General features: G+C 39.7%; 8 protein-coding genes across 9 annotated transcripts; 5 read left to right on the top strand and 3 right to left on the bottom strand.

The window, feature by feature from the left end:
- Positions 1 to 1,344: 1,344 nt before the first annotated feature.
- zgc:113363 (uncharacterized protein LOC791449 homolog) lies at positions 1,345 to 12,206 on the bottom strand. The gene is made up of 5 exons (XM_041800437.1): positions 11,951 to 12,206; positions 10,545 to 10,681; positions 6,731 to 6,868; positions 6,439 to 6,657; positions 1,345 to 3,688 (listed from the first exon to the last, which is right to left on the bottom strand). The coding sequence occupies exons 2-5, from the start codon at positions 10,678 to 10,680 to the stop codon at positions 3,417 to 3,419; spliced, it is 765 nt and encodes a 254-aa protein (XP_041656371.1). The 5' UTR covers position 10,681; positions 11,951 to 12,206; the 3' UTR covers positions 1,345 to 3,416.
- Positions 12,207 to 13,319: 1,113 nt separating this feature from the next.
- On the top strand, positions 13,320 to 29,806 carry cxxc1a (CXXC finger protein 1a). Its single transcript, XM_041800429.1, has 14 exons — positions 13,320 to 13,471; positions 16,515 to 16,690; positions 16,775 to 16,875; positions 18,511 to 18,659; positions 18,956 to 19,111; positions 20,673 to 20,855; positions 20,946 to 21,047; positions 21,119 to 21,336; positions 21,452 to 21,659; positions 23,973 to 24,083; positions 25,803 to 25,852; positions 26,027 to 26,123; positions 26,770 to 26,922; positions 28,093 to 29,806. Exons 1-14 carry the CDS (start codon positions 13,469 to 13,471, stop codon positions 28,237 to 28,239), a joined length of 1,854 nt encoding a protein of 617 aa, XP_041656363.1. The 5' UTR covers positions 13,320 to 13,468; the 3' UTR covers positions 28,240 to 29,806.
- Positions 29,807 to 32,988: 3,182 nt separating this feature from the next.
- hdac6 (histone deacetylase 6) lies at positions 32,989 to 59,489 on the top strand. The gene is made up of 29 exons (XM_041799352.1): positions 32,989 to 33,104; positions 33,411 to 33,511; positions 35,793 to 35,930; positions 36,603 to 36,688; positions 38,743 to 38,827; positions 39,640 to 39,680; positions 40,242 to 40,338; positions 41,387 to 41,484; positions 42,603 to 42,707; positions 43,048 to 43,116; positions 43,192 to 43,318; positions 45,317 to 45,382; positions 45,480 to 45,539; positions 45,617 to 45,706; positions 45,793 to 45,899; positions 49,161 to 49,228; positions 49,494 to 49,641; positions 49,718 to 49,846; positions 49,978 to 50,146; positions 50,542 to 50,747; positions 50,825 to 51,017; positions 51,110 to 51,259; positions 52,070 to 52,247; positions 52,316 to 52,452; positions 52,548 to 52,772; positions 53,060 to 53,203; positions 53,295 to 53,441; positions 54,378 to 54,506; positions 54,719 to 59,489. The coding sequence occupies exons 2-29, from the start codon at positions 33,419 to 33,421 to the stop codon at positions 54,785 to 54,787; spliced, it is 3,354 nt and encodes a 1,117-aa protein (XP_041655286.1). The 5' UTR covers positions 32,989 to 33,104; positions 33,411 to 33,418; the 3' UTR covers positions 54,788 to 59,489.
- A 3,486-nt stretch (positions 59,490 to 62,975) lies between these two features.
- lhfpl4b (LHFPL tetraspan subfamily member 4b) lies at positions 62,976 to 72,392 on the top strand. The gene is made up of 7 exons (XM_041798627.1): positions 62,976 to 63,119; positions 64,350 to 64,570; positions 64,694 to 64,898; positions 66,601 to 66,680; positions 66,846 to 66,993; positions 67,388 to 67,425; positions 68,101 to 72,392. Exons 2-6 carry the CDS (start codon positions 64,352 to 64,354, stop codon positions 67,414 to 67,416), a joined length of 681 nt encoding a protein of 226 aa, XP_041654561.1. The 5' UTR covers positions 62,976 to 63,119; positions 64,350 to 64,351; the 3' UTR covers positions 67,417 to 67,425; positions 68,101 to 72,392.
- Positions 72,393 to 73,733: 1,341 nt separating this feature from the next.
- Positions 73,734 to 115,708, bottom strand: pcsk1nl (proprotein convertase subtilisin/kexin type 1 inhibitor, like). Of its 2 annotated transcripts, none has more exons than XM_041800087.1 (5): positions 115,610 to 115,708; positions 76,562 to 76,817; positions 75,530 to 75,776; positions 75,328 to 75,441; positions 73,734 to 74,876 (listed from the first exon to the last, which is right to left on the bottom strand). In XM_041800087.1, the coding sequence occupies exons 1-5, from the start codon at positions 115,673 to 115,675 to the stop codon at positions 74,480 to 74,482; spliced, it is 1,080 nt and encodes a 359-aa protein (XP_041656021.1). In that variant the 5' UTR covers positions 115,676 to 115,708; the 3' UTR covers positions 73,734 to 74,479. The 2 variants fall into 2 exon arrangements, with proteins under 2 accessions (XP_041656021.1, XP_041656022.1); XM_041800088.1 differs by lacking the exon at positions 115,610 to 115,708 and adding an exon at positions 86,791 to 87,028.
- LOC121517963 (E3 ubiquitin-protein ligase TRIM35-like) lies at positions 78,571 to 84,758 on the top strand. The gene is made up of 2 exons (XM_041800086.1): positions 78,571 to 78,594; positions 82,087 to 84,758. Exon 2 carries the CDS (start codon positions 82,377 to 82,379, stop codon positions 83,751 to 83,753), a length of 1,377 nt encoding a protein of 458 aa, XP_041656020.1. The 5' UTR covers positions 78,571 to 78,594; positions 82,087 to 82,376; the 3' UTR covers positions 83,754 to 84,758.
- On the top strand, positions 86,977 to 98,254 carry LOC121517962 (E3 ubiquitin-protein ligase TRIM35-like). Its single transcript, XM_041800085.1, has 3 exons — positions 86,977 to 87,073; positions 95,571 to 95,722; positions 95,862 to 98,254. Exon 3 carries the CDS (start codon positions 95,867 to 95,869, stop codon positions 97,247 to 97,249), a length of 1,383 nt encoding a protein of 460 aa, XP_041656019.1. The 5' UTR covers positions 86,977 to 87,073; positions 95,571 to 95,722; positions 95,862 to 95,866; the 3' UTR covers positions 97,250 to 98,254.
- Positions 115,709 to 120,764: 5,056 nt separating the features above from the next.
- Positions 120,765 to 141,753, bottom strand: sypa (synaptophysin a). Its single transcript, XM_041798310.1, has 8 exons — positions 141,678 to 141,753; positions 133,259 to 133,324; positions 130,067 to 130,191; positions 129,674 to 129,872; positions 129,405 to 129,596; positions 127,535 to 127,753; positions 125,217 to 125,297; positions 120,765 to 123,623 (listed from the first exon to the last, which is right to left on the bottom strand). The coding sequence occupies exons 1-7, from the start codon at positions 141,693 to 141,695 to the stop codon at positions 125,232 to 125,234; spliced, it is 885 nt and encodes a 294-aa protein (XP_041654244.1). The 5' UTR covers positions 141,696 to 141,753; the 3' UTR covers positions 120,765 to 123,623; positions 125,217 to 125,231.
- Positions 141,754 to 143,034: the final 1,281 nt, after the last annotated feature.

The following is a 143,034-nucleotide window of genomic DNA, read 5'->3' as shown; positions in this document are numbered from 1 at the left end:
GGAAAGGCTTTTCGTTTTGTCCACCAGGGGGTGCTGTTTCTTTCTTTTTTAACCATCTTATCTGTCTTCATGGGTTTCTTCTTTAAGATGTGTATCTGACTGATCTGGAAAATGTTTGATCAAATTTCTTGAAAATGTATTCAAAAAATCAGACTGAAGAAGAGCAAACAAAGATAATTTAATTCAGACTAATCATTTAATCTTTCATTGATCAGCTCATCACTGTGAACACCAGGGGGCAGCACCTGACCACAGCTGTGTTTAACATGAAAGACTCAGGCCCATGTTACTTTTTTTTACTTGTATGGGAATAAATGTTCCATTTCTATCAATAAGATTCTATAAAACAAATATGGATTCATCCACTACTGAAAATAGATGATCACACTGGTCCCTACTTGCTTTATGCTAAATAAAATCAACTGAGTCCTTTTTAAACTATGAAACCTTTTAAAGTCTGCAGGAGGGTGAGTGAGTGTAAACTGGGTTTAGCATGTTTTGTAATATGATCTGTTATTCTGATAAATGATAATATCAAAACTGAGAGAAACATCAGCAGACTTTTGTTTTACCCAGGAGAGAGAGCAGTCAAAACTGCATTAGAGCAACAACAAAAATCTAGATTTTTCTATTTAGAGAAGGAGTATGAATGCAGTTTTGATCATTATAAAGCTGAAACAGAGGAGGAATGTTGTCCCATTCTTGTTTGATGTAGGATTCTAGCTGGGTCTTCTTTGCCAGAGTTTTTCTTTTTCTGATGCTCCACATGTTTTCTGTTGGTGAAAGGTCTGGACTGCAGGCAGACCAGTTCAGGACCCGGACTCTTCTCTTGTGAAGCCATGCTGTTGTGATGGATGTGGTATGTGGTTTAGCATTGTCTCTCTGAAATGGTCAAGGCCTTCCCTGACAGAGACGTTGTCTGGATGGGAGCATATGTTGCTCTAAAAGCTCTCTCTACTTTCCAGCTTTGGTCCAGAGAAGACTTGCCCATTTAAGTTGCCTTTTGCAATTAAATGACAATTTTTCCCCGATTTAGTCACTTTTCACTCATTTTATGCAATGTTTTTGCCACTTTAAACTCATTATTTGGTCAATTCTCAACAATTTTTGACATTTTTATCCAGCTTTTTGCAATTTTTTGCCCCTCTTGTCACTTTTTTTTGCCACTTTTCACCCATTTAAGCTGGCTATTGCAACTAAATGGTACTAATTTTCCATTTTGCCACTCTTTGATGCTTTTTGCCCATTTTTCCCACCCTTTTTTCAATGTTTTTGCCCATTTTAGTCACTTTCACTTATTTTCTCCATGTTTTTAGCCACTTTTGGACCATTTTTGCCACCTGTGAGTCATTTTTTGCCACTTTTCTCCCCTTTTTGAAACTTTTATCCTGCATTTTGCAATTTTTTGACACTTTTTGACACTTCTTGCCAATTGAAGCTGCCTTTTGAAATTAAATGACACTTTCCCCCATTTCTACGCCTTTTTACCCAACTCAGTCACTTTTTACTCATTTTTTACAACATTTTTGCCCCTTTAAGCCGTTATTTGGTCACTCCCCCCCCGCTGTTTGCTGCTTTTTGACCATTTTTTCCACTTTGTGTTTTAACTGCCACTCCTGGGATGTTCCTAAGCCCATGCAGTGATTTCACTACAGAATCATGCCTGTTTTTAATGCGGTGGCCCCTGAGGGCCCCTTCAGCCTTGTCCCTTGCTCTCTTATAGACTGTAGATGGAGGAGAGTCAAACTCTGAGCTGTTTTACATGGAGGAACATTTTTCTTGAGACTGACTTTAAAGTTTAGATTTTTATTTAATTGTCGAAATCTGTTTTCACTTTAATATTAAATAATTTATTGGATAATATTTTGGTCAAATAAGTCAAATTTTATCGATCATGATTGATTTATGAAATCAGTAAAGGGGTAAAACATCCAGTACTTTCTATTGGAAGTATAATCAGAGCTGTATTCCTGTGGTTTAGACCCTGAGACTGCAGAGCAGAGAGGAAGCAAATGTTGGAGCTGTAGCAGCTGCAGTCCCTTCTTTGAATCTGTCCCCTGATCAAATGAAGTTTTTTTTTCTAAATCGCAGATGTACATGATGTTCTGACCCACATTTGTGAACCCTGTGACCCCTCCGAGGGTCCCAAACCACAGCTTTATCCCTGTTTGGAGATTGGTGTGTTTTCTGGGCAGCGATGTGAAGAAATCTGTGGAAAAACGAGACCAACTGTTGTTTCATTACAGCTGTGAGTCTCTCTCTCTTTGATGTCGGCCGCCCGCAGGTCAGAGGTCAGGTGGCGTTGTCATTTCAGTGATTTCCTGCTTCCTGTTTGGACGTCCTGTCACGTCACGCCAACCTCTACACAACAGACACTTCCTGTCCCTTCAGGATCCACTTCCTGCCCCTCCCGATCCCGCCCCTCCTGAGCTGTCAATCACAGCGGTTCCACTGTGGCGAGGACAGTCGGAGAGATGGGCTCATGTTTGCCGCTTTACATGAGGATGAAGATGAAGATTTTATAATCAAACTGCAGGACTTTTTCAGCTTTGTTCATCCGCTACTAAAAACAGTTCCCAAACAAAAACATATTTACCCTCAGATGCCAGAATATTTCTGATTTTGGACGCCATGTTTAAAATGAAAGGATCTGTCTTCTTCATGTAAGACAGAGAGCAGGTTTATACTGTTTTTGTTATATACGGTGTAAAATCAGTAGATCTGACTTCAACCTTTATCTGCGACACTTGTTCAAACCTTTTAACTCCTCCTACATCGTATGTTTTGTTGCTCTGATTGGTCAGTAAAGAATGTGACAGACAGGACGTTTGTCCAGTCACCGTCCAAGTTTTACTTTGAAAGGTTCCCTTCTATGGCGTGTTCCCACATGGATTTGAAACACATCCCCTATGACTCATCTGTGAACAATCAGAATCCAGCTGGTTTTGTGGCTGACACCTGTTCATGTTTTTAGGACACACTGTTCATGTGAGTCGATCTATCTGAGGTACAAGAAGGGTGAAAAATATTCTCTAAATCCAGTCAATCTTTATTCTCTTCCACCTTTCTTTCCAGTGTTTCATGACCATGAGTTTTTTTGGTTGTTTTTAAAGATTCATTTTTGGGACTTTTATTTTGAAAAAACAGTGGATAGAATAAGAAATCAGTAGGAGAGAAAGTGGAAAATAACATGCAGGGAAGGAGCCACGAGTCAGACTTAGACCACATCTGCTGCTTTGAGGACTATAACCTGGATGCATAGGGCGCCATCCAACCGCTACGCCGCCATCCTCCTGACGATAATTCTGTCTAGGCTAGAACGTTCTCTGACAGTTTGAGTTCACACTCCGATGAACAGCCAACAGTGTTTCTGTTTCCTCTGACATCATCCTGTAGTACCGCTCTGATTGGCTGCTCTATGCAGGGAAGCAGATGGAGCAGCACTCCAGACAGATCTCCAAACAGTCCGACGATCCGCAGCAGTCCTCCACAATCCCACAATCCAACACAGCCTGACACGCCTCCTCCGTACACGCCGCATCACCCGCCGCCTCCATGCAGCAGCAGCAGCAAACCGTGGAGTCGCAGCAGCCGCCGCCGATTCCACACGCCAGACACTCGCCCAACGCGGAACACATGGACAGCATCTCACAGTACAGACACGCCAGGAGGCAGTGAATGCAACAGTCTGCAAAATAACAGGACAGACAGGAGACAGTGAATGCAACAGTCTGCAAAATAACAGGACAGACAGGAGACAGTGAATGCAACAGTCTGCAAAATAACAGGACAGACAGGAGACAGTGAATGCAACAGTCTGCAAAATAACAGGACAGACAGGAGACAGTGAATGCAACAGTCTGCAAAATAACAGGACAGACAGGAGACAGTGAATGCAACAGTCTGCAAAATAACAGGACAGACAGGAGACAGTGAATGCAACAGTCTGCAAAATAACAGGACAGACAGGAGGCAGTGAATGCAACAGTCTGCAAAATAACAGGACAGACAGGAGACAGTGAATGCAACAGTCTGGATAATAACAGGACAGACAGGAGACAGTGAATGCAACAGTCTGGATAATAACAGGACAGACAGGAGACAGTGAATGCAACAGTCTGGATAATAACAGAGAAAAACAGGAGACAGTGAATGCAACAGTCTGCAAAATAACAGGACAGACAGGAGACAGTGAATGCAACAGTCTGCGAAATAACAGGACAGACAGGAGACAGTGAATGCAACAGTCTGGCTAATAACAGGACAGACAGGAGACAGTGAATGCAACAGTCTGGATAATAACAGAGAAAAACAGGAGACAGTGAATGCAACAGTCTGCAAAATAACAGGACAGACAGGAGACAGTGAATGCAACAGTCTGCGAAATAACAGGACAGACAGGAGACAGTGAATGCAACAGTCTGGCTAATAACAGGACAGACAGGAGACAGTGAATGCAACAGTCTGGATAATAACAGAGAAAAACAGGAGACAGTGAATGCAACAGTCTGCAAAATAACAGGACAGACAGGAGACAGTGAATGCAACAGTCTGCATAATAACAGGAAAGACAGAGACAGTGAATGCAACAGTCTGGATAATAACAGAAAAACAGGAGACAGTGAATGCAACAGTCTGGATAATAACAGAGAAAAACAGGAGACAGTGAATGCAACAGTCTGGATAATAACAGAGAAAAACAGGAGACAGTGAATGCAACAGTCTGCGAAATAACAGGACAGACAGGAGACAGTGAATGCAACAGTCTGGCTAATAACAGGACAGACAGGAGACAGTGAATGCAACAGTCTGGATAATAACAGAGAAAAACAGGAGACAGTGAATGCAACAGTCTGCAAAATAACAGGACAGACAGGAGACAGTGAATGCAACAGTCTGCAAAATAACAGAACAGACAAGAGACAGTGAATGCAACAGTCTGGATAATAACAGAGAAAAACAGGAGACAGTGAATGCAACAGTCTGGATAATAACAGAGAAAAACAGGAGACAGTGAATGCAACAGTCTGGATAATAACAGAGAAAAACAGGAGACAGTGAATGCAACAGTCTGCAAAATAACAGAACAGACAGGAGACAGTGAATGCAACAGTCTGCAAAATAACAGGACAGACGGGAGACAGTGAATGCAACAGTCTGGAAAATAACAGAGAAAAACAGGAGACAGTGAATGCAACAGTCTGCAAAATAACAGAGAAAAACAGGAGACAGTGAATGCAACAGTCGGGATAATAACAGGACAGACAGGAGACAGTGAATGCAACAGTCTGCAAAATAACAGAGAAAAACAGGAGACAGTGAATGCAACAGTCGGGATAATAACAGGACAGACAGGAGACAGTGAATGCAACAGTCTGGATAATAACAGAGAAAAACAGGAGACAGTGAATGCAACAGTCTGCCCCTACTGTGTTCTCACTGTTGTACCTCACAGACCCATAAACCAGGTGGTGGTTCTAGTTTTTAACTTTATTTTTAGTCTCTGTGTGCCGGTCTGGCTCAGATCTGCGTGTTTGTAAAACCAGACTGGTGCTGGGAGGGTCGTCTGTGTTCAGTAGAGATAAGCTGACCTCCGTGGTGGAGGTGTTCGCTGATAAACACTGACATGAGAGTTCTTCGTTGCTTCCTGTCAGCCTGAAAAAGCCAACCCTCTGTCTGACTCTGCATTCAGGAGCAGATTTTTATTCTGGTCTATATTTCCACCAGGAGCATGATGGGAAAACTCTGAACCAGTGTTGTTATGAAACCAGAATTTTAACCTTGGACATGAGTCTGATAAGTATAATTACATTTTATACAGTGATAACAAATGTATTAGCCCCCCCTAACCCTAACCACAGTCAGGTTTCTGCCACAGCTGCCCTAAATGAACAGCATTGATAATTACCAAAATCATTTTTTATGTTTCTGCAATGGTTAATACACCAATATGTAGAAGCTCTTTAACCCAAATGATATTTTCAATGCTAAAATATAATTTTTATTGTTATCCATGAATTTTCAAATGTACTGATTTACAAAAAAACCTGAAAAAACAGTAAAGCACATTAATATTTATTGATTAATATGTCAAATTATAGTTATTTACTGTCATTCCTGAACAGAAAAATGAGTTTTAGTGGTTGAATGTTGTGCTTGATTAATTTCTGACTTCTCAGAGAAGCCCAGTGAGCCGGCTCAAATTTGGGTGAATTCAGTTTGAAATTCCTCATTCCTGTTCAAAATGGTAAAACGTGGAGAGCTGACTGAAAATGAGAGAGTCCGCATTAAAGCACTTCATGATGCTGGATGGTCTCTGAGACAGAGATGACAGCTGGTCTAATACATTTGTTAAGCACTGTATTTATATAATAACTAAAATTTAATTCAAGATTCAAACTTTCCTGCAGCGCCCCCTGTAGGGAAAGATCTGCTCACCGTCTCCTGCGACCTCCTTAATGTGGGCGGCGTCTGTCTTCATGGAGGTGTGGCTTTTAGAGGAGGAGAGGCGCTTCTGATTGGTGTGTTGATGATGATGATGATGAAGGCTGCAGGAGCGTCTGTTACAGGTGGACGAGCGAGACGGAGGAGGAGAGGGGAGAGAGGGAGATGGAGGAGTGCAGATGGGGGGAGGAGACGCTGATGAGGCGTCCACACCTAGGAGACGAAGTGATGACATCAGCGGTGACATCAGACGGTAAACATCTGAGAGTGTGACCAGGTGGGTTACCTTTTTGTTTGCGCTGAGCTGAGGTGGGCGGGGTTGGGAGGAGGCGGGAGACGTCATTGGTGCAGGAGGTGTCGATTAAAGAGTCGTCACTGCTGTCAGCATCCTCTGACCTATCAGAGAGAGGGGGAGGAGCCTCTTCTGCAGGAAGAAGGGAATTCATGCAACTCGGAATCAACACATCATGGTTTGGTTTTGCATTGAGGATTAAATCTGGTTTATACCTCTGTATTGAATCTGCACCATAGTGAGCTCTGCATACTTGGGCATTGGTTCGTTTGCATTTTTCTGCAATTCTCCACCCAAACACTACCCTGCAGGGAGGTTTTTATGGCAGTTCCTGGTCCTGCTGCTACCCAGCTAGTTGTTTTGGATACTCAAATTGAATGTTTCTGTTGGAGTTGAGCTGATAAATACTGAACATTAGTTGATTATGCTGGAGTTACTGCAAAGAAGGAAAAAGAGGCCACATCAGAGGAGATGGAAATTACCGCCGCTCATCAACCAAGAAGAGGACGGGGGAATTTTTGACAGTCTTGAGGAAATGCATGCCTGATATTTTCATCAGCCATCAGGTAGATTTGGTTAGTTTGATTGTCTTTTGCAGCCACAATCTGCCTGACAACATGACTCAGAGACTGCAACCGATGCTGCCCAGCAGACCAATCACAGGGCTGCAGTCTGAGTCGTTTTGAGAAACATTTTTGAGGAGATGCACGTCAGCCTTTATGGGCCCCCTGCAGTAGCTGGGCCCCAGAAAGCTTAGCCCTTTTCCCCCTCATAGGACGGTCCTGCACATGCCTCGGTCTTCAGGCAGTCTAAGGCAGGGGTGTCAAACTCAAGGCCCGGGGACCAAAATATGGCCCCTGGTGGAGATATATCTGGCCCACAAGATCATATTATATTTCTATTAAATTTCCTCCAGTATAAAAATTTAAACTTAACCTTTATCATTTAAAATATCCTTGTTAAATCATAAAAATCTGAAATAGAGTAAAAATATTCAGATAAAAATTCAGGAAAGAAGGAAAAGAGATTAACCCCTTAAAGCCTGTTGTATCATATTTGATACATACTTTTATGATACCTCTATCTCACCAATAGGATTGATAAATTACTAAAAAAAACCTTCTGAATAAAATCTGGTAAATGATAAAAATGCCCTGAAGTGGATCATCAGTTACCCAAAACACCTTATGTACCAAATGAGATACAAAAATACAAATGTTAAATTTTATGGAAATTTGGATTTTTAGAATTTCAGTAGAAATTGAAATAAATATTTCAGTTCCAAAAAATCAGAATTTTCTGGCAATAATTTGTGTATTCAGGCTTTAATAGGTTAATTTGTGTGTTCATGCCTTATTTGCAATATTGTATCTCAAAATTTTGACTTTTTATTTTATACTTTGACCTTTTCAACTCATAATTTTGATATTTAATATTATATTATGACCTTTTAGATACACATTTTTTAATTTGGAGTCTGATTTTTAACCTTTACACCCTTTTTTGTTTAGTTTTAAGTCATATTTTGACCTTTCGACTCTTAACTTCAACTTTTAAATCCCATATTTGGACTTTTTAGACTTTCAATTTAAAAATGTAACTCATATTTTGGCCTTTTAAATTTATGATTTTGATGTTCTCATATATTTGCATTTCTTAAAACATTATTTTGCTATTTTTAGTTTTGTGTTTTGAACCCTTGGACTAATAAGGTTGACATTTTATCTCAGATTTTGAGCCTTTAATCTTATAATTTTGACTTTTTATTCTATACTTTGACCTTTTCAACTTATAATTTTGATATTTTATATTATATTGTGACATTTTAGATACACATTTTTTTAATTTGGAGTCTGATTTTTAACCTTTAAACTCCTTATTTTAATATTAAGCCATATTTTGAACGTTTTAACTCTTAATTTCAACTTTTAAATCACATATTTTGACATTTTAGACTTACAATTTAAAAATGTAACTCATATTTTGACCCCTTTAATTAATTATTTTGATGTTCTCATATATTTGCATTTCTTAAAACATTATTTTGCTATTTGAGTTTTGTGTTTTGACCCCTTGGACTAATAAGGTTGACTTTTTATCTCAGATTTTGAGCCTTTAAGCTTTTCATTTTGACTTTTCATTTTAAAGTGATTTATAATCAGTGCTTAGTTTTTAATTTCTTTATTTCTAGTGAAAGTGATGTTGACAGTTTACGGTCCAATTTGAACCCTCTCAGGCTCTCGGGTTAGACTCTAATCCAGAATCTGGCCCCTGCTGTGGTTCAGTCAGACACCCCTGGTGTTAGAGACACAATCATGGAGAAAACCAGAGTCAGACTGGATTATCCTCCAGAAGCTCTCATCATTCCACCTACCTATCCGTGTGACTAAACAGTCTCTGAGGCGAGGTTTCTACATCACCTGCTCCCTTCACAGAACTCTCCTATACCAGGAATTTACTGTAAATAGGAACCGGTCAGCTCAAAGGTCCCTTCTATGGTCAGCTCTGCTTGCTTCAGCTCATCTCTGAGTCAGGCTTCCTGCCATACCATTTACACGCCTGTTGACCTGGATAAGAACATGAAGACGGCTCCCAGCTGAAAGGGAGACACATGTAATGTTCAGAGGAGACCAAGAATGATCCTAACGTCATCATCCTCTCCTGTACTTGCTCGTTTCCTGAGTATTTCTTGCTGCGCTCTCACACCAGCTCAGCTCTGACTTCACGCTGAAATTTAAGTGAAGCAGACGGGAGAGCATCCTGGTAAGTCTGAGTGGAAATGTGTCTGTTTACATTCACTCCTGCAGCTCACCCCAAACCTCCTGGAGTTTTCAGGAGTTTTGTTCAAGAGTGAGTCGGATAAATTACAACGATCTATGGCAGGAGTTACTCTGACGGACTGAAGAATGTGCAGACAAGCATTCTCAAAAAGAGCTCAGAGACTTCCAGCGTGGTTCTGTGATGATGCCGCCTTTGCAATAAAACCGTTCATGCTGGATATTCCACAGTCAGCTGTCAGTGATATTTTTAGAAAGTGGAAGAGTTTAGGAGCAACAGCAGCTAGGCCATGAAGCAGAAGACCAATGACTGCTAAGGATCATGGGTAAAAGTCTCCAAGGCTCTGCTGATTCCATCACTGAAGAGTCTAAAACAGCAGCAGGAGCTTCATGAATGGGTTTCCATGGCAACAGCTGCATGAGTCCAATGAAAGCGTCAGAGTGAGTGGAGTAAAACACACCGACACTGGACTGTGGAGCAGTGGAAAGGACAGAAGGAGTCCCTGTCGGTGGAATGGTCATTTGTCCAAATACTTTTGTCCATATAGTGTAGCATTAAGCTCCAGTGGGAAACAAAGATCAGTGAGGGTTTACCTGAATGTACAGGTGAGCTTTGACTAGATTTAGTTTCCTGTTGTTGTTGCAGACAGGAGTTTTTTAAAAAGCTTCAGATTAAACTCACTGAAATATTTTTCAGTCTGAATGTTTCTGAGTTTCACCTTCAAACGTAAAACTTATTTATTTATTCAATACGAAACGTGACGATTGTTTTGGGACAGAGTGACACAGCCTGACAGGAAGTAGTGCTTGTAAATCTCAGCTCAGGCTAAAACACAGAAACAGGAAGTGGTCTAACAGCATCCTCCTCAGGATGTGGATCCAGACGTGGAGACGAGTCCGTTTAACTGCTCCCAGGTCAGCGCCGGTTTGTGATGTCATCACGAAACCCCCAGTGATAATGTCGATTAATGGACTCAATCTAAAGTTAGATATTTTATTTTCAGTTTCCTATGATGATGTCATCACCTCACCTGTATTTATCTCACCTGTGCTGTGATGTGGGAGTGTCCCATTGGCTGTCGGCTGGCTGGAGATGCAGTCTGATTGGCTCTTGGTGGCCCCGCTCTCAGTGATGTCAGAGGTGGTAGACTGTGACGTCACATCCATCCTGACGATAAATTATTATTCATCAGATTCAGAGATGTATGCTGAGATTTACTCATTTATTTTAGCCGGTACTGATATTTAACCCTTTAAAGCCTGAATACACAAATTATTACGAGAAAATTCCTTTTTTTGGAACTGAAATGATTATTTCACTTTCTACTGAAATTAAAAATGTAAATCCCTTTTGTTAAAAAAAGGATTAAAATAGGTTAAAATGGGTTGATAATGGCAAACAAAAATGGCGGAAAAGGTGGTGAAATGGATTTTTAAAGTAGCAGAAAATGGGTTAGAAGTGGAAAAAAAGGCAAAAATGGGTTAAAGTGGCAAAAATGGAAAATAAATAGTGGTAAAAGGGAGTTAAAAAGTGGCTGAAATGGCTTCAAATAGGCAAAAGTGGGTGGGAATTTGGTGGAATGGGAAGGAAAATTGATGTACAATGGCATAAACTGTTAACTGAGAAAAATGGGCAGATATTGACAGAAATTGGTTAAACCACCAAAACTGGGCATATCTAATGGTAAAATGTGGTTAAAATCGAAAAACATTGGGTGTAAAAAGGATTTAATAGTGGCAGTAATGGGTCAACAGAGGAAACATGAAGCTTAAGAGGCAATAATTGGTTTAGAAATAGCAAAAACAGGCAGAAAAAAGCAGCGAAAGAGTTTAAAACTGAACAAAATAGGTTTTAAAAGACAAAAATGTTAAAACTGGTGGGAAAAAATGATGAAAAGGGGTAAAAAAAAATATGACAAAATTGGTGTAAAGTGGCAACAGTGTAATTTAAAAAATATTCTTGGTTTTTTAGGACATCTGGAGACCCCCCGTCAGTGTCTCGCGACCCCAACGGGGGTCCTGACCCCAAAGTTGAGAACCACTGCTCTGCAAAACAGTTTATAACCAGTCGTGAGTTAAAATTACAAAAAATTAAGACGTGAGTTAAAATTACATCTCATCATAAAATTGAACTAATCTTTTTCAAGATAAAACTTGTTTAAAAAATTTTGTTCAAATAAATTTACTAGGTAAGTAAGAGGACAATGAATATTAACGGAGCAGACATTTAAAAATAAATATATCATCGTATCCTGAGCCTGTGTGCCCTCATAAAGATAAAATGATGAACACGTTTTTATCAAGGTTATCACCCTGAAATGACTCCGAACATGCGCACTGAGCCTTATCTAAATGTGAGTAAACAGCCTTACAATGTAAAACAGTGAGTGGATTAGAGGAAACAGCAGAACAACAGAACAGAGGAAAAGACTCCCACCTGTAGTCCGTTAGACTCTCCTCTTCTTCCTTTCTTTCTTTCTTTCTTTCTTTCTTTCTTTATTTCTTCTGTCTCTTCTCTGTCTTTCAGTCTTTCAGTCTCTCTCTGACTGAACTTTTCACAATAAACAGTCTGCCGTAGTGTTTGAAGCGCGCGCATGCGTGTTACTGCCTCCTCCGTTCCTTTGCTGATAAAAAAACAAACACCTTTATTTGTTTGCTACTACACTTGATAATAAATTATTTTCTCCCATGCTTTCTTCCTCACACAAATGTGAAGGTTTAGAGTTAAACATAAATAATTTGTTCTAACTCCCTCTGCAGGTTTTGGTCTGTGAAGAAGTAACTCCGTGTTTTATTGCTGCCACCTGCTGGACTTTCTGAGAACGGCATTAGAAATAGTTTTCCTCATCTTAATAGGGGTGGGAAAAAGAGGGCCCACGGCCCTTCTCCTCACAAGTTAACTCTAAATACCAGTGAACTGTAAACATGAAGAAAACGAGACAAAATCTGCCAGGAAAACACTTAAAAAATGAAATACCTAATTTCTAATCTCTGATTTCTGATCAAGACTACATTACCGAGAATCAGGTCAGAACACTAAGGGAGGAAAAAGTCAGAATCCAGAGATTACACCATAGGCACTAATAAAAGCCCATACCATCACAGATGCAGGCACAGAACTGAGGAACATTTTTCTAAATTGTTCCACAATTTTTAGACTCAGTTTTTCACAGATTGGTGAACCTCTGCCCATTCTGGGAGACTCTGCCTCTCTAAAATGCCCCTTTTATACCCAGTCAGGTTACTCACCTGTTGATAATTAACCTGATTAGTTTGGTGCTCTAGCTGTTTTTCATCAGCACTACTTACTTTTCCAGCCTTTTGACTCCATGTCCCTACTTTTTTGAGATGTGTTGGTGCCATCAAATTCAAAATGAGCGTATGTTTTTCATGAAATGGTGAAATATCCCAGTTTTAACATCTGATATGTTTTTTCTATTGTGAATCGAATATGGGTTTATGAGATTTGACAATCATTGTCTTCTGTTTTTATTTACTTTGTAACTGTGCCCCAACTTTTTTGGAATTAAAGTTGTAGGTAGAAAAGTGAATAGAAGCATAAATAACAATTTTATTTAATTTGCAAATAAGTTTTGGGATCATATGATAAAGAAAAAAATGTAATTTATTAGTATTTCCTATGGTAAAATAAAAAGAACGGATGGATTTTCAGTTTGGGACCCTCTGTGCTGAATGGTGTTTATGCAGTTCCGTCTCCGTCCTGTAGGAGTCGCTGCTGCCACCTCTACTCTCTGACTTTTCCTACTTCTTTTTCCCGCACAGAAGAAGAAGAGAGACACGCAGAGAGGAGGAGGAGAAACAAAGAGGGCTGAGGAGATTTGTGCAAAAATGGAAAAGGAGTGAAAACGAAACGGAAAAATGATGAGGATTTAACCGACGGAGGGGCCGTTTCTTCTTCTTCTTCTTCTTTACCCGTCAGAGAGTCGGAGCCATCATGGTGAGTGTTCATGTTCAACAGAAGATGGAGGGAATAACGGAGCAGCTGGATTTAACCTGCAGCATCACTAACAGTTCATACTAACCAGAGGATAAATGAGCGGGTTTACAGCAGAAATGTCCCATCTGTGGTGTGAAATCTTTGTTGTTTCTCTTTAAATCAACAGTCTGTCTGGAGCTGTTTAATTCTGGCTGATTTAAAGGTCCACGTCTCTGCATGGAAGAAAAATGTCAGATGTGTTTGTTCAGAGGGAGAAGTGAAGTTTTAGGTTCAACCAGAGCAGCTGGAGATCTAGACCATGGTTTAACTTCATCAGATCAACATGTGGAGACTCTAATCGGTAGGATTAGGGATGCTCCGATCAGGATCTGTTGATGACAAACCGAAAATCGAGAAGCGAGATCGGCTGATGCTGGTACCAGGAATTTCCACAGGAACCCGCTGTTAGGGAAAACAGCCAAATTCCAGGGATGCCCGGGGGCCAAACACGCATTTTCAAAATAAAATGGAAAATGGACATTAGAACATAAAAATGTGCTTGGCTGCGTTTTACTTATTTCCAACACTAGATGGCGCTGCTGCGTTTACTCAGTAAACAAACATTTTGACATGCAGAACTTGTTTACGTTTTTTTCATGAGATGATGCAGATGCGAATCAGGGTTTTTCAAAGTGTAGTAGAGTGGGCCTCCCCCAAGAGAAAACCATTTATTGTGGACCCCCACCCCCATAAAAATAAGATTTATACAGCTATATTTTCAAACAATTACAGTGCTTAACAAATGTATTAGACCACCACCAAAGTCAGGTTTCTGCCACAGCTGCCCTAAATTAACAGCATTGGTAATTACCAAAATCATTCTTTATGTTTCTGCAATGGTTAATACACCAATATGTAGAAGCTCTTTAACCCAAGAGCTAACATTATTATTGTTATCCATGAATTTCCAAATGTACTGATTTACAAAAAACCCTGAAAAAATAGTAAAGCACTTTAATGTTTCTTGATTAATGTGTCAGATTATAGTTATTTACTGGCATTCCTGAACAGAAAAATGAGTTTTAGTGGTTGAATGTTATGCTTGATTCATTTCTGACTTCTCAGAGAAGCCCAGTGAGCCGGCTCAAATTTGGGTGAATTCAGTTTGAAATTCCTCATTCCTGTTCAAAATGGTAAAACGTGGAGAGCTGACTGAAAATGAGAGAGTCCGCATTAAAGCACTTCATGATGCTGGATGGTCTCTGAGACAGGTGGTCTAATAAGTTTGTTAAGCACTGTATATCTAATCTTTAAGCATTTTTATTTCAACATTTTAAAATCTCTGGTGTTTTGGTCTGCATGTGTTTTTAATCATCCATCTTTCTCATGCATTCGGTTCTTTAGTTCCAGTCATCAGGGCCGTAGCTCGGGATTTAGGGCATCTAGAAAGCATATTTCACAGGGCTGCTCTTAGCCGGCTTGCAAAGCAACACATGTTGCATCATTTTTACTTATATCTATGCATTTTGATGGATTTTTTAAGCATAATTTCCAAGTTTTTGAGCAATATTTTTACTGTGGTTAAATTAATTTAATAGCATTATTTTGCAGTGCTGGACTACACTGTTTGGATATTTTTGAGGGAGGAGCCCCCCAGTATGTATTTTACTCTATTTGATACAAATTTCGGTCTGTTGACAGATTAATTTAGTCGCTGTTGATTTAATAATGACACTAATCACTAAGAAAAATTAAATTAGGAAAACACTTTTCATTGGAGGCATATGGAAGCCCATCTCAGCCACTTAAAAAATAAAAATGTGAAAGTAAGGAAATTAATACAGAGAATCCTAAGTCATTATTTTGAGATAAAAAGTCAAAATTATTAGATAAAAAGCAAAAGTTATGAAATTAAAAAGTCATTCAGTCAATTATGAATTTTATCTCATAATTATGACTTTTTAAATGTAAAAGTACAGCAGTTCTTGACAAAAAAATCCTAAGTCATTTTGATGAGATTAAAAGTCAAAATTATGAATAAAAAAGACAAAATTATGAGATAAGTTGAAACTATGAATTAAGAAGTCTTAATTATAACATAAAAAGTCAAAATTATGAAATAAAAAGTCAAAATTATGAGTCAATAAGTCAAAATTACGAATTGATTAGTCTTAATTATAACATAAAAAGTCAAAATTATGAAATAAAAAGTCAAAATTATGAGTCAATAAGTCAAAATTACGAATTGATTAGTCTTAATTATAACATAAAAAGTCAAAGTTATGAAATAAAAGACAAAATTATGAGAGAAAAAGACAAAATTATGAGATAAGACAAAATAATGAATTAAAGAGTCTTAATTATAACATAAAAAGTCAAAATTATGGGTCAAAAAGTCAAAAGTATTAATAATAAGTCTTAATTATAATATAAAAAGTCAAAATAATAATTATAAAAGACAAAATTATGAGTCAAAAAGGCAAAATTATGAGAGAAAACAACAAAATTATGAGATAAGTCAAAATAATGATTTAAAGAGTCTTAATTATAACAGAAAAAGTCAAAATAATGAGTCAAAAAGTCAAAATTATGAGAAAAAAAATAATAATTATGAAACAAAAAGTAAAAAAATATGAGATAAGTCATTTAGTCAGGTATGACTTTTTCTCATAATTTCATCTCATATTTTTTTATCTCATAATTAAGAATTTTCATCTCATAATTTTGACTTTTTGTTCTTATTATTATGACTTTTTATCCCATAATATTGACTTAGGATTTTTTTTTTTTCAAGAATTTTTGTACTTTCATATTTTTTCTGTTGTATATGACCCAAATGGGCTTCCTTACAGGCGTCACAAGGGCCCCTCCCAGGTAATAAGTACCCTTTTCTCCCCTGTGCTACGCCCATGCCAGTCCTGTCCTACCTGATTATTATGCTCTAACAGCTCTAACTTAGAGGAAAGTATGACTTTACATCCAAACTCTTTACGTAACAGCAGATCATCCTGTCCTGTTGAAAAAGCGGGTACCTTTGTTTTCCATACTTCTGTCTGTGTGTCAGTCTGAGGAGGCTGCAGGAGCAGAGGGAGGCTCGCAGGAGGAGGAGCAGGCAGGAGGAGGAGGAGCTGGAGGAGAAGCAGGTGAACAGGGAAAACGAAGAGGAGGGGTCCCCTTGGAAACCCCAAACGCCCCTGTGTACTGCATCTGCAGGAGACCGGACATCAACTGCTTCATGATGTAAAAATGAACTTTATGAGTTTTTAAATGATAGAAAACCTCCACAAACATGGCCGTTAACTCTTCCCTGTCTGTCTGTGTCAGAGGGTGCGACAGCTGCACCGAGTGGTTCCATGGAGACTGTATCGGGGTGTCAGAGCGAGCAGCCAAGTCCATCAGAGTGTGGTACTGCCCGTCCTGCAGAGGTCAGTCTGTCCCCACATTAAAATCTCTTCGTTTGGTTCCAGTTTGTTTTTTTAAATGTGGGTTAAATAAGGACAAAGGATGGAGGAAAGGAAACTGGCACTACAGTGGAGCTACAGTGGCTCACATTAAAGAGTTGTTTAGTAAAACAGGCTCGTTCATGAATGGCTCACGTTAAAGAGTTGTTTAGTAAAACAGGCTCGTTCATGAATGGCTCACATTAAAGAGTTGTTTAGTAAAACAGGCTCGTTCATGAATGGCTCACATTAAAGAGTTGTTTAGTAAAACAGGCTCGTTCATGAATGGCTCACATTAAAGAGCTGTTTAGTAGAACAGGCTCATTCATGAATGGCTCACGTTAAAGAGTTGTTTAGTAAAACAGGCTCATTTATGAATGGCTCACGTTTAAGAGTTGTTTAGTAAAACAGGCTCGTTCATGATCAGCTCACATTAAAGAGTCGTTTAGTAGAACAGGCTCATTCATGAATGGCTCACATTAAAGAGTTATTTAGTAAAACAGGCTCGTTCATGAATGGCTCACGTTAAAGAGTTGTTTAGTAGAACAGGCTCATTCATGAATGGCTCACGTTAAAGAGTCGTTTAGAAGAACAGGCTCGTTCATGATCAGCTCACATTAAAGAGTCGTTTAGTAGAACAGGCTCATTTATGAATGGCTCACGTTAAAGAGTCGTTTAGAAGAACAGGCTCGTTCATGATCGGCTCACATTAAAGAGTCGTTTAGTAAAACAGGCTCGTTCATGAAAGGCTCACTATTCCTCGGTTTATTCTGTTGATAGTACATCAGCGTTTACATTAAAGACTGTTTGAGACTTAAGGAGGATTTTTAGATGCTAGCCTCTTAGCTCAGGACTAGACTCCTCTAGACTCTGGTAGACCTTCATCTGGATAGACCACACTAAGAGGTCTGCAGGACTGAGTATTAGAGATCTGGATCTCCTCCTCTCCTGGTAAATCTGATAAACTGTGGTAAAAATCACTTTTTTTTTTATAAAATGAAGGGATCATACTTCATGTGTTAGTTTTCTGGTTCCAGCGTACACGTCCATGTGGAGCTGTAAAGTTCTAACCTGCCTCTGTCCCAATTAAATAAACACTTCTATACCATCTTAATTCTTTGAATTTCATTGATAACCAAACGAATAGACTTAATGATACCATTATTGATCATAACTCACAATATTGTCCAGTAAAAGCACAATTGCACATTATTACCAAACCATGCAGCTCTATTATGACATGCTTTTATTCATATAAACTCCTGCACATGTCTAAATGGCACAAAAACTCTAAAAATGTTGCTATTGTTTCGTTCATTGGAGTATCTGCAACAGCTGATGGGAGCAAGCAGACCAAGAAGTACGACACACAGAGATGCAAAAGAGGGGTCCAACGGTCTATGAAGGGCTTTTAACCATGTTTGATAATACTCGGTCCCTTTGCTCTATCAAATTCTTTATTTGTTTCGGGTCTAAATGATGATGATGCTATTTTATATTGATTAAATCTGATCTGGTTGAAAAGTATTAGAAAAGTGATTCCTTAGTGTTCAGGAGAGCTCGGTGATAACCAGCGTTTTAGCTCTGGTCTAGCAGTTTTTTGTGTGCTGTCCCCGGCAGACTCAGATCCATCTCTGGAGATTAAATATCGTCTGAAGAAGTTGAAGGAGAAGGAGGATAAAGAGTCGGAGACAGAGAGGGAGGACAAACATGACGGGGACGGAAGCTCCACCCCCCAGCCAAAGACTGACAGGAGGCGGGGCTCTCAGGTAAGGCCGGCCTCACACTAGATAATTTATAAATCTATAACTGTTTTAAAAATGTGGGAGAGCACAGACAATACGACAGGAGACAAACCGTGAATGAGCCATGTCCTGACTGTTAAGGGGTTAAAATCATTCAGTGAGTTTTGATCATTCAGGACGTATTTAGTTGTTGCAGTCTAACCTTTTCTGTCAGATGACTCAGCCGCTCTTTCATTTTTTCTAAATACTAGCTAGAATATTTAGTTCTATTTGTAGATCGATCTTAGATTGTGATGTTTACATCGTTGTTCCCGTGTCAGATAAAGCGTTCAGCGCGGATGTGTGGCGAGTGTGACGCCTGTCTGAGGACGGAGGACTGCGCTCAGTGCGACTTCTGCAAAGACATGAAGAAGTTTGGAGGGCCGAATAAAATCAGACAGAAGTGTCGACTCAGACAGTGCGAGGTCCGAGCACGGGTAAGTCATCGATGCACGACTAACGCTTCAGTAATGGACGATCCTTTATGCTTGATAAAGTGATTATTATTCACAGATGTGAGCATGTTAATATTTTAGTACGTTTCTAAATACTACAGTTTTTTATTTAATGATCAGTAGTGTCAAAACGATGAACAATCAATGAGCACTGTCTAAACCAGCGATACAAAACGTGTAATATGTGACTCTTTTTTGTCTTAATTTGAAATATTATTCCCCCAGAAAACCTTAAAAAGGGAAGCTTTGACCTCTGAAACTATCCATTGCCTTTATTTGCAAATTTTGCACCTTTTTTCATTTTTTTTGCCACTTTTAATCATTTTTTTAAAACTACAAGCCCATTTTTGCCACTTGTTTTGGCCACATTTTGCCCATATTAGCCATTTTTATTCAGCTTTTTGCAATTGTTTTCCAACTCTTTTGCCTTTTTTTGGCGCTTTTTTCCCCATTTAAGATGCCTTTTTCCATTGAATACCACTTTTTCATTTACATTTTTGCCTCTCTTCGGTGCTTTTTGCCCATTTTAGTCACTTTTCACTCATTTCTGCCACTTTATGCTGCTTTTTGTCATGTGTAACTCATTTTTTTTGTCATTTCTCACCAGATTTTGCCACTTTTTCTCCCCATTTTTGTCATTTTATGTGTACTCTGCCCCTTTTCGCCTACTTTTGCCATGTATAACTTATTTTATTACCTCTTTAACACGTTTTTGCCACTTTTCACCACTTAGCTTGAGGCTCTTGCAAAGGTGTTTTTCAATGAGTTGGCTTTTTGGTTGAGCAGAACTGAGTAACACTGGTCTAAACGCAAAAACACAGAGGGTAAAGCTGGAGAGGAGGGAGAGCTCAGTCCTCCTGTCTAAATGTTCAGGACTGGTTTCGGTCATTTGGAGGCCCAGGCAAAGAACGATATAAGACCTTTCTCTTTTAGGCTCACAGCAATCTTAGTGAGTGTCCAAAATATTTCCAAGCATTTATTTAAATCCAAACTATAAATACCCAACGGTGATATATCAGCTCTTAGAAGAGCATCAGAACTCAAATTCTCCACATTATCTGGTAGTAACTTCAAAAATATGTCCCCTATTGGTGCTGTAGATGTTCTTCTGTCTTTAAAATGGGTAGGGAGTGAGTCCCTGCCTCTAGTAGAGGAGCTCAAATGTCACTAGTGAAAGCAGAATGGACTTTTTGATGCCGTAGACCAGTGGTTTTCAACAAATTTTCCTTGGCGCCCCCCCATATGTACCCTAACGAAAGCAGAGCCCTGCCAGGACCCAAGAGAGAAGAAAAAGTGACCCACTGCCATCAAAAATCAAACAAAGCCTTGCACCCCCCCCAAAGATCTTTGGCGACCCCCTGGGGGGCCCTGAACCCTGGGTTGGGAACCAAACCCTTAGACAATAAAATAAAATAAAGAAGTATTAAACAGCACAGTAAAAATCCTGATTTAATAATCTGATGTTATGTTAATTTAAACTTGTGTATTTCTATCTCTGCTTTTTTTTTTTTGCACATTGACTCTGATGTTTGTTTCTGAGCAGAAGATGCTCCGTGTCAAAGACGAGGAGATTGCTCGCAGCAGCAGCAGGGGGCGTGTCCTTTCCAGGAGGGGGGCGGGGCATCACACAGAGGAGGAAGAGGACGATGAAGAGGAAGAAGGAGCGTTCAGTGAGAGCGAGCTGGAGCTGTACGAGCAGTACAAAGCTGCCGGATACAGCGACCTGGTCAGTGTGTGACAGTTAACAGCCAATCAGCTGTCGGAATCCTGTTGTGTGATGTCACTTCCTGTGGTGTGACGGTTCTTCCTGTCGCAGGTGTGGCACAGCGAGGAGGAAGACACTCAGTCGGATTCTCTGAGGAAAAAGGCGGTCAAAGTGAAACACGTCAAGAGGCGAGAGAAGAAGCCGGAAAAGAAGGTGAGGACCGCTGATGATGTCAGCGATGATGTCACAGATGATGTCACTCACACACGTGTGCTGTGCTGCAGAAGTCCGTCTCTGTTCCCAAAGAGGAGGCGAAGCCCCGCCGCCACAAAGCCAAGCAGCGTCACAGAGAGCGTGTGCGGCACAGCGAGCGTGGAGGCGACGGTGGAGTGAAGGACGTGAGCGGAGCCATGAGGCAGTGTCTGGGACCAGGATGTGTCCAGCCGGCGAGGTCCAGCTCCAAATACTGCTCCGAGGACTGCGGCATGAAGCTCGCCGCCAAGTGAGTCTGATCACACAACGCCAGGGGACGGGGAGCAAAATCCAGAAAACAAGCACACAGCTTGACTCTGTTTCTCCTCTCTGTCTGTCTGCATCTTTGTCCGTGTGTCCCTCAGTCGTATCTACGAGATCCTCCCTCAGAGGATCCAGCAGTGGCAGCAGAGTCCGTGCGTTGCTGAGGAGATGGGGCGGAGACAGCTGGAGCGAATCAGGAAGGAGCAGCAGGCGGCGAGACTCCGCCTCACGCAGATGGAGAAACGATTCCACGAGCTGGAAGGAATCATCGCCAACGCCAAACTGCAGCAGGTCCAGCAAGACGAGGAGGTATGAACATGGCTGTCACCAGAGTTTAAAACTTTGATATCAAACTGTTTCGATCCCGCTAGGGCTGTCATGATATCAGATTTTCACTTCACGGTTATCGTGGGCAAAAAATGTCACGATAACGATATCACGGTATCGATAAAAATAAAAATAATAATGGGACAATTAATCAAATTTGTCTTTAACTTTATTTATGTTGTGTTCCCTCTTTTGGCAGATGAATTACACTCAAAATACCTGTCTAAGGAAATACTGCAGCTGTTGTGTCATTGCGGAGGGTCATATTTCTTAAAAAATGCAGAAATATTAATGTAAGGTTTTTATTTATTCTGTAGCATGTGCTTTTAAGCTTTTCAGAGTAAAAAAAAAAACGTCTGATTTGAGTTTTTTCAGTTTGGCAACAAGAGTGAAATTTCTATGTTGTGATCAGCAGGGTCAATCTGTTATCAAAATCCAAGATATTTCTTTTTACATTCATCAGTAATCAGAGATAACGCACTTTCACCAGAGGTAAAGGTTCAGGGCTTTTGAGTAAACATTAGGGGCACAGACCCCACAAGCCCCCCCATGGCTCCACCTCTGACTGATGAACTTATCCACCACACAGGATTTACGTTATCATAATGCCAAAACAGTGTCAGAAACGTAGGGTTATAAACACTTTAGGAAATAATTAATTATAGGCATATTTCAAGAGCACCTGCAGCAGTTTTTAACCAGAATTATCCTGTTAGCTCTACTAAAAGAACTGAGTTAGATGGGTGCGTTGGGATCAGGTCTGAATTTAATTTTTGCACTAAAACTGTTTAAGTTAGTAAACAAGGCACAATCTCATTTCTTTAAATGTGCACAGAAGCTTTAACGCTCCTCATAGCTGCAGTATCAGCGTCTCCACTGCTCTGATGCGCGTCATGACGCACAGGAAGAGACTGGCACAGAGATACTGAGCCAACATGCTGTTATTTGAGGGGAGAATCCTTCTGTCCATAAAAATTGGCCTCTTTTCATAAAGCGTTTAACTTACGGACAAGGACAGGGACAGAAAGGGGCAAACAGAGTAAAAACGAACTCTCAGAGAGAGCTGACGGAGCGCTGCACTCTCTGGCACTCGCGAACAATGATCAGGAAAATAATTCTACCTACGGCTTAAAAAACAAAGGATGTAGTCTGTAAATATCACCCTGATGTTACACTTATCAATATTGTCCAGTTAAATTAGTCCAGGCTGCCAGCTGCTGATGTTTTTGGAGCGTTATAGCTGACGAGGATGTGAGACTTTTCTTTCGTGCTTCATTCAGAGAGAAAACTTGGTTTAGAACAGTGAAAAACCTTATTTGTCAAGGGCAGTGCTTAAGTGAACGCAGTATTATAATTTCTTAACCTGAACACAGCTTCTGTCATTCTGTACATTACATGGAGGGTCAGACTTTAGGAGGAATTGGACACGCGTGTTGTGCGTTAAGGTGAGAGAGAGGGATGGCACACACCGCACCAGCAGGTGTTAACGGTCAGGAAATCAGGGGGATGGGCAGGTAGGGTGTTAGCTGTCCGACGCAGGTCTCTATCTCTACTTCCTGTCCGCTCAGAGCTGTGTGAACAAGGAAAAAGAAAACGTGTGTTCTCTAAACGTCTTGCTGGGCTCACAGTGTGCGTATGCTGGGGGTGCACATGGAGAGAGAGAGAGAGAGAGAGAGAGAGAGAGAGAGAGAGAGAGAGAGAGAGAGAGAGAGAGAGAGAGAGAGAGAGAGAGAGAGAGAGAGAGAGAGAGAGAGAGAGAGAGAGAGAGAGAGAGAGAGAGAGAGAGAGAGAGAGAGAGAGAGAGAGAGAGCCAAAGTGAGGCTGGAGGGTTTCAGAACAAGGGGTGCAGAGGTTAGAGGAGAGCAGGAGTTGAAGATCTGTTACATTGATTGGCTTATTAAAAATGTTCAGGGCTCATGATGGCGCTGGAGTGGCACTGGATCATTTACACGATATTATCATATGCACATTTTTAACACCATATTGAAATTTTATTTTTTGATACCACGGTTATCGTCAATACCGGTATACCGAGACAGCCCTAGATCCTGCAGCGACAAAACGACTCGTCACGCTGGATAACTTCTCATTCTTGAACTCCAAAATTTACAGGCAACTTCTGCAAAAACTGCCAGCTGAGTTCCCCTCCTAAACTCGTTTCTTATTAAATAAACGTATTAATTTTATATTGTGGTACTTGTTGTTTCTATCAGTCATCAGAGTTTTGTGAAGCTTAAATATGAGACAGATCCAGAGCTCTCTCAGTGAGACTCACCTGTCTGTCTGCCTCTCCAGGTGACTGAAGGTGACGGCGACGACACGGACCTTCAGATCTTCTGTGTCTCCTGCAGTCATCCTGTTAACCCAAAGGTGGCGCTGAGACACATGGAGAGATGCTATGCTAAGGTCAGTGTGCATGGTGATAAAATCTGTCTAGTGGAGTTAGCAGAGATTTTCTAGAACAGCAATATTCAACGTGTGGCTCTGGAGCCACATGTGGCTCTTTTGTGATGATTTGTGTGTCTAAATTTATGTCTAAATTTGAAACATTATTCCCCAGAAAACTTTAAAAAGGGAATCTATGAAATTTTCCATTACAAGTAGCATTAATCAGATTGTTTCCTACACTTAAACTGTCCGCTTTAATTGTCAAACTTAATTGTCAACCTTTATTTTTTGTCCGTCTCGATTGCATTTTTTGCTGCTTCAAGCCCATTTTTGCCACTTCTTTTTGCCATTTTTTGCCAATTTTTGCCATTTTCTACCAATTTTTGCCACTTTTATCCCATTTTTGGCCCTTTTCACGTTTTTTCTACAACTTTTCACCCATTTAAGCTACCTTTTGCCATTAAATACCACTTTTTTTCTAGTTTATGCCCATTATAGCCACTTTTTTGCCCCTTTCACCATTTTTGCCACTTTTCACCCATTTAAGCTAACTTCTTCCAATAAATACCATGTTTCCTCTTTTTTGCCATTTTGCCACTTCTTTTTGCCAATTTTATCCCATTTTTCACCACTTTTCACCCATTTCAGCTACTTTTTGCCACTCTTTACTGCTTTTTGCCCATTTTAGTTACTTTTCATTCATTTTCTTGCCACATTTGGACCATTTTATGCCACCTATAACTCATTTTTTGTCACTTCTCATGCATTTTTTGCTACTTTCTGACCCCTCTTTTATCCTGCATTTATCCCCTTTTCCCCATTTAAGCTGCCTCTTGCCATTAAATTCCCTTTTTCCCATTTCTTCCCATTTTTCACCAATGTTTGCACTTTTTATCCTGCATTTTTCCCCATTTAAGCTGCCTCTTACCACTAAATTAACTTTTGCCCATTTTTGCCCATTTTTCCCACCTTTTTGCCCTTTTAAAACACTTTTCATTCATTTTTTGCTACCTTAGTTGTTGCTTTATGATCATTTTTGCCACCTTTAACATATTTTTGTCACTTCTCACCCATTTCTGCCACTTTTCTCTCCATTTTATGTGACTTTTTATCCAGTTTTTGCCTTTTTATGCCTATTTTACCCAGGTCGCCCATTTTTAGCCACATTTTTGACAATTCTTTTCGCCACTTTCTGCCAATTTTTGCCACTTTTATACCATTTTATGCCATGTTCAGCCACTTTTTGCCTCTTTTATGCTGCATTTTTCCCCCTTTTACCCATTTAAGCTGCCTCTTGCCACTAAATTAACTTTTGCCCATTGTTGCCCATTTTTCCCACCTTTTTGCCCATTTTAAAACACTTTTCATTCATTTTTTGCCAACTTATTTGCCGCTTTATGACCATTTTTGCCATCTGTAACATATTTTTGTCACTTCTCAACCATTTCTGCCACTTTTCTCTCCATTTTTGTGACTTTTCACCCAGTTTTTGCCTTTTTATGCCTATTTTACCCCAGTCACCCAATTTTAGCCACATTTTTGCCGCTTTTTGACCTTTGTTTACCAGCTTTAACTTGTTTTTATTGCCACTTTAACTCATTTTTTCACCTCTTTTCACCACTTTGATTGTGGCTCTTGTTAAGGTATTTTTCAACAGTTAGGCTCTTTGGTTGAGTGACACTGTTCGAGAAGGTCACAGAAGCTAAGGCTAATTGCAGCTGTCTGTCTCTTTAACAGTATGAGAGTCAGACGTCGTTTGGCTCAATGTACCCGACACGGATAGAGGGGTAAGACATCTTTATATTTCCATCATTCATCCTGAATTTAAAGGTTATTTTATTGTAATATGTGGGTGTGTATGAGTCTTAACATCATGTCAGTAAAGAGTTTGCAGAGCTGAATTTCCCTGAAGGTTTCAGCATGAATAGTTTGGTTGTTGATGGTATTTCTGTGTGTTTCAGGGCGACCCGCCTCTTCTGTGACGTGTACAACCCTCAGAGTAAGACGTACTGTAAGCGTCTGCAGGTCCTGTGTCCTGAACACTCCAGAGACCCAAAGGTGAGTCTGATAAATTCAACTGGGCCAAATTTTAGTAGCAGGAAATGTAGCCCGGCAAGACATGTTTGGCACACAATGAGCAGCTTGTAATGTCAAATCTCGAATAAATACAGATCAGTTTAATGAACAATATGCACTTTTTATTCATATTCTCCCTTTTAAATTTGGCAACATGACAAAAAACACATGAAACAGTGCAGAAAAACACACCAACAGAGCTGTATTTGAACATAACCTGAGGCAGTAGAAATGTTTTTTCACTTAAATAAAAATAAAATAAATAGCATAAAAAAAATTTTTAAAAAAATTCTGTAAATAATAATTTTAGTCTCATCTTACCCAGGCATATTTTTAAGTGCATAAAAACTAAATTTTCACAGTTGTAGCTACAGTTGATTGCATGAGTGCATTGTAGGTAGACTGTTGCTAGGTTACGCAGAGTGTTGCATTCATGGTCTGAAATACTGTGGGAATTTATGAAAACTTGCAGAACAGGTTGCGCTCTGCATCTCTGGCATGACCACAGGCTGGGCCACTTGGGGGTTGGTTCTGGGCCGCATGTGGCCCCTGGGTCGGGGATTGAATAGGCCTGCTCTGAATGTTAAATTCTGGCCAGTTGAAGCTCCGCCTCCCTCTCCTCCTCCAGGTCCCAGCAGACGAGGTGTGCGGCTGTCCTCTGGTCAAAGACGTGTTTGAGCCGACCGGAGAGTTCTGCCGCGTCTCTAAGAGGAAGTGTAACAAACATTACTGCTGGGAGAAGCTCCGCCGCGCCGAGGTCGACCTGGAGAGAGTCCGAGTGGTATTCAATTAAAACTTTATTAACAACACTAAGGGTGGCAAAATATTCTCTAGTGTTTCTGAAACAACAACTCAGAGAGTTCAAGACTATACCTATTTAGTCCTAGAGGAGTCCAGGACTGAGACCAGAGTCTAGAGGAGTCTAGGACTAAGACCAGAGTCTAGAGGAGTCTAGGACTGAGACCAGAGTCTAGAGGAGTCCAGGACTGAGACTAGAGTCTAGAGGAGTCTAGGACTGAGACCAGAGTCTAGAGGAGTCTAGGACTGAGACCAGAGTCTAGAGGAGTCTGGGACTGAGACCAGAGTGTAGAGGAGTCTGGGACTGAGACCAGAGTCTAGAGGAGTCTGGGACTGAGACCAGAGTGTAGAAGAGTCTGGGACTGAGACCAAAGTCTAGAGGAGTCTGGGACTGAGACCAGAGTCTAGAAGAGTCTGGGACTGAGCTTAGATGCTAGTTGAGACTCTTTAACAGCTTTTCTCCCTCTTTTAGTCATAAACAGGTTTTCATTGAATCACTGATTTAATGTTATGAAAATGAAGCTATGAGGGTCAGAATCAGAGAAATAAAATGTTTAGAGAAGAGCAAGTGTCCAACGAGTTAGAGCAACCTTCTCTCCTCTCCAGCCTCACCCTCTGGTCCAGATGTCGTCCATGTTTCTGAGCAGTTTAGACCGTGTGGAGGAGTTTTCCTAAAATCTTTGGCCGTTTAAAAAAGGAGAATTGTTCCGTACCAGCGTGTAGGACTTCTGTTTTTGTGCTGTGGTATCAATCAGGAGCTGATATTTGATTTTACCTGCATCCTGAAACAGACATGCTCGCAAAAATAGTAATCCTTAAACTTATTGACAACTCTTTCTGTTGACAGCTCAGTCATGTCTCTCTCTCTCTCTCTCTCTGCCTCTCTCTCTCTCCCTCTCTCTCTCTGCCTCTCTCTCTCTCTCTCTCTCTGCCTCTCTCTCTCTCTCTCTCTCTCTGCCTCTCTCTCTCTCTCTCTCTCTGCCTCTCTCTCTCTCTCTCTCTCTCTGCCTCTCTCTCTCTCTCTGCCTCTCTCTCTCTCTCTCTCTCTCTCTCTCTCTCTCTCTCTCTCTCTCTCTCTCTGCCTCCCCTCCCCCCGCCTCTCTCTCTCTCTCTCTCCCTCTCCCTCTCTCTCTCTCTCTGCCCCCCCTGTCAGTGGTACAAGCTGGACGAGTTGTTCGAGCAGGAGAGGAATCTGAGGACAGCGATGACGAACCGAGCCGGGTTATTGGCTCTGATGCTGCACCAGACCATCCAACACGACCCAATCACAACCGACCTGCGCTCCGCCAAAGACAGGTAGACGGACAGGTGGAGGCTTAGCGACATGTTTGGAGGTGTATAAAGTTTCTGGATGGATTTAAAGAGTAACTAAACCCAGACTTCAGCTGAGGTTCATCTACACTGGATTACAAAAAAAAAAAAAAAAAGACTTTACAAGGTCATTGAGGGAGGGCGATAAGACACGCCCACTCCCCCCTTCCTAGTGTCCCTTATCAGCCACAACATCATTCAGTCTATGCTGCAGGATATATGGTCATGGAGAGGACACTATTTCACATGTAATCAAGAAAAACAGTTCTAAACAACAGCACTACATTACCCATAATCCTAGAGTGTCACAGGGACATCTCTGATTGGCTGAGCTGTGAATTTCAGCTGTGGGCTGCTACTAGTGAAGTTAACAGTCAGGGAAAATGGGCGGTAACTGATGAGCTTTGTGGGGACGACAGATGGCGCCACTTACAGATGGAAATTTTCCAAAAACATTGATCGCCGTGGACCGTTTCATCCTGTAGAGGGCAGTCACTACACTCTCTTTCTTAAAACAAAATAAAGAATTTAAATACTTCTTACTCAGATGTCACAGTTTGGAGCCTAACTGATGAAGAAGACTACTTAATCTTCATCTACTTCATATAAAGTGGTCTTAGGGTTTAGTTACTCTTTAAGGTTTGTTTTATATCAAATGTCTGAATATTTTTGTCTGAGATTTTAAACCAACAGAATGCATTGTGGGAAACTGAGGCAGCTCACATTAACATGTTATATTCACCAAGGAAGCACTGATGGACCCCTCAGTACATTTACATGCTGGACTTTTAAATAACAGGTAAACACGTCAGTTTGGCTGAAATCAGGCTAAAGTTAATTTCTTAAAGTTTAACTAACCCGGCTGGATTATCTGGGAGGAAATTGATTCTCTTGATCTCAATCTCTAGATCAGTTCAGGACCTCAGTCAGACCAAAACTGGACTGTTCATTCTGTGCACGCTCCAGGCTCCTGCAGGCTAGCATGCATTGCTTTTGCACCAACAGTAGAGTGCATATGAAATACACAGAACTGTGAAGTTGTTTCTATTTTTATCGTCAGAAATCCCACTTGTTAGCACTTTCAGACATGTTCCATCATAAACAGATTCTCTTTTGGTGCTTTTATACTGGGACAAGGACAGACATCCAGCTAAATACCCTGATGGACCTCAGCTTAACTGTGCATGTAAACGTACCGAGTGTTGGAAAAACACGTCATTAAATATGAGACACGGATGACCAATGATGATGACATATTTCCTCGTTATTATTCAGAAAGGATTAGAAACTGGTATAAGAGGAGTGATACTCAACATGCAGCCAGATAACCTTAAATAAAGGTAACTTTGACCTCAGAATTACAAGTCACATTAATCAGTTTGTTTCCCACAGTCATAAAGCTGGCTTTAATTGTCAGCTTTTACATTTGTCTGTATGTTTCCATTGCCCTTATTTGCAAGTTTTTTGCCAATTTTAATCCATTTTTACTGCTTTAAGCCCACTTTTGTTACTTCTTTTTGCCCAGTTTTTGACTCTTTTATCCTGCTTTTTACTATTTGCAATTTTTTTCCCTCTTTTTGCCACTTTTCACCCATTTAATCTGCCTTTCACCTTTAAATGCCATTTTTTCCCCCAAATTTGTGCCACTCTTTGATGCTTTTTGCCCATTTTAGTCACTTTCCACTTATTTTTGCCGTGTTTATACCACTTTTTGACCATTTTTGCCACCTGTAACTGATTTTTTTTGTCACTTCTCACCCAAATTTTGCCACTTTCTGCCCTTTTTTGCCACTTTTTTTCCCCTATTTTTGTCACTTTTAACCCAGCATTTGGCATTTTATGCTGATATTGCCCATTTTCACCCTTTTTTGCTGCCTTTTGACCATTTTGTCCCCTTTAACTTATTTTTATTGCCACTTTAACCCATTTTTGCCACTTCTTACCATTTAGATTGTGGCTCTTGCAAAGGTATTTTTCAACAGTTTGTCTCTCTGGTTGAGCAGGGTTGAGTAACGCTGCGTTAGAGTCAGGAGTCGACGCCTTTATCGCTTCTTTGGTGAATTTAATGTGTTTTTATTCTTATTCATCATGCACATGGCAAAAACTTACATCTTACCAGGAGTATTTGTATAATTTCTTATGAAAATATCTAAATAATACTTAGAATAATCCCCAATCATCTGACATGTCCAGATTAATAGTTTGTTTCATAATGTTGAAAGCAAGGATAAGTCCTGATTTACTGATACAAGTAAAAATATCTGCCAAAAATGTAGTCAAATAAAAGCAAGCACAGCTGAAGTGATGAAAAGTGACGTGTGAAAGGATTATTCTAAGTTCTTATTTAGATATCTAATTCTACCCAGCAGTATGTAAACAGATCAAACTCTGCAGAGAAGAAATTAACCTGTGATCTTAAATGTTTGTCCTTTTTTAATCTTTTTATATAATTTTTACTCCACAAACACTACATTACCCACAATCCCACTGCTCTAAAGTGTTACTGTTTGTATTTATAATCACTGTCTATCACAACACTACAGTCAGAAAACTGTGGAAGTGCAGACGTGTATGATCCTTCAGTGTTTTATATTTTTTAACCAATCATGACGACTCAGATTATTAGACAAAAACTGACATGAGTACGGTGCAATAATGATATTTCAGAATAAATACAGAATACACTCAACAAAGACGGGGAAAAATATGAATGACATAAATATTTTTAACATTTAACGCTTCATTTCAGGTTTAAATCTGCATTTTTATTTTTGTTCTTTATAAACATTGTCTTCAGTAAATCTGCAGATTTAAACTCTCACAACAAAATAAGAAACACTACAAGCAGCTAAAACTTTAACATTTTTGTTTTTAAGCACTTAATCTTTTTATCCTGAAGCTCTTCCTGTTGTTTTTCTGTATCGTTGATGTTTTTATATTTTGTTCTGGTTTTATACGGATCGTTTCTGTCACTGTTGTATTCAAACTGATGTTTCATTAAAAACTGAACATTTTATCAAAGCTCTTCACGCTGACTGTGGCTGCTTTATTTTCTGTTGGGGATATTTGGCTAAAATCAAAACTGAATTTATTCAGGTAACCCTGAATTATTTGAACTTGCAGATAATAAGTAATCCAAACCTGATTTTGTCAGTTGGCATCTTTTTTTTTTAACAGATACAAACTTCTTAAACTTTTTTAAACTCTTGATTTTACAAAACAGATCAGTCTTTGGCACTTTTTTCCCCCAGATGAACAAAAATGAGTCTAAATGTTAAACAGAGATCCTCGTGCACAGCCCAGGGTCTCAGATGTTGATGGTTGCAGGAGCAAAGTTCACTGAAAATGACTTTACTGTGACTTTATTATGAATGAACAACGTGCTTCACCTGTAGCCTCCTCAGGTTCACTCAGCATGGAGGGAGCTGCAGGAAAAGCCTTTGTCTCTACCTTTGACACAGCAATAAATAAAGGTTTGAATTGTTCAGTCATGATAAAGTCACAGTAAAGCCATCACTTTAGTCAAATTATTTCTATTCAGTAGTCTGTAAGTGACAGAGGAAAAAGGACAAATATTAAGGGAAATAAAGATTAAACCAAATGTAAATGAAACAGACAGCAAACTTGACATTTTACCTGAACACAGACGTGTCCTTTGCTACAGAACAGTTCTGTCACAACATCAACAAAGCCGTCAGTAATTATGTCTGTGATCTGTTTTATCCCCTCAGGTACAACTGCATAAAAAATAGCCTTCTAAAGGATAGTATACCCTAAAATCTGTTCAGTTTATTTTTTTTAACAGATTTCAAAACTCTTAGATTTTTTGGCCATCACAAAAGATTTGTGTGTAATCTCCTATTTTCCACAATTCCCTGTCACATGGCAACTGAAAGTTCTAAACCATAAAGAGAAATTATGAAAAGTGTGTTGAAATATCTCATTTTTAATTTCCAGTTGAATACATGTCTCTATCTCTAGCAGTGATCATCAACTGGAGGCCCGAGGGCCACATCCGGCCCCCCGCTGCTTCCCATCCGGCCTCCAGAGGATTATTTAAGTCAGAAAATTCCAAAAGAAAAATATTGCATGCTATTCTTTAACTTTTTTCTTGAAGTTTAAATATAACTATCAACCTTGCAACTTATCAAACAAGAAGCACAGAACTTTTATGTTATGGGGAAAAAGAGGCAAGAAGAAGTTGTAAAAGGGTCAAAAAATATGAAAAAGGGGTTTTAATGGCATTATAACAGACTAAGAGGGAAAGGCAGGTGTTTAAGGACATTTGCAAACCAAAATATCCAAAATATATTCATGTTAAAAATGTTTAAAGATCAGACATAAATGTTTGAAATGTTGTTTAATTTTTTTTTATTTGAATCATTTTTATGGAGGGGTCCACCGAATGGATCAGTTCTTCTTAGGCTCACTCTCACACACTTTGGAAACCCCTGATTTAAAGACATCTTGAAAGTCAGCACATATAAACTTAACATATTCATATTATTAAAAAAATCTGTCTCAGAAGATTTGGAAACAGCGTTTTGATAATTTTTTAGAATAATTTATTGGATGAATTAAATAAATAAATATTTAATAGCTAAATAGTAATGAGCTGATATCACTAAAGTGTTTCCAGTAGGTTTACTACGCATGGCGTTTTTGCCAACTAATTTACAATTCTACGTCATCAGCAGACGCCCTCCCTCCGTGTATGTTCGTGACGTCACATGTGTGCGACAGCTGTGGAGTGCAGTTGGCGCTCAGTGGTCCGGAGAGAATCCGGAGAAAACAAACAGAAGCAGCGGTGAGAGTGAAAATAGACGAAAGAAGAGCTAACGGAGAGGATAACGGGTGAGATAGAGCCGTTTAGATTACATCAGGCGTCTCAGAATTTTATTTATATGTTCTGAGAACCGAACAGAAATCAGTTTGTTTGATTTTTACCAGAATTATATCCGGATTTGGTTTAATGATAACCTCAGTAGAAAGACTTGGAGCTGAAACAGGAGCTTCAGACTCTGACTGAGGTTCAAGGACAAAATCTATCAGTAGATAGATAAAATATTCAAGTTTTAGTAGTGATCACAGATGATTTATCAGTTATAATACAGTGATTTATAAAGTACTGATATCATCGGTGTTTGTTTTCTGATTCAGGAGCAGAGATGAAGTCTGGATCAGATCCTCCAGGACTAAAGTCTGGATCAGATCCTCCAGGACTAAAGTCTGTCAGGAGGTCTCCTAGACTGTCCCCACAGGTACCACACCCACACCCACCATCACTACTACCAATAATAATAACAACAGTAGTGATAACTCCTAGTCCACCTGTGGGGGACCCCTCACCTCATATGTGGGGTCCCCCAAGGTTCAGTCCCAGGCCCCCCCCATGTCTCTGCTAGGATCTACCCACCATCACACTGAAGGTTTACTGGTGCCAGGGCTGTCTCTGTAGCCGCTCCAACAGGAATTCTCCTGGTTCTCCAGTTTAGCTGCTGCAGGCCTGTTTCTAACAGTTTTTGGAACCAGAGAAATTCTTGATTTTATAATTTAACAGGATTTATCTTGATACGGGGGCTGCTATCAGCTCTGACTTCAGTCCCTCCCCACCGGACCTTTCCAGGTTCAGCAGAGACCAGACTCCACTCAGCATGTCGACATCTGCAGCTTACCTCTCATTTTAAATCCAGGACTACGTTCATTAGATAAAAACATTTTTCTTCCTCATTAAATGAAATTCATCAGTGAAATGAAAGCGTTGGTTTACTGCACAGGTGTCAAACTCAAGGCCCGGGGGCCAAATCCGGCCTGTGGTACCGTTGTATCCGGCCCCCAAGATCATACGATCTTTCTGTTCTAACTGGCCCACCAGTCTGAGGTCTGCAGATTTCCTCCAGTATAAAAATGTAAACTTAACCTGGATGATTTAAAAGATCCTTGTTAAATTATAAAATTCTGAAAAGTAAAGAGTAAAAGAAGTTACATAAAAAGTCAGGAAGGTGAGAAAATAAATTAATTTCGTCATTTCATATTTTCAGTTTTGCGTCTCAGAATTCTGACTTAAACTTATGATTTTGACTTTTTTCATGTTTTGACCTTAAAGATTCACAATTCAAAATTCTAAGTCACATTTTTACCTTTTAAACCTGTGATTTTGACTTTCTATCTCATTTATTTGCCTTTTAAAACATTATTTTGCCTTTAAATTTCATTTTTTGACCTTTTGGACTAATAAGTTTGACATTTTATCTCAGACTTTGAGCCTTTAAACTTAACATTTTTACTTCTTTCATCTCAGAATGATTTAGTATCAGTGTTTTTAATATTTTCATATTTTACTAATCTTAAAAATGAGGTTGACAGTTTATGTTTACATGTTGGCCTTGTTAGGCTCTTAGGTAAGGCCTAAATTCAGAATCCGCGGCTGACTTTCACACTTCTGGCCTAAATCGTCCGGCCCTCAGGACTTCTCATCGGAGCGTATCTGGCCCCGGACTCAATGTGAGTTTGACACCCCTGGTTTACCGTATGGTAAATACACATTAAGGAGTTTAATGAACAGTAAACAGTGGAGACAGGCAGAGCTGAGCAGCGCTGCTCTCTACTCCTCATACTGTGTTCTAGCAGAATCTTACGTACCGTAGAGTTAAGTATATTTTGAAGTATTTTACTCTGAGTGAATAAACGACCACTGAAAGTCAAAGAGGGCCAAGCTTTCATCAATAACATGAAATTGGCCAGCAGTTTGGCTTCGATTACATGACGGTCAGGAGCGCATGACCAGAGAATGAGTCGCCATCACATCCAAAAACAGCTGTTACATTTCCTGCTTTGACTAAGGTGTGTCTTTACCTGAAATACCTGTTTGGACTCTCTCTTGCTGTTGTGGCACATTTGATAAAAGTCATGTTTTAACTGCGCAGAAAGGCCCGGTCTGACCCAGGTAGCAGCGCTAACCACTGCACCACCATGCAGCCCCACTGGAAAGCATTAGCTCTATTGAAAGGGTGACATTTATTGTTCCTTATCCTTTTTTTTCACAGTTTGGGCCAGAGATAAAGAAAATTTGATTGTAATATAAAGATTTAAGTACTAATCTCCTTTTTTAGGAAGTCGCTGCATTTATTTAAAGCATTTTGGACAAATGTAAATGGTCAAAAGAAAGGTAATTTGATGTTATTTTTCCTGTATTTCTAACCTTGATGATTCTTTCTGAACTATTAAAATCAGTCCTGACAGAGCTGTGAATTCTTGTTTGTTGTTGTTCTGTGATTTATTGACAGAAAATATCTGAAGTAGTCAGCTACTGATTATTGCTGCAGGTGTCAATTATCTACCAGAGGTGGAGTTTGACCTCAGGTGGAGGGATATTCACACACTCCGACTGTGACAGGAACCAACCAGAGGGCGTGCTCTTCTAAGCCTCTTGTTTTTCCTTTCCTGTGTCTGTGTTTCTGCTTTGTCTCAGCTCTGATGTTATTTCTAATGCTGTATTACAGAGCGTGAGTCTGAATAAGGGGGTTTGTTTTGTCTTTTTAGTGCAACAGCAGCGGTGGTGACGCTAAAGGAAAGGAGGAGAAGAAAGGAGGCAGCAGCCTGCAGGAGCTGAAGAGGAGAGGCAGAATGGAGAGGAGCAGAGAGGAGGAGGAGGAGCTGAACGACAGGCTGCAGACGCTGGTGAGGATAAAAACATGCTTTCTGTTTGAAATGGTAAATTCTTTGTTAAGTTAAAGCTCAACAGTTCAGAAAAGTACCAAAGCTTAAAAAAATCACAACTTAATTCACATTTTTCTCCAAAGCCTGCAGCATGAGGGAGCACTGTCTAAACTGCACAGAAACATGGGAAATGTCAGGGTTTGGGTGCGTTTTTTAGGAGTTTGACATCCTTGTGACTGTACAATAAGGTTGTCAAAATCTCTTTTTGCAATATTGCATGTTTTAGAACAATACGGTCTCTGTTATTTTAATTGTTGACAGCAGTGCGAAGTACCAAAGCATTGACATGATGCATGTTTTTCATGAGACAGCTGTGTTAAAGAGAAACAAACCCATCAATACTGCGAGGAAACTCCTGCACACTGCTTTGACAGTGTGTGGCTACTGAAATGTTGCTGATGTTTTTGTGCAATAAAGACAGTTTGCAAGTATTTTTTTGCCACTTCATTGATTAAAATCAAGAAATTGCACAGTTTTGGGTGCCTCAGCATCCTATTTTTGTTGCTGGGTTATCAGTGTTGTGTTTTATAGAGCTATATGGAAGTTTATAAATGTATTATTACAGTAGAGGGGATCTGCTGTCTTAGATTGTTCAGAAAGTGCTGGAAAAATGAAATGTAAATGTGTTTATAGGACCTGTCATGTCGGTCAGCAGCCAGTGGAACAGGCGTGGTGTATTCAGAGATCTTCACTCATCATAAGAGCCTGTGGGAGCCCAGGTAACCCCATCATTCGTTTATAATCTTCTACAGACAGGAGCTTCGGCCATTCAGCTTTTTATTCCACATGTTTGTAGGTCTGTGCCCACTGGTTTAGTTTCTCAGCTTTACCTCACAAAAACAGCAGAAATCTCATCCACCCTCCATGTTCAAATGTCCATGTTTAAAGCAGAAATAAACATGTTTAAAGCAGAAATAAACATGTCTACCGCAGAAATAAACATGTTTACAGTCAAATAAACATGTCTACAGCAGAAATAAACATGTCTACAGCAGAAATAAACATGTTTACAGCAGAAATAAACATGTCTACAGCAGACATAAACGTGTTTACAGCGGAAATAAACATGTTTACAGCCAAATAAACATGTTTACAGCAGAAATAAACATGTTTACAGTCAAATAAACATGTTTACAGCAGAAATAAACGTGTTTACCGCAGAAATAAACATGTTTACAGCTGAAATAAACGTGTTTACCGCAGAAATAAACATGTTTAAAGCAGAAATAAACATGTCTACAGCAGAAATAAACGTGTTTACAGCAGAAATAAACATGTCTACCGCAGAAATAAACATGTTTACAGTCAAATAAACATGTCTACAGCAGAAATAAACATGTCTACAGCAGAAATAAACATGTTTACAGCAGAAATAAACATGTCTACAGCAGAAATAAACGTGTTTACAGCAGAAATAAACATGTTAACAGCCAAATAAACATGTTTAAAGCAGAAATAAACATGTTTACAGCCAAATAAACGTGTTTACAGCAGAAATAAACGTGTTTACCGCAGAAATAAACATGTCTACAGCAGAAATAAACATGTTTACAGCAGAAATAAACGTGTTTACAGCAGAAATAAACGTGTCTACAGCAGAAATAAACATGTTTACAGCAGAAATAAACGTGTTTACAGCAGAAATAAACGTGTTTACAGCAGAAATAAATGTGTTTACTGAAGAAATTAAAGTGTCTACAGTAGAAATAAACGTGTTTACAGCAGAAATTAAAGTGTTTACAACAGAAATAAATGTATTTACAGCAGAAATTAAAGTGTTTACAACAGAAATCAAAGGGTTTACAGCAGAAATAAACGTGTTTACAGCAGAAATTAAAGTGTTTACAACAGAAATCAAAGGGTTTACAGCAGAAATAAACGTGTTTACAGCAGAAATTAAAGTGTTTACAACAGAAATAAAAGGGTTTACAGCAGAAATTAAAGTGTTTACAACAGAAATCAAAGGGTTTACAGCAGAAATAAATGTGTTTACAGCAGAAATAAATGTGTTTACAGCAGAAATAAATGTGTTTACAACAGAAATTAAAGTGTTTACAACAGAAATAAAAGGGTTTACAGCAGAAATTAAAGTGTTTACAACAGAAATTAAAGGGTTTACAACAGAAATAAAAGGGTTTACAGCAGAAATTAAAGTGTTTACAACAGAAATTAAAGGGTTTACAGCAGAAATAAATGTGTTTACAGCAGAAATAAATGTGTTTACAACAGAAATTAAAGTGTTTACAACAGAAATAAAAGGGTTTACAGCAGAAATTAAAGTGTTTACAACAGAAATTAAAGGGTTTACAGCAGAAATAAATGTGTTTACAGCAGAAATAAATGTGTTTACAGCAGAAATAAATGTGTTTACAACAGAAATTAAAGTGTTTACAACAGAAATAAAAGGGTTTACAGCAGAAATTAAAGTGTTTACAACAGAAATTAAAGGGTTTACAACAGAAATAAAAGGGTTTACAGCAGAAATTAAAGTGTTTACAACAGAAATTAAAGGGTTTACAGCAGAAATAAATGTGTTTACAACAGAAATTAAAGTGTTTACAACAGAAATAAAAGGGTTTACAGCAGAAATTAAAGTGTTTACAGCAGAAATAAATGTGTTTACAGCCTGGTTAAATACATTCTGGTCAGAATAGTTCATGTCTTTATAGACATCGTGTACGGCGGCGGGCGGCTGGTTGTCGCTTTAGTTATAGTAACAGTGCGTAATCAAAGGTGTGTTTGATGATGGTTCTGTCATTTTCTTGTCCTTCAGTCACCCAGAGAGTCCCGACAGAGCGACGACCATCATGGAGGAGCTGCAGAAACAGGAGCTGCTGTCTCACTGCGTCACTCTGCAGGTCGGTCCGTCTCCTCGTTGTTCAGTAAAACAGCTGATCACACTTTACTGATGCTGAGGTCAGCGTTTATTAAACCCAAACCAGAACCTCCTCAGCTCTAAATCTGGTGAAACTTCAGACGTCTTCAGCCTGTGATTTAGTACGCACTCAGAGGGTTAGCACCAGCAGGAGACGACGGTCTCTGTTACACATTAGAAAATATAAGTTACAAGACAAAAGATGTGTTAATTTTGAGATTGTTTAACCCAAACACTAAGCTCTGTCAAACAGAAACACGTGTTTTCACTGTCTCACTGTGAGAGATGCAGGGTCTTTCCTGGTTGTTTTACAGGACAGATGTCTGTTTTCCTGTTTTTCTTTGAGCTCTTCAGATTTAATATTGAAGGCATGAAAAGTTAGGGTTTCTATATTTTTATTTTGGGTTTTTAACCTGTTTTCTCAGAGTCTTCAACCAAAGTTTAACCAGGATGTTTCAGTCTCAGCGTGTGAGGGCTCCTGCTGACGTTAACATCCACATTTTTCATTTTTGGGTCTTTGACATCTTTATTTCTAAAGAGAAAGACAGAGAATAGAGTTTGAAATAGCGATGAGAGAGTAGGGAAGAGACATGCGGGGAAGGAGCCACAGGCTGGGCTTGAACCTGGGCTACATGAGGCGCGACCTAACTGCTCGGCCGTCTGCTCCCCACACCAACATATCTGAGGAGATTTGACACTTGACCAGCAGTTACATCCTGAAATATAAACGTTAGAGCTAGAGCAGTGACATGAGCGGCTGGTGTAGAGTTACCGATGTGTGTTTTTGTGTTTCAGCCCAGAGAAGCGACAGAAGAAGAGCTGCGGCTCGTTCACACGTGAGTCCAGAAACTCAAACACAACACTGTAAAACATAACAACATGAACGTGCAGACGGCTGTAGAACAAAGTAAAACATAAGTAAAGGAGTAGGACTGAAGTTCTTTTATTTTTATGTTTATTTTCAGGTCTGTATGCTTTTATTTTGATAGGACAGTGGATAGAGGAGGGAATCAGGGAGGAAGGGTAGGTGATGATGAGAGAAATGGTCTTAGAAATGTAAAGTCAACAATCTCATTTTACAGTTTAACAAACATAAAAGTCACATCTACTATGATTAAAATGATAAAAATGAAGTGAACTCACCTCAGATGGAGTTTCTGTTTTTATCATGAACACATTCCTGACGCAGGGAGGTGCAAACAGGATTTCCTTGTTATGTGATGTCATTAATTGGTTGTTTTTCAAAGTAAAAGTCCCTTATTTATAACAAAACGGTAAAACATGGAGTCACTTACACCTACCTCTCATGAAACTAGAGATACCTCTGTCGTGGTGAAGGTTTTAGAAGGTAAGGAGGAGATAAAATCGTCGTGTTTATTTATTCTCTGTTTTTTTAGGAAAGAGTACGTAGATCTGATGAAGTCGACTCAGACGATGACGGAGGAGGAACTCCACACGCTCTCTGACAAATACGACTCCGTGTACCTCCACCCTGTAAGATCACAACATCCACAATAAACGGCACTAAAAGCTCTACATCAGGGGTGTCAAACTCAAGGCCCGGGGGCCAAGTCCGGCCCGTGGTACAGTAACACCCGGCCCTCCAGATCGTATCATATTTTTATAATAACTGGCCCACTGGTTTAAGGTCTGCAGATTTCCTCTAGTCTGAAAATGTAAACTTAACCTTGATGATTTAAAATATCCTAGTCAGGTTGTAAAAATGACAAAAAGTTAATATAATTAGAAAAAAGTCAGGAATATGGGAAAATACAATTCTGTTTTCATTTCATTTTCTTTATTTTGCATCTCACAGCGATGACACAGAGTTATGACTTTTTATTTTATCTTTGACCTTTTCGATTCACAGTTTTGACTTTTATCTTGTTTTTTTTACTTTTTCGGTCCTCAGTTTTAAATTTTCAAGTAATATTTTGAACCTTTTGAACTTGTAATTCTTATTTTTTTCTCATGTTGTGACCTTTTAAACTCCCTAATTTGACTTTTGTCTCAGTTTTAAATTTTCAAGTAATATTTTGACCTTTAAGACTCCAATTTTCTTCTCACGCTTTGACAGTTAAAACCAGTGTTTATGAATTTTCTATCATATTTTGACCATTAAAACTGATGATTTCAAATTTTTATCTCCTATTTTTGCATTTTAAAAAAACTTTTTAATTTAAATTCCATGTTTTAAGATTTTGAGCTAATAAGTTTGAATTTTCATCTCAGATTTTGAGCCTTTAAACCTAACATTTTGACTTTTTTCAATCTCAAAATCCTTTATCATCAGTGCTAAGGTGTTTTTCTCCCATAATTCATTGCTGGTGAAAATGAGGTTGATGGTTTAAGGTTAAATGTGGACCTTGTTCCGCCCTCAGTTTGGACCTGAATTTAAAGTTCGGCCCCTGCTGTGATTGAGTTTGACACCCCTGCTTTACATTTATGATATTTTTGTTCATATTTAAATAAAAAGCAGACTTTAAGACACTGAGACACCCTAGGAGGATTTTTGTGTTCTCACATTTGTGCGTGCTTCCAGGAGAGCTTCCAGGTGTGTCTGTCTGCGGTGGGTTCAGTCCTCCAGCTGGTCGATCAGGTGATGACCTCTGAGCTCAGGAACGGATTCGCTGTCATCAGGTAACAACCAACACAGGCGTAACATAGAAAAACCTTCACTGAGGCAGCAGTGCTGCAGGACTATGGGTCACGTTACATTATTCTCTGACTTTAGGACGTCACTGTCACTCCAGCCCTCCCTCCTCATCTGGAAAACCCCGTCCTTTTCCCTTCCCTCCCTCCTCTCAGTACCAAACTGCCCACGTTTCTGCATTTTTTTAAATTCCTGAAGTGGGCGGAGTTAGCTCTGAGCTGGGGGTTTACTTACACTTTAAATCAGTGTTACTCAACCCTGCTAAAACAAAGCAAAAAAAAGAGTGAAAAGTGACCAAAATGGGTAAATTGCAGTCAAGGGGGTCAAAAATGGGCTAAAAGTGGGAAAAAGTGATATTTGATGGCAAAAGGCAGCTTAAATGGGGGAAAAGTGACCAAAAAAATGGTGAAAAACGGCAAAAATTGGAAAAAAGAGGCAAGAAGAAGTGGCAAAAAAATGGACATTAAGTAGGAAAAAGTGGTATTTAATGATGAAAGGTAGCTTAAATGGGTAATAAGTGGCAAAAAAAAGTTGTGAGAAAGGGGAAAAATTGGAAAAAGTTGGCAAAAAGAAATGGTAAAAATGGGAATGAGGGAAACAAGTGGTATTAAATGACAAAAGGCAGCTGAAATGGTCGAAAAGTGACCAAAAATCGTGAAAAAGGGCAAACATTGGAAAAAAGTGGCAAAAAGAAGTGGAAAAAATGGGCATAAAGTAGGAAAAAGTGGTATTTAACGACAAAAGGTAGCTTAAATGGGTGAAAAGTGGCAAAAAAAAAGTGTGAGACAGGGAAAAAATGGGCAAAAAGTGGGAAACAAGTGGTATTTAATGACAAAGGCAGCTTAAATGGGTGAAAAGTGGCAAAAAACTTTCCCTTTTTTAAGGTTTGTTTGGGGGAATAATATTTAAAATTAAGACATAAAAGAGCCACATGTTTGAGTATCACTGCTTTAACTATTCAGTCAAAAAGATGTTTAAACTCTCTTAAAACCCCGCTGATGTGGGACGCCCTAACAAGGAACAGATTAAATCACTGTGGAATTAAAGAAACATGAAATATCATGAATATTAAAGAGCTAAACTCCTCCTCTGTCCGTCTCTTCAGACCTCCAGGTCATCATGCTCAGCCCGACCTGGCCAACGGTTACTGCGTGTTCAACAACGTGGCGATCGCAGCTCGATACGCTCGGAGCAGACACTCCGTCAGCAGGTAGGGGTGTGAGACAAAGCCTGAGTTTGATCTGGATGATTTAAAACATCCTGTTCTGTTGCTGTTTTCATTATCAGATGTTTTAAACCTTTAATGTCTAATAGAAAAGTACCAGACCCTTAAAGAAATTACAGACCTGCAGTCATACTTCTAGAGAAAGTGCTGTCTAAATATCATGAAAACACTGGAGAGCTCACTTCTCTCTGGATTCACCCTTTAACCCAAATGCAGAAGTTTGCTTCAGTTTTGGTGATTAGGAATAAAAACATACCCAATATTGGGTTTAGGACTTCTGTTTTCATCATAAAGGTTTGAGCAGTCCTGACGGTTTTGTGTTCAGGGTTCTGATCGTGGACTGGGATGTTCATCATGGTCAGGGGATCCAGTACATCTTCCAGAACGACCCTAGGTAACCTCCTCATCCTCTGTCACCGTTAATAATTCAGAAAAGGTCGAATCATAACTATGTCTGTGTCTGTGTCAGTGTGCTGTACTTCAGCGTCCACAGGTTTGAGGGCGGAGCTTTCTGGCCACACCTCCCAGAGTCTGACAGTCAGAGCGTGGGCGGAGGACGAGCTGAAGGCAGAAACATCAACCTGCCCTGGAACAAGGTGCTCACTCCCCCTGCTCCTATCTCTGGTCGGCCAAATGCCCACTTTTAGACATTTTTAGTGTCAAACCAAGGCTGTCACAGAGGATGGTCCTGCTACCTGAGATGCACGTGCCTTTAAGAGCTGTGCAGACTGGAGGATGTTTTAAATTTATCAGTTTATCACTGCAGTGACCTCTTTTATAAACCTTATGACTTATGCAAAGTTAGCATTCATATGGAGCTATTATTGCTGCATAAATGCATAGATAGATCTGCAAATGTGTGCAAAGATTTATAAAATTGCACAAAGATCCACAAATGCGTACACAAATCTGCAGATGTGTAGACCAATTTGTAATTGTGGACTTTGTTTATTTTGTTCAGAAAACTCACCTTTATGCTTTAAGATGTCAAAATTCTGAGGAGAAAGCGAAAGACAATTACAGCTGGAGTCTGCACCTCAGTTGGCTGTCATACACACATGACGGCAACATTTCTGCCGGGCACCATCTGCAAATGTGTACTTAGATCTGTAAGTGTAAAAGCACTCATGACACTTATGTTGCCCTCAGCGCTGACTTAGAGGCGAGGCTGCCTGCCTCTAAGCATATGCATCACATGGACAAATAATCAATGCTGAGCCAGGAGGCAGTTTCGATGTAATTTATGTCTTGTAAGTATTTTGACAACTTAAAGCAGGGATGTCAAACTCAATCACAGCAGGGGCCGGATTCAGAACTTGGGTCTAACCTGAGGGCCGACTAATTTCGAGTCTAAACAAATAAATAAAGATAACAGGGTCGATATTTAACCATAAAATGTCAACCTCTTTTCACCAGCAATGAATTGTGGGGTTAAAAAACTTGGCACTGATGATAAATGATTTTGTGATTAAAAGGTGAACATGATAAGTAAAAAACTCAAAATCTGAGATAAAAAGTCAAACTTACAAGTTTAAAAGGTAAAAACATGAAATTTAAAGTCAAAATAATGTTTTTAAAAGGTTAGATATGAGAAAGACGACGGAAACATTAATTTTAGAAGTAAAAACTGAGATAAAATTCAAACTCCTCATTTTTAACAGTCAAAATATGAAATAAAATTTTAAATGATGAGTTTTTAAGGTAAAAAAATGAGATAAAAGTCAAATTTAGAAGTTAAAAAAGGTTTCAAAGGTGAGATAAAAGTCAAAACCATGACTTTAAAAGGTCAAAAAGCTGAGATAAAATTAAAAATCATGAGTTTTTAAGGTAAAAAATGAGATAAAATTTAAAGTTAGGAGTTGAAAAAGGTCAAAACTTGAGATAAAAGTCAAAAACATGACTTTAAAGGGTCAAAAAAGGATTTGACATTTACAATTATGAATCTAAAAGGTAAAAACATGAGATAAAAGTCAATGTTATGAGATGTAAAGTTTAAAATATGAAATAAAAAGTCAAAACCATAACTTTATGTCAAAACTGTGAGATGCAAAATTGAAAATATAGAGAAAACACTAATTTCTTTCCCACATTCTAAACTTTTTTATCAAATTATTTTTTTACAGTTTACTTTTTCTAATTTTGTATAAATCATCACGGTTAAGTTTACATTTTTTTACTGGAGGAAATCTGCAGACCTCATACTGGTAGGCCAGTTAGAATAAAAATATCATGATCTTGTGGGCCAGGTATAGCTGCACCATGGGCCAGATTTGGCCCCCGGGCCTTGAGTTTGACACCCCTGACTTAAAGCAATAAAAAGTGAGTTTTCTAAACCAAACCTTAGTACGTCCACAGATTTGTCTATGCATATGCACCTGTGGAGCTCTGTACAAATTTTTCAAATCTATCAATACATTTGCAGATCTATCCATGCATTTGCACGTCGGTGTGCATATCTGTGTGCACGTTTGCAAATGGTTATGCAACAATAATAGCTCCATACAAACATCCTCTGATAAAATCAAACATAAAGATATTCACCGATGCCCTGACTGTTCCATGTCTTCTTCTTTGTTGGTGTTTCTCTCCTTCAGACGGGGATGACGGGCGCTGACTACATCACGGCTTTTCAACAGCTGCTGCTGCCTGTAGCCCACGAGGTGACACACAAACACCACACACACAAACACCACGGTTATGCCTTCAGCCTGCTTTAAGTATGAGGACTTAGATTCTACTCTTTGTGTCTGTGTTCAGTTCCAGCCTCAGCTGGTCCTGGTCTCTGCAGGCTTTGACGCTGCGGTTGGAGATCAGAAGGTAAAAACGTCAGACTCAGATCAGAAAGGCTCATCGATGACCTATCACTCTGTTCCTAACTATGACTGTCTGTTCAGGGGGAGATGAGCGTCCGTCCTCAGTGTTTCCACGTCCTCACTCACATGTTGATGAGTCTGGCTGAAGGTCGCCTCGTTCTCGCTCTGGAGGTAAAACTGCTGAACAGCGTCAGTGTGAAGAGTTCTGTAGTTTTACTGCTCTACGTTTATCTGACCTCCACTGTCTGTGTGAGCAGGGAGGTTACAACCTGCAGTCAACAGCAGAGGGCGCTGCAGCCTGTGTCAGAGCTCTGCTGGGAGGAGCCTGTCCTCCTTTGACTCCGCCCACTGCTCCATCTGACAGGTAAGGACAGAGAGAGAGTTAATCCATCAGTAGTGCCCTGATCAGCTGGTAGAGTTCCAGCCTTCTCCTGCAGAGTTAAAACTCGATTTAAACACGTCTGAGCCCGACAGTCTTTCTGCTCCATGTCTATTATATCTGATTCCCCCTGACATCTAGGGTTGGGATCGTTTGGGTGTTTTCTGATACCAGTGTGATATCAATACTTTTTATACAGTGCCTTTTGAGGGGGAAAAACATGTGGAAAGACAGTGGGAAAATAAAGATGATTGGCAGAAATGTCTTTATAAGATTCCAGTAGAACATGAGATAAAAATGGACACCGGTGTAATTTAACACATAAATCAAACATGTATTTTTTGCATATTTCTTGCCTCTCATTGGTGGCAGGGCATCAAAATGAAGAATCGATATCTGTTTTGTAATTTGGTTCAGTGGGTACCAGATACGTTGGTTCTGGTACCAAGTCAGTAGCGTTTTTTGAGACTCGTCCCTGCTGACATCGATGTATGCACCATGGACTAGGACGTCTCTGCGTTTTGGTTCAGCCCCCCCTCTCATGTCATCAGGATTAAGTATTCAGTTAGGCCAGCCACACACTGATATTTTTTTGTTAAATATAACAATTATATAAGAATATCATTCCCTTTAATACAACAGTTCATATCCAGTTTGCAAAATGAATCAAAGTTGGATATTTTTTTTCAAAATTGTTCAGCCCTAGTTTAATCTAATATTGTGTTGGTTATAAACTTAAAACAAAAAGTAAGGCAATTTGTGTTTGGTACATTATTTCTTTGTTGTAACAATGCTTCTTGGTAATAAATCTTATACCGCTGGAGAGCCTGTTTATTACCCTTTTAAATGATGCCACATTTGTAAGGATCATGCATTTGAGGGATGAGCAGCAGAGCTGACTATGTGGGTTGCACCCATGAAAAATGTGCCAAATCTTCTCTGCCAATGCCAAACAGCTGATTTTGCTGTTGCTACTGACTCTTGTTTTGAGCTTCTGGTACCCCCAGGTGCTGCCAATCAGGTGCCTGATTGGCAGCACCTGTGAGCATGGGCCCTGCTACAGTGGTCAGTAGATGTCTGCTTCAAGAATCGGCATGCCACGTTTGACTGATCTGGATAGGGTCCGTCGGTTGGGCAACTTCAAGCTGGTGTTCCTCAGAACCAAGTTGCGGCATTGTTTGGAGTGAACCCTAGTACCATCTCCAAACTGAAGGACAAGTTCCATACAACGGGGAATGTCAGAGACAGGCCGCGAAGTTGGCGTCCCAAGAAGACGACACCCCAAGAATATTTTTTTCTCACCCTGTCAGCAAAAACTCTATCCTCCAAGATGACAACACTCGCCCCCACAGAGCGGGGTTTATCAGAGACTACCTCCAGAATTTGGGAGTGGAGAGGATGGAATGGTCTGCCAGCAGTCCTGACCTTTAACCCCATTAAACACTTGTGGGATCAGCTTGGGCATGCTGTTGGTGCCAGAGTGACCAACACAACCACGTTGGCTGACTTGTGACAAATGCTGGTTGAAGAATGGGATGCCATCCCACAGCAGTGTGTGACCAGCATGAGGCGGAGGAGCCAGACTGTTGTGGCTGTGATTGGTTCTTCTACTGAGGCTCCTGTTTGTTAGATGGATAAGTTGTTAAATTGTCAATATGTCTTGTTTCTTCAAACTTCAATCATCCAATCCACCAAACACCAAACAAGAGTCAATGGCAGAATCAGCTGTTTGGCATTGGCAGAGAAGATTTGGCACATTTTTTATGGGTGCAACCCACATACTCAGCTCTGCTGCTCATCCCACAAATGCATGATCCTTACAAATGTGGCATCATTTAAAAGGGTAATAAACAGACTTTCCAAGGGTATGAAATTTATTACCAAGAAGCATTGTTACAACAAAGAAATGATCTACCGAATACATGTTGCCTTCCTTTTTGTTTTAAGTTTAGTTTAGAATGAATTATTGTTTGTTTTTGTTGGAAAATAAATGAGATTAGGGAACTTAAGAAATAATCGAAATATTGGGTAAAAAAAACCATTCATTTAAACTATTTTTGCAAATCATTCAGCTGTAATTAAAATGAGTTAAATTTAAAATAAAAAGGTAGTTATTAAGTGAGATTTGTACTAAAATGTCATTATGTTATTTTGGGGGTCACAGCTGAAAAGGTCTGGTCTAGCGTATGTGTTTGGAGGATGATAATAGGGGTGGGTAAAAATATCCATTAATCAATGCATCACAATATTTCCCTCCTCAATTCAACATTGATTCAGCAAATCCTCTGAATCGATTCACCTCCTGGCCATTGGGGGTCACTGTGCGTGTGATTCACGTTGTATGGACGGAGGCCGCACTTGACCAAACAACAACCAACCATAACCATGTTATGTGAGGTTTATCACAATTTCCAAGAGGAAAGAAATATTATTAAAGTTTACATGCACTTTACATTTTCAGTGTTTATACAGAACTGGCATGATTTTTATTTTTGTACTCCTTATGCACAGATAAGTTATTATTGTGCAAATGTTTATTTTCAGATGTTTTATTGCTAAAAAATGTGAGGTGACCTACCACATATGTTCACATGGGTATGAAAATTATTAAAAATTGTCAACAGGTCATTTGTGTATTTCTACTTCTTACTGAATCAACATCAAAGCATTTAAATCAATATCGAATTGATATCGAATTGAATCACAACCTTAAGAATCGAAATCGAATTGAATTGTGAGGTTCTTAGCAACACCCAGCCCTACATTTAGGTATCTTTTTCAAAATTATACAGCCCTAGATAATAATGTTGAAAACTTGTTGAAAATGTTGAAACTTCAAAGTGTTTAACCCCTTAAAGCCTGAAAAACACAAATTATGACCAGAAAATTCTAATGTTTTGGGACTGAAATGTTTATTTCATTTTCTAATGAAATCTAAAAAAATCGAAATTTCCATAAAATTCAACTTATATATATATATATATATAATCTCATTTGATACATTAGATGTTTTTGGTAACTGATGATCCATTTGAGGGCATTTTTATCAATTATCAGATTGTATTCAGAAATGTTTTCTAGTCATTTATGATCATTTCGATTAGATAGAGGTATCATTAAAGTATGTGTCAAATATGATACAACAGGCTTTAAGGGGTTAATACTGAAAACTTTAAAAATGTTAAACACCGGGAGTCCAGCTTGAACAGAGACAGATTTATAACCACCTCTCTCTCTCTGTGTCAGTGCTCTTCAGTCCATCTCTCAGACCATCTCTGCTCTGTATCCGTACTGGACCTCTCTGCAGACCCTGGGTAAGAAAATAAAACTGCCAGGTGTTTTTGTGAAGCGTCAGTCTCTTTTTTGAATTTTTTGTGCCATCATAAACACACCAGTCATCTCTCAAACATGTAGAACTTAAATATTTTGTACTGAATTTTAAATTTGGACTGGAAGTGATCAAAAACATTAAAAACTACCCGGATAATCGATTTAAAGCTGATAAAGAGCTCTGAGGGTTTAGTTTCTGATTTAAGAAGCTGTGAGATGTTTGTGTTTCACTTCCTGTTTCCTCTGAAGAGGGCGGTCCATTGGCTGAGGGGCGTGTCGTCAGGGCAACAACCAACGATAAAAGCACAAAACCATCCAGCTCCACCCCCTCTGTTACCACGACAACAGGTCTGGTTTATGATGAGAGGATGATGGAGCACATGAACCTGTGGGACAGGTGAGTTACCTGGAGATCAGTGATGAGGAGGTAAAGGTGTGGCTCTGATCATGTGACCCACTTTGCCTCTCTGCAGACATCACCCTGAACAGCCTCAGAGAATATTCAAGATCTTCTCCAAACATCAGCAGCTGGGATTGGTCGATCGTTGCCGACAGATACCGGCTCGTTTAGCGACAGAGGAGGAGCTGGCCAGGTGTCACAGGTATGCCTCTTTATTTTTTATTTTAAGAAACTGTAAATTTGGAGTTAGGAGATAAATCAGCTCAGTGAATCAGATAACCTGTAAACTAATCAGATAATTTATTGATATAAGCAAATTTGTGTTGTTTTCAGCGTGCAGCACATCAAACAGATGAAATCCACCGCAGACATGAAGCCCAGAGATCTGCACAAACTAGGAAATGAGTTCAACTCCATCTTCTTCAACAACCAGAGCTACACGGCGGCTCTGCTGGCTGCAGGAAGCTGCTTCAATGTTGTAGAGAAGATCCTTAGTGGAGAGGTAACAACACGCTTTAATAGAGGATACAAGGATAACACATGGGAGAGCTCAGACCAGGAGGGAGAAATTCACATCACATCTATTTCTCAAGAAAGGAGCGTCGGAGGCGGTGTGTCTAAAAAAATATTTAAAGGAGACTTACTGCAAACAAAGGCATGATTTGCAAAGTTAAGGTACCACGCCTTAATCAAATTACCAAAACTTTCAAAAAAATTTTTGCAGGATTTTCCTTTAAACTTTTTGTTAGACCAGGGCCAAAACCTCCATCCACCCTCCCTTAGCCCATGCATGTTCTCTCTGAGCCCGTCCCATTAACTTCCTTTAAACCAGCCTGATAAACTGAGATGCTCCATCTGATACAGCTAACGGGAGTCTGAGCGTTTTTGTTCCTCCAGGTGAGTAACGGCGTGGCGATCGTTCGCCCTCCCGGTCATCACGCGGAGAGAGACTCTCCCTGTGGCTTCTGTCTCTTTAACACGGCAGCTCTGACCGCTCGCCATGCCCAGAAAATATCCCAGGATGCACCACTGCGAGTCCTCATCCTGGACTGGGATGTTCACCATGGGAACGGGACGCAGCACATGTTCGAGAACGATGACAGGTGAGGAGGAGTCAGGTGACTCAACTTCAGAAACAAAAATATAAATGAACTGAAATGATGATGGACTCTCTCTCCAGCGTCCTTTACGTCTCCCTCCATCGCTATGACAACGGGACATTCTTCCCTTCTTCAGTGGACGCTGCACCTGACAGGGTGGGCGTTTCTAAGGGGGCGGGGTTTAATGTGAATGTGGCATGGAGTGGAGGGAGGATGGGTGACTCAGACTACCTCGCTGCCTTTCACCAAGTTGTGATGCCGATCGCCACAGAGGTAAAAAAAACACCCACACTATAATCATAGACATACATGACTCTGATTGGTCAGACCTGACGGAGCGCTCTGGTTGGTTGATTTCTCTGCAGTTTAACCCCAGTCTGGTTCTGGTGTCTGCTGGATTCGATGCAGCTCGGGGGGATCCGCTCGGAGGTTATAATGTGACGCCAGAGGGATACGCCCACCTCACACATCTGTTGATGTCACTGGCTGGGGGGCGTGTCCTTGTCATACTGGAGGTAAATATACACTGATAGACAAGGGTGTCATTTACAGTTGTGACGTTTACAGGCTGGTCATTAACAGGTGTGACGCTTACAGGCTGGTCATTTACAGGTGTGATGTTTACAGGCCGGTCATTTACAGGTGTGACGTGTATAAGTGATGTTAACATGTTTCACATTTACAGGTGTGATGTTTTCAGGTGTGACATTTACAGGTGTGATGTTTACAGGTATGTCCTTTACAAGTGGGGCATTTACAGGTGTGACGTTTATGGGTGTGACGTTTACGGGTGTGACGTTTACAGTTGTGACGTTTACGGGTGTGACGTTTACAGGTGTGACGTTAACAGTTGTGACGTTAACATGTATGACATGTACAGGTGTGATGTTTACAGGTGTATTGTTACATCAACATGTATGACATTTACAGGTGTGACGTTAACATGTATGACATTTACAGGTGTTATGTTTACAGGTGTGACATTAACAGGTGTGACGTTTACAGGCCGGTCATTTACAGGTGTGACGGTAACATTTATGACGTGTACAAGTGTGACGTTTACAGGTGTGACGTTTACAGGCTGGTCATTTACAGGTGTGAGGTTTACAGGTGTGACATTTACAGGTGTGACGTATACAGGTGTGACGTTTACAAGTGTGACATGAACAGGTGTGATGTTTACAGGTTCGACATTTACAGGCATGACGTTAACCTGTATGACGTGTACAGGTGTGACGTTTACAGGTTTGACGTTTACAGGTTTGACGTTTACAGGTGTGACGTTCACAGGTTTGACGTTTACAGGTGTGACGTCTGTGTTTCAGGGCGGGTATAATCTCACCTCCATCTCTGAATCCATGGCGATGTGCACCAGCATGTTACTGGGAGACCCTCCTCCCTCCTTAGTGACGCCCCTCCCCCCTCCTCATCACAGCGCCGTGGCAACGATAAACCAGGTGATCCGGTACCACGCCCCCTACTGGAGGTCCCTGAGGATACACAGTGAGTGATCAGTTAGATTTATTCATTTTTTTAACCTGTTCAGTTTGATTTAATCACTCTTATTTTAGTCCCAGAGTCTCTGCGGGCATCCATACCCTCCCCTAAGCATCGTGGGAAACGTGGTTCCAAAGGAAAAGGCAGGAAGTCAGATCAGAGCAGCGCAGACAGACCACCTCTGCCCCCTACAGGACCGAATGACTCAGCGGTAACACACTGACAATTCAAAATATTATATAAATGTTTTAATTATAAGAAATGAAAGCAGTTTTTTTGTTTTCCTACTGTTTTTCATCCAAACAGACAGAGAACAGCCTGGACCAGCTCGCTCAGGGATTGGCCAGTTTAGACATCAGTCAGAATGCACCCTGTCCCACCCCGGTCACATCAACACCAGTGGGCGGGGCCAGGCCAAAGGTCAGGCTCAGCCCAGAGAAAGTCACCTGTGAGGGTGAAGTGAAGGTGGAGCCAGAGGAGAGGACACCAGAGCAGAGCCAATCAGGAGGGAGCACCCAGCCTCAGCCTGAGGTAAACAGGAAGTTTAACGGTCTCTACCATAGATATAAAATAAGTAGATGCTGCTGTTAGGCTGGCATGTATGTTTCAGACCAGTGTCTTATTTTTGAAGACTTATTTAGACAGAAAGGAGCACAAGTTACGCCCATAATTCACACAAAGGATCATGGGGAGTTTATGAAGTTTTCTCTTTACTGTAGCTACATCAGGCCTACATTTCCCATGATCCCTTGCATGAAATAAAAAAAAAACATTTTTTTTCCTCTCACTCTGTTTATTGTCTTATTAACCCTTTGCAGGCTGTTGCCAAGGCAGCATCAGAATCCGTTGCCTCTGGAGAAAAGCCAGTTGAAGGAAAGGAGGCGGAGCCAGAGTCAGAGGGAGCATGTGGTTGGTCGAAGTCTCAGATGTCTCTGGAGCTGACATGTGGAGGACAAACAGACGTCAGAGAGATTTTTACATGTGTTTTTGTAGAACAGTCATTAACCTGTCTGTCTCCATGTGACTAACCTGTCTGTGTACCTGTCTCTAAAGGCCCCTCTCTACGTCGTCGACCCCCTCCCCTGGTGTCCTCACCTGGATGCAGTGAAGCCCCTCCCCTCTTCAGGTATTGATGTCTTCCAGTCGTGTCAGGACTGCGGCTCAGAGGCTGAGAACTGGATCTGTCTCACCTGTTACCAGGTGACCTGACTCACTTTAATGGAACCATAACTTACAGTCATCAGAAATAAAAACTCACCTTTATCACTATTGTACTTATTTATCTATAACAATTAAAATCCAGAATGCTCACTTAAAGATTTCCTTTTTTTGCTATGAATGAATATCAGTTTCAAGTACTGGTTATTGGTTTCATGAGCAGCTAATAATCCGTATCCCTAATGGTCCCAAAAAACAAGCCACTAGTCTATGCTTCGACCTGGCTGCTCCAGAACATTCCACTTGTTGTCTTTAAACCATTTCTACGTGGCTCCCTCTGGATGCTTCAACTCATTATCTCACTGGAAAATAAATCTTCTCTCAATCCGTAGTTCTGCTGAAAAGCATCCCTGCAGCATGATGCTGCTGAGAAGCATCCCCGCAGCATGATGCTGCTGAGAAGCATCCCTGCAGCATGATGCTGCTGAGAAGCATCCCCACAGCATGATGCTGCTGAGAAGCATCCCCACAGCATGATGCTGCTAAGAAGCATCCCCGCAGCACGATGCTGCTGAGAAGCATTCCCACAGCATGATGCTGCTGAGAAGCAACAATAGTTAGCTGGACCTCGGTTGGATTAGCTCAGTCCCTTTAAAGAGGGTGAATGTTTATACAGTCACCTATTTTACATTAAAGATTTTTATTTGACTGACATTACTTTGTAGAAATTTGTTTTCACCTTGTCATTAAAGAAAATTTTTTAAGTCAAAAAAAGTCAAATTATATTATTATTAAGCCCTGTTTTGATGGTGGTTGTGAGTCTGAGATGACGCAGAGGGAGCAAACCTGGTGCTGGGAAGAAAAACATAAACCATCCCTGCATTCTTCTTTTTGCATGAAAAATTTGAACGGTTGGACAGGCCTGATATAAAGCTGAGAATGTCTGACACGTGCTCACATGTTCTCCGTGTGTTTCAGGTGTTCTGTGGTCGTTATGTGAACGAGCACATGGTCATTCACGGCGCCGTGTCTGAACACCCGATGGTGCTGAGCTTCTGCGACCTGTCGGTGTGGTGTTACCTGTGTGAGTCGTACATCCACAACCAGGTACGTCTGCCTCTCTGAGTTCGACTCAGACCACATGTTTACATTTATGACCTGAACGGTTAAAGCAGCAGTAGATCTATAACTACTGTGTCCTGTGAGGTCCAATCATTGTTTAGTGTTGGATCAGTGAAGACAAATGTTCCAGCTGTCTGGTTAAAATCATCTTCCTCTTCTTTAAAGATCATGAATTTCCTGTCTTCTCCTCTGTCCAGGTTCTGTTTGAAGCTAAAAATGCTGCTCACTTTGCCAAATTTGGAGAGGAGATCCCTCCATGGAGCTGAGAGGAGGAGGAGGGTGATGAAGAGGAGGTGATGAGGAGGCTGGTGTCAAAACTGAACGCTGTGTCTGTTTCCCTCTTTTTTTAACGTCTTCCTTCTGTGTGGTTGGGTTTGTGAGTGTTCTGTCCTCTATCACAGCTAGAAGCAATGGTGCTTTGTGGGACATTCAGTTAAATACACCCAGCACAATCTACGGTGTCCCACAGATGCCAAAAAAACAAAAACCTCACATACAACAACAACAACAAAAAGAAAAGACAAAAGAGATTTACTGTCCAGACCGGTGCTGAACATCTTCATCTTCATCTTCATCAGATGTTGGTTCTAATCCCTGGAAATGTGACTTCCTACCAGCACATTCTTCACCTTTAGGGCCTGAGTCTACACGACGTTATTTATTTTAACGCTGGCGGCGCTGCAGAGTGCTTCTCTTCAGCGTTTACTGCTGTGATGTTAGGAAGTGGCTTTCTGCCTCGGTAGGATCCAGAAAGTTTTAAAGCATCTAGAGATAAATATTTCCCTTACTTATGATCATTTCAGCAGGTAAACAAAAAAACAATATAAAATAATCGTGTCCTGGCAGTGACAGCTGTAGACCGCAAAGCTTTCCTCTCAAAAATCTGATCAGATTCTCTGCCGCTTTAGGGGATATCTAGCTATCTATCTTTAGCTCTGGAAGCTGAGAACATTAATTGCTGCAATAAATTGGGTTTATATTAAAAATGAGTGAAAAAAACAGCTGACTCAGGCCCTGAATGTTGAAAATCTGAATTTTAGAGTCGTGACGGTGCCACCAGCAGGCCAAACCCACAAACTACAGCTCATGTACGGTTTCTGTTTCTGGTCGTTTCTGTCGAAACTCGATCTGTTTCTATGATCAGCTGAGAGCCTCGACCTTCACTCGGACGGCTTTCTAACTTCAGCAAACATCCGAGTTCGTGTTTTATGGCGTCTTTCATTAAAGATTAGTGATCACAACTAAAACTGGAAAAACAGCTGTATTCCCTAAAACGGTCAGATCTGCACAGTGAAAAATATGTTTTCTTTGGGTTAAAATAAAAGTTTGGGTTTTAGGAGGCTGAGCTCATGAAAAAAGGAAGTATTATTTTATTTAAGAGGAAAATGTGACTTTAAGGAGCTGACTCCAAACCATTTAAGTATTCTGTAGTTTAAACGTTTAAACAGCGTGTCCCAGCAGCAGGAGAGGGTCAGATATCGCTTTATATCGCCCTCGCTCTCCACACTTTATCCATTAAATGGTAAATTCTCTGTAAACTCAGTTTTCTCCTTAACCTCCAGAGACTCTGCATGTTTATTAGAGGACGCTACATTTTTACTTTCCAACAACTTAGCAATAAGCTCTGCTGTTAAAATTTTGAGATAATTTCTCCGGTTTTAGAAGTATATAGAAGTTTAAGTAGTTTGCTCAGAATGTCTGGGAATTTCCCAAACAATTTTTTTAATGAATTTTCCCTTGAATTTTATTGGATATCGTTGAAAAAAAAGCTTGGAAATTTCCATATTTTTTATGGAATGTTAGTGGAATTTATTTGTAAATTGACTGGGAATTTTGGGGGGAATTTTCATGATCATTGTTGTCTGTATTATTGTTTAAATAATTTGCAGTTTGGTGGAATTTGCTTTGAAATTTGTTGGTACTTTCATGGAAGTTTGGAAAGTTTGAATTTTTTTTTAGTGTGATTGAAAAATGTGGGCGAATTTGTTTGGTGGTAATTTGGGGGGAAATTTTCATGATTTTTCAGTGGAATTTTGGTGGATTTTATTTGTAATTTTACTGCTAATTTTGGGTGGAATTTGCTTTGAAATTTTCCAAAATGTATTTGTCTATAGTAATGTAGAATTGATTTGCAGTTTTGTTGGGACTTGCAGTAATATATTTTTTAGTCATTTTCATGGGAACTTGGTTAATAATTTTGTGGGTAAATCTCCTAGATATTTTCTTGTATATAATTAAAAGTTTGAGGGAAATATTTTGAAAATTTTCATCAATTTTCCATGGAATTTTTGTGGAATTTATTTGTAATTTGCTTTGAAATTTTAAGGTATTTGATTGCAAATTTTTATGGAAATTCCATGGAAAGTTTTAGTTAAATTTTTGGCCTTTTTCAGAAAGTTTTACTGGAATTTTTGGGGAATATTTGTGGACATTTTTTAAAAATTATTTTTCAGTGGTTCAAAAATCTTGAAGTTGCCTTAAAATGTCTTGGAACTTTAAGGGAATTTTGGGGAAATTTTGTGTTTTGGAAATCTGCAATAATTTAAAGAAAATTTCCAAGAACTTTTAGTGGAAATTCAGTTCATACCTATTAATGACTGAGTTCCTTCTAACCAAACACATCAGATGGACTGTTTTATATTTCCGTGCCATGGATATATTTCATATTCATCTGGGAAAACTCCTGTAGAGAACGATCAGGAGAGACAAGACTTTTCTAAAAATTCTGGTAATGTGATTGGACGAATGTCACATTCGGGACGAGTCAATCAGAGCGACTAGACAGAATCAGGTCGTACACATGTGCGGCTCCGCTAGTAAAGTAATCCTGACAGGAAAACTCTGCTGGAGTGTATAAACAGATGATTTATTACCGTCCGTTCCCAACGGTCCAGAAAAGCGCTCGCTGGGTTCAGGGAGTCTGAGACAAACCCACCGCCTGAGTTCCTGAGAAAGTCTTGATCCTGAGAGTATCAGAGTGTCTCAGTAAGGTCTGTGTGAGCATGGAGATAAAGATGAAGAGATTCTGATGCTAACAGAGCGCCTCGGACTCTGCAGCTCTGTTAGCTTAATAAAGGGGGGCTGGTGAGAAACGGAGGGTCGTATCTCGCTGCCAGGTGTCGCTATGCTGGCTGTTAGGACACTCTACTCCAGAATAGGTGTACACATTTGTTCTTACCTCAGTATAAACGCTCCATAAAGAGAGTTATCATTAGTTTAAATGACATGATCAGATTCTGACAGAGCAGAGCGTCCCGGGACGTCCAGGTTGAGAACCAACTGAACTGAAATAGGCTGATTTTGTCCTAAAGGCTCATGAATGCTGCTGGGACACGCTGTAGGATTATATAACTGTTAATAAGAAGGCAAAATCCAGAAGTGTTAAACTCATTTAGTACTGTGAAGAGGAAAGCTTCTGATTGGTGTAAATGGAGACTGAGAAACAGGGGGCTTTTATTTTGAAAGCAGACGAGCACCTTTGATTTTCTGATTGTATTCCATGTGTTAAAACCTTTCAGTTTAATTTCTTTTTAATTTTAAGAAGTTAAAAAGTCCTCACTCTAGTGGAAAATCATCTCATTTTTTATAAACTTTAAAAGTTTGGAGCTGCAAACTGAAGAGTTTTATCCCGTTTGGGTGTTTAGTTTTCTGTCTGAACTTTGACCCACAGATGCCCCAGTCACATTTCTTGATGCCAGTACTGATATTGTTTTTATTTTGATTCATCAGCTGGTTTAGCAGTTGGTCGGTCTATTTAGCTTTGCAGTGTACTAAGATCTCCTGTAGGTGGCAGCGTATCCTGATTGAAGTCATCCTTATTCTGTCAGCTTCATCCTTTTACTGCCTTTGTTCAACAAAAACCTCCAGAGGAGCAGAAACCCAGGCTCCTACAGTAGGGACGGTTACATGTCGTCATTTATGGGTTTTTATTAGGTCTCATTGATTTGGGAACATAATCTAATTGTGATTTTTTCCCCCAATAATGTGATTTAATATGCGATTATTTTTAAAACTCCTCATCTTATGCATTTCTCAACAAAAAGCAATAAATAATTCTATATTATAACAAGCAGTCTTTGCTCTTTAAAGGCCGAGAGCTCAGTGTTTTTGAACATCAGAAAACTAAATGTAGAAACGTGAGTTTAACTCTGGGTTTCAGCTCCAAACTTCAGTTTAAAGTCTGCAGAACAAACAGACAACAGCGGGGGGGTGTGAGGAGGAAAGCTGCGTGTCTGAGTCCGAGTTCCTCGCTCTGTCAGACGGCCGTAGCCGTGTTTAGGAGGTCTGAGTGCTGTGCAATAATCTGTTCTTTCCTGCCTGTTTTATAAATGTTTTATTAAACTTTTGTTTGTACGACTTCCTGTCAGCTGATTTATGATCATCCTGCATGGTTTGATGTTTGGATTAGCAATGCTTTTTTATGAGGGATTATTTCACATTTTATTTAGTTTATTCTTACGTCTACAGGAGCTATTCCTCTAGTGTTTTTATTCTCAGTAAAGTAAAATCACTGTGATTCTGATGTTTTAAAGACATATGATTGGGCTTTCATGCTTTTATTCAGAGAGGGAACCTGGGGGAAGAGAAAGCTACGGATGGTCCAAAAATGGCAAAAATGAGTGAAAAGTGACTAAAATGGGCAAAAAATGTGGCAAGATGGGGAAAAAGTGGTGTTTAAGTGCAAAATGGAGCCTAAATGTGCAAAAAATTGCAAAACAAAGCTGGATAAAAGTCACTGACAGTAATGAAAAATGGCAAACATGGGTACAAAGTGGCAAAAATAGGTCAAAGTGACAATAAAACCAAGTGAAAGGAGGTGAAAATGGTTGAAAAACAGCAAAAAATGGGCGAAAAGTTGGCAAAAAAGGCATGCAATGGACAAAACTAAGTGAAAAGAGGGAATAGTTACAGGTGGTCCAGAAACAGTAATAATGTGGCAAAAAATGAGTGGAAAGTGACTAAATATAGGCAAAATGCTGTAAAAAGGTGGCAAAATGGAGTAAAAGTGGCATTAAATGACTAAAAGGAGCTGAAATGTGCAAAAAAATGCTAAAAAAGCTGGCTAAAAGTCACTAAAACTGATGAAAAAGGGCTGAATGGGTTAAAGTGGCAATAAAATTAAGCGAAAGGTGGCAAAAATGGTCAAAAAGTGGCAAAAAAGGAGCAAGATAGGCATACAATGGACAAAACTAAGTGAAAAGAGGTAATAGTTACAGGTGGTCCAGAAACAGTAATAATGTGGCAACAAATGAGTGAAAAGTGACTAGATATTGGCAACATGGAGGAAAACTGGCATTAAATGGCTAAAGAAGCTTAAATGTGCAAAAAATGCTAAAAAAGCTGGATAAAAGTCACTAAAATTGATGAAAAAGGGCAAAAATGGGTTTGAGTGGCAATAAAACTAAGTGAAAGGTGGCAAAAATGGTCAAAAAGCAGCAAAAAAGTGGTGAAAAAGGAGCAAAATAGGCATACAATGGACAAAACTGGATGAAAAGTCACAAAAAAGTTGACTTACAGGTAGTCCTGAAGTGGCAAAAAATGAGTGAAAAGTGACTAAAATTGGCAAAAAAGCTGATGATGTTTGGTGGGAAAATGGGGGAAAAGTGGCGTTAAATGGCAAAAAGAAGCTTAAATGTGCAAAAAATTGCAAAACAAAGCTGGATGAAAGTCACTTAAGTAATGAAACAGGGCAAAAATGGGTTAAAGTGGTCATAAAACTAAATGAAAGGGGGCAAAAATGGTGAAAAAGCAGCAAAAAAAAAAGAAAATGAGTGAAAGGTCGGCAAAATAGGCAAACAATGGACAAAACAGTGAAAAGTGGCAAAAAATTGAGTTACAGGTGGTCTAAAAGCAGCAAAAAATGAGTGAAAAGTGACTAAAATGGGTGAAAAAGCTGATGATGTTTGGTAAAAGTCAGTATGCTACAGTAAAATCACTGTGATTCTGATCTTTTAAAGATTGGGGTTTCATGCTTTTTTCCAGAGGGGAAGAGAAAGTGGGAATAACATGCAGAAAAGGAGCAGAAGGCTGGATCTGAACCTTGATTGCAAACGTTGCCTCATGATTTTAGATTCTGATGAAGGTGTGTGTAAAATCTTCATATGTCTGTTTTCCTCATCCTCGGCCGGGTCATGGTGGTGGCAGTCTAAACAAATCCGCCCAGACATCTCTCTCTCTCCAGGGAAGTTTTCCAGCTCCTCCTGAGGATCCTGAGGAGTTCCCAGAAACATATGATCCACTAGTGAGTCCTGGGTCTGCACCAGAAGACCTCCAAAGACCAGGATGCATCCTGATCAGATGTCTGAGCCTGAACTTATTCTGATGTGAGGCCACCCTCCTGAAGAATCTCTTTTCGACCGCTTGTATCTGCAGTCCAGTTCTTCCAGTCACGACCCAGAACTCAGGACCCGAGGAGAGGGTAGGGATGAGGATCAGGGGATAGATGGAAAGCTTTGCAGACCAGCTCAGCCCCCTTCTCAACATGACCTCCCTGGTACACCTGGGTAGTTTTTGTGAAATCATTTTGTTTCTGTGTGCAGAGTAAAAGAATGTTAGCTTCTGAAATAAAACCAGGGTGTTGGGAAAAGCTGGGTTAAAAAAATCCTTGCTCCTGGGAATTACTTGGGAAAAACTGGAATTTTCACAGGGGCTAATAATCTCATCCTCATCTGTACATGGCCAGGGATGGATGGTGTCCAGTTTAGTGGACAGATGAGTTACTGGAATTTTCTCCCAATCTAAAATCAGTACTAAGAAAATTTAACACTGACACGACTGCTTGGATATTACTTCATGCTAGAATGTTTTTATACCTGTAAGGATTTCCTGGAATAGAAGCTTTCCTGGATATTCCAGAGGAAACTGGCATACCTGACGGGCCATCTGCCATCTTTGTATGAAGAGGAAGTAAATGCACATACAGTAGCATGGCCTGCCACTGGGACTATGTATAAGATGATGGAGTAGAGTCTACTGTAGTGGCTGGGGTGCAGGAAAATGGCTTTTGAGCAGCTGTAGAAAGGGTTAAAGCTGTTACCCTTAAAGAGGGCTCTGTCTCTAACACTGACATGCATGACAGGAAATATGATAATAAACATGTACAGCAAATTTTACTGATGAGGAAAAAAATAGACTGGGAAAAAAATATTTGACCTCATAAACACTGCATTCATAATAAAGTCAAATAAATAAATTTCAAAATTCTTCACAAAATCTCCTGTTAATTCACCTTCACCTATAGATGTGATGAGATATAACATGTATATATATTTTCCCGGTAGTTTTGATTTTTTATTATATTTACATATTTATATATATACAATTTGTTGTTTGTTTGTTTTTTCTACCAGTAGCTTTTTTAAATTTTATTTTTATATTTATATATAAAGACATATTTATATCTATCTATCTATCTATCTATCTATCTATCTATCTATTATTCATTGGTAGCTGGGATTTTTATTTCATTTTTATATTTATCAAATATATATATCTATATATACATGTAGTTTTACAGGTAGCTGTAATTTTTTTAAATTTTATTTTATATTTATTTATATCTTTGTTTTTTTTTTAACTAGTAGCTGATTTTTTTATTTGATTATTTATCTAATTTTTTTTTTACTGGTAGTGATCATTTATTTTATTTATATACATACATTTTTTTACCAGTAGCTGTGATTTTTAAATTTATTTTATATATTCATTTTTTATTTTATTTTTTTATACCGGTAGCTCTGATTTTTTTATATATTTTTTTAAATATTCATTTTTTAATTTTATTTACATTATTTTATTTTTTTACCAGTAGCTGTAATTTTTTTTTTTTTTTTTATACGTTCCATTTTTTAAAATTTATTTTTTTACTGGTAGCTGTGATTTTTTATTTATCTTTATATATTCATTTTTTGATTTTTGTCTTTTTTTCTGTTTTTTTTACCGTTAGCTGTAGTTTTTTTAATTAATTAATTAATTAATTAATTAATTAATTAATTAATTAAATTATTTAATTTAGTTATTTATATATATATATACCATTTTTTTTTTTACCGGTTGCAGTTTTTTATTATTATTATTTTTTTATATATCTATTTATTTTTTTTATTTTTTTTTTACTGGTGGCTGTGATTTTTTATTTTATTTATATATTATTTTTTTTTACTGACAGCTGTAATTTTTTTAATTTTATTGTTATATTTATTATTATTATTATTATTATTATTATTATTTTATTTTTTTTTTTTTTTGTTACCCGTAGCTGTGATTATGGATGACGTCGTTTGTGGAGCTGCTGCAGTTCCTCAGTCTGCCTGCAGGTGCCGCTGTGACGCAGCGCCCTCATCTTCAACTGAAGGACGCGGTTTAATGCTGTGACGTCACATCAAACAGAGATTAGGTAATGTCAGATGACGGTTTGTTTTAGTCTTATTTCTCAATGAGGGGACGTTATTGATGGAGAGAGAGCCACATCCGGGGATTTAGAGCTGCTGCTGCATCCTCCCTCCTCTCTCTCCATCTTCCCTCCTCCTCCTCCTCCGCCTGCATCCTCTCATCCTGCAGGAAAACACCGACGGTCAGTCGGGCTGATCTCTGCTGCAGGTTTGTTTCTCCTCTCAGCTCATTTTACTCCTTTCTCTAAAATCGCTGCATGTTGTAAACGCTGCGTGTGTGCGCATGTCTAAATCTGTATCAGTAAACAACAGGGCTGATGATGATGATGATGTAACGGTCCGTTCAGACTGTTTACTTTCATTCATGGCGGTCTCTGATTGGCTGCTCTTCTCTGACTGATGCTCTCATATTTCAGACATTAGAGTTAAATGTCTGTTAGAGCCTGAACTCTTCTTCCTCAGCTCTTCCTCCTTATTTAGTCTGATCTGAACCCTCATGGCTGTGATTCTGCTGCTTTAATGTTTCTGACACTGAGGTAAACCTGAGATGAGCTACAGCTCCAGACAAACCAGATTAATGTCATAAAATCCAAATATGTTTAACCCTGATGTCAGACTCGAGGAATCAGACGGTACTAACAACAAATACGGAAGTCCCTACGGGCACCAGAAGTGGAGGGTCGAGACCTTGAGTGGGGCGCAAAACTGCTCCCAGTGGGTCCCCAATATTTATATTTTTTCTGTTTTGCTGCAGTATTATGTCGTGTTGGTCTCATAATAATGATGATTAACAATTTGGTTATGTAGCACTTTCCTTAAAGTGATATTTCAGTATCACAGCATGATGTTGCTAAGAAGCATCCCCACAGCACGATGCTGTTGAGAAGCATCCCCACAGCACGATGCTGCTGAGAAGCATCCCCACAGCATGATGCTGCTGAGAAGCATCCCCACAGCATGATGCTGCTGAGAAGCATCCCCACAGCATGATGCTGCTGAGAAGCATCTCCACATCATGATGCTGCTGAGAAGCATCCCAACAGCACGATGCTGCTGAGAAGCATCTCCACATCATGATGCAGCTGAGAAGCATCCCCACAGCATGATGCTGCTGAGAGGCATCCCCGCAGCATGATGCTGCTGAGAAGCATCCCCACAGCATGATGCTGCTGAGAAGCATAACCACAGCATGTTGCTAAGAAGCATCCCCACAGCATGATGTTTCTAAGAAGCATCCCCACAGCATGATGCTGCCACCAGCGTGCTCCACAGTGGGGATGGTGTGTTTGTGGTGATGTCAGTGTTTGGCGTCTTGTCTGATGGTCTCAAAGCTCTCTTGTCTCAAAGAGCTGATAAAAATGTGACTTAAGTGATTTAATGAACATTTGTCCACAGTCTAAAATGGGAAAAAAAATGGCCTATCCTCTCTCTCTCTCAGTCATGTCGGTGTCGCCCGGCCTCGCTGACCTCTCTCGCCTCTATCAGACGGAGTTCGTACGAAGCGCCCGGGCCGTTGGCGTGCTCTGGGCCGTCTGCACGCTCTGCTTCGCCATCATCCAGGTGGTCGTCCTCGTGCAGCCTTCCTGGATTGGCACCACTGCCACACGCCACCAGGGGGTGGGGCCAGTCCCACCCAGCGGCACTCTGGGACTGTTTGAGGTTGGAAACTTTAAACCTTACTGTCCAATCAGAGCTCAGAGAAAGTGCTGCAGATTAGGGTCCTCACTATACCAGATTTTGACACTTTGACATGATCTTTGATAACCCATTACCTGTCCTCAGGTGTGCGTGGAGTCCGACTGGCCGGTCCCAGACTGTCGTGGTGGTCTGTCCAGTCTGTCCCCTCTGCCGTCCTTCCAGTCGGTGGCGGTGTTGGTGGGCGTGTCTCTCTGGGCGGTGTGGACGAGCGTCCTCTGTCTTTGTCTCTTCAGATTCTGCAGTGCTGCAACCGTCTACAAGATCTGTGCGTGGCTGCAGCTCACCGCAGGTCAGTGTCTGTCAGGACACGCCCCTTCCTCTAACCTAAACCCACATTGAACTTCCTCAAAGCGTCGTCAGTCCACAGCAGAATGCTTTCTTTTGTCCGTATGAAGATGACTCTCATGGTTGTGGAGAGTTCAGAGAATGTCATCAGTGATCATCAACTTTCCTTTGATAAAAAAAACAGAGCTGCAGGAACCTCATTGGCCAACAGAGCTGTCAATCATGCTTTTGTTCTCCTTTATATAGCATTAAATAACTCATTCAGACTAAGCCAAACTAAACTACTCAAGAATATTAGCATTCAGTAATCAGAAATCAGTAAAAAGAGAATTAACATTTACATTTTAAATTTCACATGAAGATTTACATTTTAACATTAAGATTCAACATTGAGATTCATATTTAATGTAATAATTTAAATAACTTATTTAATTTCAATTTTACATTTAGAAGAAGGGTTTAACATTTTGATTTGGATTTAAAAATTTTCTTCAAGATTTAGAATGAAATGTTTAGATTTGATGTTTGGATTAAGATTTAATACACAGAATAATTTTTAATATTTATATTTAGATGTAAAATTAAGTAGAAGTTTTAACATTCAGATTTTGATTTGGTGTATAGATTAAGATTTTAGATTGAGATTTAATTTTAAGAATGAATATTAAGAATAAGTTTTTAAAGTTAGATTTAACATTTAGATATAGAGTTCACATTTTGATTGAACATTTAGAATTAAATTTTACATTAAGATTTAGATTTAACATTATAATTTAGATAACTCACTAAATTTAAAATTTACATTTATAATTAAATTTTAACATTTTGATGAGGATTTTAAAATTTTGTTCAAGATTTAGAATCAGAATGAATGTTTAGATTTCATGTTTTAATATTTATATTTAGACCTAACATTAGGAAAATGTTTTAACATTCAGATTTTGATTTGGCATATAGATGAAGATTTTTGATTGAGATTAAATTAAAAGAATGAAAATTTAGAATAAGTTTTTAAAGTTAGATTTAACATTAAGAATCAGAGTTCAAATTTTAATTGAACATTTAAAATTAAATTTAACATTTAGATTTAGTTTTGATATTTAGATTTAATATGTAGACATAGTATTTACATGTAATATAAAGAATGACAATAAACCTTAAAATTTATATTTATATTTAACACTTAAAATTGGATTTAACATCTAGATTCATATTAATTATTTAGATGTAGATCGAATATTAAGAATTAATCTGTAGATTTAACATTTAGTGTCAAGTTTTAGGCCTTTATATAAGAATTTAGATTTAAAATTTAGATTTAGACTTAACATTTATTTTAACAAATAAATGTATGTATGGATTCATTATTGATTCAGATGTAACATTTGGGTTTATATTTAAAATATATATATATATATATATTTAAAATTTAAGTGTGTATCTGAAAAAAGGAAAAATCAGAATCAGTGATAAGACCTAACTATCACAGAGGAACCTCAATAAAAAAAACATTTATTTAAAAAAAGTATTTAGTTATTGCATTTGACCCAGTCTGCTGCCAGTCTAAAGGTGAGTTCTGAATATTTTGGCTTCACTCCTTGGCAGCTGTTGATGTGATGTGATGTGTTTACTGACAGCCTTTAAAACTTCTAAAACAGATTTTTGTAAATACATCTGAATCAATAATGGTCTGTTCCTCTCTCCAGGTTTCTGTCTGGCGCTGGCCTGTCTGCTGTTCCCAGACTCGTGGGAGAGTCCAGAGATGAGGGCTCTGTGTGGAGACTCGGTGAATTTCTCTCTGCATGTCTCTAGTCACAGTGGAGTTACAGTTAAAACTCGACTAGTCCGTTTAACTAGTCAGATTAATACGTTTTAAAAGTCCAGTTTCAGTCACGCTAACATAAAAACCCTTTAACACCATGGAGCTGAATGATCCTGTGTTCTTGTGCAGGTGGGCAGCTTCTCTCCAGGTAACTGTTCGGTCCACTGGGCTTACATCCTGGCCATCCTTGGGATCTTGGACGCCGCCATCCTGGCTACGTTAGCCTTCGTTCTGGCCAACAGACAGGACGCCCTGCTGCCGCCAGATGCCAAGGATGGTAAGGGAGAGAGCGAGGTATCGGGGGGGTCGAGTTGGCTGAGAGTGAAACCCAAACCAGGGACATGAGGACAGGTTTAAGAGGAAGTCCAATTTAACTGGACTTAGGGGGAGACTCTTTTTTCTTTTTTGGATATTTGTCACTCCTAAATGTTTCAGGTCACCAAACTAATGTAAATCTTAGACAGAGATAACCGCAGTAAATACAATAGTCCATTTTTAAATGATGATTTCATTTATTAAGGAAAAAGCCATCCAAACCTACCTGGTCCTTCACTGATTTATCGATAAACTGCCATTTCCTTTTATTGATTTCATCTGAACGAGGGAGAAAAGCTGTTTAAAGTGCGTGTGCCGGCCTGTCCCTTCACTCATCATGTTTTTTTGTGTTTCAGTGACCACAGGTCTGCTGATGTCGGCGTAGAGCCTCCAGGTAAGTCCCTCCTCTACTTCTTACTTCACTCAGTTCAGTTAGCTAGCAGTTAGCTTTAGTTAGCTTACAGTTAGCCGTAGGACAAGTTAGCTTGCAGTTATGCTGTGTTCCATGTACCTCAGAACTCTGATGTGTTTGATTTGCTACGAGCTCAAAACTTTGGGTACTGACGTGGTTCTGACTTTCCCATTCAGAATTACGAGTTCATTTTTGATGCCGTCAACTCTTTTTTTTCTGAGTTCTGATATTAAATGCATTGCATCATTAGATCTAGCTCTACAGCTTACAGTTAGCTTTAGGACTAGTTAGCTGACAGTTAGCTAAAGCGCTAGTTGGTGTAAATTTAGCATTAAGTCCAGTTTACTTACAGTTTGCCTAAGGTCCTGTTAGCTCAAAAGTAGCTTACTGTCCAGTTAGCTAACAATAGGCTTGAGTTCTAGTTATTTTACAGTTGGCTTTGGACTAGTTAGCTTCAGGACTAGTTAGCTTGAGTTAGTTTTAGATCCAGTTAGCTAACACTTAGCTTGGGTTCTAGTTAGCTCAAAATTAGCTTTATGTCCATTTAGCTTACAGTTAGCGTTATCCCTAGTTAGCTTAAAGTTAGATGTAGGACCGATTAGCTAGTTCTTTAAAGCCTCCCCCAACTCCTCCTTCTTGGTTCCTCTTCCTCTTTAGGCTGGATGATCTTCACTTCTCCTGATCTCTCTCTGTCCCTCTTCATCGTCCTCATCTTTAGAGACAAACATCAAAAAGAGCTACAGGAGGGATGAAGAGTTTCTCCGTCTCTCCGTCATCATGGAGGGATCATTGATTTTAAATGTCATACTTTAACATGTTTGTCTTTATTATCATGTCATTTTCATGAATGTTGCTGGAGCTATGCAAGTGTGAGGATAGGAGGAAGCAGGAGCGAGGAGGTGATATGAGGAGGACAGATTCTCCTTAGTTCTCTCCATGATGGCAGCTCAGTTTACAAACCACATAAAGCACAATATGCTCTAGAATCATCTCTTTAAGGCAGGGCTGGTTAGTGTGTATCTTAAGCTTTTGGTCTTATTTTTCTGTAAGGCTTTCTTGTCCTTGGCTTGTATTTAAAGTGTAGTTGCTTATCGGAATTACCTTCCTCCCTTCTTGTTTCTTCTGCCCTTCCCTTTCTCTCTAACAGTCCCCGACATGCAGGCATGGAGGCAACAGACAGCAAGTGGCGAAACTTATGGACTGTCTTTAGTGATTAGCTCAAAGGTTTATAGGCGAACAATGCCTGAGACCAAGTGGCCAAAATAAAGGGAAAGGTACAAGAAAGAGTGGGAGACAGAGAGTGTTTACAGAACTTCAGGTTGGAGACAAGTCAAAGGCACTGAAGATTTTTAGTGTGAAATCCACGCACATCATGGCGATCTAATTCAACATGCCAGCAGATAAACACAAAAACTCGGCACCTTCCTCCTCATGGAGGCTAACAGACAATAGATTCACAGTTTTAAAACAAAACGAGGCAGAAAGAAAAAATAACAGTGTATGATTTATTGGCGGAGCTCCCTGTTAGCCAAGTTGACGTTACACAGCCAGTCCTGTCTTTGTGATCAGCTGGGCTAGCTAAGCAGGAACCGCATGAAGCAGTTAACATACAGACAAATCAGTTTTTTGAGCATCCGCGGTGCATTGTTTTGTTTTTTTTCAGTCAGTTAACCCTTTAGATACTAAGTTTAAAATGGTGATTTGGACATATTTTGTTATTATGGCTGTAAGTCTGAGAGCTTTGGTCCCTTTTTTTCCCAGGAGTACTTGAACTTGACTTTTCAACATCTGGTTAATGGTTATTGCTCATTATATGGAATTGCCAGCAGTTTAAAAGAGGAACAATACAAAACTGGTGTTTTGCTATGAATGCCCACGTCATATGGTTGCAAGTACCGTAATGAGCCATATATGTGTGCATGCCCACAAATTCTCAGCTTTCCAACACTGTTGGAATTTTTCTGATCGGACAAACTTTGATGAAGTAATAATACTACGGACATATAGAGTGGTGAAGGAATGAGTCCTGAAACACGGAAGTAAGTTAGCATTTTAGCACTTCCCTCGTCTGAAAGTCTCTGGGAATTTTGAATGAGTTTTCTGTTAAATGCCTGAAATAAGGTCTGTGGTGAACACAAGCTCAAGAGAGTTTAACGTTTTATCCTACAACATAAAATACATCTGAAACGTGCCCCACCTTTGAATTGTGTATCTTTTCACGTCTTAAAAGACAGCTAACAAGGACTACAGCGTAATATACGTCATCATCCGAAGCGCAGCAACTGAGCCTGCCATTCATTTGTAGGTGATGACGTTAATTCAGTTGATTGTGTTGTAGTTCAGTATAGCATGACGTTAGCTTTTTACTTTCGTCAGTTAGATTACCGAACCAGATATGATGCTTAAATTATCCATTTATGAAGATTATCTTTATGAACAAAACGTGTAAGTTTCATAAACTTTTATTGGACACAGAGCTTATTTTTAGCAATCATCCAAAAACCCATTGAAAAATCCCGTAGGCTTGACGCCGAGGGAACCCATGACACGCTAACTTCCTGGTTTGCCTACAAAATTACATCACGACTGCACCACTCTATTAAACATAGCATCTGCGTTATGGCAGTACATAAAGGGATAAAAGTAGAAAAGATACCAATGACCATAGAACACGGGACACAGAGCTTAAAATGGGATAGTCCTGGTCGAAATGGGATGTACAGTCACCCTAGCTTAAAGTCCAGTTAGCTCAAAGTTAGCTTACTGTCCAGTTTGCTAACAATTAGCTTGAGTTTTAGTTAGCTTGCAGTTAGCTTTAGGTCCAGTTAACTTACAGTTAGCTGTAAGTCCAGTTAGCTAGTAGTTAGCTTTAGGTAACGTATAGTTAGCCTTAGGACTAGTTAGCTTAGGGTTATCCTGTGTTCCATTTACCTCAGAACTCTGATGTCCGACCTGAGGATGATGACTTGAATGGGTTCAGTTTGCTACTAGCGCGTAACTCGGGGTACTGACGTTGCTTCGACTTTCCAATTCAGAATTACGGGTTTAGGGTCCATTTTTATTTGGATTTTCTGAGTTCTGAGGTTAAATGCAATGCATCATTAGCTCTAGCTCTATGGCTTACATTTAGCATTAAGTCCAGTTTACTTACAGTCAGGTTTAGGACTAGATAGCTTACAGTTAGCTTAAGGTCTTGTTAGCTCACTGTCAGTTAGCTATCAACAGGCCTGAGCTAGTTTGTTTACAGTTGGCTTTTGACTAGTTAGCTTCAGGACTAGATAGCTTGAGTAAGCTTGAGAAATAGTTAGCCCCCAGTTAGCTCTAGGTACATTTAGCTTACAGTTAGCTTTATGACTGGTAAGCTAACAGTTAGCTTTAGGTCCAGTTACCTAACACTTAGCTTGAATTCTGCTTACTTTACCATTAGCTTAAAGGCATAGTTAGCTCGAGGGCTAGTTAACTTACAATTAGCTGTATGTCCAGTTAGCTTACAGTTAGCTGTATCCTAGTTAGTGTAAAGTTAGATAAGGACAGTTAACAATTAGCTAACAGTGAGCTTGAGTTTTAGTTTACTTACAGTTATTTGTAGGTCCAGTTAGCTCCTAGTTAGCTTTAGGCCCGGTTAGCATGATCTCGTGCTTATTTTTGACATGTTTAATTTTCCCTTCTCTGAGTCTTCCATGCTTAACTGTTCAACCATTTGTTTATCAGCCTTCACTGCCTTTATCTCAGTGATTGTGCCTCTTCCATCTGTCAGAAATATAAGAACATGTTCATGTCCTGGTCATGTTTTTAGAATGAGTAATAATTTTAACATAATGAGGGAGAAAAGCTGTTAAAAAGTGTTATCTATCAGCCTGATCACACAGACTAGAGCAGTGGCGGGTGAGTGAGGGAGAGGGCGTGCAACTATGCACAGGTGGAGGTAAAAGAAGCTAAACTTCAACAGATCATATGTTGTGATGCAATGAAGAAGACTACAGACTGTAGTCTCTGTTAACAGCCTGATCATCTCCATAAAGCCAGTATACAGTGATGTCTGTGTGTCTGCTCCTCATCCTCACTGCTCTGATTATCATTAACTGTAATTCATGCTTCATTAAGATCTCCTCTGAAAGGATTTATGTCCTCAAACCAGGCTCTGGCTCTTAAATAATGAGACGGGCTCAGATAAAGTCAGACTAAAGCTTAGAAAGCAAATAATGGATCATTTATTATCTTTCATAGACAAAAAATGCACAAAGGGAACCTATTTTTGTGGCATTTAAGCAGTGCTCTCTCTTCCTTTGGTAATTTTTGTTAAATCATGACTGTAGTTCTGTACTTTTCATTACCGTAGGTCATTAGAATGACCGATTATCATTTGTTATGAAATAATAATCCAAGTACTGATCGTCTAGTTAGGCTTAGAGCATGTGTAACAGCATTTTATCATCATACAGCAGCTCAGAGTCTGAATATTTACAGGTGATTATGAATATTTCACGTAGAGGTCATGTGACGTTGCTAAAGATCGCCATGCATCCCAAACGTTTAATGTTTGTAAATGAAACTAATGTGATATTAAGGTCAGTATATTTTAGAGATGTTTTTTACAGCACAGAAATTATGATATAAAAGATTGAATCAATAAAAAGTTTAAATAAATAAACTGTGTAGCTGTGGCGATACTGTAGTGCCAAATAAACATCCTAGTTAGAGCAGAATGCTCCAGTGACTCTAACTGTCCTAAAGACACAGTCTTCTATTAAAAATGTCCCTCTGGTGTCTCCGTAGCCTGAGAAGAAACTGTTTTCTAATTTTGTAGATGGTTTTGTAGAAAATTGTTTGTATGCAGACTGTTTTTGTGTATTTTTGTGTACAGATGCATGTGTGTTTGAACTATAAAGAGACTGTACAAAGGTATTTATGAATGTTTCTGTGGTTCTAGTCCAAGTTAATAAAATATATCAAGGACAGGTTCATGTTGTATCTCTGTCAGAGGGACTGAAGGATGGCAGTGAAGCTGAAATGATGTAATCGTATAGATGCTGTAGGTTTAGGTTGTTTCAGCTGGGGCTTTAACATGTCCATCAGTGTGATTACATTTCTAAAATTACATTTACTGAATGCTTTTTTGTTTTTTAGGTGTTGGGCTAACATAGAGGGGTGGTAGCTGGATGTTAATCAGAGAAGCATCCTGATGTGAAATAAGCTCACTGCTCCTTAATATCTCATTTTTAAAAATCTCACCAACAGCTCAGTGGACACGTCACCCATCATATGCGCCTGCCCATATTAAACTTTTACCTTTTTAATGTTCATTTTAGCTCCAGGGCTTTGGGAGACAACTAGTGGACATTTAAGAAATTGCAGGTTTTTGCACTTCTGCATGGGCTTCATTTTTAAACCTGGAGGTGCAAACACTGAACAAAACTCCCTTTAGTGTCTAGAACAGGGGTTCTCAACGTTGGGGTTGGGGCCCCACTGGGGGGCGCGATACACTGAGAGGGGGTCCCCAGATGCCTTAAAACAACTAGGAATATTTTTTAAATTACACTGTTGCCACTTTACACCAATTTTGACAATTTTAACACATTTTTGCCACTTAAACCCCATTTTTGTCCATTTTAAACTCTTTCCAGCACTTTTTTTCTGCCTGTTTTTGCCGCTTCTAAAATAAATGTTGCCGCTCTCTGCCTATTGTTGGCTCTGTTGACACATTATTGCCACTATTGACCCCTTTTACCACTTTTAAGCCACACTTAAAAATTTGATATGCCCATTTTTGCCACTTTAATTCCATTTCAGCCACCCTTGAACCCTCTTTTAACACTTACTGTGCCTATTTTTTAATTTTCATTTTAACTAATTTTTGCCATGTTTGGTTATTTTTTGCTGCTTTTATCTAATTTTTGGCATTTCTAAACCATTTCTACTACTTTTAAGATCTAATTTCACCACCTTTCCCACCATCTTTTGCCATTATTAACCCATTTTAGCTATTTTTAATGTATTATAATTCTGTCTATAAAAAGGATTTACATTTTTAAGGCTATTTACTTCACAAATGAATTAAAATTAGTTTATTTGATATGAGTGGTTATAATTTAGGTTAGATATAAAATACCACAGCTTAACTTTACAATGGACCATGGTTTTGCTGGCCCTCAGTTTGGCTGGGTCCCTGAAAACTCTCCCATTTTCCCCCCTAATGGACGGCCTTGTCTCCACATGACTATTCTAGAGTGCTCATGGCTGAACATTGATGCTGATGAGGAGAAAGAAGGAAACAAAAGTCTGGTGTTGGATATTGACTTTATTTGATATTGTTTACTACAGACAGACGAGTGGTTTCACTGACAGAGCTGCTGCACACAGGCTGAACTACATAAACACAACAAAAACCAACCAGTCACTGAGCTGATGAGCCGTCGCCGTGGTTACAGCCGCTGTTTATTATCTGTTTATACCACAAACACGCTCACACTGAAAGAAGGTCAGAACAGTCAGTGTGAAAGTGTTTAGAAACATAAGATTTGACCTTTTATGAACGTGGGGTTTGAACGCGCTCCCAGGAGCCATCACTGCCAGAAGCAACCAATCAGAAAGCTTCAGACTCTGTTGCTAGGCAGCTGTTAGCTTGGTGACGCCAACCCTTAGAGAACTGATTAATAAGAGTTAAAGTTATCACTAGGTGAGCAGTTCTGCAGAAACAACAAGAAATATATTTAAATTCTTCACAAGTTTCCTGGAAAAGCAAATTCAGATAACTTTGAAGGAATATCTCTCCTTTCCTCTTAGTCATCCATCACTCTTTCTCTTCTCGTTCTCACACAGACAACTGATCAGACACGGTTTCACAAAAGCAGCAAAGAAAAAAAACAGTCAAAAGATACACAATGAAATAAATACGACAAAATACACCTCTGTCACATCCCTCTTTTCTCTGACATCTCCTACCTTTGTTTCCCTGCATGTTTCCTCTCCTCCTTTCCTCCTCTCCTCTCCTCCTCTCCTCTCCTCTCCTCCTTTCCTCCTCTCCTCTCCTCTCCTCTTACTCCCTAATGTACTCCAGAATCTGATCGATCAATATCTGGGGGTCATAGTTCACGGCAGCTCTCCTCCGGCGCCTACGACTCCCATGATTCAGTTCTTCCATGGCGTTAGTCCCCATGGTGTCGATGCGTTTCATCCTCTGCAGCCCGGCGGCAGGAGGGCGGAGCTCCTCTTCATCCTCCTCGTCGCCCTCTAGCCTCTTCACTCTGAGCAGAGGCGGGTCGTTGCTCGGCGATGGAGGAGCCAAGTCATCGAGGGAGCGCCGGGTTCTTCTGTGGGCGGAGCTAAGAGGTTCAGGTGGTGTGAAGGACAGGTCTCTTTTGGCTCTGCGGCTTGATGACATCACAGCGGCGTCATTGGGGCCGATATTGGACAGTAACCTGGCAACCAGACGTCTGAGGAGGAGATTTAAAGGCATTATAAGAGCACCTTTAATATGTTTACATAGGATATAGGAGTTATAAGGGTTAAATAAATACAACCCCAATTCCAAAAAAGTTGGGACGCTGTGTTAGATGTAAATAAACAAAAAGGTAATGATTGTCAAACTCATAAACCCATATATAATGCTCATTTTGAATTTGATGGCAGCAACACGTCTCAAAAAAGTAGGGACAGGGCCATGTTTACATCACACAACACTTGTCATTTGAAATGTATGAGGTATTTTTTAAAGCTTAAGTGCTTACTGATCATTTCAGATATTGAAATATAAATAGATAAAAACACCAGTAAGCGTCTGCATGTTTGAAAGTGCTGTTAAGGAGTAATTTTACTTCTGCTGATTAATAGATTTGAATAAACACATTGATTGATTGGTTGCTCTATCAGTTATTGATTAGTCACCTCAGAGCCTCCTTCTCTCCTGCTCGGCTCGGTCCTGATGAAACTCGTCCGGCCTGTTGGAGTCTCTCCTGTCTCGCTCTCTCCAGCAGCGCCTGAGCCACCTGAGGCTCCATCCTGGTGATCACAGATCATAATCAATAACTGATTTGTAATTACACAGAGGTTCTATCAAATGTTCTAATACTTATGAGGAAATCCTCACCTGTCCAGCAGGGCCTGAGCTAACTGGGGCTCCAGGAGGCCCCACCAGGCAGCAGGGGGCCTCCCCATGCTCAGGCCCCGCCCTCCTGTTTCATCGTAATCCTGAGGGATGGGGCCCTGAAAGTCTCCTGGGGTCTCCTGGTCATCTTCCTCTTCTACTTCTTCCTCCACCACCTCCACGTCTCCTGGGCCGACCAAACCTGACCTCTCAGCCTCGCTCAGTAGGCGGAGCAGAGCGGCCAGGTAAGCTACGGACAGGAGTGATTGGTTGGTTATTTAACAGCTTTTAGCAGGAGAAATATAAATGTAATAATAAATAAATCAAAAAGTCAGAAGGTTTCCTGAGAACAGACCTGACCAATCAGCGTCGCTTGTGGAGAACTAGGCGTTAGCTACAGGCGGTGTTTAGTTGTACTGGAAACCAATAGAAATAGCTGCTGCCGGTGTAGCAGTTAGCTCAGGTGTAGCTGTGGTATAGTGGCGGTTTGATCAGAACTGGGCCACATTTCTTTATTAAAACCAGAGCAAGGAGCCACACTGAAAGCTTTTCTCAGCAGAGACGTTTTCAGGGGTCTGTCGACCAGCCTCAGCATGAGTTTGATCCACCAACAAGCTCTGCCGTTTATAAACTACGGCAGCCCCAGCCTGTCAAACTCAGGCTACTGCTGGAGCTGTGCATTTCTACCATCTCATTTTGAATTGGCACTCTGTTTGGTCACTAACAAATGTGACCGACAGAATGTTCATCCAATCACCTTCTGAGATTTAGCAGCAAGTCCAGTTTACTTACAGTTAGCTTTAGGAATAGATAGCTAACAGTTAGCTTGAGTTTTAGTTTACTTACAGTTATTTGTAGGTCCAGTTAGCTCATGGTTAGCTTAGGCTCAGTTAGCATGATCTCATGCTCATTTTTGATCTCTTATATTTAACTTCCTCTTCTCTGAGTCTTCCATGTTTAACTGGTCAACAGTTTGTTTACCAGCCGTCGCTGTCTTCCTCTCAGTGATTAGCTAAAACGCGCCAGTTCTCCCACCTGCTCGCTGCTCCTCTTCCTGAGCCCGCCTCTGGTCCCTCTCCACCAATCGCTGCAAGGCTTGGTCCAAGCCCCGCCCCCTCCAGTCATCTGATTGGTAGTACGAGTCGCCAGCTCCTTCTCTTCCCTGAGAGGAAGGATATGACATCATCCGGTCCTCATAGGGTAGGAGATTACGGAGGTCTCTGCGCTGACGTCTCGCTTCGACCAGGGAGACGTCCAGGCCACGCCCCCCGCTGCGACCTGCTGGTAAAGCCTGGGATACACAGACAGAAAAAGAAATATTTAGACATTTATTTGTATCAAAAGTCCACTTCCCATGAGGCTCCAGGAGAAAAGCTGTAGAAACACAATAATTCATGTGGTGTTCCACAAGGTTCAGTATCTGGGCCCTCTAGTTTTTCTGCCTGCACACCGAGCATTTACAAACACGGAGTTTCTGAGATCATATCCAATAACCTTCCTCCTCTTCTGCTGTTTGAGCTCAGGCTGAAATACAGATTTAAGACTGTGTCTAATACCTAATACACACAATGGACTGATATCAGATCTTAGCATGAATATGGTTAAATGTATGAGGGACAATCAAAGCTGAGATTTTGACAGATTTAACAGAAAAGCACCACCAACACATCCACTTCCTGTGAGTCAGAGCTGAGTCCCAGACAGACCCTCAGAGAGGCCTCTGCAATCTGATAACATGGTAATGAATGAAGTCTGGCTATAACAAATCCTTCTCCAGCTTTCTATTCCAACCAGAGATCCTTTATTAAGTTAGATGCTCCACTCTGCAGACTCATCCACCCTGCTGCTCCTCATGATCAGAACTAAGACATAGTTCTACTAACCCCACCCCTCATTTTTGAGTGCCCCCTTTCCCACCCTAACCCCCATTCCAAAAGAATCGGGACACCCTGCACCTGGATGTGAACCTACTAAACACAGAGGTGGGACTCAGTGAGGTAGGACTAGGGGTGTTTTCAGAGTGAAACATTTTTCCTGCTACTCTAAAAAGTGAACTTTTCAGCCCAGGACTTGACCCCCAGGATAAAGGTGCCAGAGACTTGGATTTTTAAAGAAAATAAATGGGTTAAAAGTGGCAAAAATTAGATAAAAGTGGCCCAAAAAATGAAAGAATGGGCAAAAAGTGGTAAAAGTGGATTACAAAGTGTCTGAAATAGCTTTTAAGTGAAAAAAAATTGAGGGAAATTAAGTGGACTGGGATGAAAAATTGACATAAACGGGCAAAAATGGGATAAATGTGGTCAAAATGGGCAAAAAGGGGCGTAAAAAGTGGTTAATACTGGCAACAATGAGGCAAAAAGTGGTAAGAATTGGTTTAGAAGTGACAAAAACAGGCAGAAAAAAGTGGTGGAAAGGGTACGAAACTGACACAGATGGGTTTTAAGTGGCAAAAATGTGCCAAGATTGGTGTTAAATAGCAAAGAAAAAGGGTTAAAATTTGATTAAAAAAAATTGTTTAAAGTGGCAACAGGGTAATTTAAAACCTATTCTTAGTTTTTTTTAAAGCATCTGGTGACCCCCTCTCAGTGTCTCGTGACCCCCAATGGGGTCCCGACCCCAAGGTTGAGAACCAGTGGTTTATGGCATTATAGATCAGGATAGATCTCACTGGTAATGCCTAAAAATGTCCTGCATTTTGAAAGAAAATATAAATATTAATCAGAACAAAATATTGATCTAAGTTTTCTTTATTTGGAAGTCCGGCCCCCAGGGACTCTGTCCAGACTAACTCTGGCCCTCGTGCAGATGTGGTTGATGAGCCCTGATCTAGACACTCACTGAGCTGCAGCATGACGAAATCCTCATGCATTGACGTTTTTATATTTTAAAAGGGTTCTGAAGGTGCAGTTACTCTTTAAACTGTGGAAAGTCATCCACAGGCTAAATAAGCCCCGCCCATTTGATGGCAACTTCCGGGTAAGCTCCGCCCATTCGATGACAGCATCAGAGACAAAACAGGAAACAGAATTCTTCAGTTCCGGTCTGCGGGAGGACAGAGCAACACGGAGGTAGGATGATGTTTGACAGTTAGACACTAACAGGAGAGAGTCCTGGAGTAAAGCTGGGTGTTTTTAACTCTGTGGAGTCTTCAGGAGTATTTAGTAACAGTTAAACTTCAGTCAGTTTGAGATTAACGGCTGAAAGTAGAAGTGAGCAGCTCTGCAGGGTAAACAGCTGTCTGTGCTAACATGCTGTCTCCTGTCCACTCATTCTCACTGAGACTTCCGGTTCAGTTCGGCACGGTCAGCGTGTTTTTGACGGTTCTATTAACGATGTCACTTTCAGGCATGTCTGCTATGTTAGGAGCGAAAACGGCAGAAAAACGGGCCAATACCTACCGTTGGACTAGACAGGGATCCAGACTGGTTCTCTGACCGTCAACATTGGTGATCTGTGGCCGCTAATCAGGTTTCCTGAGGTTTTTCTGGACCTGATTCTGGACCTGATTTAAAGAATCCTAGCAGAGCCTGAAGGCCTCATCAGCCTGATTTATCCGTGATGTTTGTGGACCCGAGTTATTGTTGAAGTTGTGTGATTATGAAGCTTTAAATCAGCTGATTCTGTTTATTGTATTGTTGATAGTTATTCATCTACTTCTAACTTTAGGTCAGTGGTTCTCAACCTTGGGGTCGGGCGCCTCGTTGGGGTCGCAAGACACTGAGAGGGGGTCTCCAGATGCCTTAAAAAACTGCAAATATTTTTTAAATTATACTGTTGCTACTTTACACCAATTTTGCCACATTTTTACCCCTTTTCATCATTTTTTACCATCAATTTTGTCACATTTTTGCTATTTTAAACCTATTGTGGTCAGTTTTTAACTCTTTCCACCACTTTTTTTCTGCCTGTTTTTGCCACTGCTAAACCAGTTCTTACCCCTTAAGCTTGATGTTGCCTCTGTTGACCCATTACTGCCACTATTAAACCCTTTTCACACCCACTGTTTTCCCATTTTAACCACATTTCATCATTTGATATGCCCAATTTTGGTAGTTTAACCAATTTCTGTCAGTATCTATCTATTTTATCTTTCTCAGTTAACTGCCATTTTACATCAGTTTTCCATCTCATTTCACCAAATTTCCACCCAGTAAAGCCATTTCACCACTTCTTGACTCCCTTTTACAACTATCTATTACAAATACCCATTCTTGCCTATTCTGCCACTTCTGACCCGTTTCTGCTACTTTAAAAACCAATTTCACCACCTTTTCCACCATTTTTGGGCTACAGCCCATTTTAAAACGAGATCAACTTTCACAGGATTTTTCACTCAGTGTGGTTTAATTTTAACACCAGATAATCTTGAGTTTATTTAAATGTAATTTAGCCCAAATGATTACTACTCTTACCAAGCAAAAATAAAATAATTTCATTCATTTATTCTGCTGTGCAACAAAGTGAACAAATGCCATGATTCATAAAGTAGAAGAAACCGAGACAACTTTTTGATTAAAAAAAGAGACAAAATATTGTTAAATGGCGAAAAAGTGGCAAAGAGATATTGAAAAATTGGCAAAAAAGCAAAAAAGGGCATAAAATGGCAAAAAGGGGCATAGAGCAGCAACAAATGACAAAAGAAGACAAAATGGGTAAAAACAAAAGGTAGGTAAAATAGGTGAAAAGCTGCAAAGACATTGCAGAAATGGTCAAATGGTTGCAAAATTAATTGAAAAGCACATAAAATTGAAAAAGAAAAGACAAAAGGCTGCTAAAAAGGGCAAAAACATGTCACAGAAACAGGCAAAAATGGCTGAAAAATCAACAAAACTGGTTTAAAAGTAGCAAAAATAAATAATTCTAAGATCAGAACCCTATAATATCCTGACACACTATTCAACCCCAAAATGAAGTAACTGTTAGCCAGGATGCTAGCACCAACGCTACGCACACTGATATTATCAACAAATCACAGCTGGGGAGGGTCCATTCTCTGGGTTTATCAGGGTCCATTCTCTGGGTTTATCAGGGTCCATTCTCTGGGTTTATCAGGGTCCATTCTCTGGGTTTATCAGGGTCCATTCTCTGGTTTATCAGGGTCCATTCTCTGGGATTATCAGGGGCCATTCTCTGGGTTTATCAGGGTCCATTCTCTGGGTCTATCAGGGTCCATTCTCTGGTTTATCAGGGTCCATTCTCTGGGATTATCAGGGTCCATTCTCTGGGTTTATCAGGGTCCATTCTCTGGGTTTATCAGGGTCCATTCTCTGGGTTTATCAGGGTCCATTCTCTGGTTTATCAGGGTCCATTCTCTGGGATTATCAGGGTCCATTCTCTGGGTTTATCAGGGTCCATTCTCTGGGTTTATCAGGGTCCATTCTCTGGTTTATCAGGGTCCATTCTCTGGGATTATCAGGGTCCATTCTCTGGGTTTATCAGGGTCCATTCTCTGGGTTTATCAGGGGCCATTCTCTGGGTTTATCAGGGGCCATTCTCTGGGTTAATCAGGGGCCATTCACATTAATCACATTGTTAGGAAAAGACTGGAAAACCAAAAGAGCAGGTTTTGTGGCCTGCCTGACTCGGGTGTTTTTTGTTTGTTTCTTAGATAATGTCTTCTTGCTGTAGTTTCAGCCTCAGCAAGGTAGGGATCTACTTGTTAAAAACGGAGTTGTTATTAGCAAAGAGATTTGATTTTGGTTTGTGCATTTTTAACCAAAAGTATAAAGGCCCTAAGACAAAAGTTTTCAAAACTTTTATGTTTAAGAAATAATAAAAAAGAACTAGTGATAGTGTTGTAAATGGTAGGTCATGTTCGTAGTGCTTGCCGCGGTGTAAACCATACTGTACTGATAGAGTTTGCAGATAGTCTTAGTTTGGTCCACAGTCTTATCACCATTTTCTTGCCTCATTGCTGGAAAGCCAAAATGACCTCCATCTTGTAAACACTGCAGCATGTAAGCTGCTACGGCAAGTGAGAGGGTCAAATCTCATTGCGCCTATTGGCGTTCTTGAACCTTTTTTTTTCCCTTGATTTTATTTTGTGCATCTGTGAATTTTATTTTGCCGTTTTTTTATTTCGTGTTACACCCCTGTTAACCACGTACATTTACAAAGCCAACTTTAATCTGTGATAAATATTGAAGGACTTGACTTTTTTAGTCTTTCCCCAATAAAACCCGCTGTGTTAATCAGAGATCGAAGGACTATTTGTACAGCTATAAAACAATCCATCGTCATTAGATGCCTTGTTACCTTACCTTATTGCTGTTTGGCTGATTTGCTTGATTTTAAAGTCTTCTACACATACGGACAAAAATGTTGGTTCCCTTCTGTTATAGAAAGAAAAACCCACAATAATCACTTTAAACATGCGTGTCTGTTTTTGTCTCTAATCTCCTGGACAACAGTTTACAGTGATTTCAGGAACCTTTGTGGGTTTTTCTTTCTTTAATGGAAAGGTACCAATAATTTTGACCACCTGTGTGTATATGCAGATGTAAAATCTTTTAGTAATCACGTTTGATAACAGACCTTTTTTGCTGCTTTTTCCATCCTAGGAGAGGGGATCCTGACGTGGACGTGGAGACTGTAAAATAAGAGGGTACACTCTTTATACCTGCACTACACCACTGCTCTGCACCTCCTTGTCCCCAGCAATCACCTAGGAGGGTCTGCACCTCTGAGATCATCCATGGGACAGTGCTGCATGCTGACAGTATTCTGCATAAAGCAAAGACAGCCTTAAGATTACTCTTTCAAAATCCATGTGATAGTGAACCGTTTCTTTGTCCATTATCACCACTGTTGCCTTAGAAGTGGCGAACTTCTTTGTGTAAACGCAGCATAAATGGCTTCCAGACCAGAGGAGGATCTCTGCTGTCCCGTCTGTCAGGACATCTTCAGAGATCCTGTCGTTCTGACGTGCAGCCACAGCTTCTGTAAAAACTGTTTGCAGACCTGGTGGAGACAGAGACCAACACAAGATTGCCCAGTTTGTAAGACCATATCCTCCAACAAAAACCCACCAGTCAGCCTGGTGTTAAAGAACCTGTGTGAGGCCTTCTTACTGGAGAGAGATCAGAGAGGTGCAGAGGAGCTCTGCCCTCTGCACGCTGAGAAACTCAAACTCTTCTGTCTGGACCACCAGGAGCTGGTGTGTCTCGTCTGCAGAGATTCAGAAGAACACACCAACCACAAATTCAGACCAACAAATGAAGCTGCACGTGAACCCAGACGGAAACTTCAGGAAACTCTGGCGTCCTTAAAGGAGAAGTTAGAGAGTCTAGATGAAAGTAGGGTCACGTGTAGTACAACAGAATTAAGGATTATGATCCAGGCCCGGCGCACAGAGAGGCAGGTTATGAGGCAGTTTGAGAAGCTTCGCCAGTTTCTGCAGGAGGAAGAGGAGGCCAGGCTGCGTGCACTGAGGGAGGAGGAGGAGCAGAAGAGTCAGAGGATGAAGGAGCAGATAAGGGCTATGAGAAGAGAGATATGTGCTCTCACAGACACCATCAGATTTGCGCAGGACAAGCTGAAAGCCGATGACCTCTCATTCCTGAAAAACTACAAGGCCACAGTGGAGAGAGTGGAGCAGCGCCCCCTGCTGGAAGATCCACAGCTGCCCACTGATGCTCTGATTGACCAAGCCAAACATCTGGGTAACCTGAGCTTCAACATCTGGAACAAGATGAAGGACCTGGTCTCCTACACACCCATCATTCTTGACCCGATGACGGCGTATCCAGAACTGGTCCTATCAGATGATCTGACCAGTATAACAGGAAGACGGGGACAGCCTTCTAATCCCTCAGAGAAGGGGGTTGATTTTTGGCCTGCCGTCGGCTATGAGGGCTTTCACTCGGGGACTCACAGCTGGGACGTAGAGGTTGGAGACAGCACTCGTTGGTTTTTGGGTGTGATGGCTGAAAATTCAAGGAAGGAAAAAAAGAGTGGATTATGGGGAGTGGTGTTTTTAAAAGGTAGATATATATCACGCTCACCACTGACTTCGTCCACTTTTATATCGATCCAAAAGCAGCCAAAAAGGGTCAGAGTGACTCTGGACAGCAACCAGGGAACGCTGATGTTCTCTGATGTAGATATGAACACACACATCCACACCTTCACGCATACTTTCACTGACAGGATGTTTCCATTTATGGCTACAGGACAGAGACTAAAGATACTCCCAATGGAGATCTGTGTGACCCAACAGCAGGTCTGAGAGAGGCTGGAGAGGAAGTAAGGGTTGATGTACAGAGAAGAAAACATTTACACAATTTCTATGTATAGGCCTGAGCAGTTTGGCCTCAGTATGATATTATAGTATTATTCTTGCTCTGTATGGTAACAGTATTATTTCATAGTATTACAACATTAAAAAGAGATATTGCGTTTAAATGCATAGTCAGGTGTTAAAACCCTCCTTTTTTAACCCTAAAGCAACTCTGATGGTATTCACGTCTTTGTAACTGCACCCAGACTTATAGATTTTGTCTCCACTCTTGTGGGGTGTGTTGGGTTGTTACTGACTGAAGGATGTTTTTCTGATGTTGGCGTTCATAATTAAAGAAATTAAGAAAAATAAAAACTACAGGTTTTTATTGTGAAGCACTTTAAGTAAATAGCGTGTTTATTATTAATAATTTAGTTTGGCTTTAGCAGCAGTGCCGGTGAGTTAACACAGCTACAGAAAGCAATAAATACGTTTCTTTGCTTATTTATTTATTTTTTTTTTAACTATACTCTGTATATATTGTTTCTCGTGTCTAGTAGGTTGTGGTGGTTTGTTTGTTCGTTAACGTTATTTCAGGGATTCATTTCCCCCTCTCCAGCGTCACCTTCTTGACCAAATGCTGCCATTGTTTTTGTGCAAAATGAAACTGCCAGCAGTTTAATGGTAATTAAAACAAGATATAACTGCATATTGTAAATTCATTAGACCTGTCATAAAAATGAGAAAGCAGTTGTTCTAGAAGTCTTTTAAAAACTTGTTCAGAACAGGACCTGGACAGCTTAGTGGGTTACATCACTGACTGTGGTAGGGGAGATTGATGGTTAAAATCCCAGTCAGTGCGTGGTCAGTATCCAGCTTGGGCACATGGGCAAGGTCCTTAACTCCTTGAACACCTGTCAGATGTATGTCGCTACATCCTAATTGACATTGTAACATTGTAAAAATGTAATTCTTTACGTTTTCAGATATTTTTGTAAATCTAAAACTGACAAAATAAATTGGATCTGTATTTTCTCAAGTAAATGCTGTATTCTTCCATACATTCACATTTGTCCATTATAATGGCGTCCATAATAGGTATGCTATTGTTTAATTGGTTCTCAACCTTTTCAGCCTTTGACCCCCAAAATAAAGGTGCCAGAGACCAGCGACCCCCACTGTACCTGAAGGTAGTTAAACAGCCAGGAACATTCAAGTATAGTCATGTACAGACAAGGCTCTCCATAAAGAAGGATAAAGGGGGAAGTTTGTGTGACCCAGCCAGACTGGGGGCCCATGGAGGTCAGCAAAACCATGGTCGATTTTGAAGTTAAGCTGTGGTAACCATATTTTATATTTGACCTGAATAATAACCACTCTTAACAAAGAAACAAATATCTTTCTTTATTCATTCTTTTTGCCTTTGTGAGATAAAAAAACCTTTGTTAAAAAACATACTTTAAATGGGTTTAAAATGACTAAAAGTCATGGCAGAGCGTGAATATTCCTCTGTTCCTCCCATCATTGTGAGTATTCTTGCTACAATTCGCTGTCTTTCTCTCTGTTACGCTCCGACTCGTCTCCTCAACTGGGCGTGCGTCTTTCAAACTCTATAAACTCCAAAACTTTGAATAGAAACACACCCAAAAATGCTGCTGGGATTGAAGTTACTCATGTCCGCCATCTCCTGGTGTTAAGTGGTAACAGCGCAGACCTCCGCCATTAGCCCTATCTCCCAATAGTACAGAATCCTTTAAAAAATTCCTGGATCCAGACGGTGATCCTGATCAGTCCCAAAATCTAATCAGTTCTCCCTTATGCCATTTCTGACATTTCCTGAAGATTTCATAAAAATCAGTCCACAACTTTTTGAGTTATGTTGCTAACAAACGTACCCACCCGATCAGATAACCTCCTTGGTGGAGGTGACAAAATGTGTTAAGGTGGCAAAAATTGGCACAAAAAGGTGAAAAAGTGGCTGAAATGGTTTTGAAATGCAAATAATTGGTGGAAATTAGGTTGAATGTGATGAAAAATTGATATAAACTGGCAAAAATGTGTAAAAAGGGGTTGGTAGAGGCAATGACAGGTCAACAGAGGTAAGGATAGGCAGAAAGTGGCAAAATTGGTTTAGAAGTGTCAAAAACAGGCAGAAAAAAGTGATGTAAATGGTTTAAAATGGACAAAAATGGGTTTTAAGTGGCAAAAATGTGCTAAAATTGCTGTTATAATGTGATGGAAATGTGTTAACATTTGGTAAAATTAGTTTAAATTTGCAAAAGTGTTATCTTAATAATATTCATAGTTTTGTTAAGGCATCCGTCTCGTCCCCAAGATTGAGAACCACTGCTACAGAGAATCTCTCTGACCTTAAATAAAATAAGGTAATTTCAGTATGAAAATCTTCGTTTTTCGTCAGATCAGGTTTCCTCGGTCATGAAAGATGTCTGTCGTATGTGATAAACAGTTTAGATGTCGGGTCGTTTTTCAGTGAGCTTTCATCGCGGGATTATCTCCCACCTTCACTGAAATACAACCCTTCTTAGCTGCGACTGCACCTCTTCAATATGGCGCCCAGTTGACGCGTCTGTGAAGCCCGCGACGTACGTTTCTCCCTCCTCCGCTTTACGTCACTGGTGTGCGACGTTATCGCTTCAGTTTCCATAGCAACAGTTTGTCCAGACTTGCTCTAAATGGCCTTTCTCCGTGCTCACACAGACACAGGAGCCCTCCCTCCATGAACAGAGCGCTCACTGCTGCAGAGGAGGAACGGCGGGAGAATCTGTAGATGTATGGAGGTTATTTGGTCACACGGTGAGGGACAGGCTGAGGGAATGGTGAGCTCTGTCCAGCGGAGCTGCCAGAGTGGACGGGATCATGTGAGGACGGTCTCAGCAGTTCCCGCCTACATGTGGAGCGATGTGGTCTGCACGTTTCCTGTTGATTTAAACTTTGATCATGAGAGGAGGAAGTCAGCGGCACGAGTAAATAAGCCCCGCCCCTTCGATTAAAACATCAGGAAACGGTTACGGTTACGGTGACCTACTTTCTGAGGGACGGGAGTCAGACAGAGATGATCCTAAAAGCTGACAGGAGGAGGTCCCGAAGGAACTCTGGGTGGTCGTAGCTCTCTGTAAAGTCCTTCAGATGTGATTCATGAATCTAAACTTCAGTTTTTATGTTGAAGACTGACAGCAAACCTGAGGCTGCGCTGCAGAGAGAGTAAACAGTTCACGCTGTCTGTTGTTTACTGAGTTACTATGGAGACAGGTTGGCACAGATCCAAGTCCACGTCCCTCTGCACCAGTGGAGTTTGGGTTCCTGGAAAAGTGAGTACTTGTAATTTATCCCACACATTTTTGAGGGTCTTTACTGTTCACACAGTGTCATGTGGCTTCTACAGCGGGGGCCGAAATCTGAATTTAGGTCTAACCGAGGGCCTAACAGGGTCCAGATTTAACCAAAACTGTCAACCGTGTTTCCACAGGTAGGGGAAATTAAACAGTGATGATAAAGGATTTTAAGATTTCTAAAAACAAAGTCAAATGATTAAATATCACAGCATCAATGTCACTGTGTGTCCATGACAAATAATTGGTAAATAAATAAATAAATGAGTTAAAGGCTCAAAAATCTGAGATAAAAAGTCAACTTTACAAGTTCTAAAGGTCAAAATACAAAATTAATAGTCAAAGTTTTTTTTAAAGGCAAATATATGAGATAGAGACTTTCAGTCATGAGTTTAAAGGTCAAAATATGAGATTAAATACAAAATCATGAATTTAAAAGGTCAAAATAGAAGATTAAATTCAAAATAGTGAACAAAATAGTTCAAAAAAATGACTCTAAAAGGTCAAAATATGAGATTAAATTCAAAAAATGACTCTAAAAGGTCAAAATATGATTTAAAATCAGATCGGAGTTTCTCTGTGCATCTAGGTGAATTCACCTCATCCTTAGCTCCTCTTACCTCTGGGGTCCCCCAAGGCTCCATCCTCGGGCCGATTCTCGCTCTATATGCTGCCATTGGGGTCAATTTTCAAAAAGTATGATATTTCTTTTCACTGTTATGCCGATGATGTTCAGATTTATCTGCCTTTAACTTCAAAATCCAGTGATTCTGTAAGAACGTTGCTCGACTGCCTAAATGATGTAAAGTCCTGGATGGCCGCAAACTTCCTGCACTTGAATGAAAACGACAGAAATCATGATGCTTGGATGTGGTCCAGCAGATTTTCCAGCTGGTTTTCTGGGCCCCCTTACTCCAAACATCCGGTCATCAGTAAAGAATCTTGGTGTAATATTTGATGACAGGCTGAGATTTGATCGCCAGGTTAGCTCAGTTGTTAAAAACTTTTTACCATTTGAGGATTTTATCAAAAGTAAAGGGATACCTGCCATACAGAGACTGAGACTGTAATCCATGCTTTTATTAACACACGACTGGATTACTGTAACTCACTATATATTGGCCTAGACCAGTCACTCTTGCACCGCCTGCAGCTGGTACAAAACGCGGCTGCCCGTCTCCTCACTGGCAAACGCAAGCGTGACCACGTATCCCCTGTCCTAGCTTCACTGCACTGGCTCCCGGTTGCTTTTAGAATGGATTTTAAAATGTTATTGTTTGTTTTTAAAGCTCTTAATGGCCTAGCCCCCCAGTACCTGACTGAGCTCCTCCACTACCATGTCCCTGTCAGAACACTGAGATCGTCTAGTCAGTTGTTGTTGGTCACCCCCAAAACAAGGTACAAAACCAAAGGTGACCGAGCCTTTGTGACGGCTGCCCCTCCACTCTGAACAAGTTGCCCTGGCATATCCGCTCTGCAGAATCACCTGAGGTTTTTAAATGATCTCTAAAGACTCACCTCTCCTCCCTGGCTTTTAATCAAGGTTGAGTGGACATCTGGCAAAATCTTAACTACATTTTTAACTTTTTAATACATATATATATGTTTGCACTGTGTTTAAGTATCTTTGTATTGTATCTGCACTGCTTTGATCTGTACAGCTCTTTGGTCAACCCCGGTCGTTTTAAACGTGCTTTATAAATAAAGTTTGAGTTGAGTTGAGTAAAATGAAAAACTGTGAACCTAAAAGGTCACAATACAGAAGAAAAGGTCAAAATTATGAGTTTAAACAGTCAAAATATGAAATAAAATGTCAAAATCCTAAGTTTCAGTTCTAGTCCTGGGATGCAAAATGAAAATATGATGTGAAAACACAAATTATTATCTTTACCTCATTCCTGACTATTTCTACCCTCTACCTTTTTCAGATTTTAATGACTTAACAAGGATTTGTTTTTTAATCTTTAAGGTTAAATTTACATTTTTACACTGGAGGAAATCTGCAGAGCTCATTCTGGTGAGACACTTCTGATGAAAATATGAAATGATCTTGCGGGCCGGGTAAAACTGCGCCGTGGGCCGCATTTGGCCACCGGGCCTTAAGTTTGACACCCGTGTTCTGCAGCATCAGGGAGAGATGATGATGATGATGAAGTTAACAGCAGAGGAAGAGCAGCCGTTACCATCAACTCCAGCACAGCAGCTACCAGCTGGTTCCTGGTGGTCTACTGTAGCTACTGTGGGTGGATCTCCTGGTAAAATAACAATTATAGCAAAAACACCATTCTTCCTAAAGGGTTTTACCATCAGCAGCTGTTGTAATGAAATAAATAAATATTCACTGCAATAAATACAGGTTAATTCCTGTTAAACAAAAGTTATTATAAACTTAAAGTTATGAATGATGTTTCCTGTAACACTCTGTACCTGAAGCTCTGGTCGACAGTTAAAAATCTGTCCTTAATAACTGAGTTTTAAACATGCTGTTCACTGTCTGATGATTCTTTATATTCATTTATCATTCATTCTTTGAGATTTAACTGACGGAAGAGTTGACAACTTGAGCCGTGGATGGTAATATTAACATAATTCCCACACTTTAAGACGGATATGGAGATTTTGCTTCTGCCCCCAGAGTAACGCCGATTAAACTGATTTTTAATTTGTCCAGTGACAGCTATCTGGGGTTTATGGTTGCCACCCAGGGCCTTAAACTGTGTATTTTTTGCTGGTACAGGGACAGAAGTTACCTGTAATCCGGATCATCGGGTATTGAGTTTTTTACCTGACAGGTCTGCGGCAGCCACCGCTGCCAGTCCCCCTCTGGCACCTTTGCCTTTTCGGATACACGGTGCCTTTTCCAATGATCTACATATCTTGTTTTTGGGACGCTGCTCGCCTGTGATAAAGTCTCTCACCACGGGTAAATCCGCACTGCTCTTTTCCCGCCCCACACTGTCTTGATTCATCCAAGGTCTGTTAAAGTGCAACTGCTGCTAGCCCCGGCTAGCTGTTTTTAGCACTGGACTCCACTCTCCAACAGACCATAAACACCTCAACCTAACCAGTATGAAGACTGCACCCTGTGTGGGCTGCCTTGCCCTTTCACAGACAGAAAAGGAGATTTCTAACCTGAAAGAGGATATCCGCAGGCTGTCCGAGGAGCTTCAGAGAAGATTCAGTGCTGTCCAGCTACATAGACATGGCAGCCTCCGAGTCAAAGAGGATGCTGGCTATCCACTCAGAAATCTCTGACACGCTGATGTGGGACCCTGTGCGCCCCCGACCCTCCTGCTCGACACCCAATCCCCGCGACTCCTGGGCGGAGGTGGTTGTCGGAGGGGGAAAAAGCAGGGGAAGCGGTCGTGCTCCCGTAAACCGCTACTTCTGAGCAACCAATTCTCGGTGCTCCAGGACGAGGCTCCGGACGGTCCTGGAGAGAATGTCGGGACCAGCATGGTCCCTGACCAGCCACAGATCGATTCAGGAAACCGCCTAGTACCCTTCGTTGCACACAGCGCCTCGGATGTCACCAGCGTTGCCACCTCTCCTCCTGTCTCCGGTGCTGTCGCCCCTCCTCTCCCTACAGCCGGGGCTGACGGGTCCTCTCCACCTGCTGCTGCCTCCTCGTCATCCACCGATGTCCACCTGACTGCTGCCCAGCCCACCGCCGAAGGCTGCTAATAGAGGCCGTTAGCAGGCGCTCTGGTGGTCTCCCTCGCTCACAGCTGACCCTGGATCAGTGCTCACCTGCCCAGACCACGCCCCCTCAGCTGGCGAGTCCTCTCCTCTCTGATGTCACTGAACACGCTCACCCCTCTACTGTCAACATGCAGCCTTCATCCCCCCGTGCACTGTTTGCTCCCACCGCTCTGCTAACTGGTGACTCCATGATCAGGAATGTCCGGTACTTTAATGTCACTACCATCTGCATTCCTGGTGCTACGGTTCAAGTCATACTAGAAAACTCCGGAATATTCTCCCCTCTCCTCCATCCACCATCACTCGCCTCATCGTTCATGTGGGAACCAACGACACCCTCCGTCAACACTCTGAAATAACAAAGTCCCAGTTCACAGATCTCCTCCCATTCTTAAAGCAATCTGGTAAATTCATGTTCATATCCGGTCCCATTATACAACGCAGCTCACTTCAGCAGAGTCCTTTCTCTTCACACTGGCTTCAGGCCGCCTGCAGGACTCATGACGTCATCCTCATCGACAACCTAAACTTGCTGTGGAATAGGAAATCACTTTTTAAAACCAACGGACTTCATCCAAACAAAGCTGGCTTTCAACTGCTCACAACAAATATTCAGCTCACCGTACAGTACACACCCCCTCACTGACTATCTTCATCCCATGTCACTCAGGTCCCAGACTCTCCCTCTCCACAACAAAATGTCCCTTTCACCAGTCCCTGTTACCGTCAAACACCCAGTCCCCTCATCTTCCCAGTAGTCGCAGTCTCACGGTACAATGGCTCCCCCTTGTGGCCTCATTTATTTTCCTCACCTCCTCAACCCACATTTCAAATTGAGACTGTTACCACAAACAGACTTGTGAAGAAGAACACGTCCACCTCCAAATCTATCAATAGATCAAACCTGTCAATCATCCCCTGTAAGCAATTGCCTCCCGCCCTAAAATCCCCCCACCCTATCAACTCTCATTAGCAATTAAAACTGGCCCTCTGCAACACACGCTCACTAACTAACAAAAGTCTCATCCTTAACGATTTCATCACTGACAATAACCTGGACTTCCTCTGTCTCACCTAAACCAACCATGAGCAATTTCCAGCCAATCTTAAACCTCCCCTTTCTTGCAAAAATCCTGGAACGTGTCGTCTCCTCCTAAATAAAATCTCACCTCTCCTATAACAACCTGTATGAAACTTTTCAGTCTGAATTCCGTCAGCTACACAGCACCGAAACAGCCCTTATCAGAGTAACAAATGACCTCCTCCTTTCCTCTGACTCTGGCCATCTCAACATCCTCATCCTCCTGGACCTCACTGCTGCGTTTGACACTATCAACTGCTCTATCCTGCTCTCCCAACTGGAACACTCCCTCAGCATCACTGGCACCGCCCTATCTTGGATCAGATCATACCTCACTGACAGAAAGCAATTTGTTCACATGAATAACTGCTTCTCCTCCACAGCTCCCCTGTCTCAGGGTGTCCCCCAGGGTTCGGTGCTTGGTCCCCTCCTTTTCTCCACATACTTACTTCCCCTTGGCAACATCATCCGTCTCCATGGCCTAAATTTCCATTGTTATGCAGATGACGTTCAACTATATATCTCCACCAGCTCACTCACAAACAGTACTGCCACAACCCTGTCAAACTGCCTAAACAAATAAAATCCTGGATGAACACTCATTTCGTTTCACTAAATTACAGCAAATCCGACATCATAATCATTGGCCCTGAATCCATCACGAAGAACATTCAAGACTTCACCCTCACTATCGATAATTCTACCCTCACGCCCTCCTCTCACATCCACAACCTGGGCATAATTTTCAACAACAACCTCTCCTTTGAACAGCATGTCAAACAACTTACCAAAAACACATTTTACCTTAAAAACATAGCCGGTCTCCGCCCACTACTCTCCTTCTCTGCTGCTGAAACCTTGATCCATGCTTTTATCCCCTCCAGACTGGACTACTGTAATAGCATTCTCTACGGTACATCCTCCAAAGTTCTCGATAAACTTCAGTATATCCAAAACTCTGCAGCACGCCTCCTCACCCATACCAGATCCCGCGATCACATCACCCCCATTCTCCAAAAACTCCACTGGCTCCCTGTCCCCTACTGATTCAATTTAAAATACTGCTCCTTACCTTTAAAGCCCTTAATGCTCTGGCCCCACCCTACCTCACTGACCTCCTTCACCGTCACACTCCCACCCGTAGTCTTCGATCTTCCGCCTCAAACCCCCCCCAAGAACCAAGCACCAAACCTGGGGGGACAGAGCTTTCTGCATAGCTGCCCCTTCCCTTTGGAACTCACTCCCAACCCATATCCAAAACTGCACCGACCTCCCTACCTTCAAATCACTCCTCAAAACACGCCTCTTTAGACCGGCTTTTAATCTGTGACTGTGTCGCTGATTTGCTTGTGTTGACTTTGTTGTTTTTATGGTTTGTTTACTGTGATTTTATCTTTCTGCTTTGTACGGTGTCTTTGAGTTTGATGAAAAGCGCTTTATAAATAAAATGTATTATTATTATTATTATAAGAGTAAAATAAGAATTTCAGCAACCCCACAAACTAAATAGAGAAATGTTATCTGAAGGTGTGTCCAAAAAAAAAAACGTAATTGTCTATTACTCTACTGATATGGAGCTAATAAAGTTGGCTAAATAGGCCTGTCTAGGTTATCTGAGGTGATTTCTTCACTCTGTCCTGTCTAATAGAGGGCGACATAATAATATTATCCTGCTAAGTAGGATAGGTTGTTAACAGGTCAGTGTTTATTCTGGCAGCTATTCTGAATTAAGTCTTGGTCTTTACACTAGAATGTTCTTAACTTTTAGTCACATTTTAGTCATTTTTGAAAAACTTTTATCGTTTTAGTCTAGAATTAGTCATTAAAACTCCAATAATTACTCCAATTATGGTCAATTAAAGGTCTTTACTTTTGAGTCTCGACTTTCAGTTCAAACATTTCCTCTCTGTGATCTAAATAAATCAGCCAGTTCATAACATTAATATAAATGTTAAACCTTAAATCATACTAGTGCACTAATGAGTCATTCTACAGAATATTTCTGTCCCTACCCTCCTCTAGAATATTTAACTTGGAAATAAAACTTTATGAATACATTTTCTCATTTCAGATAAAACCGTTTGTAGTTTGAGCAGTCATACTGAGTGATAAATTCTTTATTGTTACCTTCGCCAAGGAGGTTATGTGATCGGGTGGGTTTGTTTGTTAGCAACATAACTCGAAAAGTTGGGGACGGATTTTGATGAAATTTTCAGGAAATGTCAGAAATGGCATAAGGAAGAACTGATTCGATTTTGGGAGTGATCTGGATCACTGTCTGGATCCAGGATTTTTTTTAAAGAATTCTCGACAGGGCTAATGGTGGAGGTCGGCGCTCTCCAAATGTTTTCTAGTTTGTTATTTTAACCGGTCATAAGGATACCAAACACCACATCGGTGCCTGTCTCTGTGGTCATGTGTAGAGAATGAGGGCCGTATTTTCAGGTCAAAATCTGATGTTCCATTTAAAAAAACAGAAATATTCATGACCATCAGATATATAATATTTAAGACATAAAACAACAAAATGTCAAAGCATCTGCCAGAGATAGAACCTGCCAAGGTCGAGCCATCAGGATTATTACATTCCCAGGAAAGCTGAATCTCAAAAACGATGTTTGCTAAAGAAATCCTTCAGTCACATCCTTGTTTGTCCTTGCATCCAGATAATTTCAGTTAAAAGTGGAACAGCCCCCCCCCCCCCAGGACCCCAGGAAGTCACACACTGCCGCCAAAAAACAACATTGATTTTAATTGTTTCACTGATAAAACCCTAAAGGGCCTACGCTTGCTCTCATTATTTTGTTATAGTCGTATTTTGCAAATCTAATTTTGGCAGCCTCAAAGCACACAAAGCCCCCCCCCAAAGATCTTTGGTGCACCCATTGGGGGGTCCTATTAGAGCCCTATTAGGGAGTATTAGGGCCACACGAAGAGAAAAAAATGAAATAAAATTAAAGATTAAATTTTTTTTTGACATTACGAGAATAAAGTCCTAATATTCCAAGAAAAAGTCCTAATATTACAAGAAAAAACTCCTAATATTACGAGAATAAAATACTACAAGAAAGAAAGTGTGCCAGGGTGCCGCCTCTGTTAAAATGAGTAATGTTGAGTATCTTGTGAAGCTATACTTTAGTATTGGATTCACAAATAAGGAAATACTTCATCTTTTGGCACATCAGCATCAAATTATTATCAGAATCAGGACAATACTCCGTCGTAGATCTGCGGCGTGGCAGACTGTCTTTCTTGTAATATTTTATTCTCGTAATATTACGGATTTTTTCTCATAACATAATGACTTTATTCTCATAATATATATAAACAATTCATTCTTTTATTTTTTTTTTCCTCTTCGTGTGGCCCTAATACTCCGTTGTAGTCCTGTACCCCAGGTTGGGAACCAATACTAAAGAGAATTTGGCTGGAGATGGAAAATAATGGTGGAATTTTACTGAAAACAGACATTTACCTAATCATGTTTTCACAAAAAAAAAAAAAGATTTTTTAGAGTAAAAGTTGTGTGGACAGAGAGCTGTGACAGCATGCATGTGCCTGATATGAAAGCTAGCACACACACCCAGTGGGATATGAGCGACCATTTTTCTGTAATTCTTTGAGTGTAGGGGCTAATGCATGTCAACAGAGCTCACCAGTGTACTCAGATTACTCTTTGTTGTCTTTTCATAGGTGAGGGGATTTGGAAGTGGGTAACCTCTTCTGCACCACCTCCTCACCGATGATCCCAGGGAAGGTCTGCACCTCTGAGATCGTCCCTGGGACAGTGCTGCACCACTGTTGCTGGGAAAGAGACAATTCTGTCGGCCAGTCAGTAGACTCCAGTAAGTCCAGCTCCACCCTTTAAGGTCAGACTGGAACCCTAACATAAGAACAGGACTGTACAGGGTTTTTTCATACCTTTCCCAACTTTTGACATAAGTAATTGTGTATACTGAACCGGACTTCTTTGTGTAAACGCAGCATAAATGGCTTCCAGATCAGAAGAGGATCTCCGCTGCCCTGTCTGTCAGGACATCTTCAGAGATCCTGTGGTTCTGGTGTGCAGCCACAGCTTCTGTAAAGACTGTCTGCAGACCTGGTGGAGGCAGAAACCATCACGAGAGTGCCCAGTTTGTAAGACCATATCCTCCAACAAAAACCCACCAGTCAGCCTGGTGTTAAAGAACCTGTGTGAGGCCTTCTTACTGGAGAGAGATCAGAGAGGTGCAGAGGAGCTCTGCCCTCTGCACGCTGAGAAACTCAAACTCTTCTGTCTGGACCACCAGGAGCTGGTGTGTCTCGTCTGCAGAGATTCAGAAGAACACGCCAACCACAGTTTTAGACCCACCAATGAAGCTGCACGCGAACCCAGACAGAAACTTCAGGAAACTCTGGCGTCCTTAAAGGAGAAGTTAGAGAGTTTAAAACAAGGTAGGATCACGTTTGATGCAGCAGCAGTAAAGATTCAGATCCAGACCCGGCACACAGAGAGGCAGATTAAGGAGCAGTTTAAGAAGCTTCACCAGTTTCTACAGGAGGAAGAGGAGGCCAGGCTGCTTGCACTGAGGGAGGAGGAGGAGCAGAAGAGTCAGAGGATGAAGGAGCAGATAAGGGCTCTGAGCAGAGAGATATCTGCTCTTTCAGACACCATCAGAGTCACAGAGGATGAGCTGAAAGCCGAGGACTTCTCATTCCTGAAGAACTACAAGGCCACGGTGGAGAGAGTGGAGCAGCGCCCCCCGCTGGAAGATCCACAGCTGCCCACAAATGTGATAGACCAAGCCAAACATCTGGGCAACCTGAGCTTCAACATCTGGAACAAGATGAAGGACCTGGTCTCCTACACACCCGTCATTCTTGACCCGAAGAGAACATATCCAGAACTGGTCCTATCAGATGATCTGACCAGTATAACAGGAAGACGGGGGCAGCAGCCCTCTAATCACCCAGATTTGGTGGTAGATTTCTGGCCCGCCGTCGGCTTTGAGGGCTTTAACTCGGGGACTCACAGCTGGGACGTGGAGGTTGGAGACAGTGTGTTCTGGTTTCTGGGGGTGCTGGCTGAAAAGTCAGTCCAGAGGAAGATCATAAAGAGTGGATTATGGGGAGTGGTGTCTTTTAAAGGTAAATGTATAACACGCTCACCCCTATCTCAATCCACTTTCCTCTCAGTACTGAAGCAGCCAAAGAGGGTCAGAGTGACTCTGGACTGTGACCGAGGAGCGCTGATGTTCTCTGACATAGATATGAACACGCACATCCACACCTTCACGCATACTTTCGCTGACAGGATGTTTCCATTTATGGCTACAGGACAGAGACTGAAGATACTCCCAGTGGAGATCTGTGTGAAACCACAGCAGGTCTAAGAGAAGCTTAACACTCAGTTCAGACCAGAGATTTGTGACAAAATTAGCTGAGAGTTAAAGATGTTTGCTCTGCAACATTCTGAAAGCCTGTCAGTTCACACCGCTGCAACTGAAGGAGACAATCTGCCGTCCCAGTGCAACGACTTTCTGCCGAGTCAAAACAAAAACAATCTTCGCTCAGGTCATGACCCCAGTGGTTGCCATGGTTGCTTCTTCCTCTCTCTCCTCCTTGGCGGGGTTGTAAACCAGCTACGTGCATACCGCCACCTGCTGTTTCTGACTGAGTACATGTGCAAGTGGGTCCGGGCACGGATCGATGATGCTAGTGTGAAAGCAAGCCAGCGGTGGAAGAAGGAGGAATCACGCTGTGGTTCAAAACAACTGGGCCTAATGTGAAAGTGCCCTTAGACTTTACAATAACCTTTTCACTGTGTGTTCTTTTGTCTTCATGATGTAATAGTAGCCAGGACCACTGATTAACTAGTGACTGGACCTCTGCTGGATTAGATCAGTCGCTTTAAAGGAAGAATATTTATGCAGTCACTTATTTTACATACAGATTTTTATTTAACCAACATTGGTTTGTAGAAATCTGATTTCACTTTGACATTAAAGATTTTTTTAATACTTTATAATAGAAAAATTATTTTTCTTGTTCTTTTAAGATTTTGAACTGTTGCATCATTGTTTTGTTTATTGTTTTGTAATTATTGCAAAGTTTCCTAATTGTCTCACTATATTATCATATAAATCTCCTCATCAGTCTCAGGGAAGTGTTTTAGAGTTATCCTGTGAACAAAAATGAATATTTAATGAACCCTCTACATAGCTGACTGTGTTAAATAATCTCTTCACATGTATCTGAACAGTAACTATCTCTGTGAGAAACTGTTAATTATTTATAAATCATCTCGGCATGTTTTAACTCTTGATTTTAAACCTTTTTAGTTCATTGGCTTAAACTAAACCCTGGTTCTTTCATATAAACCCATACAAACCTTCTAGTCCAGTTGTTGTTATCTTTGTGTGATTTTTGAGTTTTTCTGTGATCCTTGATGATTAAAATGTAACTGAACACTTGGAGTCCAGGACTTTTATTTTTGCTGCCGTGGAATCAAACACATATCAGCATTTATTATTTTACTAAAAACAAGTCAAAGTTTAAAATCCTGCTATTGCAGTGGTTCTCAACCTTGGGGTCGGGACCCCCTTGGGGGTCGCAAGACACTGAGAAGGGGTCACCAGATGCCCTTAAAAAAACAAAGAATGTTTTTAAATTACACTGTTGCTGCTTTACACCAATTTTACAAAATGTTAACCCTTTTTCATAATTTTTAACACCATTTTTTTTCCAATTTCAGTGCATTTTTGCCACTTAAAACACATTTGTGTAATTTTAAACCCTTTCCACCACTGTTTTTCTGCCTATTTTGTCACATCTACACCAATTCTTGCCACTTTCTGCCTATTGTTGCCTCTGTTGACACGTTACTACCACTGTTAACCACTTTTTACTCCAATTTTTGCTCATTTTAACCAGAGTTAACCCAGTTTTGCCAGATTCTACCAATTTTTCATTCCATTCCATCTAATTTCCAACAATTTTTTGCACTTTAAAGCCATTTCAACCAACTTTGAATCCCCTTTTACAATTTTATGTGCCAATTTTTGCCACTTTAATCCATCTTTGGTTATTTTTTGCCCCTTTTAACCAATTTGTCTTCTTTAAAAATCCAATTTCACCACATTTTCCACAATTTTTTTGCCATTATTCAACAATTTTAACCCATTTTATGTTTTAACATAACTATTTTCCAGACAAATGACTAAAGACATTTGTTGCTTTGATAAGAGTGGTTATATTATTCAGGTCAAATTGAAAATATGGTTTTCACAGCTTTCATAATGGACCATGGTTTTGGTGACCTTCATGGTCCTTATGGACGGCCTTGTCTCCACATGACTATTCAAGAACGTTCCTGGCTGTTCAACCACCTTCAGGTACAGCGGGGGCCCCGCTCTCTGGCACCTTTATTTTGAGGGTCACAGGCTGAAAAAGTTGAGAACCACTGTGCTATTGCACCAACAGGGCCTGTAATGAGATTGTATTCTCATCCATGTACTTTAATCTGGAGTTATCCTCCTTCTGCAGCTCCAACAGAGTGTTTCTGTGTGAATGTGTGTCCATTCATTCTGTAGACCACTGGTTCTCAGATGGTGTGCTTTAAGGCAGGTCTAGGTGTGCCGTGGTAATTTGTACCATCCGTTATTACTACAACTTTATGTCAAGAACTGTAACCAGGCCCGCCCACAGATCTGGACCCCTGAAAAACCCCAGAGAATGGGACCTCCCCAGTTGGGATTTATTGATGATATCAGTGCATGTGTGTTGGATCAGTAGCATTGGTGCTAGCATCCTGGCTAACAGTTACCTCATTAAGAGCTGAAAAGCACGACAAGCTATTAATGGGTTGAAATTGTTGAAATTATTGATTTATGCTATTTTTAACCATTAACCCATTCTCTACCCATTTTGGCCACTATTTTTGACAACTTAAACCATGTTGCTGCTTCTTTTAGCATTTTTGCCACTTATTACCTCCGCCAAGGAGGTCATGTGATCGGGTGGGTTTGTTCGTTTGTTTGTTAGCAACATAACTCAAAAAGTTGTGGACTGATTTTTATGAAATTTTCAGGAAATGTCAGAAATATCATAAGGAAGAACTGATTTTGGGAGTGATCCGGATCACCGTCTGGATTCAGGAATTTTTAAAAGGATTCTGTACCATTGGGAGATAGGGCTAATGGTGGAGGTCTGCGCTGTTACCACTTTACACCAGGAGATGGCGGACATGAGTAACTTCAATCCCAGCAGCATTTTTGGGTGTGTTTCTATTCAACGTTTTGGAGTTTATAGAGTTTGAATTTTTTTTAAAGATTTATTTTTGGCTTTTTTGATAGGACAGTGGATAGAGTCAGAAACAGGGGAGAGAGCGGGGAAAGACATGCAGGAAATAGTGCCACGGGCCGGATTCGAACCCGGGTCGCCTGTATATGGCATGCGCCTTAACCACTCGACTACTGGCGCGCCTGAATTTTGGATTTTGTTCTCATTCAGTGTTTGAAAGGACAGATCCTGATGAGCAGCTGAACAAAGGTCAATGATGCTCTGATCTCTGTTGGACAGAAGCTGAAGCTTCAACAGGAGCTGACCTCACTGATCTACTCGCACTTTTTATCTCCTGCCTTGAACTTTTTTTTAATCGGGACTTTATTTCCTTGTTTAATATCACGTCCCACCTTGTTAAGGACTCAGTATTCTTGCATAGTCAAGTGTTAAATTTGTTACTATCATCATTATTAAAGCTTCTACTTTGTTGTGTAAGAGCTAAACACTTCATGTGTGCCTGTTTCTGATAAAATAAACATTTGAACTCGTTTGACTGTTACTTGTATGAAAGCTTCTATCTTACCAACAACTCTCTTAAACCACAACTCTGTTAGGCCACTAAAGTTGGCGACAACTATCTAAGAATCTTTGGGGGCTTCTAGAGATGTCAGTCTCTGTGGTCAAGTGGAAGAGAGGTCTGTGTGGGAGTCTGAAGGTTGCAGGTTCAAATCTTACTTTGGCTCTGTCAAATTTCAAGCTTTGACTCCAAATAAAGAAGAGAGACCTCTGGAAGACCACTGCAAGCGTCTGCTTCTGTAGTCTAGTGAGATTAGACTTCAGCAAGTGTCTTTCTCTGTGGCCTTAGGAGGGAGCAAGCTGCCTGGTGACCAGGAGGTTGCTGGTTCGAGTCTTCCCATGGCTTGGTGAGAACTTGGGTTCAGAGTGAGAAGAGGAAACCCTCTGCAAAACTTAGGGGAGAGGTTGTGAATTTTAAAGTCCAACATCCCAAATGAAGAGGATAAAAGCGCCAGGAGAAGATCCCCCAGTGTGAAAGGTACCGGTGGCGCAGTGGGTTTAGCACACTCTCAAGCACCCAAGCGGGCACGAGCACCTGTGGCGGGAGAGGCTGGGGTTTGGAACTCAGTGTGGCCGGTACCTGGATCGAGCAGTGCCCTGTGGGATGGGGTCAGGGGGGGCCGTGTCCCCCCTGGCGTTACGTGACACGTATCAGCAGGGGTTATGAAAAATTTTTTTAAAAGTTGTTAACTTATGGACAGTCACTGCCTACTAAAGTTGTCTTCATTGTTGCCAATAATATCTTAGGCGGCAACTTTAGTTGCCTTCTGTAGTCATCACCAACTTTGGTCACCTATAGTTGTAGTTCTATAGTTGTTGCTTACTAGAGTCATCCCCAGCAATATCCAAGGCAACTACAGTTGTCGCCTAAGATATTATTGGCAACAATGAAGACAACTATAATAGGCAATAACTTTCTGAGACGACGACTATATTCCAAGACAACTTAAGTTGTTGGTGACAAATATAGTAGGTGATGACTATGGTAGGCAACGACTATCAATAAATTAACAACTTTAAAAAAAATTTTTTTTCATAACCCCTGCTGATACATGTCACAGAACGCCAGGGGGGACACGGCCCCCCCTGACCCCATCCCACAGGGCACTGCTCGATCCAGGTACCGGCCACACTGAGTTCCAAACCCCAGCCTCTCCCGCCACAGGTGCTCGTGCCTGCTTGGGTGCTTGAGAGTGTGCTAAACCCACCGCGCCACCGGTAACTTTCACACTGGGGGATCTTCTCCTGGCGCTTTTATCCTCTTCATTTGGGATGTAGGACTTTAAAATTCAGAACCTCTCCCCTAAGACTTCCAGAGGTTTTCCCCTCCTCACTCTGAGCTCAAGTTCTCACCAAGCCATGGTAAGACTTGAACCCACAATCTTCAGACTCCCAAGCACTCCTTTATCTCACTAGACTACAGAAGCAGACACTTGCAGTGGTCCTCCAGGGGTCTCTCTTCTTTATTTGGAGTCAAAGCTTGAAATTTGACCGAGCCAAAGTAAGATTTGAACCTGCAACCTTCTGACTCCCAGACGGACCTCTCTTCCTCTTGGCCACAGAGACTGACATCTCTAGAAGGCCCCAAAAATTCTCCTTTCTCAAATCTTATAAAACTGAAAAAGTGTGAAGATCTGAACCTGGACCCTGGACCCTGCAGTGTCCCTGGCAGTCCTGGATCCCTCTAGGCTACAGAAAGAGTTACAGATGAACATCTGAGGTTTTCATTACTTCCTTTGGACAATGGACTTCAAAATCAACCAGCCCCACCCGGATTAGGTTTGAACCAGGAAAGTTTGGACTGCCAGTCAGTCTTCGATCACCTTCAGCCACAGGATCAGAGACTTGCTCAAGTTTCTCCAAACCTTTCAGTGTTTTATTTGGTTGTTGGACTTTCAAACTCAGCAGTTGTGAATATGAACCAGTCACACAACCTGCAGCCTGCCAGGTAATGAGGCAGATGGTAGATAGGGTTTCCAAGAATGTTTTCACCTTCCTTTGGTCTCGGTCTCTCCTTAAGGATCAAACACAGGACCTCTGATATCTCAGGCAGTCCTTTATGCCTCTGGGCTATTGATACAGACACTTGGTTTGACTTTTTTTTGGCAATTTAAGGAAAGATGCAGCCATAATGACCCAATGCACACTGCCAAAATGACAAAGGAGTTCATCCGGGGCAAGAAGTGGAAGGTTTTAGACTGGCCAAGTCAACCTCCAAACTTAAGCATGCATTTAACCTGATAAAGAGGAGACTGAAGGAAGTAATGCGTCATGCGTCATGTGTTTTGTTGCTCTGATTGGCCCATAAAGATGTGACAGACAGAACATTAATCCAATCACACTCTGACTTTTTTTCAAATCCTCTGCCCTTTCCCAAACACTTAATGTCAAAGGTTTCCCAGATGGATGTGTGAAACACGTCAGGTTAGTGATGTGAGGCTTGCATGCAGCTGTTGCCATGGAAACCCATGCATGAAGCTCCTGCTGCAGTTTTAATGTTTACATGAATATAAGTGGAAGTTCGGAACTCTTCAGCTATGGAATCAGCAGAGATTTTTACCCATGAGCCTTAGCGGTCGGTGATGTCGTCTTCCTCTTCATGGCTGAGCTGCTGTTGTTCCTAAACTCTTCCACTTTCTAATAATATCACAGACAGCTGACTGTGGAATAGTCAGCATGAACCATCTTACTGCAAAGGTGTCATCCATCATGCTAGAGGTCTCAGAGCTCTTCAGAACGACCCGTTTCTGTGATAAACATCACAGATGTTTGAGACTGCTTGGTTAGGTGAGGATTCAGTAATTAACAGGTGTGGCCAAGTACTTTTGTCCATATGGCGTAGTTGGAGCAGCATAATGTCATTTCATTAATGATGGTTGATTTCCAGTAAGAACAACAGGACCGGACACTGAATCAGCTAAATGGAATGCGGCCGCTGTTAATGCCATCAGTTCCACTTCACTCCTGCTCTGATTAATGAAATGTGCTGTTATAAAGGAACACACTGGGCTTCACATAGCTGTCATTGGGGAGTCTTTAGACGCTCTTTGGCTGCCCATCCCTGATGTTAATGCAGAGACAATGTGAAGATGGTCCACTCTGATTTTATTTTGTTGACTGCTGCTTCTGTCTGAGCTGCAGCTCTCAGCTAAAGCCTGTGTGGATGTGTCATATGAGGATGCTGACTGTCTCCAGGGAGACGTGTTGCCATGGCAGCGTTTCAGACTGTTCCGTTCCCATCCTGATAATCTGATATGGCTGTGTGGTTGAGGGAGAGGCGGTTATTGATGGGGTTTAAATCAGCGGGTGGGGCTTTAATAGACCCAGTTTGTCTTCAGGAGTACAGCAGAGAGGGCTGATGTATAGACGGAGATGTAATGAGTCAGCAGGTTGGACGGTGAGTCAGCACCTCTGAAGTTATCCTGACACACCAGATGGACTGTTTCACATCTCTGTGGTATGGGATTTATTCCACTTCCATCTGGCAGCACCCCATAGACCAGTGATCATCAACTGGCAGCCTGAGGCCCTGCAGAGCTTCCCATCCGGCCCCCAGAAGGTTATAAATTCAGACATTGTGAGAAGGAAGGACATCTTTTGTCTTTATATACCTATAACTATGAAATCTACCCAGAAACAGCTGAGATCTATTCAGTTTTATCAGGATTTCTCTCTTCCTAAGTTCATGTTTTTGCGTATTTGTCAGACTTACATGTGTCAGATCATCAAACTAATTCTAATTTTACTTAATCACTGAAGATGATGTCATCATAGCTTATAAACATTTCATCCACTGCCTTTGAAGATGACGTCATCATAGCTTATAAACATTTCATCCACTGCCTTTGAAGATGACGTCATCATAGCTTATAAAAATTTCATCCACTGCCTTTGAAGATGACGTCATCATAGCTTATAAACATTTCATCCACTGCCTTTGAAGATGACGTCATCATAGCTTATAAACATTTTATCCACTGCTTTTGAAGATGATGTCATCATAGTTTATAAACATTTCATCCACTGCCTTTGAAGATGACGTCATCATAGCTTATAAACATTTCATCCACTGCTTTTGAAGATGATGTCATCATAGTTTATAAACATTTCATCCACTGCCTTTGAAGATGACGTCATCATAGCTTATAAACATTTCATCCACTGCCTTTGAAGATGACGTCATCATAGCTTATAAACATTTTATCCACTGCTTTTGAAGATGATGTCATCATAGTTTATAAACATTTCATCCACTGCCTTTGAAGATGACGTCATCATAGCTTATAAACATTTCATCCACTGCCTTTGAAGATGATGTCATCATAGTTTATAAACATTTCATCCACTGCCTTTGAAGATGACGTCATCATAGCTTATAAACATTTCATCCACTGCCTTTGAAGATGACGTCATCATAGCTTATAAACATTTCATCCACTGCCTTTGAAGATGATGTCATCATAGCTTATAAACATTTTATCCACTGCCTTTGAAGATGATGTCATCATTTCTTATAAACATTTGCATAAATTCTTTTGTGGGTCTTTAGAGGTCGTTCAGCGTTCTTCTGGGACCTCCTGAGTGAGTCGTCCATGTTCTCTTGGAGTCATGTTGGTAGGCCGGAAACTCCTGGGAAGGTTCACCACTGTTCACAGTTTTCTCCATTTGTGGGTTATGGCTCTCAGTGTGGTTGACTGGAGTCCCAAAGCCTTAGAAATGTCTGATAGATGTCAGTGACTTCGTTTCACATCTGTTCTTCTTTAGATGGTTCCATGTTGTGTTGGAGATCTTTTAGCCTACTTCACTTCGTCAGACAGGTTCTAGTTAAGAGCTTTCTGGATTCTGCAGGTCTGGCAGTAATCAGGTCTGGTTGTGGATAGTCAAAGTGAACTCAGCTTTACTAAAAATGTGGTTAATCAGAGTTAATGCAGGATTTAACAAGGGGGGCAATGACTTTTTCACATAAGACCAGGAAGGGTTGGATGGCTCTTTTCCTTAATAAATGAAATCATCATTTAAAAACTGACCTTTGTATTTATTTAGGTTATCTTTGTCTAATCTTAACATTAGTTTGATGATCTGAAACATTTAAATGACAAATATGCATTAAAAAAATCAAAAAGGAAGGGGGAATTGATTTTTCACAGTGCTGTTTCATATAATTTTTATTTTTACACAAAATATAACTGCATTTAGCTGGCTCGTCTAAGGTCAAACAAACATTTTATAAACCAGCATCTCTGCAGCAGTAAAAAGACATCATACTGTAGCAGTGCAAAGTCTGTTTGCAGCATGTGGCTAATGTTAGCAGTTAGCATTGCAGTCCTTCGATCCTTGTTGCAGGCTATCATCCACATTCCTGAGCTGAACATCCCTGCACCATACTTCAGTTCTATGTGAGTATAACCTGACAGCCTCTGGGCAACTTCATCCACATTTTCTAGAACAAATAGAGCTAAACTGAGCTGTTGTAGCAAGATGCTATCAGTGCTTTAGCAGTCAGTGGTTGTTCATATCGGATTCAAGAGTGTTGTGGCTACATGGCAGTCCTCATTAACAACTTCAGGGACTCATGGTGGCAGGCAGCTGTGTCACAGTTTAGATGGAGCATCTGACTATGACGAGTAAGCCTGCCACCATGGTGCTCGCCTGGTTGTCTGTCTCTATATGTCAGCCCTGTGATTGGCTGGCGACCAGTCCAGGGTGTACCCCGCCTCTCACCCAAGATAGGCTGCAGCCCCCTCAACCTCCAACAGGTTAAGCGGTATAGAAAAAGTGAAGAGAATAAACATGAATAAAATGTCCGTACTGTCAGATATCTCTGAGCCTTCCTGATGTTGATGATTTATCTGTGTAGCAGAATAATGACTCTGGTTCTCATTCTAATGATTCATTCAGAGAGAGAAACTGCTTTAATTTCAAGCTGCAGTGACTCTGTGTTTGACAGTTAAACAGATAAAATGACTCAGCAGCTGATCACAAAGATTGATCGCAGTAATAACTTCAGCACAGCTGAGCTCTGCATGATGATGATGATGATGAAGAACAGGAGGTTATGTCTCCTCTGAGAGATATTACCCCGTCTTTAGGCACACATTTGTCTCTGCACAGACTGAAGTTTCTAGTATTCAGGCTGCTCGGTGATGCAGTGGTTTTGCTGTCGCCTCACATTGAGAAGGTTCCTGGTTTGAACCCCAATCACACAAGGCCTTTCTGTGGAGTTTGCATGTTCTTAGATGCATGGATTCCCTCTGGGTACTACAGCTTCCATCTACAGTCCAAACACATGCTTGTTAGCTGAATTGGTGACTCTAAATTGCCCGTAAATGTGAACAGGACTGTACCCACCATGTACTGTGACCTCCTACATGTGTCAGTGTAACCTGATTAAGGGAGAACAAAATTAATTCATCCATTTCCTTCTGTTCATCCAGACGTCTCACTCCTTAGTAAGATTTTCCTGCTCCTCCTGGAGTAAACTGACATGTTTCCAGACCAGACATATTAGCATCCTCCTGCATATTCTGTGTCTATCCTGAAATCTCCTCCCAGTTGGATGTACCTGAAACACCACAGGGGGTTTTCCAGGAGGCGTCCAACCTAAACCACCACAGCTGCATGATCATCACCGTTCATGATCATCACCCTGCATGATCATCACCGTTCATGATCATCACCGTTCATGATTATGATCGTTCATGATCATCACCCTGCATGATCATCACCGTTCATGATCATCACCCTGCATGATCATCACCGTTCATGATTATCATCGTTCATTATTATTACCGTTCATGATCATCACCGTTCATGATCATCACCGTTCATGATCATCACCGTTCATGATCATCACCGTTCATGATCATCACCGTTCATGATTATCATCGTTCGTGATTATAACCATTCGTGATTTTCACCGTTCATGATTTTCACCGTTCATGATTATAACCGTTCATGATTATCACCATTCGTGATTATAACCGTTCATGATTATCACCATTCATGATTATAACTGTTCATGATTATAACTGTTCATGATTATCACTGTACATGATTATAACTGTTCATGATTATCACTGTTCATGATTATCACTGTTCGTAATTATAACTGTTCATGATTATCACTGTTCGTAATTATAACTGTTCATGATTATCACTGTTCGTAATTATAACTGTTCATGATTATCACTGTTCGTAATTATAACTGTTCATGATTATAACTGTTCATGATTATAACTGTTCATGATTATCACTGTTCATGATTATAACTGTTCATGATTATCACTGTTCGTAATTATAACCGTTCATGATTATCACTGTTCGTAATTATAACTGTTCATGATTATCACTGTTCGTAATTATAACTGTTCATGATTATAACTGTTCATGATTATAACTGTTCATGATTATAACTGTTCGTAATTATAACTGTTCATGATTATAACTGTTCATGATTATAACTGTTCGTAATTATAACTGTTCATGATTATCACTGTTCATGATTATAACTGTTCATGATTATAACTGTTCATGATTATCACTGTTCGTAATTATAACTGTTCATGATTATAACTGTTCATGATTATCACTGTTCATGATTATAACCGTTCATGATTATAACTGTTCATGATTATCACTGTTCGTAATTATAACTGTTCATGATTATAACCGTTCGTAATTATAACTGTTCATGATTATAACCGTTCATGATTATCACTGTTCGTAATTATAACTGTTCATGATTATAACTGTTCATGATTATAACCGTTCATGATTATCACTGTTCGTAATTATAACCGTTCATGATTATCACTGTTCGTAATTATAACCGTTCATGATTATCACTGTTCGTAATTATAACTGTTCATGATTATCACTGTTCGTAATTATAACTGTTCATGATTATAACTGTTCATGATTATAACCGTTCATGATTATCACTGTTCGTAATTATAACTGTTCATGATTATAACTGTTCATGATTATAACCGTTCATGATTATCACTGTTCGTAATTATAACTGTTCATGATTATAACTGTTCATGATTATCACTGTTCGTAATTATAACTGTTCGTAATTATAACTGTTCATGATTATAACCGTTCATGATTATCACTGTTCGTAATTATAACTGTTCATGATTATAACTGTTCATGATTATAACTGTTTGTGATTATAACTGTTCATGATTATAACTGTTCATGATTATAACCGTTCGTAATTATAACTGTTCATGATTATAACCGTTCATGATTATCACTGTTCGTAATTATAACTGTTCATGATTATAACTGTTCATGATTATAACCGTTCGTAATTATAACTGTTCATGATTATAACCGTTCATGATTATCACTGTTCGTAATTATAACTGTTCATGATTATAACTGTTCATGATTATAACCGTTCATGATTATCACTGTTCGTAATTATAACCGTTCATGATTATCACTGTTCGTAATTATAACCGTTCATGATTATCACTGTTCGTAATTATAACCGTTCATGATTATCACTGTTCGTAATTATAACTGTTCATGATTATCACTGTTCGTAATTATAACTGTTCATGATTATAACTGTTCATGATTATCACTGTTCGTAATTATAACTGTTCATGATTATAACTGTTCATGATTATCACTGTTCGTAATTATAACTGTTCATGATTATAACCGTTCATGATTATAACCGTTCATGATTATCACTGTTCGTAATTATAACTGTTCATGATTATAACTGTTCATGATTATCACTGTTCGTAATTATAACTGTTCATGATTATAACTGTTCATGATTATAACCGTTCATGATTATCACTGTTCGTAATTATAACTGTTCATGATTATAACTGTTCATGATTATCACTGTTCGTAATTATAACTGTTCATGATTATAACCGTTCATGATTATCACTGTTCGTAATTATAACTGTTCATGATTATAACTGTTCATGATTATAACCGTTTGTGATTATAACTGTTCATGATTATAACCGTTCGTAATTATAACTGTTCATGATTATAACCGTTCATGATTATCACTGTTCGTAATTATAACTGTTCATGATTTTAACTGTTCATGATTATAACCGTTTGTGATTATAACTGTTCATGATTATAACCGTTCGTAATTATAACTGTTCATGATTATAACTGTTCATGATTATAACCGTTCGTAATTATAACTGTTCATGATTATAACTGTTCATGATTATAACCGTTTGTGATTATAACTGTTCATGATTATAACCGTTCATGATTATCACTGTTCGTAATTATAACTGTTCATGATTTTAATTGTTCGTAATTATAACTGTTCATGATTATCACTGTTCGTAATTATAACTGTTCATGATTATCACTGTTCGTAATTATAACTGTTCATGATTATAACTGTTCATGATTATAACCGTTCATGATTATCACTGTTCATGATTATAACCGTTCATGATTATAACCGTTCATGATTATCACTGTTCATGATTATAACCATTCGTGATTATAACTGTTCATGATTATAACTGTTCATGATTATAACTGTTCATGATTATAACTGTTCATGATTATAACCGTTCATGATTATAACCGTTCATGATTATCACTGTTCATGATTATAACCATTCGTGATTATAACTGTTCATGATTATAACTGTTCATGATTATAACCGTTCATGATTATCACTGTTCATGATTATAACTGTTCATGATTATAACTGTTCATGATTATCACTGTTCATGATTATAACCGTTCATGATTATAACCGTTCATGATTATCACTGTTCATGATTATCACTGTTCATGATTATAACTGTTCATGATTATAACCGTTCATGATTATCACTGTTCATGATTATAACTGTTCATGATTATAACTGTTCATGATTATCACTGTTCATGATTATAACCGTTCATGATTATAACCGTTCATGATTATCACTGTTCATGATTATAACCGTTCATGATTATAACCGTTCGTGATTATCACTGTTCATGATTATCACTGTTCATGATTATAACTGTTCGTGATTATCACTGTTCATGATTATCACTGTTCATGATTATAACTGTTCGTGATTATCACTGTTCATGATTATAACTGTTCGTGATTATCACTGTTCATGATTATCACTGTTCATGATTATCACTGTTCATGATTATCACTGTTCATGATTATAACTGTTCGTGATTATCACTGTTCGTGATTATCACTGTTCATGATTATAACTGTTCGTGATTATCACTGTTCATGATTATCACTGTTCATGATTATAACTGTTCGTGATTATCACTGTTCGTGATTATCACTGTTCATGATTATAACTGTTCGTGATTATCACTGTTCATGATTATAACCGTTCATGATTATAACTGTTCGTGATTATCACTGTTCATGATTATCACTGTTCATGATTATAACTGTTCGTGATTATCACTGTTCATGATTATCACTGTTCATGATTATAACCGTTCATGATTATAACTGTTCATGATTATAACCGTTCATGATTATAACTGTTCGTGATTATCACTGTTCATGATTATCACTGTTCATGATTATAACTGTTCGTGATTATAACCGTTCATGATTATAACTGTTCGTGATTATCACTGTTCATGATTATCACTGTTCATGATTATAACTGTTCATGATTATAACCGTTCATGATTATAACTGTTCATGATTATAACCGTTCATGATTATAACTGTTCGTGATTATCACTGTTCATGATTATCACTGTTCATGATTATAACTGTTCGTGATTATCACTGTTCATGATTATAACTGTTCGTGATTATCACTGTTCATGATTATCACTGTTCATGATTATAACTGTTCGTGATTATCACTGTTCATGATTATCACTGTTCATGATTATAACTGTTCGTGATTATAACCGTTCATGATTATCACTGTTCATGATTATAACCGTTCATGATTATAACTGTTCGTGATTATCACTGTTCATGATTATCACTGTTCATGATTATAACTGTTCGTGATTATCACTGTTCGTGATTATCACTGTTCATGATTATAACTGTTCGTGATTATCACTGTTCATGATTATCACTGTTCATGATTATAACTGTTCGTGATTATCACTGTTCATGATTATCACTGTTCATGATTATAACTGTTCGTGATTATAACTGTTCGTGATTATCACTGTTCATGATTATAACTGTTCGTGATTATCACTGTTCATGATTATCACTGTTCATGATTATAACTGTTCGTGATTATCACTGTTCATGATTATCACTGTTCATGATTATAACCGTTCATGATTATAACTGTTCGTGATTATAACTGTTCATGATTATCACTGTTCGTAATTATAACTGTTCGTGATTATCATCATTCATTATTATTACCGTACATGATCATCGCCGTTCATGATTATCACCGTTCGTGATTATAACCATTCATGATTATAACCGTTCATGATTATAACTGTTCGTGATTATCACTGTTCATGATTATCACTGTTCATGATTATAACTGTTCGTGATTATCACTGTTCATGATTATCACTGTTCATGATTATCACTGTTCATGATTATCACTGTTCATGATTATAACTGTTCGTGATTATCACTGTTCATGATTATAACTGTTCGTGATTATCACTGTTCATGATTATAACCGTTCATGATTATCACTGTTCATGATTATCACTGTTCATGATTATAACTGTTCGTGATTATAACCGTTCATGATTATCACTGTTCATGATTATAACCGTTCATGATTATAACTGTTCGTGATTATCACTGTTCATGATTATCACTGTTCATGATTATAACTGTTCGTGATTATCACTGTTCATGATTATAACTGTTCGTGATTATCACTGTTCATGATTATAACTGTTCGTGATTATCACTGTTCATGATTATAACTGTTCGTGATTTTCACCGTTCATGATTATAACCGTTCATGATTATCACTGTTCGTGATTATAAGCGTTCATGATTATCACTGTTCATGATTTTAACCGTTCATGATAACTGTCCATGATTATAACTGTTCATGATTATCACTGTTCGTAATTATAACTGTTCGTGATTATCATCATTCATTATTATTACCGTACATGATCATCGCCGTTCATGATTATCACCGTTCGTGATTATAACCATTTGTGATTTTCACTGTTCATGATTATAACCGTTCATGATTATCACCATTCATGATTATAACCGTTCATGATTATCACCGTTCATGATTATCAGGGGTTAGGGTTAGGGTTAGGGTCATGATCATCACTGTGCATGATTATCCAGGTGTTTTTGGTATAACAGTCCACGATGTTTTGCTGTTAATGGATCATGTTATAATCGACGCAGTAAAAAGGTCAGTATAAATCACTATAATTCAACAGAAGCAGAAGTGCTGTGTGTAATCAGAGAGCAGCGATACACACACACAACGTCTCTATATTAGAGTTTAAATGAACAAGAAAAATAAAGTCATTAGTGAACAGAATCTGCCATGAACTGAGAGAAGAGCACGATGATGAACCAGACAATCTTCCATGCAGACTCTTCTATCGATCAGAAAAAGCCACACAGAACATAGAAACAGAATTAAACCCTTAAATTACAGAGATGCTGTTTGAACAGGAGTAGAATTACCCATGAAACCCTGTGTGCTGAAATATATTCGGTAATTTGCCCTGGAATTTTTACTCCTCAAATAACAGACATGATTGACCCACAAGGGATTAACAAAACAGACCTGCTCACAAATGTACTCTTTAGTGTCAATCAATCAATTGATAAACCAATCAAGCACCAAATTATAACCGACGTTATCAAAGAGACACTTAACACAGAAGGCAGGACTATAATAACTGTAATAATAATAATAATAATAATAATAATAATAATGATGATGATGATGATGATGATAATAATAATAATAATGATAATAATAATAATAATAATGATGACGATAATAATAATTAAAATAATAATAATAATAATAATAAAAATAATAATAATGATAATAATAATAATAATAATAATAATAATAATAATAATGACGATGATAATAATAATAATTATAATAATAATGATAATAATAATAATAATGATAATAATAATAATAATAATACCAACAATAATGATTACGATAATAATTATAATAATAATAATAATAATAATATCATTATTACTATTGTTATATTATTATAGTAACAATAACAACAACAACAACAACAGCAATAATAATAATAATAATAATAATAATATCATTATATTATTGTTATATTATTATAGTAATAATAATAACAACAACAACAATAATAGAAATAATAATAATAATAAAATAATATCATTATTATTATTTTTTTATTATTATAGTAATAACAACAACAACAACAATAATAAAAATAATAATAATAATATCATTATAATTATTGTTATATTTTTATAGTAATAATAACAACAACATTAACAATAATAAAAATAATAATAATAACATCATTATTATAATTGTTATATTATTATAGTAACAACAACAACAACAATAATAAAAATAATAATAATAATATCATTATAATTATTGATATATTTTTATAGTAATAATAACAACAACATTAACACTAATAAAAATAATAATAATAACATCATTATTATAATTGTTATATTATTATAGTAACAACAACAATAATAATACTAATAATAATATCATTATTATTATTGTTATATTATTATAGTAATAATAATAACAATAATGATTACAACAACGATAATAATAATAATTATGGTTATAATAATAATAATAATAATATCATTATTATTATTGTTATAATATTATAGTAATAATAAAAACAATAATGATTACAACAACGATAATAATAATTATATTATAGTTATAATAATAATAATAACAATATCATTATTATTATTGTTATATTATTATAGTAATAATAACAACAATAATGATAATAATAATAGTATTAATAATAATAATCATAATAATAATAATAATAATAATAATAATAATGATAATCATATTAATCATAATAATTATAATGATATGACAATAAGAATAATAAAATGATAATAAAATAATGATAGTTATAATTAAAGTAATAATGTAAATGTATTGGTATCAATAATAAAAAAGGTTACTAAAGGCTTCTACAGGCATCTCTACATTCCCCCCAGGTTTTAACTTCAGGTTTGCGTGTTACTGTCTGATTTTCTCCTGTTTTTCACAGATTGACTGTCTGCAGGATGAAGTGACCTGTATACACACACACACATACACACACCCACACACACCTCAGTGGAGACCTGCTGTAACCTGTGTATCAGACGGCCCTGTTGCCATGGGTAACCGTCTCCTGTCTCTATGGTGACAGGGGCTGACACGACATGTTCCCCCATCACAGCAGCGGCCTGCACGATCCCAAGATACAAACAACCCCCCCGGCTGTTTACCTCACTTTAACTCTGCCTCCTGACAAAACCGATCAATAGACCAATAGACCAATAGATCAATAGATCAACAGATCAATAGACCAACAGACCAATAACTGAGACATCTGACTGAAAACACACTACACATAGATTTACATCTACATCTACATCTACATCTACAGCTACATCTGCATCTACAGCTACATCTACATCTACAGCTACATCTACAGCTACATCTACATCTACAGCTACATCTACATCTACAGCTACATCTACAGCTACATCTACATCAGATACACAGATGCAGGCTGTGATGTAATGTTAACACAGAGGTAGCAGACAGATAGCAGCATCTTCTCCATCATCATCATCATCATCATCATCAGTTACTGTGACATCAGTAAACAAACACCCACAGATCCACAGCCTCTCTCTCTCTCTCTCGCTCGTCCTTACCTGGGCGGTGTGCAGCAGCGCGGTGCTGAGCAGCAGGAGGCAGAGAGACGCCATGCTACTGACCATCACACAGACACACACTGACGCACACGACGCTGACTGCACCGGCTGATAACAGAGAGAGGAGGAGGAGGAGGAGGAGGAGGAGCCATGACGGAGCAGAGGAGGAGGAGGTGAAAGGATGAGGAAGGAGAGATAGAGAGAGAGGAGGAGGAGAGAGAGGGAGGATCGATGAGGTGATGGAAGGAGACAAGAGAAGGAGATATCATGAGGAAAAGGAAGAAATTATTTGTTTTATTGATTGAGCCATCCATTGTTTTACAGCCTTAGTTCACTGTGTGAAGTTTAAAAACCCTGAAGAGTGAAAATAAATCTGTGTTTAGGTTTGTTGTATGACAGCTCACTGTGCCATGAACCCCTAAATCAAATTTGAGTCAGAGATCAGATCAGAGAATAATTGCACTTCAGTTCAACGACCTAAAAATATAAAATTTAAGTCGGGAAGTTCTTAGTGCTCAAGATTTAATACAGACTATGAGGAATCGCAAACAACTAAATCATTTTAAGAGTGGTGAAAAAGTGGCAAATATGGGCAAAAAGTGGCAAAAGAAGAATCAAAAGCAGACTTTAAACTGTGAAAATGGATAAAAGGGGCAAAAAAAAAAAGGGGAAAAAAATGGCAAAAAAAAGCAAATAAGGGCAATGAAAATATACAACCAAAAATTAAGATCAGCAATTAAAGCCGGCTGAATAAACTGATTAATGTGACGTGCAATGGATAATATCTGAGGTCAAAGTTTCCTTTTTAAGGTTTTCTGTGGGAATATTTCAAACTGAGACATAAAAGAGCCACATGAGGCTCCAGAGCCACAGGTTGAGTACCACTGGAATATAGAATCAGTCAGTCCTCTACACAGGAGCATGCACACACACACACACACACACCCACACCCCCACACACACACACCCACACACCCCACACACACATCTGCATTCATTCAGCCATAATACATGTGATAGCAGAGGAGATTTAAACATACGTCATGTTCTCAGAGCTGTTTCTCCTCTAAAAGTGTTTTATTTATCTCTAAATCAGTCATACTAAACCTGCGGCTCTATTGTGATGATTTGTGTCTCTTTTATGTCTTAATTTAAAATATTATTCCCCCAGAAAACCTTTAAAAGGTCAGCTTTAACCTCAGAAATGATCCATTAATCAGTTTGTCCCCCACTCTTGTACAGTTGGCTTAAATTGTCAACATTTATTTTTTTGTTTGTATATTTCCATCTCCCTTAATTGCAATTTTCCCCCCTTTGTTGCCACTTTTGATCTATTTTACAGCTTTTACAGCCACTTCTATTTCCTTTTTGTCCTGCTTTTAGTAATTTGCATCTTTTTTCTTTTTGCCATGTTTTGCCTTTTCTCACCCATTTAAGCTACCCTTTTCCATTGAATGCCACTTTTTCCCATTTTTGCCACTTTTGTACATTTTAGTCTCTCTCTCATTTTTTGCCACATTTTTACTGTTTTTTGACCATTTTTACCACTTGTAACTCATTTTTTAGTCAACTTTGACAATTTTTCTCCCCAATTTTTGCCACTTTTTGATGATTTTGCCACTGTTAGTTTTGCCTCTTTTATGTTGCTTTTTACTATTTTCAAAAATTTTTCCCCCTTTTTGCCACTTTAGTACATTTTGTTGTGTGTACTATTGTACATTTTAGTCTAGTCATTTTTTTAATCAACTTTGCCGCTTTTTCTCCCCATTTCGCCAATTTTCACCCATTTTTTGCCACTTTTTGACCATTTTGCCACGGTTAGTTTTTGCCACTGTTATCATGCTATTTACTATTTTCTAAAATTTTCCCCCTTTTTGCCATTTTTTGCCCCTTCTTGCACATTTAAGCTGCCTTCTGCCATTGAATGCCACTTTTCCCCATTTTTGCCATCTTTGCCCATTTTAGTTACTCATTATTTGCCACATTTCTCTATTTTTGGACCACTTTTGCCACCTTTAACTTATTTTTTAATCAATTTTTGACACTGTTTCTTCCATTTTTGCCAACTTTCACCCATTTTTCACCATTTCTTTGCCGCCTTTTGACCATTTCAACACTTTGACTTACTTTTATTGCCACTTTAACCCATTTTTGCCACTTTTCACCACTTAGATTGTGGCTCTTGCAAAGGTGTTTTTTTTTTTTTTTTTTCAACAATTTGGCTCTTTGGCTGAGTGGGGTTATTAACACTGCTCTAAATGAAGATTCTGTTCTGCATAAGGAACAAAATAACTGTATTTAATCCTTTCAGAGTTTTTCTCCATATTATATCTGATATTTAGTCCTTAGAGAAATGTTTCCTACTCAGTATAGAACTTCCTCTCCATGTAGAACCAGGTGATGCTTTATGCTCCTGTATCTTACTCTGCACAGATTTATTCAGAGAAACCCTGAATATTCCCACATTATCAAAGAGTGAAGAGGAGCAGGTCACCTGATCAGCAGCAGTAGTCCACAGGTGTCTGAAGGTTCATCTCCAGGTGTGTAGGCCTGATGATCTGCAGCTGGGACATCTAACGATCCGCAGCCGTGACCGTCCATTAATGATGGTGCTGAAGTCAAAACGGAGTGGGCGTGGCTAAAGTTTTACTCCAGCTCTCGCTGTGGCTGGTAATAAATACACTCAAAAAAGAAGAAATTTGACTGTTTTTGAGTAAAATATGTTTAACTCTGGAAAAATTACTCCCAGCTTTCCCCATGTATCTGATTAAGAATAGAACATAATTCATTTCATGAAAAATATCAGCTCATTTAGAATTTGATTGCAGCAGCACATCTCAAAAAAGCAGGGACAGGGCAACAAAAGGCTGGAAAAGTAAGAGGCACTAATGAAAAACAGCTGGAGGAGGTCAGACACATGACTGGGTATGAAAGGAGTGTTTTAGAGAGGCAGAGTCTCTCAGAAGTAAAGATGGGCCGAGGTTCACCAATCTGAGAAAAACTGAGTCTAAAGATGACTTTGAATCCTCCATCTACAGCGCTGGCTCCACTGTTCATAACCCAAAGCTAAAATATTCTCACTAAAGCGTGTTTATTCAAACTAAAGCTACGACTGAAAAAGAGACAGGACAGAATTTACACATTTTTAACCCACATTTTTTGCAAATTTTCCAGAGATTTATCATGGAACAGCAGCTTTGTTACTGCAAGTAAAAAGAAGATAAATGAGTAAGAAAAACTGAGAAAACATTTAAACCGACCTTTTTATCACAGTAAAATAGAATGATATAAAATGGATGGATGCATGCCCATTAAAGACTTCAGTACTTGCCACATTTTCTTGACCCACTGGAAACAGCTCCACGACCCACTTTTGGGTCCCAACCCTCCAGCTGACCATCTACAGTCCATAATATCATCAACAGACTCAGAGAATCTGGAGACATCTCTGAGAGCAAGGGACAAGGCTGGAGGGGCCCTCAGGGGCCACTGCATTAAAAACAGGCATGATTCTGTGCTGAAATCCCTGCATGGGCTCAGGAACATTCCAGAAATCATTGTCTGTCGACACAGTTGGCCTTGCTCTCATCAGCTGACGGTCAGCTGACTTGCTCCAAGCATGCTATTGGCTGATCTGCCTTCTTTAAAGTGCTCCAGCCTGGCTACCTGCTGCCGCTATCTCTGCAAGCTGCCCCTGCAACCCTCCTCCACCCCAGCTCCTCCTTTTTTCTGCTTCTGACTCAGGCCTCGTTTTTACAACAACGTTTTGCTTTGTTTACGTTTCCAAAAAGTTCCACGTTCAGACAGCAACGTTTTCAAAACAACCTCCGTTCAACCGAGACTGCGGGAAACACCAAAAACTCGACCCATACGCCCATCGACGGCGTATAGGTGGAGTCAGAATCTGGTGCAGACACGAAATGCGTCTCCGCTGATCCAAATGACGGTGAGGTAAATCAACACTTTGTTGGAGAAGTACAGTTAAAGTCAAAAGAGGGAGGAGCATGAACAGAACACTGGTATCGGCCATCTTTGTTTTGGGCTTCCCGTCCGCGCATGTGTTATAAAGCCCGATTTATGCTTTTGCGTCACGTCGACGGTGTGCGACGCTGTCACCGACCAATTGAAGTTCTCCGTCGAGGGAACGCATCGCTCTGTAATTCACCGCCATGTCGCTAGGGGGTGTGGCTGTGTGTGTGTGTAGTTTCACATCCGAAACCTTGTTTATCTTCCGGTCATGGCGACCGAGGTGGAGCGGGTGTGTTTGGAGTTGGAGCTCATCGATATCGACGAACAAATTCTTTTGTTGCAAATGTTGAAGCGCAGGCGACAGGGAAGACGTTTGTGGAGGTGGTCTGTACAACCACTGAACGAGTCAAGGCTGAGAACGGGTGAATTCACCACACTGGTTCGCCCACTGAGGGACCTGGATGAAGGAATGACGTTTTAAGTGGACCAATCACAGCCCTTGCAGTCCGCCTCACCACGACGCATAGTTAGGACTTTTTGGAGGTGCACGCAGGCGATGGTGTAGGGGTCCGTGTCGATGCAGAAGCATAAATCAGGCCTAAGCCTACTCGCGCAGGGATATTTACTGCAGTCGCAGTGCGCATGTCCATTTTGAGAAAGTGCAGGTTTCCCTGTTTACACGGAGACAGAGACGGGGGCGTTTTGAAAAACTTCCACTCTGTAGACCGTTTCCGAGTTCCGTTTTCAGGCACCAAAACGTTGTTGCCGTGTAAACGGACAGCCAAAACGCAACAAAACTTTTGGGTTTTCACTGGAAAACGTTGTCGTGTAAACGGGGCATTATGCAGCATCATTCTGTTGTCATGGTTACCTGCTAGCTCTGCTGCCTTCTCCCTGCCTTAGGATTTCCTTATCGGCATAGGAAGAGCAGAGACGTGTGCTTCCTTGTGGAAGGATGGAAGATGTGCTGCTGCCATCAAATTCAAGAAGACCTAATATTCTCATGAAATGGTAAAATGTCTCAGGTTCAACATCTGAAATGTTGTTTATATTTTATTGTTAATCAAATGATTTGACAATCATTGTTTTCACACAGTGACTCAGCTTTTTTGGACCTGGCGTTCTTCCTCTCCATGTATCTATGAATGAACAGACTCGGACTCTCAGGGTTCAGTTTGTCGTTTATTGAAACTTTACACTGAATAAACACAGCAGGGGGAGGAGGAGGGGGGTGTCTCCATAGCAACGAGTCACACACACACATCATCATTGTCATCATCACTGTCAACACCATCGCCATGGTTACTGATGCTGAATAGAATATCATCACACAGGAAGTTACATCACAGAGGCAGAGAGGAGAGTCACGAAGAAGAAGAAGAACGACGAGAAGAACAACAGAGAAGGAGGAGGAGGAGGGGGAGGAGGGGGAGGAGGGGGAGGAGGAGGAGGAGGAGGAGGGGGAGGAGGAGAGGCAGAGTAGAAAAGCCAAGTGAGGAGGAGAACTGGAGCAGAAAAATTGAGGCTGAGAGAAAGGAAGACATTTAGAGAGAAGAGGACAAGAAAGAAAAACAAAGATAAAGTTGGCAAAGAGAAGAACGAGAGAAAAGGAGGTCAAATAAAAAAGAGGAGAAAATACTGTAGATCCTCAGATAATAACAGGCAGCCAATAAGCAGCCAGAACTCTGCTCTGCTCGTCATGTTTGCTGATTCTTCCTCTTCTTCTTGGGAACTTTACTTTATCCAAGCCTGTTTCATATACAGGCCTGTCTCCTAATACAAGCCTGTATACAGGCCTGTGTGTGAAGTAGGCTTGTATTAGGAGATTCCTAACACAAGCCTTCCTCGTATCAAATCCTATCTCCTCATGCAGGCCTGGTTCTAATACAGACCTATGTATATACACAGGCTCGTATTAGGGGACAGGCTTGTAAACAAAGCAGGTTGAATAGAGACAGGTCTGTATTAGGTGACTCCTGATACAAGCCTGCTTCATACACAGACCTTTCTCCTCATATAAACCTGTATAGATACAGGCCTGTCCCTTCTAATGCAAGCCTGCTTCCTATACTAGAATGCTTCATATACAGGCCTATGTATACACTGGCTTGTTTTAGGAGACAGACTTGTATAAAAAGCAGGCTTTTGTTAGGAGACAGGCCTGTTTGGCTCATACAAGGAGAATCCTTATACAAGCCTGCCATTTTGAAAGGCCTTCCTCCTAATACAAGCTTGCTCTTCATTCACGTCTTCCTCCTTATTCTTGTCTGTATACAAGGCCAGTCTCCTAATACAGGCCTGCTTTATATACAAGCCTAAATATACACAGGCTTGTATTTAGAGACAGGACTATAGAGAGAGGCTTGTATTTGGATAATCCTAATACACGCCTCCTTTCTATGCAGGCCTGTCTCCTAATATAAGCCTGCTTCATATACAAGCCCATATATGCACAGGCCTTTATAGCAGGCTGGTATGGCTAGTATTAGGAGACTGCTTATACTAGCCGGCTTCATTTAAAGGCCTGATCGTCAACAATTTACCAAACAAAGTTCCCGATTATTAATTGAGGATTTATGAGTATTTTAGATCAGTGAAGAGAAGGAAGGAAAAGGATTGAAAACCGCCATTGAAAAAGAGTTACAGAAGAAGTGTGGACAGGTTATGAGGATGTAAACACACACACGCACACACACACACACACACCTGTACAGGAGAACAGGAAGTAGAATCACACTGATCATCAGTCACTGTACAACACGAGCAGAAACACGTCACCATGCGGAGGAAGATACCGACGCTAAAACACCTTCACTTTCCCAAAAACAAACAAAAGAAGGGCAGAAATAGCTTTTAAATTCTCTTAGATTTTCAGACTCCAGGAGGATTTTTATTGGAGCAGCACACGGCTGCATCTGATTGGCTGAGGGCTCGGGAGAGGACAAAAGTAAAGTTCGCTCACAGAGACGTCCGTCTGAACATTTAGACCCAAACTAAAGTTAACATAACAGAATTTTAAACTTTGATATGATTGGATTAAATATCAAACCTTGATAAATGTTTATATTTTTGGTAATATCATTATTTTCATCAACAAAAATCCCTTCATACTCTCTAACATGCATGTAAACATTGTCACCAAAATGTTGCCAATGTTTTTGTACAATTTAGACAACTTTAGGGAGTTTGGCTGCTTCTTTAAATAAACAGTTCAAATAAAAATTCATATTAAAATGATTTAAATATCAGCAGCTGTGATTCAACTGTTAAAATGGGAAGGAGCCTAAAAGGCAGAGGGATTTTTCATCCTTAATCATAACCAAGGAAGGCGGGGCTTAAGAAAGGGTCTCTGCTCAGACGGAAGTTGGTACGGCGTGCCCTGCTCAGTGACTGACAGGAGCATCACTCAAACAGAAGAAACGCTAACGACGAGGAGCCATGTTGGATCTTTTTACCAGCTAGAAGCTCAAGTCCAGACTGGGTTAACTGTGTCTCCAGGATGACATCACTTCCTGTGTTGATATTTACATGCAGCAAGACAAACAGGAAACAGCTGGGAGGTGATGCTGGAGGCTGGGACGATGCTTCTGATCCAGTCTCAGAGTAAACCCAGCCTGGACTGCTTCATGATTGGCCGGTCTGATCTCTGTGGGCGGGGCCTGTCAGTCTGAATAGGAGTCATGAATAAAGAGTCTATATTATATATCTGTTCAAAGTCATATCTATACAACACAAACATACATTCTCCCCACAGATTATGTTCTTTAATATGAATAACTCTTATCCACATCATCGCTGCTGCTTACGGGCGTTTCTATTGGTCGCTTTTGTTGTTGTTGTTGCTGCTGTTGTTGTTTTGGTGTTTTTTGAAGGTTGTGGATTGTTATCTATAACTCTCTTATTGATCATTTACACATCGATTCATTATAGTGAACATCTAAACCCCGCCCTCCCCTCCCACCACCCGTTAGCTTCGCAGACAGACAGGAGTGTTGCATTGTGGGTAGGTTGCAGGCGACCCACTGTTGGTTCACTCCGACGTTTTCTGTGAAGGAAACACGAACATTCAGTTGAAATTTATATTAAAAATGAGAGAAAAAAAATGATAATAATAATAATATATATATATATATATATATATATATATATATATATATATATATATATATATGTGGCCCTCCACCTCCACCTCACTCACGCCCCCCCATGTCAAGTTCAAATACCAAATAAATTAAAAACAAGGAAGGAAAAAAAGGAGAAAATCTGCCATAAAAAGAGAAATAGTTATCTTTCTCTGCCTTCACTATTTATTTAGTTTATTTGATTTGATTAAAATAATTTGAAACTTATTATCAATTTCTTTTGATTATTTCTTTTTTATCCTAATATTTTAATGTTATTTTACTCTGTTATTATTTTAATTGCATAATTGTTTTTACTTATTATAAATTAATTAAAATACAAATATTTTTATTTATTTAAGAAATTAATTAACATTTTACATTATTATATTGTATTTAAATTTTGTATTTTTATGTAATTTATTATTATTTTTTGTTATTTTTTATCATTTAATTTTATTTTACTCTAATTCTATTTTATTTGCATTCATTTTTTTAAAAATATTTTATTCAAATAGAAATATTTTTATTTGTTTAAGAAATTAATTCATTTACATCTTATATAATTATATTTTATTTAAGTTTTGTATTTTTATGTAATTTTATTTTTTCTCATTTAATTTTATTTTACTGTATTTTTATTTTATTTGCATCTATTTATTTATTATAAATTTTTTCAAATATAAATATTTGTATTTACTTAAGAAATTAATCCATTTACATTAATCCATAAGTTTATTATATTTTATTTAATTTTTAGATTTTTTTAGATAATTTTATTTTTCCTCATTTAATTTTATTTTTGTCTTATTTATCTAATTTAGTTTTTTCATTTAGTTATTTTATCTCTTTTTTCTTTTTGGTAGATTTTATTGGCTGCGAGTGTTTCTGTAAAACCTTTTCATATTTGTCACAAAAAAAATTAAATATGCAGGTAAAAAAGTACAACTATCAAGCTGACTGCATTAAGAACAGCTTGAAACCAAATAAATTCTGTGTTTCTCATTAAATGAACTTTTTCTTTTTGCACCTGAGTTTAAAGACATTTTTCCTGGAAAGTTTTGGGAAGTTTTGGGCCACACCTGAATATTTAAAAAGCAAGCCTTAAATCTGATGTTTGATGCCATTAACCTGATTTTTTTAGATGAACACAGAGGACAGTCCTTTGCTCTTTGTGTTTATTTTAACTTTAATATTATCAAAAAATAAGCAATAAGGAAATTTGAAGGATAGTAATAATAAAAGGCAAAAACCTGCACACATCGAGTGTCTGGGGCAGAGGCTGCTGGTTTTAAATGATATAAAAGGTTATCTTTGATCCCTGGGAGGCTTTTATTGTGAAAAATCAGCAGGAAGTTCCAGCTGTTGGTCAAAGCATCCTCAGTCTGTGTGGTTTATATGAATAGAAATGTTCTCATGTGAGGATTTAGAGTTTTACCGCCAGCTCTGAGCGTGAGAGGAGAAATACGACCACTTTTACTACCTATGATCCCGTCTGTACTTCCTGTCTGGCTCACCTGCTTCCTGTCATTTCACATCTGATTGGAGAAGGAGGTGGGCGCCCCCTGCTGGCCGTAGCCCTGTCCGTACTCTGCATCCTGTAAAAAAGACAAAGACTATGACCATGACAGAAACAGAAGGTAGTGCTGTTTAAGAGCTGTGGGCCGTCCCGCCTCAGTAGAGGGCTGACCCTGACGGGACAGAGAGACCTGCAGAGAGGACTCTGCTGCACCGCCATGCATGAGGCTGAACTATGGAGGCATTATGGTGGCAAAACTGTTGGCATATTCTTTATAAATAATTTTAATGTGATTTCACAGTCAAACACGAGTAAAATGCTGACATAGTAGGGGTGTTGCTCCAAAGTGAACTATTCTAAAACAGTGATGCTCAACCTGTGGCTCTGGAGCCACATGTGGCTCTTTTATGTCTTAATTTTAAATATTGTTCCCCCAGAAAAGCTTAAAGAAGGGATACTTTTTGCCATTTTCACCATTTTTGCCACTTTTCACCCATATAATTTACTTTTTGCCATTAAATACCCCATTTTACCTTTAGTTTTGGCCACTTTGCAGCTTCTTTTTGCCACTTTTCCCTCATTTTTGCCACTTCTTTTCATCTAAAAAAGCTGCCTTTTGCCATTAAATACCACTTGTTTCTTTTTACCTAAATTTCTGTCCCTTCTTTTTGCCACTTTTATACATTTTTGGGATATTTTGCCGTTTTCACCATTTTTTTTTTGCCTATTTAAACTTAGCTTTGCCATTACATACCACTTGTTTCCTTATTTTTGCCCATTTCTGCCACTCTTGACTGCTTTTTACCCATTTTAGTCATTTTTTACTCTTTTTTTGCCACTTTCTGACCATTTTTTGCCACTTCTCATCCATTCTTGCTACTTTCTGACCATTTTTCCATTTCTCCTCCTCATTTTCACCGCTTTTCACACAATTTGCTGCTTTTGGACCATTTTTGCCACCTCTAACTTATTTTTTAAATTTTTTTTATTTGCTACTTCAAGCCGTTTTTCCACTTTTCACCTCTTAAATTGTGGCTCTTGCAAATGTATTTTTCAGTTTGGCTCTTTTGTTGAGTAGGGTTGAGCAACACTGCATTAAACATTTATTTTTCCATTTAAGCTTCCACACCAGCTTAATTTCTCAGAGTCAAACTGTTTCAGATATTTATTCAAACTGTGGTCGATTTTTCATAGTTTGGCTCCAGACGAGCACTCGTGACCAATAAAAACACTCGTTGAGTTTAAAGGCAGACACAGGAGCGAAAACGTCCTCCTCTCCTACATGATAGTACAGAGATGCTGGAGCGCTCAGTGGTTTACAGGGCTGACTGTTCTACAGGAGACTGGGGGTTCGAATCCCGGTCCCGAGCACCATGAGTGTCCTTTACTGTCCCAGGTTTACGTAGCTTTGGATAAAAGCCTCTGCTAGAATGGCATCACAACACTGCTGGCTGCACAAACCGACACCGACAGCTTTATTTACTTCCAACGCCAGTTTTATACTAAATATACAAGATATTTTCTTCAGAATTTATGTTTATTTCACGTTTGAATGAATATCATTCCAATAAAGTCTAAAAAAATCAATTTCCTGAAGGGGTGGAGTCAGGGGCGGAGTCAGACAGCTCCATTTAAAGAAACAGCTCGTTCTAAAGCAGACGTACAAAAATCCAATACTTGAGTGTTTTCCCAGCAGACATGTTTCAGGGACCTCTGAGAGCGATGTTAACTCGTCTTAGAGGGATTAATATCAGACCTTTACTGTGAAAAGACCTTTACTGTGAAAAGACCTTTATTGTGAAAAGACCTTTACTGTGAAAAGACCTTTACTGTGAAAAGACCTTTACTGTGAAAAGACCTTTATTGTGAAAAGACCTTTACTGTGAAAAGACCTTTACTGTGAAAAGACCTTTACTGTGAAAAGACCTTTACTGTGAAAAGACCTTTACTGTGAAAAGACCTTTACTGTGAAAAGACCTTTACTGTGAAAAGACCTTTACTGTGAAAAGACCTTTATTGTGAAAAGACCTTTACTGTGAAAAGACCTTTACTGTGAAAAGACCTTTACTGTGAAAAGACCTTTACTGTGAAAAGACCTTTATTGTGAAAAGACCTTTACTGTGAAAAGACCTTTACTGTGAAAAGACCTTTACTGTGAAAAGACCTTTATTGTGAAAAGACCTTTACTGTGAAAAGACCTTTACTGTGAAAAGACCTTTACTGTGAAAAGACCTTTATTGTGAAAAGACCTTTACTGTGAAAAGACCTTTACTGTGAAAACCTGAGGGTAAAAGCGTGAGTGGGTCATGTGATCACCTGGTTGTATCCCTGCTGGTTGTAGTCGGGTTGGTAGCCTCCCTGGTTGCTGGCGTATGGGTCTTGTTCGTACGCCCCCCCCTGCTGGCCGTAGGCGCCTGGTGCGGCGGCTTTGTCCTGAGGAGGCGGAGCTCGCATGAAGGGAGCGATGATTCCCGTCTCCTTAAAGACGAACCACAGGTTTCCCGCCCACAAGATCAGGTTAATGAAACCGAACGCCTGCAGGAAGAGAGGAGGAACCATCAGAAGGACTGGCGGGAAAATAACTCAGACACTGTAAAATAAAATTAACCTGCTAAATAACAATTCTACTGTTCATCCATTAATAAGACGGCCAGCTGCTTTAAGAAAATTCACTCCAAGATTTTAGTGTGTGGAAATGATGGCGGTTTTAGGCCACCAGACTGGCATTTAAAGGGTTAATTTCCACACACTTGCATGATGGGATTTTTTCATCTCTGGACACCAACAGAGATTATGATGCAGATTTTTTTTTACAGTGTCCAATTAAAAGATCAAACAATAAAACTCCTGTTATGTTAAGTGATAAAAATGTCCACATTAAAAAGTGTTTTTTTATAAATCATTACATTTTTTACTTTAAAAAATTTAATTTTTTCCACCACCTCTAGTCCTGCTCGTAGAAAATCAAATATTTTGTTTCATAATTTTAAATCATTTATCAGTTCGAGCATTGACACTCAACCAGAGAGCAAAATAGCTGAAAAATACATACAAGAGCCACAATCTAAGTGGTGAAAAGTGGCAAAAAAGGTTAAAGTGGCAATAAAAATAAGTTACAGGTGGCAAAAATGGCCAAAAAGCTGCAAAAAAGGGGAAAAAAAGGGGAGAAAAAGTAGTAATGACAGGCAGAAACTGGCAAAAATGGGGGAGAAGTGACAAAAAATAAGTCACAGGGCCAGGGCCAAAGCACCAAAAAAAAGCGGAATGTGAGGGAAAAGGCAGCTTATATGGGCGAAAAGTGCTATGAAAATGGCAAAAAAGGGGGTAAAATGGCAAAAAGCAGGACAAAATTGGCAAAACGGGCAAAAAAAGTGGCAAAAATGGGGAGAAAAAGTAGAAAAAACATGCAGAAACAGGAAAAAATGGGTGCAAAATGCAGCATAAAGGTGGTAAAAATGGGCAAAAAGCTGTAAAATGGTGGCAAACCATGGAAAAAAATGACATATAATTGAAAAAGGCAGCGTATATGGGCAAAAAGTGCTAGAAAATGGCAAAAAGGAGGGAAAATGGCAAAAAGCAGGACAACATTGGCAAAAATAGACCAAAAAAAAGGCAAAAATTGGTGAAAAGGGGTAAAAATAGGGAGAAAAAGTAGAAAAAACGGGCAGAAAAAGGCAAAACCGGGTGCAAAAAGCAGCATAAAGGTGGTACAACTGGGTAAAAAGCTGTAAAATGGTGGCAAAATGTGGAAAAAGTGGTGAGAAAAAAACAGAAAGCAAGACAAAACTGGCAAAAATGGGCTAAAAGCAGCAAGAATTGGTTAAAAGTGGCCAATTAAAGCCCAGAGTACAAGCATAAGAAACAATCTGATTAATGTGACTCACAATGGATCATTTCTGAGGTCAAAGGTCCCTGTTTTTGGTTTTCTGGGGGGATAATATTTGAAATGAAGACATAAAGAGTCCCATGAGGCTGTGGAGCTAGGCGTTGAGTATCTCTGAGTTAGAGAAAAGATTTTTTAAACGGGACTTAAGCTGATAAAAGATGACTCAAAGCGGCAGAAGGATTAATTTAAAGTAATTTTATGGTATTTTCTCCGTGTGGACATCTTCGTCATGTCATTCAAAAGTTGGTTTTTGATACTAAGGCCTGGGCGTCGACCTTGAACTCAAGAGGGCGCTCTCACCACGGAGGTGTTGAGTCCGGACATGACCGGGTCGTGGACTTCGCGGCATTTGTTCCCCATCTCCTCACAGGCCGGGATCATGGTGATCACCTCGTCCGGGTCGGTCGCCGTCTTCACGTCGGACAGACCTTTGGCCCACGCCGCAGAACTCACCAACCACATGAAGGCGAAGACGGCGGTCACGCCCAGATCCTGGATTCACACAGACACGGTTAGAGCGAGGTTTCCCACAGCTCACCTGTCCACGGTTTTCTGATGTCTGCACTTACGATGAGCGGCCCTTTGTTGTTCTCCTTGTACTTCTCGAAGAAGAAGATGTAGATGCTGAGAGCCGCCGTGGAGTAGAGGAAGGCGAACACGCCGATGGTGACGAAGAACTCGGCCGAGGAGGAGTAGTCGCCAACCAGGAAGTAACGCTCTGTCTCCTTGTTCTTACAGGTGGGGGCATCGAAGTACACCTGGTGGAGTCTGGGAAACAGGAACAGTTTTTTTAGACACATCAGCGACTTTTTTAACCTCCTGAGAGCCGGCGTCTACACACACACACACACACACACACCCACACACACACCCACACACACACAGCAGGTGCCCTTGCAGTTATTTTGGCCCCGCCCCTCAAACATCCTGAGCCCGCCTCTGTTACCCAGGGCTGTTCTCACCTGAAGGGATACTCAAACTCCACCTCTATGCTGAGGTCGCTCTCTGTCTTGTTCTTACATTCCACCGCCATCCGGAACATCCCAGAATAACTCCCACAGGTGGAGAAGGCAAAGATGGCGAAGAACTGCAGGAGGGAGAGAAACGACGAATTAAAACCAGGATAACTGTAACAAGGACTGGTCTGAGGTGAACATTCACCCGGCTGACGTTCCTTTTAGACACCGTATGGCTGCACAGTTTGATCATGAGACGGTCAAAAATGATAATTATGATTTTAAATTCAGTAAACTCTGCAGCTTTTGACTGTCTGGGACGTCTCTTCTTGTTGCCATGGGATTAAACAGGCATACTGGATACACTTGACCATAATAATATTGGAGTTTCAATTTCAACATAAAAAACACTGAAAATGCTGAAAACGGAGTGGTTTCTGGTTTCATTTTATGCACTCAGACGAAAAATTTCTGATAAACATGACAGTAATCATCTAAAGTGCATAAGTCATGCATTTGATTTTTTTTAAATTTTTATTTCATTTCTTTCTTTTTTTTTTTTTTTTGGCATAAATGATTGCAGCCGATTTAATCTACCAAAAAGAAAAAAGAACAAAATCAAAATATAAGTGAAAATAAAAAATATAGAAAAAATAAATAAAATATATATGATATACAAAGAAAAAATTAAATAAAATGATAAAATAAAAAAATTAAAATGAATAAATTTCAAATAATTTAATGAAATAAAAAGTATAAATAAATTAGATTAAAAAACACAAATAAATTAAACTAAACAAAAATGATGAAACAAAAATAAAAGAAATTAAGAATAAGAATAATATCTAAGTTAAATGAGATTAAGAAAAAACCTTATAAATAAGATAAAACAAATTAAAAATTAAAAATAAAAAAACCACAATTAAAAACTCATTCAGAAATTAATAAATTAATATCAACTTTTTCAAAGAAACTCAAAATAAAGTATCTTCAAAGCATAAAAAGAAATTAAAAACTAATGTTAAATAAAAATACACATTAAAAAAAGAAAAAAGTATATACTTTTTTTAAATTTCAAAGAAATTTGATTTTTTTTATACAAAGTATAAAAATTAAATTAAAAATAGCATAAAAGAAATTAAAATGAATAAATTTCAAATATTTTAATGAAATAAAGAATATAAATAGAAAGTTAAAAAATCCAAAATAAATTCAAATAAATAGAAAGGTCATAAAGGAAATAAGAGATCAAATTTAAGCAAAAATGAAGCAAAAATAAAAGAAATTAAGAATAAATTGATATCTAATTTTAATGAGTTTTTTTAATTAAAAAATTAAACAAAAAAAATTATTATTATCTTTTAAGTTTTAAATTGTTTTAATCAGATAAAGAAATTAATAAAACATCAAACTGTATACCACTAGGAAAGATCATTGTTTTTTTGTTTTCATGCCTCATGGCAGATTTGGACTGTTTTATTGAGATTTGTAATTCATTGGGATTTGAAATTGGCTTTGGGGAAGCATTTTCACTTTAAGATGTTTTATATTTCAGTACAAGGTGAGATATTTGAGTTTGAATTTTTATTGCTTTGTGCAACTGCAGTTTTCATGTCTGACTCTCCAGAATCAAACCCACCAGAACATTCCCTCTCATATTTACTCAGCCAGAGGACATCTTTGTTCCAGGAAAGCAGCCATAAATAAACTCTAGAACACGAGCGTCTCCTCTGGAGGTTCCTAAGGAATTGTTGAGTAGTTTAGAGGCGCGATGATGAGCTGCTAAAATCAGACGTTATGATAAACACAGCCCCTATATTGCAGGTTTTAGATGAGGATCTGTTGAAGCTGAGGAGAAACAAAGAGTGGATCTCCTGCAGGACGATGACTCATCATCACTTCTATCTATAGCGGCTCAGGAACACAGCGTGAAGATAAACTGATCAATGTTTCCTCCACTATCACCGCCGTCATCAGCACTATGCTACCTAGCTCTGCTACAGTGAGAGCATTCATAGTAACCCCATCATAGAAGCCTGGATCAACCGCTGCAGCTCATCTGGAAGGTCAGGGGTTCGATCCCCTACTCCTGCAGTCACATAAATGCAGATAGAGGTCTGGTTTTAAAAATGAACAGCAGGAGTAAAATGATGCAAGAAGACCAAACAGCCATCCTTCACTGATAAAATAACTACCATCATCATCATTCAGTCAGCAAACACACACACGGAGCAGATGGTCACAGTCAGACTCCTGCTCAGCCCTGAGTGTTTGTGTAAAATCAAACCTGTATCTGTGAGCATCAGCACATACGAACACATCCACTAAAAATCAGCTGTAGAGGGATGTGAAAAAGTCTTTTCCCTGTCCTGTTTCTTATGTTTTCATATTTGTAACTTAAATGTTTCAGATCATCAAACTAGTTTAATATAAGACAAAGATAACCTGAGTAAAGTCATTCTGGCAGGCTGTCCACTCCTGGGAAGGTTTGGGAAACCCTCGCTCCTTGTGAGCTCAACCAACTTTTGATAAATTACCACAAAGGCCTTAAATTTGGCAAAAATTGAGGAAAAAAGGCCCCAACATCCCCAGCTTCACAAACATTCTATATACTGCCTCTGAAGATGACGTCATCAGAGCTTTTAACATTCCACCAGTCGTTTCGATATCTTTAGATGTTCTGGGTTCTTCTGGGACCTCCTGGATGAGTCGTCCATGTTCTCTTGGAGTCATGTTGGTAGGCCGACCATTCCTGCGAAGGTTCTCCAATGCTCACAGTTTTCTACATTTGTGGGTAATGGCTCTCAGCGTGGTTGGCTGAAGTCCCGGTGTCTTAGAAATGTCTTTGTAACCCTTTCAGACTGACAGACTCTGTTTCTCATATGTTCTTTAGATGGTCCCATGAGGTGTTGGAGATCTTTTAGCCTACTTCACTTTGTCAGACAGGTTCTATTTAAGGGGGTTCTGGATTCAGCAGGTCTGGCAGTAATCAGGTCTGGCTGTGGATAGTCAAACTAAACTCACTTAATTTATGATTTTATGATTTGACAAAGGGGGGCAATGACTTTTTCACATAGGACCAGGTAGGTTTGGATGGCTTTATTCCCGTGAATCTTTATTAAAATCTTTTTATTAAGTGGAGCTTAGCTGAGTCAGCTCATTTCCATCACAGAGTAGGTGTCACAGAGATGAACTCACCCATTCTAAGGCCTTGATGAAGCCCAGAGGAACCTTCAACACCCTGAACTGACCCTGAGCCACCAGCTGTAGGACGATCAGAGAGAGAGGAGAGAATGAGGGTTAGAAGCAAAGATAAGGTCACAACATCCCAAAACTCACGAGCTTTAGAATTACTGAAAGACACAGGGCTGAAGCTGGAATCAATAAAAGAGGAATAAAATCATAAGATACAGAACAACAGGACTAAAGAAAATCAAACACTGATAACTTTAACAGTATATAACAGTAACAGTACCAGTATGGGAGGTAGGACTGTCAAACAGATTCAATTTTAAAACTCTAATATACCTCAGAGTTTCTGTCATTAATCACGTCTAATGGCATCTTTTTTTATAATTCCACCAAGTTGCTTTTAAAACTGTTTTTGAACGTTTTCAGATTTTTCTGCCGTCTTAACCCTTCATTGGGTAAGTAACCATATATGGTCATTCCTGTCCGGCTTCCTCCCAACTCTCTGTGACACAGTAGAACCAGAATGATTGTTCTCAGCCAATCAGAGGAGATCAGTCAGTCCCACACAAAGTGACATCACATCATCTAAGCCAATCAGGAGGGCCCAAAACTTCCTGTTTCCTCCAGAACTTCTCTGAACATCTCTGAAAACCCTGACATCATAAGAAATCATCCTGAAGGTGAATATCAGGGCAAAATATCATGAGAGGTGTTGCCATTACTTCCAGTCTGCAGAAACACAGAGGAGAACATCACAGGCTCTGGGTGGTGGGAGGAAGCTGGAGAACCCAGAAAGAACCCAAACCTGCACAGGGGAGAACGTGCAAACTGCACACAGAAAGACTCTGACCAGGAAGTGAAGCAGGGACCTTCCTGCTGTGAGGCTACGGCGCTAACGTCTGCGCCGCCGTGCAGCCCCAACATGCAAATTAGGTGCATGAAAAAACTGCATGCAGAGCCTTTAGTCTTAAATAATCTGAACGCTCAACACGAGGATCTTAGCTGGAGGGAAAAACGAGACATAAAAAAGACAGAATCAGACGTCTGCAGCTGATTAGATCTAAACTCAAGATTTATTTTAAATCAGATAAAAACACACGGATGTTGGTTTGCTTCTACAAACCGGTCGATATCCAGCAGCTCTCAGGTTTCTGTTGTTTTCAGTCTGTATTCAGAGCTCAGATCAGTTTACACTGAGGCCATTAAAAAGTTGATAAACTGGAGAGAAACCAAAATATGAACATGTTTTCATTAATGATCAGAATGAATGATCTTTTAACACCAACAATAAACACCTAAGGATGAGAATAAAGTCATTTATGTGTTTTATTTTGAAGGGGCCTGCATGCATGGAGACGTGTCCTTCACTCTTAAGAAGAGGAAAAATCTCGCAGCAGTCTTTCTCAGCGCTTTCCTCTTCATGGAGCATAAACTCCAACATGAAGCCATGAAGACGCTGGAACAAATAACCTGAAAGCAGCTCTGTGTTCTCAGCCCTGGGACAAAAACATGCTCATGTTTGATGAACATTCCCCTGCCATTCATATGAGAGAGCACGCCACGACCCCAACGTGACCTCTGTACGAGAAAGGCACAAAATACTTCAGTGTTCCCCCAAACATCATCCCGCCTCTCCAAAAGAAGAAACAGATCCTTCAGTTCTTACAGAAGAGCTTCTTTTATTCTAGGAGAGCGTTCTTTTCTGTCCTGTTCAACCAGTCAGGACGTACGTTTCCAGAATCATCACAGTTTTCTACCAGTCAGAAAGGCTGATAGTCTGGATGTTAGCAGATGAAGCTAACGCAGGACTACCACTGACTGCACTGCAGCTTAGCATCCCTACACGGGGGGGGGGGGGGGGGGCCCGTACGACCCAGGCCCTTGAGAAGCCCACGATGAAAAGTGTGATTTTATTGACTTTTCTAAGCATTTAGTGCAGCGTTACTCAACCTGCTAAACCAAAGAGCTAAACTGTTGAAAAATACATTTGCAAGAGCCTCAATCTAAGTGGCAATTAAAATAAGTTAAAGGTAGCAAAGTGGTCAAAAAGCTGCAAACACTGAAAGAAAAGTAGCAAAAAAAGGGAAGAATGTGGCAAAAATTGGTGAGAAGTGACCAAAAAATAAGGTAAAGGTGCCAAAAAATTGTCAAAAAGTGGCAAAAATCTGAAAAAAGGTGGAAAAAATGGGAAAAGATGGCATTTAATTGCAAGAGGCAGCTTAAATGGGCAAAAAGTGGCAAAAAAGGGGGCAAAAAGGGGCAAACACTGATGGAAAAGATGCAAAAATTGGGAGAAAAAGTGGTGACAAAAGGCAGAAAGTGGCAAAAATTAGTGAGAAGTGGCAAAAATGGTCCAAAAGTGGCAAAAAATGTATGAAAAGTGACTAAAATGGGCAAAATTCAGAAAAAAGTTGGTAAAATGGGAACTAATTGGGAATTTACTGCAAAAGGGCAGCATGAATGGGTGAGAAGTGGCAAAAATAGGCAAAAAGGGGCAAAAAACTGCAAAAACAGGATAAAAGTGTCAAAAATGAGGATAATGGTCCAAATTAGGGCATAAAAGAGCCACAAATCATCACCAGAGAGCCACACGCTGAGTATCACTGGTTTAGTGTCGTTATTGAATCAAAAGAGACTAAACGACTCGGTCAACAGACTGAAATTTGTATTAAATAGAGTAAAATACAATTCTGGGGGGCTCTGCCTTTAAAAACGTCCTGATGGTCCAGCACTGCAAAATAATCCAAGTAAATGTAGTCAAAATATTGCTCATAAATGGGGGAATTATGGTTCAAAAATACATTAGAGTACAGCTGCTTGGCTGGCCTGGGGGGGGGGGGGGGGGGGGGCTGTGTACCATTTCTTCTAGGGGCCCTGAATCCCCAGCTACGCCCCTGTCCCTATATGCTAATAAGAATGAATGGGGGCCAGTTAGCTATGCGCTAAGAGGCTAGCGATGCCTCTTTAACAGCTTTTCCCCCTCATGCTTTTAGTAAATAAGTCTTCTGAGGTGCTGGTTAGATTGAAATGACAAAGATGCCGCGTTACAAAGGGGTGGGCTGCTTTTGTGAACAACCGCTGTCTGAGGGACGGCGTCTTCCTGTGTGGCTAATTTATGAGAGGCACCTGGCTGCAGACAAATTAAACTTCCCTTTTACCCTCCGCTGCTAAACCAGTCTACTTACAGGAGCTGTTTGTTACATAAATGGGGGCTGGTCCGGGATATATCAGGTTATTATCTAAGAGATCTTGTTCTGAGGTGAGGTGGTCTGGGTGGCTGTGCAGCAGCTCTTATTGTGAAGACTCCCCCGTGTAATCCTCCTCTTTACCCAGAATTAAAAGAACCTGAAGGAAATTTCAGCGTGCTGACCCTTCAGTTTTCTTGTCTTTTTTTGCTTGTGCACCTTAATTTAAGCGCGCTCCTCTTTTCCATGTTTCTGGTCTCTAATCCATGCCGGTGCTGCGTCTGTACAGCCGGTCCAGTCCTGATGAAGACATCCCAGACCTCCTCTGTATGCTAATGTCAGTGTTGATTTCTGCAGCACATTTAAAGCCACCACAGCTGACCAAAGTGCTTTCCAGGCTTAAACAACACGCTGTGGTGCAGCGGTTAGCGCTGTTGCCTCACAGCAGGAAGGATCCTGGTTTACTTCCTGGTCAGGGCCTTCCTGTGCAGAGTGTGCATGTTCTCCCCGTGCATGGGTGGGTTCTCTCCGGCTTCCTCCCACCACCAAAAACGTGCTCGTTAGGTTAATTGGTGACTCTAAATTGCCCGTAGGTGTGAGTGCAAGCATGCCCACAGCCCGTTGATTGACTGGCGACCAGTCCAGGGTGACCCCGCCTCTCGCCCAATGACAGCTGGGATAGGCTCCAGCCCCTCACGACCCCTAACGGGATAAGAGGTTCAAATGTATGTAAGTATAATAAAAACAGGCATTCAAAGCTCATTAAAGGACCCCTAACATAACGAATAATAGAGATCAAAGTGTCAGCTTGTATTAAACGCCAGAGCAAACAGGTGAGTCTCCAGCAAGGATTTAAAATGATCTCCAGACCAGTGATGCTCAACCTGTGGCTCTGGTGCCTCATGTGGCTCTTTTATGTCTTCATTTTAAATATTATTCCCCCAGAAAACTTTAAAAAAGGGACATTTTTTGCCCTTTTTTCACCTTTTTTTGCCACTTTTGCTCATTGAAGCTACCTTTTACCCTTAAATATCAATTTTTTTCCAATTTTTTACCCATTTGTGCCACTTTTATCCCGTTTTTGCCCTTTTTCACAATTTTTTTTTGCCCATTTAAGCTACAATTTGCCATTAAATATCCCCTTTTTCTTAATTTTTTGCCCATTTTTGCCACTTTTCCCTATTTTTTTGCCACCTTTCACCCATTAAAGTTACCTTTTGCCATTAAATCCTCCCTTTTTTCCAGTTTCTCTACCCATTTTTGCCACTTTGTTTCCACTTTTATTCCATTTTTACCCTTTTTCAACATTTTTTTTTTGCCAATTTAAGCTACAGTTTGCCCTTTTTTCCCATAATTTTCACCACTTTTTTCCACTTTTGACTGTTTTTTTTTTTTTGCCTATTTTAGTTACTTTTCACTCATTTTTTTTTGCCACTTTTTGCCCATTTAAGCTTCCCCTTGCCGTTAAATATCCCTTATTTCCTTTTTTTTTTGCCCATTTTTGCCACTCTTTTCCACTTCTATCCCATTTTTGCCCTTTTCACTATTGATTTGCCTATTTAAGCTACATTTGCTATTAAATACCACTTATTTCCTATTTTTGGCCACTTTTTCCCTCTTGACTGTTTTGGCACCTGTAACTCATTTCTGTCACCTATTTTTGCTACTTTCTGACTCTTCTTCCACTTTTCTCCTCATTTTTGCCCCTTGTCATCCATTTTTGCTGCTTTTGGAGCATTTTACCACTTTAACTTATTTTTATACCCACTTTAACCCATTTTTTGCCACTTTTCAACACTTACTTTGTGGCTCTTGGAAAGGTATTCTTAAAAAATGTGTCTCTTTGGTTGAGCAGGGTTGAGTAACACTGCTTTAGAAAATGTGACAGAATGATGAAAACATGTTAAACAGTGAACATTCAGAATAAACCGTCTTTATGAAATATTTTAAAATTGGCCTTAGAAAATTGGTGGAATCCCCCTTTATCAGCCTCTGAACACGAAAGCTTGGATTATAACTGAACAGTCGCTGTGACCTTATTGTTTTATGGCTCTAATCTCATAAATTTCCAAAAGTCTAATCACATAGAAAAAAATAAAAGTTCACTGAATAACCCAGATTAGGAGAAATTTAATCTGTCTGAAAACAAAAATGTGGTTCAGTTTTAATGATCACCTGCAGAGTTACACGCTGACTTCCTGTGAGGCTGAAAGACTTCACAGTTAGAACGAGGTGAATCGGAGCGGGTCGATGTCAGGATTACTCTCATATCATGAAAATGTCTTCATCCTGATGAGATTAAGGTGTTAATCTAACATTAGACGATGTTATTTTGTCCTCTTAGAGTTAAACCAGAGCAGCAGCTGGATGCTACTCACTGTAGCAGCGTCCTGCTCTCACAGTGATGGAGAATCGGTCCTCCTCTGCTCCTGAACGCCTCATTCACCTTTAAAACTCACAGACAGCTGAGAGGACGGGTCAGAGGTCAAACATTCGTGCATGTTGACCTCGCATTTCTCTCTGTAGAAAGTTCTTTTTCTAATGTAGACGCTAACGTTAACGCCGATCTACCAGGGGTTCCTCATTTCCTTTCAAAATAAAGCGGTTTAAAAATCTAAACAGGAAGTGTCCTCAGTTTGCACTTTCTTGTTTTTATCTTTCCTGTTCCCGTTCATTCCTAATGACTGTTCCCGACTCCAGTATAAAAATGAAAAATTAACCTTGATGATTCAAAGGATTCCTGTTAAGTCATAAGAATGTGAAAAAGTAAAAACTTAAAATCGCCTGATAAAAAGTCAGGAATGTGGGGAAAAACATTTGTGTTTTCATTTCCTATTTTCTAATTTGCATCACACAACTATGACTTTGAGTTATGGTTTTGATTTTAATATCATATTTTGACCTTTTAGATTTATAATTTAAAATTTGAAGTCATATTTTTACATTTCAAATTCATGAATTTGAATTTTAATCCCAAATATTAACCTTTTCAATTTAAAATCTTACATTTTTATCTCATGTTTGGACCTTTATAACTCAATATTTTTAATGTTAGCTTGTATTTAAAGTTTTATGGTTTAGAATTGTATCTTATATTTTGCCTTTAAAGCCCATAATTTTGAATTTTATCTCATATTTCACCTCCAGTACTCTTGATTTAGATTTTTTTTCTTATGTCTTGACTTTTTCAACTCTTAAATATAAGTTTTATTCCCAATCATTGACCTTTTTGATTCAAAAATTTAAGTTATTGTTTTTAATTTTATCTCATATTTTGCTTTTATAATTCATAATTTTGAATTTTATCTCATATTTTGCTTCTATAATTCATAATTTTGAATTTTATCTCATATTTTGCTTTTATAATTCATAATTTTGAATTTTATCTCATATTTTGCTTTTATAATTCATAATTTTGAATTTTATCTCATATTTTGCTTCTATAATTCATAATTTTGAATTTCATCTCATATTTTAAACTTTTTAACTCAGGTTTTTGAATTTCATTTAGTACTTTAACTGTTAAAAATCATGATTTTAACTTTTGACTTTTTTCAAATCTCAAAATTATTTATCATCAATGTTACGTTTTCCCCTATAACAGGTTACCGGTGAAGATGAGGTTGACAGTTTATGGGACACTTTGACCCTGTTAGGCCCTCAGGTTAGACCCAAATTCAGAATTTGGCCCCTGCTGTTACCGAGCCTGACACCCCTCTTCTAATGGCTCTGGGATTTTATATATATATATATATATATATATATATATATATATATATATATATATATATAAATAATGGAAGTAGATTTTTGTTGACAGTGCATTATAGCCATGGGGGAAAGATGAAAATGCCAAAGCTCATGTTTGAGGCTTAAAAACTCAGAAAAAGGTGTCGAGATGAAAATGTTATTTTCATAAAATGGTCCAAAAACATGAAGGTTAATGAAAATAAAGGTACTTGGAGCTGCGGTAACCTTAAAGGCCTTTGTGCATGCACATTTATCAGCCTTTACCGTTCTGAATACTAAAATTACTGCAGCCTTTTATGTGATTATGTAATTGCACAGCCTGATATTGGATTAGATTTATTGTGCAGAGCTGGACTCTTTCCTATTCATTTATTTAGTTTTATTGACCCGTCTCTTTATGCCTTGCAGCGTCATCATGGACCAAAAAATGTGCTTAAACTGCAAAATAACAAAATTTTAACACATGCAATCACAGATGTGATGAACAGTGAATAATACTGAGATCTAGTGGTAAACAGATTTTAAAACTGATGGTTTGACAGCCCTGAATAACAGCAGGCCTACAGATGTCACAGGTTTTCTTTAATAAAGAAGGTAAATGTTAAAAAAAAGATAAAATAATTATTAATGACAACTCCAACTATTCTAGAAGCAGAGTATTTAACGGTAATATTTAACATCAGCAGATTTTAGAGGCTTTTTTTCATCGGTCTCCATCTTACGGCTGCAGCTGCTTTGGAGGAGGAGTGGGAGGAGGAGGGGGTGATCCCGGGTGAAACCGGGTGAAACCGGGTTATAACCGGGTCCAAACATCGGAATAGTTCAGCAGAGAATCGACGAGAAGATATTAAAAAAAGAAATAATGAGAGAAAACAGAAGCAGATCGGCCAGCAGCGACAACATCAGCATCCTCCTCCTCCTCCTCCTCCGGCTGCCATTTTACAAACACACACACACTCACACACACACACACACACACACACAAACACGGAGCAGGAGTCTGGTTTCATCACGCGAACACGGAGCTGTGGCTCTGTTGGTGTTTTTTTTTTTTAGGGTTCTCCTGCAGACAGCGCGCAGGGCAGAGGAGCCCACGTACTGACAGACAGCACCTCCTGCAGTCAGAGCTCCTCAGAGCCCCCCACAGCCCGGTCCTCCCCCCTCTCTGACTCCGTTAGTCTCACATCAACCCGAGCAGCGGGTTAAATCCACATCCACGTTAAAATACTGAAGAATAAAAGCATTTAAACCCCCTGACCCCCTCATCTCCCCTCCTCTCCTGTTATTCAGCATCTATGTGTCATCTCTCCGGGCTGAGGCCGACACACCGAGCCGAGCATCCTCATCCACATCCACGGAGACAAACACAAACATGAAACCCACGGACACGAACACGCCCCAGACCGCAGATCCACGCACACGCACACGGAGAAAACGAGCAAAGGTGAACGAGAAAAGAGGAATTAAAGAAGGATGCTGAGCGTCTGTACCTGATTTACGACGTCCATCCTGCCGACTGTCGAGAGCACTGAGAGGAGATGCAGAGAGGAGGGGGGAGGAGAGGAAGAGGAGGGGGGAGGGAGGAGAGGAGGAGGAGGGGGAGGTACGGTGGCCCTGAGGATGATCTGGCAAAAACATTTCACTTTCAGGCTGACTGTGCTGAACTTTTGCTCTGAAATGTCTGTGTTAATATAAAAATGACTAGCCTCATGTTGTTGCATGTATTCTCAGTAGAGTTCTTACATAACCTCTTCATCTCCAACAGTTTTTAAAGCCACAGAATCCTCCAGGACAACAGCTGCAGCAGTGACTGTGCTGAAATCACACCCGAGTCACTTTGGAGCAAATAAACCACGCCCACAATCTGAGTTAGTCATGTTATGACCAAAAGAGGGCAAAATATACTAAAAATATGATAAAGTGTCCTTCAGAGTGGTCTCTAGATGGAGCAGATGAGATAAAGTGTCCTTCAGAGTGGTCTCTAGGTGGAGCAGATGAGATAAAGTGTCCTTCAGAGTGGTCTCTGGATGGAGCAGATGAGATAAAGTGTCCTTTAGAGTGGTCTCTAGGTGGAGCAGATGAGATAAAGTGTCCTTCAGAGTGGTCTCTGGATGGAGCAGATGAGATAAAGTGTCCTTCAGAGTGGTCTCTAGATGGAGCAGATGAGATAAAGTGTCCTTTAGAGTGGTCTCTAGGTGGAGCAGATGAGATAAAGTGTCCTTGAGAGTGGTCTCTAGGTGGAGCAGATGAGATAAAGTGTCCTTCAGAGTGGTCTCTAGGTGGAGCTGATGAGATAAAGTGTCCTTCAGAGTGGTCTCTAGGTGGAGCTGATGAGATAAAGTGTCCTTCAGAGTGGTCTCTAGGTGGAGCTGATGAGATAAAGTGTCCTTCAGAATGGTCTCTAGATGGAGCAGATGAGATAAAGTGTCCTTTAGAGTGGTCTCTAGGTGGAGCAGATGAGATAAAGTGTTCTTCAGAGTGGTCTCTGGATGGAGCAGATGAGATAAAGTGTTCTTCAGAGTGGTCTCTGGATGGAGCAGATGAGATAAAGTGTCCTTCAGAGTGGTCTCTAGATGGAGCAGATGAGATAAAGTGTCCTTCAGAGTGGTCTCTAGATGGAGCAGATGAGATAAAGTGTCCTTCAGAGTGGTCTCTAGATGGAGCAGATGAGATAAAGTGTCCTTCAGAGTGGTCTCTAGATGGACAAAATGAGATAAAGTGTCCTTTATGGTGGTCTCTAGGTGGATTAAATGAGATAAAGTGTCCTTTATGGTGGTCTCTAGGTGGACTAAATGAGATAAAGTGTCCTTTATGGTGGTCTCTAGGTGGACTAAATGAGATAAAGTG

This window comes from Cheilinus undulatus, linkage group 11, assembly GCF_018320785.1.
Source record: "Cheilinus undulatus linkage group 11, ASM1832078v1, whole genome shotgun sequence".
NCBI classification, from domain to species: Eukaryota; Metazoa; Chordata; class Actinopteri; order Labriformes; family Labridae; genus Cheilinus; species Cheilinus undulatus.
Note: the sequence above shows the minus strand (reverse complement) of the source record. Positions and strands in the feature narration are given on the sequence as shown.

Excerpts from the sequence above, each read along its gene's own strand:
- hdac6 (XM_041799352.1), top strand. The coding sequence starts at position 33,419 with ATGAAGTCTGGATCAGATCCTCCAGGACTAAAGTCTGGATCAGATCCT. Across the intron at positions 42,708-43,047 it reads AGCAGACACTCCGTCAGCAG|GGTTCTGATCGTGGACTGGG; the intron begins GTAGGGGTGTGA and ends TTTTGTGTTCAG. Across the intron at positions 52,773-53,059 it reads GCACCCAGCCTCAGCCTGAG|GCTGTTGCCAAGGCAGCATC; the intron begins GTAAACAGGAAG and ends AACCCTTTGCAG.
- cxxc1a (XM_041800429.1), top strand. Across the intron at positions 16,876-18,510 it reads GTACTGCCCGTCCTGCAGAG|ACTCAGATCCATCTCTGGAG; the intron begins GTCAGTCTGTCC and ends TGTCCCCGGCAG. Across the intron at positions 21,337-21,451 it reads GGCATGAAGCTCGCCGCCAA|TCGTATCTACGAGATCCTCC; the intron begins GTGAGTCTGATC and ends TGTGTCCCTCAG.
- LOC121517963 (XM_041800086.1), top strand. The coding sequence starts at position 82,377 with ATGGCTTCCAGACCAGAGGAGGATCTCTGCTGTCCCGTCTGTCAGGAC.
- zgc:113363 (XM_041800437.1), bottom strand. The coding sequence starts at position 10,680 with ATGGATGTGACGTCACAGTCTACCACCTCTGACATCACTGAGAGCGGG. Across the intron at positions 6,869-10,544 it reads CACAGGTGAGATAAATACAG|AAGAGGCTCCTCCCCCTCTC; the intron begins GTGAGGTGATGA and ends TTCTTCCTGCAG. Across the intron at positions 6,658-6,730 it reads AGCTCAGCGCAAACAAAAAG|GTGTGGACGCCTCATCAGCG; the intron begins GTAACCCACCTG and ends TTCGTCTCCTAG.
- lhfpl4b (XM_041798627.1), top strand. The coding sequence starts at position 64,352 with ATGTCGGTGTCGCCCGGCCTCGCTGACCTCTCTCGCCTCTATCAGACG. Across the intron at positions 64,571-64,693 it reads GCACTCTGGGACTGTTTGAG|GTGTGCGTGGAGTCCGACTG; the intron begins GTTGGAAACTTT and ends ACCTGTCCTCAG. Across the intron at positions 66,681-66,845 it reads GGGCTCTGTGTGGAGACTCG|GTGGGCAGCTTCTCTCCAGG; the intron begins GTGAATTTCTCT and ends GTTCTTGTGCAG.
- LOC121517962 (XM_041800085.1), top strand. The coding sequence starts at position 95,867 with ATGGCTTCCAGATCAGAAGAGGATCTCCGCTGCCCTGTCTGTCAGGAC.
- sypa (XM_041798310.1), bottom strand. Across the intron at positions 127,754-129,404 it reads CCGGACTCAACACCTCCGTG|GCGTTCGGTTTCATTAACCT; the intron begins GTGAGAGCGCCC and ends CTCTTCCTGCAG. Across the intron at positions 125,298-127,534 it reads ACCAGCAGGGATACAACCAG|GATGCAGAGTACGGACAGGG; the intron begins GTGATCACATGA and ends TCTTTTTTACAG.
- pcsk1nl (XM_041800087.1), bottom strand. The coding sequence starts at position 115,675 with ATGGTCAGTAGCATGGCGTCTCTCTGCCTCCTGCTGCTCAGCACCGCG. Across the intron at positions 75,442-75,529 it reads GCTCAGGCCCTGCTGGACAG|GATGGAGCCTCAGGTGGCTC; the intron begins GTGAGGATTTCC and ends TGTGATCACCAG. Across the intron at positions 74,877-75,327 it reads GGAGAGAAGGAGGCTCTGAG|ACGTCTGGTTGCCAGGTTAC; the intron begins GTGACTAATCAA and ends TCTCCTCCTCAG.